We start from the raw sequence: 144,179 nt of genomic DNA on the forward strand, positions 1-144,179 counted from the left end.
GGGCTTGATTCAATCAATTATCATTAAAGTGATATACTACATATCCGCTTAAGGAGACATCAGTGCTAGAGTAAAGTCTCAGATGGAGTTTAAAGGGAATGTTTATATTTCCCAGAGGAACATATTTTCAATACCAAAACAAAGGTCTTGACCTTTAGCTTCGTCCATCTACACTGAGAAAAAGCAGTCCTTCACTGAGAAAAAGCAGTCCTTCAGTGAAATTATGGTTTTGTTGTTATTGCTGTGTGTTGTTTCCGTAATGTCTGACTCTCTGTGAGGCTAGGCAAGTCACTTAATCCAGTTTACCTCAGTTCTTCATTTGTAAAAATGAGCTGGAGAAGCTCATGGAGAAAGAAATGGCAGATCATTGTCAAGTATTTATGCTAAGAGAATCTAAAAATGGTGTCACAAAAAGTTGGACACAACTGAACAGCAACAATATTTATTATTACCTTATACAACTCACTCTACGAACCGGTGGGCATTTGGGGAAAAAAGATCAAGATAGAAATTCCAAAACCAACGCTCTGAGAGAGGAGACTTTCAGGACAGTGGTGAAAGTGTAGTCATTCTCTCATTCATGCATTCAATAAGAATTTATTGTGTCATAATCTAAGTATCTCTGAGCATTGCCATATACCCCTCTATTTAATAATCATGGCTCACATGTAGGGCTTTAAAATTTATAAAAATGTTTTCTACATGTTATATTCTTTGATCCTCACAACAAGCTTGTAAGGCAGGTACTATTATTACCACCTTTTAAAGATGAGGAAACTGAATATTACAGAGATAAAATGACTTGTCCAGAGGAACAAAAGTAGTAAGTACCTGAGACAAGTCTTCCCTGACCCCAAAAAGCAATATATATACATCGTACCACTTAGAAACTTAGAGTTTCTGGGCTTTTCTATCTATTAGTCTGAATTTTCTTTAATGTGTTACCTCTCCCTATTACTATGAGATCCTTGAGAGCAAAAGCTATCCAGCCTTTTGTCTTTATATCCCCAGTACTTATCACAATGCCTGGCACATAATAATTGCTCAGTAGGAAGAAAGAAAGCATTTATTAAGTACCTGCTATGTGCCAGACACTGTACTAAGTGCTCTATAAATGTATCATAATTCTCAAAACAATCCGGGAAGTATTATTCTCATATTTGTGTTGAAGAAACTGAGGCAGTCAACAGTAAGTGACTTGCCCAGGATCAAATATCTGAAGCCATTTTTGTGCTCAGAGCTCCCCAACTGTAGACCCCGTGCTCTTTCCCTTATACTACCTACCTGTCTATATGTTTTTGTCATATATATACATATATGTATATACATATGTATTCATGCATCCATTATCTACAATGTGTCAGGCATGATGTCTGATATTAAGAATACAAAGATTAAAATAAAGAATAGTCCGTAAACAAAAAAATCTTGATCTACAATTCCCCTGACACATATAATAAATACCACCACCCCCTACAAATGCACCATTATCATTAAAAAAAAAAAAAAAACTTCCATCATTGAAGAGAAGTAAGGGATGATGTATCTTCAGAAGAAAACAAAGTTTTTGTGAATTCAGAAAGACAAGAAGAGATATAAGACCTAAAATGGGGGAAAATGCAATTAACAAGGGTTTTTGAGAGTCCAATGGAAAGGAAGAAAAGAAAAGAATAAGGACTGAGAAATAGCATGACTTGTTAAAATATTTTTGCCAAGAAACCCCCAAATAAAGAGTCAGACATGACTGAAATGCATAAACATCAACAAATTTATTTTGAATACTAGATAACATCAGCATCAAATGAAATAACATAAAAAATGCTTTGCAAATTGTAAAACACCATGTGTTAATTATTATGTATATACGTATTTATATACATATTGCCTTCCCCAAGAAAATGTAAGCTCCTTAAAGACATGGGCTTTTTTATCATTCTATTTTTTTTTCCTCAACAATTAGTATAATGTCTGGCACATAATGGGTGCTTAATAAATATTTTTTGTTGGTTGATTGGTTGATAAATTGAAGAAAAAATAAATATACTGAGAGAAGAATCAAATGTGGTTCTACAATGGAGTAAACTCCTAAAGAAAAGTGGTAAGCATTTATTTAGTCAAAAGACCTTAAACTACCCCCAGATAAGACACTAAAGGGATCATTGATCTTTTGCTAAATTCTCTAACTGAATGTCTTGTACCAAGTATTTGAAGGAGACTGTGGTTAAGAACATGCGAGGCAGGAGAAGGTAAACAAGTTAGATAGAAACCAATCCTCTTCTCTGTTCTCTTCAAAACACTATAATCTTCTTTGTCTAATAGCATTGCTCTATTGGTAATTGATTTTGGGCGGCTGCTTCTTTATTGAGGGGATGACTTTGTTTTGAATGATGTTTTGTATGGTCTGAAGAGTCCAAGTGAATTTGTTTCAAAACAAATATAGATTTATACCCTAAGTGGAATTTCAGTCTGATTCCAAGAGGCAGTCATACAAGGGAAAAAAACACTAGTTCTCAAATCAGAGGATTTGGGTTCAAATCTCACACCTAGTACATGCTGCCCTTAGAACCATGAGCAAAACCCTTCAGTCTCAGTTTTTTCATCTGTAAAATGAGACTTTGGATTAGGTAAGGTATCTTCTAGCGGCTAAGTGGTAGAGAGGGATAGAACATCTGTCCTGGAGTTAGGAAGACTCATCTTCAAGTTCAATTCTGGCCTCAGACATTTACTAGCTGGATGAAGTTGGACAAGTTACTTATCCCTGTTTGCCTCAGTTTCCTCATCTGTAAAGGGAGCTGGAGAAGGAAATGGCAACCACTCTCATATCTTTGCCATGAAAAGCCCAAATGAGATCATGAGTTGTTGGACATAATTGAAAACTGAACAACAACAAGGTCACTTCTAGATTTATGATAAATAAGAGCGCATATATATGTTCAAAAATAAATATAAATACATACATATACTATATTAGGGCTGAGATTTGGTCATATCTATTGATATGACCAAAAACTATTGATGTCATTTCAATCCTATCTGATCCTTTGTGAGCTCATTTGGGGATTTCTTGGCAAAGATACTAGTTTGCCATTTCCTTCTCCAGCTCCTTTTACAGATGAGGAAATGGAGGCAAAGAGTTAAAGTGACTTGTCCAGGGTCACACAGCTAGTAAATGTCTGAGGTCAGATTTGAACTCAAGAAGATGAGTTTTTCTGACTTTGGATCAAGCACTCTATCCATTGTGCCATCTAGTCTGATATTCTACCTGACAAGACATCTTAAGAGATATTTTGTGAGAGAATATGACAGTTTATAGTTGCAAGTGATGTACTTTGCATAGTTCCAACTTGAATGTATATAAAAAATAGGAAAAGTCAATTATTGCAATAAAGTTGTGCATTGGTGTGGTCTTTTTATTTTTTAAAAGTTTTACTGATATCTTTGGTGTTTACAACACAATCACTTTTCTAAATTTCTCTCCCCTCCAAATGAAAACTTCCAAAGTAAAAAGAGAAAATGAATCAAGCAAAAATGGGTAATACAATGACCATATCTGGCAAGGTTTACAATATTCTGCCCTAGCACCTTCTTCCTCTCCAACAGTGAACTTTCCTTTTCCATCTGTTCTCTAGGCCTACTACTGATCTTTCAATTAACTCAGCATTTAACTTCCTTGTATTATTTGCATTGTAATGGTCTTTTGACTATTGTTCTTTTAGTTCTATTTATTTTATTCTGTAGAAATTCATAAAAATCTTCCCATGTTTTTCTGAGTTCTTCCTTTTCTTTATTTTTACTGCATAATAGTCTATTATATTCCTATACCAAAGGATGTTTTTTTTTCCCTCACCAACTAATGGGGCATCCACTTTGGTTCTAACTCTTGGATAAGTCATTATATACTATACACTATATACTGTACTATTACTTCTCAGTTTAACCTCCTCGTGGTATCTGCCCAATAATGAGATTATTAGACCAAAGGGATTGAACAATTTTGTCACTTTTTTGCTAAATTCTGAAAAGATGTACAGCAATGTCAAACCAATTTACAACTCCACCAATAGTACATTTCCTAGTCCCACCAGCTTCTGGTTAGTCTCCTCTGAGATTATCTTCTACTATTCTATTATCAGTTTTCTAACTACTCGATTACCAATTAATCAATCAACAAGCATTTGCTAATCACCTACCATGTGCCAGACCCTGAAGGTACAACTTCAAAAAACAATACTCAAAAGGAGCTAATTTATATTCTAATTATTAAGTGTCAAGAATACCTATTTGTGCTCATATGGTCTCCTCCATTAGAATGTAAATTCACTGAGAGCAGGGACTATTTTTGCCTTTCTTTGTTTCCCTCCACAGTACAATTTTAGGCACATAGTTGGTAATTAATAAATGCTTATTGACTGACCAATTCTAACAATTCTATTTTTAGTATAAAACAACTATTAAATATAAAATAAATCAAAAATATTGGGAAACACCCACATTTTCAGCAGAAAGTGTCTCAAATTTTAGAGCCGAGATCTCTTTCTTCAATATTAATTAATTCTCTCCATTTAATCTGTAGTTTAATTTTTTTTATCAGTAGTTTAACTTTAAAATTGAAGGGCATCTTCATCAAGGGAGAAACAGCTATAAGAGAATTAGGGCCTTCCTTGGAAAATGTCTTCTTTTATCATGACTGAAAAACTTCAAATACTTTTAGTACCCATTTGAATTGAACATTTTCTTCTGTTTTTAGACTTAGGAACCTAATCTATTGACTCTTACCTAAAATGATGGAACTACCCCCAGATTTCCCTTGCAAAAAAGGGAATGCCTTGCTGAATGCTGAGTTTTTTCTTGTGCCCTGGCAACATAAAATGTTTCCATTCACCCAAATCTCCCTTCCCCAGCCCTCCCAATTTCCCTCTGTAAATAGCTTTGACTTGGTGATTAATTACTCCTTTCCATTTTCACAAAATCACCACCTTGCCCAGTCTTCTCACAAAGGAAAGAAGAGTACATATTTGCTTTCTTTTGTAAAATCCTGCTCCTGTGGTTGTATAGAAAAATGTCTTACTTTGTACTTTCCATGAAGCTGAATATAGATGAGACCTTACACATCTGAGAGCCCCATTTTTTTTTGGAGTAACCTTGGAAATAAATCATATTCAAAAATGCCACTGACTCTATAAAGACGGTTACCAGTGAATATAGGGACAATAATGACAAGAGTATTGGATTAAGTCTTAAAAAGTTCTAGATTCAAACTAGTTCTTAGCAATATAGCACAAGCCATATAGCATGTATAGGCCTCATACATAAATCAGGAAGGCCAGATTATATATTTGGGACTGAAAGGAACCATAGTTATCAATGAGTTCAATCATTTCATTTTACCAAAAAGAAAACTAAGAGAAATTAGACCAGTTGTTCAGGTTGGCACAATTAGCAAGTATTTGAAACAGCATTTGAAATGAGGTTTTTCTGACTCCAACTCCTGTTAAACTATAATATCTCTCAATTAATTCTAAATTCTTTAAGTGAGGCATTTTTTCTTGTCCTATCTCAAATTATCAACCAGATTATGCATGTCATTTAATGGCAAAAAGCATATCTTCAACTATTTAGTAGCAGACACAATAACTTGTAAAGGGATCGGTTATTCAATTGTCATACAATAATTGCTTGTTCACTAAATAAAAATATACTCACCTGGTTAACAAGGTTGGTTACTCTTTGCACTTTTGAACTTTCACCATTTCTTATTTCTTTTTTAGGGCCAGTTCTTGGGTCATTATTCTCATTTGTCACTTCTAAAGTTTCAAAGGATTTCCTAACTGATAAATATAATAGCCTTTTTCAGTATTCTTTACCCCTTTTTAGTTTTTAATATTGTTGACCAACCTTTTGTGATATTTTAGGAATTCTCCAGAGGAAAAAGGATTTATCTTTATGCTTATTTTACCAAGGCAAGACGACACAGCTTTTGGACACAAATGAAAAATGATTATGAAAGCCTCAGCTCCTCCATGGAGCTGACAAAGCCCTCTCTCTCCTCAAATTTTCTTGTACCAGTTTGTGTACATGGGTCCCCTGGTAGCCTTAAGTTAGAGCTGTTTTTTGTGTCTTCCTATATTCAATCCATAGCATAGCTTCTTGCAGTTCAATAATGAGTTTTAAGATAGAGTAGGCTTTCTCCATGTAATACATCATATCTCTTTGAGCCCAACCACACTGTCTTGTAAAGTACCTACAAAAGATTAGAAAATTCTTCTCCTATATCCTTTCCAATTACAAAATTATAATTTTATATACAATAAAAAGTATGCTGATCCAAGCCAGTTGGAGCATTAATGGATGATGCTTATAGATACTTCTGCATAAGTCATATCTTTTGAAATGAGTATAGAGGGAGGAGAATTGAGGAAACACTGCTGAACAAGTACAATGTACATTTATGGTACAGACCAGCAAAACTGCGTGATTCAATCAATAACTGCTGCTTTTTAGCTACGGTCTATTGTCTTCAGTTATTTGTAACCTCAAAGCAGTTTAGACCAGCAATAACAGATCTATGGCATCTTGTTTGGGTTTGTGGTTCTGGGAGACTTTTTACAGAGACTGCAGAACAGATAAAATTGCTGCTCTGCTAACGACTAGCATTCTAGCTACTAGTGTGTCAGCTATTTGAGACCAAAGAGCAGCTTTCATTGATCAAATCAAAATGGAAATATGGGAAATGAGAGGCTTGCTGAAAAGCACTTCGGACAAAATTATCTGACTTTAAATAGTATCTGGATGGCTAAAGAGACTTCTCCCTGGTTCCTCCCTCCCCCTTGACACACTCTAGAAGAGATGAAGGATTGAAATAGGCTTTTGAGGAGATTGCCTGCCCTTTTCCATCTTATTATGATGACCCCCTTCTTTTCATAATCATTTTTCAATTGTTTTCAAGAGCTGTGTCATCTTGCTCTGATAAAACAAAAATAAAGTCAAATCCCAAACTGTACCCAATCATTGGAGAAATGAAAATGTACACCAAACATTCATTATTTTTAGCACACCTCTGTTTGAAAATGTAAATATCAAGCCAACACAAGGCAGACTATTCTTTTAGGCCATCTACAAACCAGGAAGCAGCAAATCCCATTGGACTGAGCCTGCTTCTAAAAAGATCCAACCCCAGTTTTCAGATCAAAAAAGCCCTAGAGAGTTTCAGTGAAACTATGCTTTGTTAGTGAAATGGTAGGCTCACCTCCAATATTTTAACCAGAGGGCCTTGTTCTTTCTCTGCCTTTTTGAATTGGGTTCAAGAGCAAAAAGATGTTTGTTGTTTGGGGACTGGACAAGCTGAAGGAGTTTTGGAAGCCAAAACAGCCTCTAAGGGTGATCTGTTGAATAACAATGTCTCCAAGCCTCTGCCTAGTTTTCCCAGCTACTGTCTAAAACTTCTAGATACTGATGTTAATATTTAGTCATTTGCAGTAGAAATTGTATCTAACATTGGATCGATTTATTTGTTTTGCAGTTAACAATGAAGGTGTCCACCTGGAACTAAGATGGGGCAAAAGAAAACAGGAAAAAGTCAGTTCTTTTTCAGTCTTTATTAGAAGAGAAAAGAGAAAGAAAATGGAGAGGAGAGACAAAGAGTAAGGCTAATAAAACGGTGTAAGGTCAATTTTCACACACAAAAAGTGGCCTTAAATATAAAAAAGAAACAAAATACAATTCCATCTTGTATCATTCCATCTATCGTGCTTCATGAATCAATTTGTACATTTGCAATTTAGTCTTAAAGTTCTTTCGTTAGAAATAGGGTTCATAGTTTATTTTTTATAAGAACTCTCATCTTAAATCAGAACATATAGATTTATAAGCATTGAATTTTAGTCCAAAAATAATGTACATTTGAATATTTTAAGATAAGTTTTTCTGATCTCCATTCTATTTTTTCTACATCTATTTTTCAATTTCCTATTTCTATTTTTATCTTGGTAGGAGTTCAATAAATAATTGTTGAACTGACTTATGGGAATGTAGGCTATCTCCATGCAATGAATGACAACTTTGGATCATTTCCTATTGTGTTCTCTTTTTTTCAGCAAGACTCTTGCTCCACCTGACTACCTCCTCTCTTTACCCCCACTCAAAATTCTAGTCTCCATTCACTAGGTATTTCCTCTGATGAGTGTCTTTCTCGGCATTATCACTGGCTTGGTATTTCAATGCTGTTGGAAATAGATTCCTTGATTAAACTGGGGAAGGATTTCTGGAGGAACAATTGGGACCTCTAACACCTAAATTTCACAGATGAGAAGGTTAAGGTGCATAAAGATTAAGTGATTGACCTAAGCTTACACAGGTTGAGCTGTCCTTGGCAAAGCTGAGGATTTAAAAACTTGTCTAGTGGCCTATACTTTTCCCTTCAATAAGAATGCTTATTCCCTAGCAATAAGCTAAGATGTCTGCTCTGGCTCTCCTTTACATTAATCGCCCACAACCAGACCTCTACTTTTTTCCAAAGTGACCAGCTCTAACCAGCTCATTTTCTAATCATGCAGCCACAAGACTAGTTTCCTTCCTTCCCTAGTTCTCCTTTGCATGTTATCTTCCCCCATTTAAATGCAAGCAAAAGTAAGAAATCTGTAAGAAATAGTATATACTAAGAGCTTAATAAAATAAATGTTCTCTCTATCTTTAATATTACATAGGATATCAACATCTAAAATCCCATCCCCTACAGTTGGATCTCCCCAAATTCTGTTTTGCAAGGAATTCAATCCATTGAATTAGGAGGTTTTTCCCACATTTGTAAGGAAAGGTTTAACCTTATTATTCCCTGGGGTCTTGTACTCTTCCTTTTTGCCTTTCCAGCATCTTTTCCCAATACTTTCCATCAGCCTATGTCCTTAGATTCCTCCTACTTCTTATTATAACCAGTATGGATCAGGTTTCTTACTTTTTTGCTATTTGATACTTTACCATGACCTTTCCTCCTTCATAGGCAAGTACATAGGTAGACAGCATCTTCAAATACCTATGGCATTTAAGTTTAATTTATTTCTTTGTATGGCATGATCTACTTTATACAAATCTAGAAATCCCCTTTTAAAAAGCTTGCAAATTTCACTTTTTTCCAGGTGCCTCCATAAATGTGACCTAATGCAATATACTTCATTTCAGGTTGGGAGGTTTGGCACATGTCATCTATGTCTCTCTATTAATTCATCTTCCTTTATCACCACTGTGACCACATCACTCTCCTCTTTAATTTCCCTCACTAAATTGGCAGCTTCCTACAACTGATTTACAATACCTGTGCTTGACTGCAGGATTGCTCATCACTCAGAACTTGCCTATGAGGGGAAAACTCCATTTGGATTCCACTTTGAAATTTGTAAAAACTGAAATGCAGTAGTTGTGATTCTTATGGAGGGTGAGGTTGGAGATCATTTATTCAGTTTTCATTTTCGGCTTTCTGCTAAACTCATGCTCAAGAGAAACTCAAGAAAGCATCAGTAGTTTCCTAGAACGAAGAGCTCATGAAATTAAGGTTCCTTTATTGTGTCCTCAACTTTTGGCTTCTTGTCTTTTAAAAGGATTTTATTATGAAATATAAGCTTATTGTGGATTATTATTTCATTAATGACCTATTTTACTTTCTCATACACAATATACCAATGTATATAACTGATCTTGTGATTTCATATGTATACAAATCTCCTGATAAGGAATTCCTTTACCCAAGGCAAATCAGCACCTTCTCAGCAGCTTAAAATGTTGGGCCCCCGGGGAACCTGAAATTAAGTGATTTCCTAAGGATCAAATAGACAACATGTCTCAGAGGTGGCACTTAAACCCAAGCCTTCCTAAATTCAAGGACAGTTGCCTAACCATTACTTAATACTACCTCTAGATTTACAGTATCACAAAAGTCATAAAAACTGAAATTATGTAAAGAGGCAGTCTGATGAACTGGAAAGAGAACAGACACATAATCTAGGAGATTTGGGTTCTAGTTCTAGTTCTTCCACTAACTAACTCTGTAATTTGTGACAAATCATATATCTTTGGACTTCAGTTTTCTGCTATGTAAATTGAGTGCATTGAATTAAATGGTATAGAATGATTCGTCCAATTCTACAACACTTCTAATTCAGACTACTCACAATAGCAGATTTGTTTACCCTCCTTCCTCTCCTGCTTCTATTCTTCTAACTATATAAATTGAATATTTTCCTTTTAATTCTCCAGATGATTTGAGCCATTCTTTCTAAATTGAACAATCCAGCTGCTCTTTCCCTTCTCCAACAGTGTTTCTTGTGAAAAGCTCATATTTTCTCCTTCATGACCACCAATTTTTTCTTTTATTTTTCTGTCCCCATGTCTTTTTCAGATCTCTACTTACAATATAGATTTAGGTTCAAAGTAAAGGATCAAAGGAAAATATAAGAATAATAAAGGGAAACATTTTCTGTGATGTTGTGATTTTGTCAGTCACTTTTAAAACTCTAAATAGCCTATTTTTGGGGAATACTGTACATCTCATGGATGCTACACAGTACTCATTGAATATGGCAATCAGTCTTCACAGATGACAAATGAAACAAGAGAAGCAAAAACATTAACAAGAGAGTATTAACAAGTCAATGACCTTATTAAATCAAACTGTGTATTTTTAAATTTTATATTACATAGAAAGGAAAGAAAATCTGACAAATTCATTTGTCCTAGCTTATTTAAGGATTCTGAAAAATGAAACTGGACATATTTGATACCTCTTGCCCCTGAAATAAATAACTTCATAATGATAATATTCAATCATCATTTGAGATTGTCAACTAGACTGAACTGGCCTTTCCCCTGTGCATAGCTGGAGCTAAGCAGAGCAGGTTGGAGAAAGAGAATCAGAAACAAAACAAAAGTTTAATTTTAAAGTGAGAGAAGTGGCTTGTAAGCAAGGAAACATATGCCAGGGGCTTGTCCCTAAGGAAGGGGACTATGTTAGTGTAGACAGATCTTAATTCTTATACTTATGTCTACACACTGAGCTATAGCCCTAATAATGAGGGGTAAGAGCACACAATGTGATATTTCTGATTTGTAGCAGGGCTTCATAATCAGAACATGGTGCTTCTTCAAGCTTGTCAAAGCAATATAATAATTATGTGACTTTGCCAAAGGATGACATCATCACAATCAATGCAAATGATTGTTGTTATGCAAGCTCTAAGGCACAGATTGCTTATTGGACCTTAGTTCTTGAAAATGGAGTGTCTCCTAACGTCTTGATAAGAAGCTATTTGATGACAGGACTGGGATTTCCCGGATTCCTTTAAATCGTGCTATATCCATTTCTTCTAATTTTCTATAAGGTCACCTTTGAAACCTTTTTTGAAGGTTCCTTTGTAAAAGGAACACAAAATAATCCATAATCATCGATTGCTTCCAGAATTGATAGCTGGTTCTGCTTCAGATTGTAGTTACATTTGGTTAAAAAGCTGAATTCACAATCAAATATTAGTAAAGAACCTGTATTGACAGTCCAATATGAAGATAACATAATATCAAGTGCTGTCTGGAGAATATAGAGCAAAAAAAAGACCTACTCCTACCTTCAAAAATGTTACAGTCCACTAGGGACGGAATTGCTTGGTCACTCAATTAGTTAACAAACATTTATTAAGCATTTACTATATGTCAGTCACTGTGCTTAGCAGTCTCTGCCCTCAAGAATTTCAAATTCTAAAGGGAGAGACAATACACATTGCATATAAATGAGTTGTGTAAGAGAGAAATTGAAGGCAATCTCATAGCACTTGCATTTAGCATCAGACAATCAAAACACAGTCTTTCTGACTTCAAGTGCAAAGCTTTATCCACTATACCAAAAAGATGGATAAATTGTAAAATTCTTATCAAAACAGAAAAGCAGGATTTAGACAAAGATATGGGCAAGAATCACACAAAATAAGAAGCTGTGAATGGGGTTCCATTTACATCAGTGAAAGGAGTATACACATCAGTGAGAAAGTGGATCCATAAAAGTATGATTATCCATATTTAAGCCAGTCACCTCCCAGCCCTTTAGATTCTCTCAAGTATTTTTCTTAATTATCACAAATTTATAAATTCAGGGGGGATTAAACCTTCTCTAACCATCCATCACACTCTCAACACACTGCCACCACTCAGTCACAAAGGTCAAAAAAAAGTCGGGGGACAGAGGTAATAATAAACAAGAATGAAGAGAGAGCAGAAAAGGATTCAGATTATAACAAAACCCATAAGTGCCTAGGGGCAGGAGGAAATGAAGAGGTTGCATTCAGTACCACGGATAGTTCAAAGTAAGCACCTGTACTGGAAGGAATAGGTAGAGAGAAGCAGGAAAGTAGATTTAATATCAGTTCTGACTTTGACTGGATGTTTCTGTTCTGTAGCTAAGAGAACGCCCTCTTGCTGGTTGAGAAGGCCTTCTAATTTTAAAAGGATTAATGAATTCTGTTAACTATTCTGGAAATGTCCTGGTTTCAATACCCCTTATAGAGTTAGAGTTAGAGTTAGAGGTGATCTTAGAGATCATCTTGTCTTACTATTGAGTCATTTTATATATAAGGAAACTGAAACCAAAAAATGTTGTGTCTTCTCCAAAGTCACATAAATAATAAGTGGCAAAGCAAAGATTTGAACCCAAATTCTCCGATTTCAAAACCCAATATCATTCTACTATATCATGTTTCCCATTGTCCTTCCCAAAGTATATTTATATTTGTCAATGTACCACTAAAATGTAGTTCATTGAAATGAAAACAAATTATATATATTGTATATATAGTATGACTAGTAAGAGAACCCTGAGACTATAATCCAAGATCAAAATTCTTGCTATATCTATCAATTTATCTACCTCTATCAATTTATCAAGAGATTTTATATTTTTTTGTCATTGTGTCACATCACTAATATTACACCTGGAATAAAATGAAAATCTTAGGTATTTGTTTCTTTTCCTATGAGTGAATATATTCCTTTTAGTTTCCCAGATGATTTCTCCAAATTTTTCCAGTCCTATAACTGGTTGGTTGATCTTTTTAACTTAATGGGACTTCACAATTATTCCTTCTAAATTGCATCTGTTTGATTTGGATCCATCTTTTTTAGCTTTTTGAGATTGTGTTGAAGATCTCTTCATTTATAACTCTAACAATGATATTTTGATTTGTTTTGTTTAGTTTTTTTTTTTCTGAGGCAAATGGGGTTAAGTGACTTCCCCAGGGTCACACAGCTAGGAAATGTTAAAGGTCTGAGTCCAGATTTGAACTCAAGCCCTCCTGACTTTGGGACTAGTGCTCTATCCACTGCATCACTTAGCTGCCCCAATAAGGTTATTTTACAATCCACTGTATCTTTAATCAGTTCAGTTTAGAGTCGATAACTTGCCACTACCCAATTTTCTGGAGAATTTAGTGAATTTAGTGAAACTGATCTTTGAATGACAGACACAGAGGTTTCAGGACTCATATTCACCTTTTAAATGTTTTCTTCTAGCTCTTTTCCATTTCTTAATGATTCTACATCTTACCCACAATAGGAACCTTCACTTTAAGAAATACAGGTAAGCATTTTTTTAATCAGCTCATTGACCATGGCTGAAAATATATACCTCATTCTGAATGTATAGTCTATAACTTTTCTATTGAGAAACAGGAATCATGAGTTATTGTCAGTCCTCTGCTGTCCCATTCATTTCCTTGAAATCTTTCCAACTTGATAGAATCTGCCAGAGCTTTCTCTTAATTGGTAAAACTTCAATAATAATAATTCTTTTTATGAAGCAATTGGGGTTAAGTGACTTGTCCAGGGTCACATAGTGAGTATTGCAAAACACTTTATATATGTGTATATATATAAAATCCTTTTTAAATCTTCACAAAGCTGTGAGGTAAATATTATTACCATCTCCATTTTACAAATGAAGAAATGAACTCAGAGAGATTATTACTTGCTCAAAGTCACAAGCTAATAAGTATTCAAGATGGCTTTTGAAGCAGGTCTCCTTGATTTTTTTTTTTGCATTTTTTGAGGTCAGACAATTAGGATTAAGTGACTTGCCCAGGCTTATACAGCTAAATGTTTGAGGTCAAATTTAAACTCAGGTCCTCCTAACTCTAAGGTCAATGCACTATCCACTATACTATCTAACTGTGCTAGGTTCTCCAGATTCTAAATACAATGCTGTACCTACTGAATCATACTTATTCTCTAACACAATTTTCATGCCACAATGAAACCTCAGAGTAGATGTCTGCTTTGTCCAACCGATATTGTTCAATTTTCTGTAAATAAAAAAAATTATGTTTAGAAGGGAAACATTTATGATAAACCAATTAATAGGATACCATATATCTGAGTTAATCAGCAATCTAAAAAGTAATCCAAACAGAACTTTTGATTCCAATAACAAACAAGTACATATTATATACACTATTTTGCATTAGAATATTTTCTTGGAATATCCCCTAAAAATTTTCAAGTAAGTCACAACAGATATAACACCTTTTGGAGGCCAAATATAACCCCCATAAAATGTAAAGTGAAAAACTTTCTTTTGATAGATATTCCAATGAATCCTCTTGGTAGATGCAATTATAGATCTTTTTTCCTTAAGTATTTTACAGCATCCAAGTAATTGCAGCAACTTGGCAATAATCTACTGTTAAAATTAACAGCTTTAACCGTATGTCTAGGGCTGAAAACAGTGTTTGTCAGTGCTATGTTGGCTCATTTTAACTGCAATTTGTTGTGAAGTGGGACGATTTGAACAATTATGCTTAGCTGAAAACAACCTTCATCAGAGCTAAACAGAGTTGCATGTACTATTTAGAGCTTTTATAAAATGATGCTTTCCATCCAAAAGGAACCCCTGATTTTGCAGTGTTTATTTACTGCCATGCAATTAATTCATTCCTTTTAATTCAGGAACTCTCAAGAAAATAGTAACTTTAGTAAAAATATATCAGGTTCCTCAATATCTCATCTAAAATGTTGCTGTTATCTTCTATGATTAGTCTAGTTGACTCAGATAATAACTGAATTCACATTAAGAGGTAAAAAAGGGCAAAAGTAGAGCCAAAATCTTGTTTAAAAAATCTTGATTATTTGATCTTATGAGAGATGAAAGTATAGATTAAATCAAATTGTGTATAATCTACTTAGTATAATCGACTTAGTATGTCTAAACTAGACATAATGCAACTTATAATATAATTCTAATGATATACTTTATAATATTTCTCACATTATCAGAGGTTAGAACTTATTAAGTGGACAAACCCTTAGGGTAAGGAACCAACTATCTCAACAAGAATGATAAGGGAGGCAGAGTAATTAGTAACACCTGTGGGCATCATTCTCCCTAGACATTCACCTCATCATGGACTGATTCTCTCTTGGTGTTCCCTGGCTGAATCCCTGAGATATTTGCCTTCACCACCACAAAGATCCACCCCAAGAAAAGACAAACATGAAATAACTTTGTGAAGCTCTTCTCTGAGAGATTCCACATCAAAGCGCACACACATACACACTCACATTTATATTTATATGTGTGTATGTATTAACATATAAATATCATAATTATTGTCTTTTACCCTAAAGCTAAAAGGTAGATGGTTATTATTTCTGACTATACCATCAGCTAACCTTTTCTTTGCAATTAATTACAACCTATTTCTTTTCCTAACCTCACCATACTTTCTGAAGTTTGATAAAACTTTTCTGGATAGCATTTTGTTGCTTTTTATACTCTCGTAGGTATTAGATTTGCTGCTCTCCCCATTAATGCTGACACACATAAAATCATTTATTTGGCCTTGTTACTCACTTGTATTCTGTTCATTATACTTGCCTTATTTACATCAAATTTCATCATAGTCCAAATCATTATTATATCAATTTCACTAGGTCTTAAGATATACTTTTTAACTTTTTATGTCCTTCATAAAGAATATTTTATGGTTCATCATGAATATAGTTTTCAAAAATCATTTGCTCAGTCATTTATTTTCCAGTTATGTCTGACTCTCCATAAGCCCATTTGGGGATTTCTTGGCAATGATAGGAATAATTTGCCATTTCCTTCACCAGATCATTTTTGCAGATTAGGAAATTAAGGCAAACAATGTTAAGTGACTTGCCCAGGGTGACACAAATACCAAGTGTCTGAGCATAGATTTGAATGTGGAAAGATGTCTTCCTGACTTCAGATGTAGCACTCTACCCAATGCACTACCTAGCTGCTCTTCAAAAATCATAATATTATACAATATATGCTGTATATATAGCAGTTAGTCTATAACACATATATTAGTCCAGTTTATTTTATTTACTTTTAATTTATTTTTATTGTTATTATAAATTATTTATTTATTAATCCAGATAGAGCATTTGTTAAACACCTACTACATGCGCAGGCACTATGATAAGCACTGAAAACACAAATGTAAGGCAAAAGCTGTTCTCCAGGATTTTATATTCTAATTAAGAAAGATGATACTTAAAAGGGATCTGGAAAATGGAGAGGGGGGGAGTGTGTTCCCTCAAAGTAAGGTAGAAAATTCTAGAGTCAAAAGTGGATCAAGGAGAGAAGTGAACATAGAGGGCCTGGGAATTTGTATAAAAGATGGTCTCGGGCAGGAACTGGTCAATTAGAGGAAGGGTCTCCAGACACCTTCAGGACGAGAAGTACAGATGCAGAAAAGTCAGGAAAGTCAAGTTTCATCCTTTGTCTTGTACTTGTCTTCACCCAATGGTTTTTTTTTGTTTGTTTGTTTCATTTGATGAGTTTTTCTTCATTCACCACATCTTTTCACGAAATATCGGGCCACATGGTTTGTTATAAATTTCCAGGATCCTCTGACCTATTCCCAGGTTTCTTGAAAGAGTTCAGCTTCAACCTAAGTCCCCAACACAGCATGTGAAAACTCTTCTTCCAGCAAGCCGTGAACCTAGAAAGAAATTTGATGCATTGAATTACATAGTTCTGCAAATTGGTTGTCCCTATTCATTTTACTTTCTTAAGTGCTCTAAAAGATTTTCTAGCTAGGTCCAGATGGCAGATTTTAAATGAGACTTTTCTAGTGACATCTCTGTGCTTCTGAATATTTGTATCTGGTAGGAAAATAGGCTTTGGCTTTGCATCTGTGCCAGCAGTAGAGCCAGCTGCTTCTGTTTGCTTGTGTTTGTAATATGGGAATCCATAATTTTTTTTCTCTGCATTTCCTACCCTATGCTTCCTATACATAGTCACAGCCTGATAGTTCTATCTGTTCTCTTTTCATTTGGTTATGCAGTGGTTTTGGTGAGATCAGCTCATGATTTTTATTGAAAAGAGAAAGTTCCAGGATAATACAGTTAGTAAGTTTCTGAGGCAGGATTTAAATTCAGATCTTCCTGACTCCAGGACTAGCTCTCTATCAGTTGTCCTACCAAGTTGCTTTCAATATAAAGGAGGGAAGAGGGGAGAAAGGTAGAAGTTCAATGTTTATGATAATAAGAAAATCATTTCACTTAATGACTGTGACTTCAGGCAAGTGAACATATGATACCATATTGTTCTTCATATGATAGTAAATTGATTACCTTAAGCCTATACAATGACAGCATGTCATATTAATTATTCAGTAAGATTTGCTACCAGGTGGTATTCTCCTTGAGTCACCAGCCTCAGAGCCATCTCACTCTTCATGGGTTCATATAGGGCTAGCCTACAAAAATATATTTCAGTCTTTGACTGGTGGAGGACCTGTAGCCAAAAAAATAAAAGTTTAAGCCACCCATCCTATTATGCCTTCCTGCCATAACCTCAAGGTATGAGGTTTCAAGTAGCAATGCTAACGTTTAAACCCATAGTGGCTGAATTCATGCTCTAATAAGATGATATTTATTCAAAATAAAAATATCAAGTGTCCATCTTGGAAGCCCCATCCTACATGTGGTCATATCTAAACATACTTTCCTCCAACCCTTTCCCAGAAAACCCCTTCCACTTTTCCTCCCAGTTCTCTGGAGAAAATGAGAAGAAATTAAGAATCCTTGATATTCACAGATGTGGTAAAGAGAATAAGGATAGGTATGTCTATCTGACACCTTTGTTCCAAGTCAAAGATCATGCCAAGGAAATTAGATGCAGGCTGGTAGGTAAAAAATCTTTCCATTGTTACTCAACAAACTACAAGAGTCTCTATAACTACCAGTTTGGGGAATTGGGGTCCTCTCCCCTCCTTATTCTCTGGTCTCTGTTTTGTTCCAGGATACAGTCCCTTCTGAAGGCTGGTCTCTAACAGCTTTGATCCAATGGAAGCAACTCCCCCTTTCCCATATGAAAAACTAAAAAGACTGAATCTCAAAGTCAGATGTCATTCACATGGCAATTACCAATAACTCAAATTCCCTGCAAAGCAAATAGGAAGTTTGAATCACCAGGATAGTGATCCACCCATCCTGGATCTCATACTCTCTCTTATTATACAATTCTGGTTCTGATAGAATGGGACTGATTGACTCCATCAATCTCTCTTCTTCTGAATCATGATCATCATCATCATTAATTATATCCCAGGGAAAAATGAGTAATTCAAATTTTAAAATGTCAGCATGAAAGCATAAACATTTGATTGTATCTGAAGAAAGAAAATATTACTATTTAAGATCTCATTTTTAAAAACTTGAAAGGTCATAAATTGGTTTCAACAAAGCAGATTCAGAGACATCAGCTTGGCAATCAGCTAAGAAGCTGAGTAGTCAAACCCAGCAGGGAAGTAAACCAAATCCATCTCTTCAGAAGGTAGGTCTACTTGATTGTCCAAAATGCATCTGTCATCATGGATGCCAGTTCCCAAAAAAGGTCAAGGTTGTCCTGAACAAATCTATCAAGTAGATAGTTATTTTTACTGACAACCTCCCATTTTGGTATCTACTCTCCACACAATGTAGGCAGAAAAGCAGGTTCTACCCTGCCTGTCCTTATTTATGTCCCCTACTCTTAACTTTCCTACTTAGGGCTTGTTGTTTCCGTGTTCTCTCTGTACTCATTAAAACTTTCCTGGCCCGTATCTGATCCCTTCGGACCTGAAGTGGCAACTAAGTAATCTGATCAATTAATCATTGCAGTGTGCTAAGGGAGAGGACTACAGAGCTGTTCCCAGGTAACATATGGAAATTTTCACCATTATCCACTAGAGATGAGATTTCACCTTTATTGTTTAACCCATTAGGGACTCCTGTAGTAAGAATTTTGAAACAAATAGTGAAGATGGGTTTCATTATGGCAGGTCAATGAGGAATTAGAGAAAGGGAAAACAATCTGAATTAATAATGTCAAGGAGACCATTCTGAATACAAAAAAAAACAGCTATGGTTAGGACTGGTGCTGTTTGTAACTAATACTTTTGACTTAAGTCTTCAATAAAAGTTAGGAGAAAGAGAGACAGACAGACAGACAGAGACAGAGAGACAGAGAGACAGAGAGAGAGACAGAGAGAGACAGAGACAGAGACAGAGACAGAGACAGGAGAGAGACAGAGAAAAAGAGAGAGAGAGAGAAAGAGAGAGAGAGAGAGAGAGAGAGAGAGAGAGAGAGAGAGAGAGAGAGAGAGAGTCATCCAATACTGGTGATGCAATGGAAGTGCAGAATGTCAGCAGGCATTGTAAAGTTGCTTTTGGCACTTATACAGAAAGCCATTGTCCCAGCCAGGTGACCATATGCCTACTGGGTGGGAGAGAAGCTTTCTAGGCAGAAAGCCAGTACTTCAGCCTACTCTTCTCTAATTTGGATTAATAATTCATCACAATATTTGAAAGGGTTACATTCTATACCCAGTCAGCTGGATGATAAAGAACAATTTATCCCAAGTAGCCCAGACAAAACTTTTTCTCTATCAAAATGCAAAACAAATCTCCACTTAGCACCTTAATGTTAGGATTTGTTCATTTACTCAACAAGCATCTAATGTGAATATAAAAAGTACTATGAATATAGAAGCAAGTAAACAGGGGTTGCTGACCTTGAGGAGCACACAATCTGACTAAAGACATCTCAAGAACAATTCCAATGGGACATATTACAAGTAAGGATGTGATGGTATAATACTGACTAAATATTTTAATTCTGAGAAGACATATCAGAGTCAGGTGGGTTTATGCCAGAGAGAATTCAGGGAGGAGGCAAACCTTAAAATGACTACATTGAGATTTCCAATGATGTTCGGCTTTTTAGTGATGAATTCCTTTATGGGAGAGAGTCTTAATTTTTTTGTTTTATAGATTACCTTTGGAAACTGGGAGGCCTATAGACCCCTTTCAGAATAAGGTTTTCAAATGTATTTAATTAAATACAGTATATAGCATTAAAAAGGAAATCAATTATATTAAAGTACAGTTATCAAATTTTTTAAGAAACAAATTCATGGAAATTTTGAAATTTATCATCTGAAATCGATTGTGAGCCCCAGACTAAGAACTCCTGTTTTGTAGATAATTAGATCATGGAAATGATTAAATGAAGACTCACAAGATTGCCCTAATTCAGGTGACACTTGTTTCAAGCTTTTCTTAACACACATCCCCTTATTCACAATTTTAGCATAGATACTTCCTCTGTTCTCCATATTATTTGATCACTGTTAGACCTGCTTTATATATTTACTTCACTGTGCCATATTTATTTGTGTCGATCTCCTCCCCCAATAGTGTGAAACTCCTTGAGGCTTTGGATTATATTTTTTATCTTTGTATCATTAGAACCAAACAACTGTCTTCTTCATAGTAATACTGTACTTAATTAATGCTTGTTGATTTTAGTTGCACCGTTTACAGAAAGAGCTCTGACAAGCAGGGTAGAATGCTATGTGATATAGTGGGGAGAGTGACAATCTTGGAATCACCTTGCTGAGTTAAATCCTGATTTTGCCAATTTATTTCCTCTGTGACCTTGAGAAAATCAGTAAATCTATCTGGTCTTAAGTTAACTCATCCATTAGAAAAGGTGTTGACTTTGAGGATCTCTAAAGTCCTTCCCAGCTCTGTAACTGGGTTCCTATGAATACTGTCAGTTTCCAGGGCTTTGTAATATCACTCATTATCTTCACTGAGACAACTACATCTTCACCTTGGAGTTTCAATAGCAACTACAGATATTATCAGCAGACTATATCTGCAACTGGATGTGTCATTCTGTTGCTCTTTTACAAATCCATATAATTAAAATCCATTCATGCAAATATAAAAGCATTTTCATTTTAAGAAGACAATGACAAGGATAGGGATAGTATTTATATTTTTGAGGCATTGTTTAAACCTTTACATTGAAACAAATGAAAAAGTTGAGAGAGAGTTTCTGGGTAATTAATAATCAATTTACTAATGGGCCAGCTAATAATCAATAAATTGGTGATCAGTGGTGTCTCTCAATAACCAAAGACAAAAGCATGGAGAAGCTGAAAGTCTTAACATGTTTTTAGAAAAGGGGATGCCTCTGACAAGTGAAATTCAACTAATTGGTGGACTTTTAATGAGGAGGTGGGATGCTCAGCTCTTCCTGCTGAGAATTGGACTGATCATGAGACTCAGCCACCTCTAACAATCTGGACTGAAGAATCCATTTCCATTCCATGGTTGGTTTTCTTCTTCATAAATTGGATCATCATAAATTCTAATGGAGAGATACAATAAGGCTATTCTCCTTGGGGCAAGAACTCACCCAAGCTGGATTCTATCTAAGAATGAAAAGCATATTTCCCAGAGCATTAGGGATGAATCCAACAAACAACTTAAATGAGGAAATTAAAAAAGAAAAGCCCTAGACTCCAATTTTAAAATTAGTTAGCATAATAGTGTAATGGCAGAGAAACTGAGGTAAGATAGAGATTAGAGAGTGGTTAATATTTTATTTTAATTTCTGAGAGGGAGAGATTGTCTGGGGGCAGATCAGAATCCATTTTTCCCCAGGGCTGAAGTGGACTTTCCTCTCAAAGAATTAAGCATTGAATGTGAGATTCCAATGATTTTTATAGAGCTCTAGAGATCAGGAGAGACAAAGGCAAGGGGTGGAGTCTGAACACTGGTGAGTGGGAATTTCCAGGAAGGAACCATTAATCCGGTTTGGATTAATGGTGGGAGATGAGGACCATAAATTCTTGATAACTTAGGAGATCTTAGGAGCCAGGATGTCTGAAATAGAAGATCTCCCCTTTATCTGACATTAAACATTTACAATTTATGCCCTAGAGTATCCAGACTTAAGTTATATCAGTCCTAATAGTCAGGAAGGGGAGGTTGCAACCAGGGGACTGAGGTAGAACAATTCAGGGAAACTGAGGCAGAACAATAGAAGGAAACTGTGGCACAACAATAGAAAAATAATTTCTTTCAAAATCAAGCATATATGACCTTTTTTTTCCAGAATTCTTTCATTCTCCCTTAAAAGTTTTTAAACCTTTAATCAAATATATTTGTCCTCTTGAAAAATTTCCCACCTTTAAAAACATTTTTAAGCTTTTTAAATCAAGCATATATGGCCTCTTCCAGCATTCTCCCCTCACTCCTTAAAGTTTTTTCATACATTCTCAAAGCTCTTAGAACATAATTCTATAAGCTTTTGATTGTCAGCAAAAAAAAAAAAAAAAATAGATAAGATTCAATATGTTTACAAGAGTTGAGCATTTTTTCTACTCTCAATCCTTCCCTAAAACTTTGCAGTTGACTTTGAAATCATTTAACTTAATAATACTACAAAATGTCACTTACATGCCTCTCTGAAACATGCTCAATTTTTCTTCAAATCTCTTCACTTATAAATTGAATGGGGTTACTAATACTTTAACTAAAGCTGTTTTTTCTAAGTTTGCTTTCTTTATCTCCAAAGCCTGAGCATTTTATTGCATTCTGACTTCCTTCTTTCTTCCCTGAAAAATTAAACATTGGTTATTGATTTGACTTCCTTTAATCTACCCCGTCTAGATTTCATTTTCTGAAGAATGTTTCGTTCTTCCCTAACTCACACCTAGAATGGGCTTTAAGGTTTTTTCTTCCCAACAACTTGTGAGGGAAGTACATTATCACATTGAGCTTCAAGAACATAAATACCTACCTTAGATATGTGTTCACCCAGTAGAATATAAATTGCTTAAAGGCAAAGACTGCTTTTTGCCTAGCAGAATGCCTTCTACAAAAAAGGAGCTCAATGAATGAGAATTCAATTGGAGTAGATTGAATCGTAGTGGGAAAATGCAAATTTAGTTCTTTGGGTTTTAACAGCAAATAGAGGACTGGACCTGATGTCAGCAGGTTCAGTTTATTCACTTTTTTCAGTGATTTCTGACTCTTTGTGACCCCATTTGGGGTTTTCTTAATAAACGTACTGGAGTAGTCTGCCAGTTTCTTCTCTAGCCCATTTTACAAATGAGGAAACTGAGGCAAACAAGATTAATTGGTTTTCCTAGGATCACAATAGCAAGTAAGGGTCTGAAGCTAGTCCTTTGCAGACTCATGACGATGAGTGTCAAGAAGAGCTGAGTTCAAATGTGACCTCAGAAACTTAACTCTTCTATATACTTCTGTTTCTGCATTTGCAAAGCAGGGATAATATAGTGCCTGTCTCCAAGGGTTCTTATGAGGATAAAATGAGATAATGCACATAATACACTTTGTAAACCATAAAGAGTTACATAGATGTTCTCTATTATTAGCTATTATTACTTTCTAATTATCCATTTCTAAAATCTATCATTACCACTCTCTTTGCAAAAATAGCTTCTTCTCCCAAGGTATATTTTCCAGATATTCTTCGAATGAAGCCTTCTCTAAAAACAAAAGAAATTGAAGAGCAATTTTCCTAACAATCGAGCAAAGATATTTTTTCTACTTGGAAAAAAAAGTTGAATCACTTAAGAAATTATCTCCTTTGAACATTCACCTTATAGTGGGAGATAAAAAAAGAAATCTAGAGGACAAGTATATGAAGCTAAGATTTCTTTTAATGGAAAATAGTTCTTAATTTTATTAATATTTGATACTAAGCAGATATAGTCGGCCTAGAGTACTACTCAAAATTCCTTAAGTTCACTTTGAGTCCTAATGCTTCCAAATATCTTGCTTTTGAAAATTAAAGCCCCAGAATATCAAACAGAAAAGGATGTTAAAGGCCATAAACCCTGCCTATCATGGTGTGATTATTATACTTTGTTGTTCTCATTTCATATCTGCAATGCAGGAATACAGTGTCCCCAAAAGCAATCTATAGTCCCAGAGAAACAAAAGTGGATATGTCTCTCACCTTGGCACAATTATCAGTCACTTTCAGTAATTACTCTATTTTCTACAAAGTTTCAAGAAATAGAAAATGAAGTTTGAGGTGAAGATGACACAATTTTTTTTTCAAAATGTAGCTGGAATCTCCTCTCTACTCCCTCTTTGGGGAATGTTATATATGACACATAAATGTCAATCATTTTAAATTCAGAGCCTATCATCTAATTTCACTCTCATATTTCCTAACCATTAATCATAAAATATAATTAAAAGGCTCAGGAAATATGGTACTTCAAAGTCAAATATCTTACTAGTTTCTCTCTTTCTCTGTTTAATCTGTTTCTGTCTGTCTCTGTCTTTCTATTTCTCTCTATCTCTGTTTGTCTCTTTCTCTCAAAGGATCCATGCTTCCCTCTATTCCCACACACACACACACACACACACACACACACACACACAAAATAAATTTTCACATATGAAGACAATAATTAAAAATATCATTTCAGAAAACAGCTGACTCAATGATTCTAAAGGTGTTTTATTTATCTTTCTGACTATCCTCTTCACTCCCCCAAGGTGTCTTATACATAATAAGCATTCAATGAATATTTTTTGACTCTGACTTGATTTTCCATTTTGTTATTCATTTGAGTGCACACTAAGATTAAAGGGAAAGCAACATTGCAAAGTAAGATTTATCAAGCAACTGAAACTATCAGAATATACTTTTTTTGTGGGACATGACTGAATTTTGTGGGTCAGAACTAAATTAGCCAGATTCAGACCCAGTCCAGTGTGTTGATCAAAGAAATAATGGTTTAATGAAAAAATAATAATAAAATTAAAATTAACAAGCAGAGGATTCAACAACTATATCAAGCAGACCTTTACCATGTATTTTGCATAAAATATTGAATGAATAAATCATCTTTCAAGAAATGACAATTAAATCTACATATTCATTTCCAATTTATCTCCTGAAGTCTAGTTCCTTACTACTTGCTGCCTATTAGACATGTCCACCCAGACATCTTGCTCACAAATCAAACTGAATATGTCTAAAACAGAACTCACCATTTCCCCTGCCCCAGAAATACATTCTTCTTCCAGACTTCTCTGGTTCTGTTGAGAACATTATCATCCTCCAATTCATCCAGGTTTAAAATCCTGAAATCTTCTAAGACTCTTTCCCCTCCTTTACCTTTCATAATCAACCAGTTGCCAAGTACTATCTATTTTATCTCCACAACCTCTCTCACCTCCTTCTCCATTTCATCACTCATCCTGCCAACAACCCAGTTCAGGAGATTAAAAACTCCTCTGTCACACTTTCCATCCTCATTCATATTATTCTGTTTCATTTAGCCTACATTTCAGTCATATTAGACTACTAGTCTTTCCTTCCACATAAAATAAGTGAATGAAAAAGCATCTTTACAAAACACCATAATGTGATGGGCAGTCTACTAAGCACTAAAAAACACTCTCTTCCCTCAGGAAATATATAATTTAATGGGTGAAGACAGCATAGAGAAGGAAATGATGTTCAAGAAGGGATATTTTGGCCTAGAAAGTCTCAAATGTAGTCATCAGTTCATTGAACAAGCAATAAAGATGCCTTCTCTAGGAGTGATCATATTAATTTGATTTCTCTCACCAGACAAGAAAAAGAAAGTTGGAGAATTGGCACCCAATGAATTATTGCAGGAAGATGAGCAGGGTGCAGCATGGTATTGCTGATACTGGATAGATATAGTGAGATCACAGAACCAACAAAGAAGCTAGAGAACTAGATCAGAAACAAAGAGTGGAAAAACAACAGCAACAACTGTTCAGCAGGTCGAGAAATTATAATGTGGCTAGGAGCATCTGGGTCTGGCTAGCTCTGATGAACACTCACCATTCAGGAGGAAGAGATTCTAGGACCTGGGTAAAAGGACCAGATCTGAAATGGAGAAACAAAAAGAACAGAAACAATATTAACAATAATAGCATTCTATCTAGCATTTTAAAATTTGCAAAGAATTTCCTATTTCTTATCTTATTGATCCCCATCACAACTCTTTAGGGTAGATGTTATTATTCGCATCCTACAGAGGAGGAAACTGAGCCACAGAGAGGTTAAATACATTGTCCAAACTCACATACCTAGTAAATATCTGAGGAAGGACTTAAATTTAGGTTTTCCTCATTCTTTTACTCTATCTACTACACCGTCCAGCAGCACAGCTGCAAAGAAAATAGCCATAGTGCCATCTTCTATATTCTGTCATTTAAACAAGTTGTCCCCAATTCTTGTAATTCCCTCCTTTCTTATCTTGGTCTTTCAGAATCTCTAACTTTCGCTAAGGATCTCAGGCACTACCTCCTCCATAAAGTCTTCCCTGATTCCTCCAGTAATACCTCATGCAATCTCAGTAAACTCAAAGGTTTTTTTTTTTTTTTTTTGTCTTTGCCCAATAAATATATTTGGTAAATATTTGTTGAATTTAATTAGTAATAAAGATAATTTCTTGCTTGGTGATTCCCTCTTTACCTGATAATCAGTTTCACCTAGTTTTGTCCCTTTTCAAAAAAAAAAAAAAAGATGGAAAATTATATAAGAATTCTCTTCTCACTTTATCCTGTCTAATGTAGTAATTTCTAAAATGATTGTTTTCAAGGATATTGTAATGACGCTCCTCATGAAGCAAATTGGAAGCAAATTCAGAAGGGTGTTGGTAGATATTGTCAGCTAAAGAGACTTAAGTTATGTTTCCAAGATGCAAACACAATCATGTGATTCAGTCAAGATTTTTTTTTATCAGCTGGGGATTTAATGTGATATAAAATTTAATGTGATATAAACAAAACAACTGAGTGAATCTTTTCTGTTTCCAACCTGTTGTTACACATTGTTTAGACAGTCCCAGGAAGAGACCTTCACTCTTGAAATGTGACTCATAGTCAAGCCTTAATAAAATCTGTGAAAGTTTTAAAAAATACTTTGTTATCCTAATAACATGCTGGGGAAATAATTAATAGACTAAAGTAATTATACTGATGAAAACAACAAAAAGCATTTCTCTTCTGAAATTTGCTGTTGTTCACTAACCAGTGAATAACTTCTAAAGAGAAAAATCTCTAGCTAAACAAAAAGACAAGGGAGGAGGAAGGAATCATGCTAGACAAACAAAAGAGGCCCCCAAAAGTGAAAATCATAAAGACATCTGCTAGAGTACAAGACAGTTACAATAGTGCTATCTCCATCATGACACAAGAAGCTGAGAAAACATTCTCTTGGTTTTCACAACCCAGATTTGTCAAGATGACAAGCGCAATAGATTTAATTTTAATTCTCTTCACAATTCTCTTATTAGGATCCAACAGTTGACATCTTTCATTGGAATAACTTAAATTTTTCATTTGAGAAAATGAACATCTATATAGCCCAAAAAAACAGTGCCTTAGAATTAATGCAGGAATCCTGACCTCCACCATGTCCTACTTAAATCAGTTTATTAAACGGTTAAACCCAGATTTTTTTTTTTCATTTCAAAAACAAAACATTACAATGGAATGAGCAGTCAACTGAAAGTCAGGAAACTTATGTTCTGGTGCCAGTTCTGTATTTTAAGGCAAATCCCTTAACTTCTCTGGGCCTCAGCTTCACAGGATCAGAGGATTTAAAGGTAGAAGAGGTCTGCGTCTTCATATAATCCAGAATTTATTTTACAGATAAGGCAACTGGTGCCTATCAAAAAAGAATGGGCTTTAGTCAATTACATGATAATATATAATTAATCCAGAAGTCAAAGAGATCTTTTGAATTCCAAATTCAGCACTCGTTCCACAGAAACACAAGTTTTCTCATTTCTAAAATGAGATAACTAGATTAGATAATCTCCAAGGTTCCTTAAGATCTACTCTACAAATCTATGCTTTAAATATAAGTTCTGAGGGTTCCTCCCTTCCAACTAGATAACTTTTCAGACTTTATGAATGTGTTATGAGGTTATTTGTCGACTGAAAAATGTCAGTGGTCCAGGTGAAAGATGTCATATATTGGAATATTAATGACATAACTAGAATGAAAATTAAATCTAATGAACTTGGCACCTTGGGAAATCTTCATTGTGAATATCAGAGGGCATTTTTTTTTCTCTGATCCTTGCACTGGGAAATTGATAATGCTGCTATAATTGTCTTGGCCTTGAGCTAAGATTTTCATTATTTCCTATTTCAGTGAATATCTCTCTGAATGTTTTAGAGCTAGAATGGCTACATCAGAGATAAAAAGGGACCTAAACTTCCCTTCCCACTTTGACATATAATTTTGGGTAATGAGTCTGTAGGCCCAAATCTGCTATGCAGTGCTAGGTAGTCACTGAGTTACCCCAAATGGGTTTTGCAAAAGTGAATACTGGTTTTAAGTGAAGCTCTACTTAACTAACTTCCCCAATTCTATCTAGATTGAAAGTATAGAAAAGGAAAGTGTCTTTTGGCTCAGTCTTGGAAAATATTTGTCCCATATGGAGTCAGTCCCATTTAAACTAGAGAGTTAAATCCTTGTGTTAATAAAGCCAAAATTTGATTCTTCCACAGAAGCACTTAGCTGACATTGTAGCTAGTATTTATATAGTGTTTTAATGTTTATAAATCAAAATACTGTCATTTTATTTTCATAACGACCTTGAAAGGTAGGTATTATCCCCATTTCATAGAAGAGGAAAGCAAGGGATAAAGTGATGGAGTGACCAATGCTAGTGTTTCAAGCTAGATTTGAACAACTCCAAGTCCAACCTTTTAGCCACTTCGCCTTCTCAGCAAAACCTAAAGCTGCTACTGGCAAAACAATTCAAAGGTAATGTCTACATGATGTTAGAACAACCTGTTGCTTCATTTCAGTTCTATGGAGAAAATATTGGAATGGCATTCAGATTTTTTGGCATGGTGTATACACAGCCAGAGTGTGTATAAGCTTGATATTTTAAAAAGAGAGCTGGTCTTAAAGCTAAGTTAACCCAAGTTCAGATCCAGCTTTTGTAATGTACTAGCTGTGAGACCTTGAATAAGTCATTTAACATCTCAATCCTCATCTATAAAAAAGAGATAATAATAGCACTTACATATACTCAGTTATATCAAATAAAATAATGTCTGTAAAGTAGCCTGTCAACCTTAAGGAATTATAGCAATGTTAGCTCTTATTATTATCATTATATAGTAGTAGATCAGTAGTATCATTTTCAGATACAAAAATTACTTTATTCTTTGTTTGCATTTGGATTTTAATCCAAACCACTTGTGTGGTTAATACAAGCAAGAAAACCTAAGCTCAATGGGCTCAATTCAAATCTTATCTATGCAATCTAACATTAATTAAATGAATGGAATGATGGTGGTATAATAGCCAGGTAGTAGAATTATTTCAAAGGAATACCACCTGTGGGCCCATTCCACCAGTCGATTGTAACCTCCAAAGAAGAAATTCTTCCTACTTTGAAGATTCTATGCATAAGGTCATGGGTTGTATGTGCTTGTAACATTAGCTTATGAACCCTCACCTGTTTGCTTCCCCTTAACAATAAGACAGTAGGCTCAGTTAGCTCATTAGCAAAGTCATTAATTCAAATGGAATAACAAGAACAATAGTTACGGGCTCTTCCTCCCAAAAACAGGTGAACTCTACCATAAGTACATATGGAGTTTGTGAGGAGAAGGATGAGCATGATCTTCAAATATAATGGTATTAAAGTATAGAACATGTGTCCAACTAAACTCACAACTCAAGAAAGCCTAAATGTGCTTTCTTTCTCTGGTGGATCCTCATGTAGTTTGTTGTTGTGTTGCTTTGGTGATGAATGAATTGTTCCATAGCTTAGGTAGGATAACTCTTTTCCCAGCATTTCCACTTCTGGGCTTCCTTCTCAGAAAATGCCCATTGTCTTGGATACATGGATCCCATCATCAGTGAGCAAATGCAGTCTTTCACCATCTTCAACCCTTAGCTTGGAGGGCTATATACTCTTTAACTGGATTGTCACAGTTCTCATTTGAGTGATGGAACTCCTGTGTTTTCTCAGCTAGGACAATGACCCTTTTTTTGCATTTGATTTTGAGGGTTTTTTTTTAATGATTATAACTTTTTATTGACAGAACCCATGCCTGGATAATTTTTTACAACATTATCCCTTGCACTCACTTCTGTTCCGATTTTTCCCCTCCCTCCCACTATCAAGCAGTCCTATACAAGTTAAATATGTCGCAGTATATTCTAGATACAATATATGTTTGCAGAACCAAACAGTTCTCTTGTTGCACAGGGCGAATTGGATTCAGAAGGTAGAAATAACCCGGGAAGAAAAACAAAAATGCAAACAGTTTACATTCATTTCCCAGTGTTCTTTCTTTGGGTGTAGCTGCTTCTGTCCATCATTGATCAATTGAAACTGAGTTAGATCTTCTCTTTGTAAGACAATGACCTTAGTCTCTAACTGGAAGAAGTCCATCATCTTTGATACCCTTAGAGACACTGTTGCCTCCATAAAGGAGATAAGAAAGATCTAATCTCTGCTGTTCAACAATCCTTCTTGGTACTCTCAGTTAGGTACTAAACCTTGACTTATGGTGATTGGTCAATTAAAGTTGGTTATATTACCCAGACGTCCCTTTTGGGTTTTCTACAGGTATATGGCTAAAGATAAAGGTTGGAATGAAGCCTGTGACCTAGACATAAATTCATTGTCTTTGTTGATCACTTCATAAATAATTGAGCCTCAGACTTTGCAAAGATTTAGAATGTTTTGAATTTGAAGGCTGCTCTTTCAGTCTCTGCTTCCCTCCACTCCCACCCCCATTTCTACCACCTCTATTTTTTCAGCTTTGCTGAAGTCTCACCAGGACTATTACATCTATTACATCAATATTGCATGTTATCTGTCCTTGGCCTTGGAGCCTCAGAGAAGGATATTTTTTTAAAGAAATCAATTATAATGAGGATGGATTAGTGTGCATGAAGGGGATAAGAGGGTAGAGAGTCAGCTAGTATATTTTACCAATGGAACAGTTTCCTAATTATCTTGGTCTCTAGAACACATGTTATTTCTCTTAATAACTATAATTTAAATTAGGCAGCAAAATATCTTTAACTGTCTTATATAAAACATCTGGTCTATGACTTTTTCCTTCCCTTCTCTCTAAGCTCCCCAGCTTAAAAAATTCCCAGGGATGACTAATATAAATCTTAAAACTATATTTTAGTGTCAGGGAAATTATATCAAATTATCAAACACACATTTACTAATCACATATACACTATGCCATGGATTAGGAAGTCAAATATATAAAACAATACAGCCTCTACCCTCAAAGAACTGGAAATATAATAAAGAAAATATGACATGCACAGACATAGAAATTACAAGAAAGAGTGTAAATATTTTAAATACTTGGTTATTCTCTTTTTCAAAATAATAAGAATGTTTTTATTAATCAGTTCCTTCCACTAACTCCCCCATCACATCAAAAAAAAAAAAAAATGGATGTTTGTTTGTAATAAATGGGTGTGTTATCCTTACATTAGCCATGGTCAAAAATCTGTCTCTTTGCTTTTCTCTCTCTCCCTTTCCTCTCTCTCTCACTCCTTTTCCCTCTTCTTCTCCCTCTCTGTCTCTCTGTCTCTCTGTCTCTTGTCTCTCTCTGTCTCTCTCTCTCTTTGTCTCTCTGTCTCTCTCTCTGTCTCTTTCTCTTTTTCTCCTTCTGCTTCTTCTACTTCTACCTCTCCCTTCTTCTCTCTCTCTTTTCTCTCACTCTCTTGATTTTAAGTTCATCAACTCCTTGTCAAAAAATAACATATTTCATGCTCATTCTTTCAAATTTATGGTGTTTATTAAAGCTCTAAAACGTCTCAAAATTGTTATTTTTCTATAATATTATCATAAGCATATATTGTTTTCCTAATCCTATTCACTTCACTTGGCATTAATTTATAAGTTTTCCCTATTTCTTATGAAATTGTCCATTTCATAATTTTCTATTGCACAAAAAAATCCATTATATTCATGTACCACAATTTGTTTAAATGGTCTCCAATGGACAACATTCTCTTGGTTTCTAATTTTTGGTTACTATCAAAAGAACTGCCATACATATTTTTGTACATTTAGATTCTTTTCCTTTCTTTGATTCTTTGCAGTATTGGTCTAGTAGAGTATGCATTATTTGGTATGCTAAAAGGGGGTAGAAAGTAGACTAGTATATTTTACCAAAGGAACATTTTCAGGGGATAATTTCAAATTAGCTTCCAAAATAGCTAGACTAATTCACAGCTTCAACAACAGTGTGCTAGCATTCTTTCTTTCCCATGTCTTCAACATTTGTCATTTTCCTCTTTTGTCATCTTTGCCAATATGACAGGTATGAGGTGAAACATCACACATATAGCATATTCATAATCTGGAACATTTTCTTCACATCATTATTGATTGCTTGGATTTCCCCTTTGAAAACTGTTTGTTCATATGCTTTGAATTGCTTTTAATTTTTGCAGAAATTTTGGAGTTTTTCCCCCATTTAGCTGTTTCCCTTGTGATTTTTATATTAGATTTGTACAATTTTAAAAAATTTTATATGACAAAAATTATGTCTTTTTGTCTTTGTGATCTTCCCCATCATTTATTTAGTCACCAATTCTCCTATCCATAGATTCAAAAGGTCATTTCTTCCTTGGTCTTCTAATTTATTTATTCTTATTTATAGTATATAAGTCAAACATAGATCATGTATCCATTTGGAATGTATCTTGGCATATGGTTCTAAAGATGTGGTTCTAAACCTAACTTGTGTCAGTCTATTGTCCAGTTTTCCCAATACTTTTTGTCAAATAGTGAATTCTTCCCTCAGTACTTGGGGTCTTTGTGCTTATTAAATATTGTCCTAGTTTTCTTGTTTGCTTCTAAATGTTGTATACCTATTGCTGCAACAACCAACCTCTTTATTTTAAATAGTACCAAATCATTTTAATGATTACTTTGAACTTTGAAGTTCTGGTGTGATAAATCCCCTTCCTTCATAGTTTTTTTTTTTTCATTATTGTGGGAAGGTGCAGCATATTGAAAGGCAGCAGGAAATTGTGGAAAGTATTCTGGACTTGCAATCAGGAAAATCAGGCTTTGAATACTGATTCAAATACTGACTCTCTACCTGCAAAAGTCATCTCTGAGTTTCAGTGTGCTCATGAATAAAATGGGCATTATTAAGAATAGCATCTTCTGTATAGGGTTGTTGCTTCAAGATAATGCAGATCAAAAATTAAAAGTAGAAGAGACCTCAAAGATATAAATGTGAGTGACTACTATTGTGAAGGGCAGGTTATGAGGAATATAAAGTGTTATAAGGAATATAAAGAGATGGGAATTGCAAGGGAAGAAGTGATCTCCAAAAGCTTCATGGAAGAAGTAGCATCTGAGCTGAGGCTTAAAAAAAAAAAGGTAGATATATGAAAGAATCTCTTCAGGTAGGAGAAAACATGAAGGGAAAAACAGTAGATATCATACTAAGATAAAGAAACAAGAATATGGTTTGGGAAGGAGAAAAGAAAGGAATAAGCCAAATTTTTTTTTATATAGTAGCTACTATGTAGGCACTGTGCTAAGCTATTGTCTTTCAGTCATTTCAATTGTGTCCCATTCTTCATGCCCCATTTGGAGTTTTATTAGTGGAGAATGGTCTGCCATTTCCTTCTGCAGCTATTTTACAGATGAGTAAACTGAGTCCAACAAGGTAAAGTGACTTATCCAGGGACACACAGCTAGAAAGTATCTAAGGTCTGGTTTGAACTCTGGAATTCCTGACTACAGGCCCATTCCTCTAACCATTGCAACACCAGCTGGAACATGCCTGGAAGTGACTAAGAAATAAGTTTAGAAAGAGGGCTTGGGCTAGATTGTAGAGTATAATGAGTAAAAAGTTGTTTTATGTAGGTTAAGCAAGTTTTCCTTTAAGACGGCAAAGAGACATCCTCAGAATCATCATTGAGTTGGTTTTCTTGCTTCCTAAGGCACAAAATGGAGAAATTTAGTCTTAACCTTTTAATTGATTTCCTACTGATCTCTAGGGAATACCTTCCTGACCTATTGTGGCCAGTCAAAATGGTAAATGCTGAGGCAAAGGGAAATAATCTTTTTATTTGATTCGGTATTTTTTTAACCTTTAGAATTGTATCTTTCACTAGCAAAATTGTTTTTGATGTATGCTATTGTCCAACAGGACCTCATTGCATTCTAACCCCAACCCTAACCCCATTCACTGGACCAACCTGTTAGATTTGACCAAGAATATAGAATACTTGAAAAAACAGGCTAATTGAACAATGAGCCCTATATAATTGTACAATGAGCACTATATAAATGCTTATTCCCTCCACTCCCTTCCCCATTCAAGTCAACAACTATATATCACTTATTAGGAGGAAGGCACATTGAGAGTATAAAGATCAAGAAAAAAGTCCCTAATTAATCCCAAGTTGTTCTTCATTCTAATTCACATTTTTTTCCTTCTAATTCACATTTTATCAACAAACAATTACTGAAAATTTTAAGCAGAGAAGTGGCATGAATGGATCACAATTTTAGGAAAAAAAATTTTGGCAGCTTATATCTACATTAGATTAGAGGGAAGAGACTGGAAGAAAGGAGACTAGTTAAGACATACAAGAAAGGTTTTGAGGATTTAAACTGGTACCATCATGTTGAATGTGAGATGTGTTACAAAGGTAGATTCAACAAGTCTCAGCAGCTGAGTAGATGATGGAATCATAGAGCTGGAAGCAACTTCAGACTTCACTAACAAAGCTCATTTTATAATAAGAAAAGTAAGAGTCTCCCAAAATTAAGTTTCTTGCCCAATATTAGACAAGTATAAATAACTGAAGGAGAATTCCAGCTAAGGTCCTTTGACTTCACATCTAGTCCTTTTTCTATCGCAGAAGGATACTAGAAGATTCCATACTTAAGTGGGAGGTCCACCCATCAATAAAGAAATTGGAAGGGTGGATATCAAGGGAATTTGACTTTGCTAATATGTACATTATTGCAGAAAAAATAACATAAAACATCACAGCTTTATAAAATTAGTCTATATATTTGAATGAGAAATATTTCTAAGATAGATTTCACTTGTTCCTATTTTCTTAAGTAAGGGGCTATGAATGTCATTTTACCCTTTTTCAATGACTCAGGTTCATCATTTAGGACATCCACTATTATGTTTGTTAGGTAATTCTATTATCTATGTTTTCTTTTATTTGTTTGTGTTTTTGTTTTGTTTTGTTTTTTAAGTTTGCTGTCTCCTACCTTACTGTCTCGCTGTCAGGTAACACTTCTACTGTCATTGTAACTTACTAAAAAATTTTTTAAACTCTCCAGTTCCTTTTATTTTTCATAATTCTAACTAACTCTGGCTGAGAAATGTGGTAGCAGAGCTTGTTAAGAATTGTGTCTTACAAGCAGTAACCTTCGAGAATTCAGGGTTTTCTTCACATTATAAAACATTGGAATAGGTCCACTGTGGAGAATTGAATTATAGGTAGAAAATTGAATGTTTCTGTAGCTTTTTACTTAGAAATAGAAGTTTTGAATAAACTTTTTAAAATAAAATAACATCTGTACATCAAAATAAAAGAATTGTATATCAATGCCATTCACCTCCTAACACAGGTGATAAAATTAAAATGCATAACATTTCTGGAAATGCCTAATGTCAGAATTTGTTTTGCTGCACTATGTAGCTATGTAGTAAAGGTGTGTGTGTGTGTGTGTGTGTGTGTGTGTGTGTGTGTGTGTGTATGAGAGACAGAGAGACAGAGATTAGCTCAATGCAGGAAACATTAATTTTTTTAACTTATTACTTGAAAAACAAAAATGCATGTTAAATAAGTCACTCTCCTTCCCCAGGAATAAAGTGAAGGGGCTTCAGAATAGATGCTTTTTATAGGGATATTCAAGGATCTCAAGAACCTCTCCCTATTTTCAGCACAGAAACCTATTCCAAAGAGCTGAGGTTCTTGGAAGCCCGACCTTCAAATGAATGAGATGTCATCAGTAACCATTCGGATCCCTAGGCACCTGTATAAGGAGTCAAACAAACACAAAAGATTGTCCTTCCCTCTTTGTTTAGAAAGACTGGTCTTCCCCCAAGTGCCATTCAAGGACACTCTGGATTAAAATATCACATGTTATGCTAAAAGTTAAACTCTTGCTCAGCCCATTTGTGGGCCAAGAAATTCCAGGATGCTCTTGTTTAAAAATGTCTGCTCTTCTTTGTCAGAGAATTGGAATTGCCTGGAGTGTTATTAACTGAAGCTCTCTACTTGTAGTTACAGGTAAGGAGGCAAGAAGGTGATTTCTCAAGCTGCTGTTTTTGACAGAAATCGTTTCATAGGGAACCTTGACCTCCAAGAAAACTTTGGGAGCATTTTCTAATCCTTTGATCCTTAAATTTTTCCTTTAAAGTACAAATGTAAGGAAAAGTATCTACTACATATCAAGTCAAATATTTTAAAGTCTGTCTGAAACTTAAAGCATCTTGCCCAATAGATTTCATTTTAAGTTCACATATCGCTGAAAGGGTTACTGGAATTTTCCCATCTTTGGCCCTGGTTCCTTATCCTGCCTCCCTGAGCTGAGCTCCCTGAGGCAAAAGAGTTTTCCTGTTTTAATCAGATGCCAAAGTTTGAGTGGGGCAGCCAGGTGGCATGTGGATAGAGTGCTGGGCCTGGAGTCAGGAAGCCTCATTTTCCTGAGTTCAAATCCAGTCTCAGACACTTCCTAGCTGTGTGATCCTAGGTAAGTCACTTAACCCTGTTTGCCTCAGTTTTCTTATCTGTAAAATGAGCTGAAGAAGGAAATGGCCAATCACTTCTGTACCTTTGCCAAGAAAATCCCAAATGGGGTCACAAAGAATTAAGCACAACTGAATAACAACTAAGTTTGGTCTGGAATCAAATTACCAAAGAGCTAAACTTTGCCCTGCTTTAGAAGGCTTATTTACAGAAAATTCAGGAAGGCTTTTAAGACTGGAGGTAAGAGAAGTAAAGAACTAAAATACTTTCCCTTTCCAATCCCCAACTTTGACCTTTCCATAAGATTGTGTAGTTAAATATTGCTTTAAGATGTGAAAAGTGAGCCCTCTCTCAAGTGAGAGGAAAGGTATTCTATCAAGAATACAGTATTTACGGAACAGAAGTGAGTGCAAGGGATAATGTTGTAAAAAATTACCCTGGCATGGGTTCTGTCAATAAAAAGTTATTTTAAAAATGTATTAGAGACAAATGGAGGAAAATATTGATTTAGAAAAAGAACTGATGAATAGGAGTATGTATAGAAGTATCCTTACATGTGTCTAATGATAGCCATTTCTAGAGCAGAGAGTAGGGAGGGAAGGGGAAAAAAGAAATTTATATGATAATTTGTTATGCCACAGTTCTCTTTAACTGTCCTGACTCAGTTTCCCTGTCCCAGTTTCATTTACTGTTCTGTCTTTTCGCTCTCGGGTTATAAATTAGCAAGATAAAAGAGTAGATCTCCTGATTCTTTTATGGATTTACAATATTCCTTTAGAATATTCCAAGATTAACCCATGATATCTTTACTTCTTTGTCTCTGGAATTTTTAGGTTTTATGGCTTCCCCTCCCTGATAAAAACTTTCCCTCCCTTTCTCTTCTTTGTCTCCAAAAAGGTATTTAAGAAGTTGGGGTTCCTCCATTCAGGGCTGGAGAATGGCGTCTGGCAGCTGTATGCTGGACGCTGGATTCTTTGGGTCCTCCAGCCCTGGGACCAATATGGATTTCTTGGTCCCAGTATACTTATCTCTGTCTGACTGGATAATCTGAGACGAGAGTCCTGTCCAGTCAATCTTACTCTCCCATTAATAAAATATTAAAAACTCTCTAATCTTTCTCCTGCCTCAGTTTCTCCGGCATTACAATTTGGAGGTCCCACCGAGATAATAGAAACTGAGAACTGGATTAGAGATTAGAGACCTCTCGGTCTCCACCTAGGCCTGAGCGGGGCTCAGGACCTGGGTCTGTTCCTTGAGAAAAAAAACACCACTCTGGCTACCCCAGAGCCTCCTAGGAAAAGGAAGCAGTTCTTCAGCCTCAGTCCGGCCTACAGTGGACAACGAAATCGATTCGGCATTTGATTCGGCATTCGGGAGAGTAAGTCTGTCTGGGTACCTTTTGAGGTACCATCTCTGTCTGACTGGATAATCTGAGATGAGAGTCCTGTCCAGTCAATCTTACTCTCCCATTAATAAAATATTAAAACTCTCTAATCTCTCTCCTGCCTCAGTTTCTCCGGCATTACAATTTAATATATTTAAAAGGAATAGCAAGTTGTAAATAATATATTTTCAGTTTTAGTGCAATCATTTTTTAAAAATTATACTGTTATGGAAATGCTTTGTTTAATCCATAAATTAAAAAATAAAGTAAATAAATGTAAAAAAAAAAAAAAAAAAAAAGATAGAGATACAATTTCAACTCAAAAAAAAAAAAAAAAAAAAAAAAAGAATACAGTATTTAGAGTCAAAAGACCCAAGTACAGATTTCAGCTCTGCTACTCAATTCCTGTGTGACTGTCTACATCACATTAATTCTCTGTACCTCTTTTTGGTCCTTGGTAAAATAACTAGATGACCTCTAATATCCCGTTGTTGTTGTTCTTGCTGCTGCTGTTGTTAATACTGTTATTATTGTTGCTGTTGCTATTGTCGTTGTGGACCAATAACATCAGGCTTGACCTATATTCATACTGTAGACCTGTAGTGAGTCAAGTCTTTAATTCTTACAAGCTAGGTGACCCTGTGCAAATCACAAAACCTCCTTATGCTTCCATTTCCTCAAAAAATGTGAATACTAATAGCACCTCCCTCCCAAGGTTGTTTTGAAATTTAAATAAAGTAATACTTAAAGAACTTTGCAAATCTTAAAGGCTATACAATGCCAGCTACTATTATTATTTCTATTTCTAAAACTAGAATTCTCCTCTTTTCTAGGACTGTTTCCTCCAACTTTGAATTTCAAAGTAAGATGTGATACAAATCCCAGTAGGATTCTCCTGAGACCAAAATACTCACTTTGAAAGTTTTTCTACCATTTGCACTGTGGTCAGTCCTTCTGTCTCAATAGATGCTTCCTTTTATTTTTTTAAAAGGATGAAAATGAAAAAATTACAATGGCATATATATATATATATAACATGCTTAGGGGCTGATCATTCATATCACTTCCCCGACAGGAAATTGATGATGATGATAGCGATGGTTATATCTTATAAAAAATAGAGAAGGAACTTCTGCTTCATCAACCATCCCCTAGTTGGCAAGCAGACAAGATTAGGTTTAGAATGGAAATATACATGAATTTTATCCCCTGGGTTAATCTCATTTCTTTCATATTGTTAAAAAAAAAGGGGGGGGGTTGATCAAACGTCTAAAGTTGTACATATTTCTGGCAAGAAATCTGTATCACTGGTACAATTGAAGGTTATAAATTATCAGCAACTATTGCAGAGCAGTCCCTAATGAGAAACTAGATATTTTTGTGCCTGGGTTTAGTGATATGCTCTCATTTGGGGAATGAGAGATATAGAGATATCTACTATACTGTGAAGTATAGGAATGAAGCCAGGAATCAGAGGGAGTATATTGCTACTAGCTTCCTACTTTAACTAATCATTCTTTCCAAATAGCTTCCAGTTGGACTCCCACATGTCAGGTCTAGGAGGCCCAAGGTAGTGAACATCAAGGCAAGATGTCTGACACTCTATTCACTTCCCAGCCATTCCACTATCACTGTCTTTCTTTGAACAAAGGTGTAAAGAAAATGGATTTTGTTATTACTTTTGCCATTTGCTTGTATGACTTTGCATAAACTTTACAAACAGGTTTTCAGAAACTAAATTTCCTGTGATTTCAAAACAGGGAGGGGAAGAAAGATTACCTGTCCAACTCGCTTCACAAAGTTGTTGTGAGGATCAAAGGAAATAAGAGGTGTCGGAACTATGTAGATTATGAAACCCAGAAGAAATGCAAGTGACAATTCTATTATTATGATCGGGTTCTTCGCACCTTCACGGGAACACTCTCAGTGGCCACCTTTTTCTTTTTAGCTACTGTGGTGGATGGTTGGGGCTAGTTAACAGGTGTAATCACTGTTTCAGAACTATTTTTAAAGTAATGTATTCAATCAAGTAACAAATACTTTTTTAAGTGCCTACTGTGAACCAGGTTCTGTGCTAGGGACCAGGGAGTACAAGCAATGAAAGGTCCCAACTCACAGTGAATTTGCAATTCTTCTCAATGACGATTCAGGGTGAGTCAGCCTCTGAGCTTTCAATTGTCCTCTCTGCACTGTCCTGCCAGGACATCAGCTGACCTCTCTTTCCTTGTTTCTATCAGTGTTTAGATTTTTGAACTAAAAGCAAGAACAGAAGCAGAAACATTTCTTTTTTTCTAATTGACAAAAACCATGACTTTTTAAAAGTTTCATTGATGACTAATCATTTCTAGATAAAAAACATGAAGGCACATACACACACAGAACAAAAAAAAAAGATTTTAAGCAAACATAACTGACCCAGTGACCACTTCTGACATTATATATGATATTCTACACTGTTAGGTGGTTAGGGAGTTGGATGTCTAGTTCAATCATGTGCATACTCCTCCCACAGCAAAATGGGAACAATTTCTTGTGATGACTATGGAAGTGGATGAATCAGGTGCTGAAGAGCCCTTAGATCTTGGTCAGACTTTGAAGATGCTGGGCCATCACCAGTCTTCCTGATTTCTGTCTTGCCACTGGACTTGGATGACTCTGGAAGGGATAGTGAGACTGATGATTGACTCACATCTAATTCACCTACAACTCAAGAAATCACCTTGAGATGTCATCTGTCCTCTGAAAACAAAGGACAAACAACAGCAACAATATTCTACATCCACAATTCCCCAATCTTCCAAGGAAGAAAGGGAACGCCCATAAATACGCACTTGCTCAAAAAGTCTTTTCCTCCTCTTATTCCAATTTTATTCTATATTAAGGGATCATAGATAAAGGGTTTATGGCAAATATGGTTCAATTCCCTCATTTGATACTATACCATTATATATTCAGAATGACAAAGGTATTTACAGCAGCATAGTTATGTCATCAATCAATCAATAGACATTAAGGATCTACTATATACTACACACTTATTAAAAAAAAAAGCAGACAAGTTACTGATTTCAAGGAATACACAATCTAATAGGGGAAACAACATGCAGGCAAAAATGTACAAAGAAAGCTAAAGGAAGAAATAATTAACAGAGAAAAGGCATTGGAATTAAGAGGATTTGGGGAAGCCTTCTTGGGAGGCAAAAGTCTGAGTCTGAGTTTCACTTGTGACATATATGACCCTAGAAGAAGTATTTAACTTCTCCATGATCTGGGCAGCTCTCCAAAGATGAGTTTCCCACCTGCATTGGTTGAGAGTGTTTCCTCATTGGTAAATCCCAAATTAATGAATTAAGCAGTCTAGGCCAAATATACTTTCTTATGTTTGATGAGCCTTTTCACAGGTGACTTAGGTGACTCTTACACCTGCACACATGTATTAGATATGATACTCACTTTGCTTTAAAAGTCCTTACTAAAGAACACTTCCAAAAGGCTATAGTCAAAGATTACAATTTTGATAGTTACACAATATTAAAAGAAGAACATATTGAGTGTATGCAACTTAAAAGCTACCTATACCTTATACAGAATAGTTTGAAATTTAAAAAGATTAAATGAATTAATTTCCTGTAGTTACACAGCATGTATCAGAAGCAAGAAGTGAACACTTGTCTCTTTGACTTCAAGTCAAGCACTCCATCCACTGTGCCTTGAAGTATAATACTGGTAACTATTAAATGTGTATAGGACATACTTTTAAGTTTAAAAAAAATTAACATTTTCTCCATCACATTCTTAACACTAAACAATCAACAAAATGCTGCCTTAACTCCTGATTTATTTTTTGCCAATTTCCAAGGTGTAACTGCTCACTCTGAAAATTCAGCAGTTGGGAAACCAGTAGCACCTGGCTCCATGACATCCCTGTCTAATGCTACATTGCCTCTTTCTGGAATGTAGGAAGAATCAAAGATTCAAACAGAAAATGTATGTGGCATTTAAAGAGCAACAGAATTAGAAAGCATTCCATATTCACTTGGATTTATTCTGAAATGCTTTATTTGGGATGAGAGTGAGAGTGGGAGATAGAGAGTAAGCTGGGGTGTCATGTTTTGCTATTTCTAAATACATAAATTCATCTCATCACTTTTTGGTACCCTCTAAGTATCCTAGAATAAAACTGTTATCTTATTCATTTTCCCATCTTCTCTCCTTTTCCTTTGGTTCCCTTTCTAATTTGGGTAAGTGAAGACCAAGGTAATGGTGCCGGTATGACAAATAATGCTCATAGTCAACGAAAGCCAGAGGCAGAAACCAGACCAATTGCAAAATAAGAGTTTTATCCAAAGTATTCCATTCCCCCCCCCAATTACAAAAATCAGACACTTTATATTAATTGTATTAACTGCAATTTCCATTGAAATCCTACTCTGATTCCACATAACAGTACAGATGTGATGCCTAAGGTCTTGAAGGATATGCCAGCAGAAGACAAAAACTGCTGGATCTTGTCCAGCTAGAAAACTACCTGAGCATACATTCAACATGTATGTCTCCTTTCCTTAGAAATTCAACCGTATGTAGCCATTTGGATAAATCTCACTAAATAACACATAAAGATATTCAGGGATAATAATAGTCTTTTCTAAGAATTAGAAAACTGAAAGCTCCCATATTTGAAAATCTTCTCCATAGGATATTTTATTTTTTAAATGAGTGTGTTGTGTAATCATGATGTGGAGGTGATCCCAGGTTCTCCTTATGCTCAGATAACTTCTGCTAAATCTTGCCAAGCAGATCTCTGTCACCTGAGGACAGCCTAGCTCAGTTCAGAGAGGCTCAGTTCCAACTAACAGAAGGTTGGCCAGAAGGTAATATTTGGAGGAGGATTTTATTTGTTTTTGCCATAGAAAGTCATGAAAACATTCAATTTTCACATTAGAAAGGACTATACATATAACATGGATCTGTGTAAGGAGTACCAATAACAATAACTTGAAGTACTGGTATCTTTTAAATTAAGAAATAGTGTGAGGAAGTAGCTAAAACTCTGAACTTAGGACTGGGAAAATTGAGGTTAGAATTCCACCTCTAGTGCCTCAGACAGCTGGTGATAAGGAGGAATAGAGTACTGGTTCTGGAGTTAGGAAGATCTGGGTTCAAATTTAGCCTCAGACACTAGCTGTGTAAATATGGGGAAATCACATGACTTCTGTTTGCCTCAGTTTCCTCAGCTGTAAAATGGGGATAATAATAGTATCTATCTCCCAGAGTTGTTGTGAAGAACGGATGGGATAATATTTGTTAAAAATACCTGATATGTACTAGCTACTACAATTTTTAGTCATTCATTTATTCATTTAGCAGCTGAGTGATTCAGTGAATAGTATTCTGGATCGGGAGTCAAGAAAATGTGAGTTTAAAACTTTCTTCAGACACAACTAGCTGTGTGACACAGGACAATTCACTCTCTGCTTTTTCCTTCAGTTTCCTCATTTATAAAGTGGTCCAGAATTGTTGTAACATTAAAGTTAGACACTATTTGCAAAGCATTTTACAAGCTTTAATATACCATATAAATACTAACGGTTATTATAGACACATCGAGTGGCATAGTTGAGTCAGGAAAATCAGAATTCAAATTCTATTCCAGATATTTAGTAGCTAGGTGATCAAGACAAGTCACTTCTCTTTGCCTCAGTTCCCTCAACTGTAAAATACTTATCTCAGAGAATTGTTGTGAAAATCAAATTAGATAATATTTGTAAAGCACTTGGCACAACATCTCCCATTTTATTAAGCGCTATACAAATGCTTATTCTCTCCTTTGCACCTTCTCAAACTTAATAACTATGTGGCTACAGATAAGTCACTTAGCCCCATCAATTTCCATTTCCTCATCTATAAAATGGGGCTCATTATAACTCTACCTATCTTCTATAAATCATTTCAAATCTTAAATGATTAATAGTTTTCTTTAGCATTATTTCTCAGAAGAGGTATGCAAAAAATTATTCTGATAAAAACTTGGGCATACCTAGCTCATGTTCGATGCATGATTTTGTGTCAGATGAATTTATAATCAGATTCATTGTACAAGAATAGCTAATAAATATCCTGGTTAAGTTCCCTTATCTCTGTCATTAAAAATTTATCAGTTTTGCTTTTATGAGAAATATACAAATTACAAATGTGTAGTAATACTTTTATTATACATTTATCCTTTCATAAGAAAGAATGCCACTTACAAAATATTTAAATGTTTCAATCATCCATGATATTGTGTTCTACTGCCTTTGATACAGATCAAAGCTACCTACAACCCTCTATAGAGATTCTGGGCTATGTCCTTCCATAAATCCTCCAGAGAAGGCTAACCAATTCACTGGGGGGTTTTCTTTAGTTCTTGTAATATTTCATAACTACCAATATGGTACATTATTTTTCTTACTTCCTATATGTGTTCAATGTCTTTTTTTCTTTTTTTTTTAATTCATCCTGGAAGATCATGTCAGCCCTCACCACCTCAGCAGTACCCTATGACCATGGAGTCCCTCTCTCATCAAAGAATAGAAGCTCCTCCCAGAATTTCCTTTCAAGGAAGATGCCCAGGCCAGGTAGGAAAGCTAAATGGTACAGGGTATAGAGTTAGGAAGATCTGAGTTCAAATTTGACTTCAGACTCTTATTAGGGATGTGACCCTGAGCAAGTCACTTAACCTTGTTTGTCCCGCTTTCCTCATCTGTAAAAATGAGCTGGAAGAGGAAATGGCAAACTACTTCAGTATCTTTACCAAGAAAGAGTTGGACACACCTGAACAACTATAATTATATGACAATTACATTTTTATTATTTCTCCTAACTCAGTGTTGATTTTGACCTTTAAAAAATAAGTCAATTATGATCTGACTACATATTGAATAGTTAATTCAAAGTTGACTACCATGTTAATAGGGTATCATTTGCTGATTTTTAATATATAAGAAAATGCCCAATCTTGATCTTAGAGAACAAAAAAGGAAATAATCTTTCCTCTTCCCAAAGGAGAGGTGGAGGATTATGGATACAGAGACTGGATATATTATCAAACACTTATTTTGCCAGTCAGTGTTTTCTAGCTATTTTTTTCATCACAAAGGAGATCAAAGTTTGTAAATAACATATCAGAAAATATTTGTAGTAAAAGAAACAAACAAAAAATTAAAGTTAAAAAGAGATATTGTCAATTTTACTTTCCATGTTATTTGGAGTTTACCAAGTCCATTTCCTTCCTAAACACTTGCTAAAGAGTTCAGGCATATTTTTGCTAACAGATATGCTTGAAGCCTCTGAATAATATACTAATCATTACAATCATTCATATTTTAGTCCCAAACCACATTTTTGAAAACATTTTTCACATTCTTTTTTATGCCCATCTATGAAGTTATCAACCATGTATAATAGAAGGCAACAGAGATCACTCTTGATATTAACCCACATTTTCAGCTCTGACTAAACTTGTAAACGAGGCACATGATATCCAATTGCAGAGATTTCAACATTCAAGTAGCACAAACTCTAGTTAGATGGGATGCTTTCAATAAACCCATTAGAGGCTGGTCAGAGGTTTAATGAGAGAGATGAGATGCATGATGATTCAATATAGTATGTCCAAGTCGGAGAAGCACAAGAAAATGGAATTCAAGCCAAGAAGTTTCCCCTCAGCTTCTTCTAACAGTGAGATGTCCTGGGGATTGTAAAAAGATAACTGAATCTCAATAGAATTGGTTTCCTTTATAATGCTGTTTTTATGTATTTGAAAAAGATTTTAAAAGGGGATACTTAGGTTTCAGGAGACTGCTAAGAGAGTCTATGACATGTACACACACACAAAGTCTGTACTAAAGTGCTTATTAACTGTTTGCATAAACGCATAGTTAATGAAACACTTTCCATGAGAATGCTGATGTCTTTTGTATAGATGATGACTTGTATTCTTCCTAAATTTAACTACAGCAAGGTCCCAATTTGTGCATATAGTGATTCCCCATGAAGTGGCTTTATTATTTGAATTTGTACTGCTTATTTCCGTTGGCTTAGAATTAATTACCATATTTTACATAATTATAACTTTGAATAGTACAAATTCAAATATATACAACCACTTCAAGGGATTCATTGTTCATACTAATTAAGACCTAGCTGTACTCTAGTCCTATTCTGTTTTCTATCTACATTTCAAGAAAATGTCAATTCCTTTTTTTCTTGAGAACATCTTGATAATTTCCTCTTTTGCAAAAGAGGATTTAACAGTTATTTCTGCCTGTTCTATGTGCTTTTCTTGTTATTTGGGTGAGAACAGAGTTTTTGGTGGGTTGGTTGGTTTGCTTGATCTGGACTTGAAATTTCTTTTTCCTTTGGTGTAGTCAATTCCAGGTGTGAAATATTCACCTGATATACATGGCTATCTATGTTTCCAGTCATTTGCTAAATTTTGCTGTTTCTATCTCCATTATATCTCTCACATCTAACCTCTTCTCTCCATTTATACAACTAGCTTAGTTCATCATCACCTTTCACCCTAAATAATTACAATAGTCTGCTAATTGGATCACCTGCCTCAAGTTTCTGCCTGTCCATTCCATCCTACATAGTGCTGCGAAAGTGATTTTGCATAAGCCCCAGATCTAACTATGGAATCCTTTACTTAATGAACTCTAGTAGCTTTCTAGCAACCTTTAGCATAAATTAGAAACTCCCCGCCTTAGCCTTGTTTTAAATCCTTTCACAACCTGGCCCCAACCTATTTTTCCAATATTATTGCATATTAATCTTCCTCTTATACTATTCAATGCAGCCTCTGTTCCTTACACACAAAATGCCATCTTTATACCTTTGCTCTAACCATCCTAATGCCCAAAATATACCCTCTCCTTACCTCCACCTTATATGGTCTCTCTCTTCCTTTGATATGCATCTCAATCACCATCTTTCCTTATGAAGCTATTTTTTAAGATTAGTTGATGAGCAACTGTCAGATTGGTAATAACTCCCCATGAAGCTTTGTCTGATCTCACAATGGCTATCATCTTTCATCTCAAATACTGTGTATTTAACTACTTTGCTTTTGTATTTATTCACATTATATTTATGCTAAATATATGTACATATATAACATATGTATGTGTGTATTCACACATGTTTTATTGTCTCTCCCATTAGAATGTGAACTATTTATTAGTGTTGGGTTATAGTTCCCTTTAATTGTCCTGCCTCAGTTTCCCTAAATTGTCCTGTCTCCATTTCCCTAAATTGTTCTGCCTCAATCCCCCTCCTGACCATTAGGACTGCTATAACTTAAGGCTGGCTACTCTAAGATTATAAATTGTAAATGTGTAATCTCAAGATAAGGGGAAGTTCAGACATTCTGGCTCCTAAATCCTCCTAAATTACCAGAATTTATCGTTCCACCCCCCAACCTGTCAGAACCAGATTGATGGTCCCTTTTTGGAGATTCCGGCTCACCAGAGTTTGGACTCCACCCACCTGCCTTTTTCTACTCTGATAGTTTAAGAGCTACAGATATAAAAACTATTGGAATCTCACATTCCTTGCTGATGTTTAAGCTGATGCTGAAACTGAGGCTGCTGCTGAATGCTTTGAGACATCAGCTTTGGGACCAAAATGGATCCTTTGGTCCCAGAAAATCTCTCCCTCTCAGAAATATTAAAAACTCTCTAATCTCTATCTTGCCTCAGTTTCTCCAGCATTGCATGAGAAGGAATTACTTCATCCTTTGTATTTGTATTTTCACTTTATATTTATGCTACATGTATATATATATATATATATATGTATATATATATATATATATAGACACACTTGTATGTATTTATTATCTCTCCCATTATAATGTGACTTACTTGTGAGTATGAATTGCTTCATTCTTTGTTTTTGTATCCCAGAACCAAGCTTAGTGATTAACCAATCCATAATAGATGCTTAATAAATAATCATTGATTGATCAGTTTAATCACAGAATGATTTTCTATTCTTTTGTTCTTGAAGGAGTATTGAAACAGTGTCTTTGCCTTTTCTTTGAACAGAAACTCATAGTTTGAATCCTACACAAAGATGTGGTCATTTGTCTAAAAGCCTATCGCTGTATTTTTCCTAGCAATGTTTTTAGATTTTGATTTAGGAGTATAAGAAGCAAAATGCTAGAAGGTCCTTAGAGATCTTTTAAGATAGAACCTTCATTTACAGATGAAGAAACTGAGGTTGTCTTAAAGTAACTATGCCACAAAAAAAAAATCAGATTTTTATTAAAAGTAAAATTCAAGGTCCTTTGAGAATGGGGAATTTTTCTTTCCATTTATTAAGTTTGTAGCCCTGGCTTTTAACACAGTATCTAGAACATAGTAGGCTTTTTTAAAATACCTGTTGATTAATTGATCTGCAATTTATAGTCGTAAAGTTGCCTTGGACACTGATAGATATGTTGATATGTGCTTATGGTCACACAAGTAGAGAAAAAAAACATGATAATATGGAAATATCACTGGACTTAAAGTCAGGAAAACTACATTCAAATCCCACCCATTACATGTATGTCTTTGAACAAAACATATCACAAAATATCTAAAAAATTAGGGGATTGGTCTAAAACTCAAGATGTCAAACTCATGACCCTCTGACTCCTGAATGGAGCCTGAGATTAAAATATATTTAGTGAATGTTTAATGAAATAAATGAAAATACAATGCAACATAGATAATCTTTGTGACTTTTTGAGTCAATTTGTGGCCAGTTTCTATTCGTCTGACACTACAGAACTAAATAACTTCTAAAGTCTATTCTGGTTTTATTATAATTTTATGAAGTTGTTATAGGAAACAAACCTTCAACCCAGATCTTCTTGAGCCCTTTTTCCATTTTCTATATCATTAACATAGAGTCTCTGAAATAGTGTTTATCTCCCAATTTTTGTGGTGAAATATAAAATGTCTGCTTTTGATTATTGTTCTACTACTGTCTTCCATGTGCATATAAAGCAACAAAACTGGTCCTACAAATCATCCATGAAAATGAAACCATCCATACCTCAAAGTATTGCAGTTATAATGTGCTTTCATATATTCAGCAGATCACTTCATCTCTGTGGAGCCCAGTCTCTACATCTTTAAGATAAGATATTTGGACTCAGTTACATCTAAGGTCCCTTCCAGCTCAGCTACAGCAACAATGCTAAAATATCAGAATGTGGGTTTAAATTACCCCCTTGGCTCCCAATTGAGAAGTCCACATATACAAGATTTGCTGCAGCTGGACTGGAAAAAAATGAATAGAGATCTCCACCCTAGTTCCCCTTATAACACCAAAGAATCTGGACATCCAGTAAAAAGGTAAATAGTTTGCTGCATATAATATGATCCTATTAACTTCCCATTGAGTGAACTGATGACAACCCTTTGTTATATACCCTGCCTTATGCTTTAAATACATATCTTTTCCTTTCTTAAGATGTCATAAACTCTATCTGGCTTTGATTGTGGAGGAATTTTCAGTACAAATAAAATTTAGAGCTATGAATTTTGCAGATAATGTACTAAACAAGGAACCTAACTTCCCATTGAATAAATTGATGATAACCCTTTGTTATATATCCTGCTTTCTGCTTTAATTATATGTCTTTTCCCTTATTAGAATGTCATATTCCATCTGGCTTTGATTGTGGAGGAATTTTCAGTACAAATTAAAATTTAGAGCTATGAATTTTAGCAGGTGAGGTACCAAAAAGGTATTAGGAATCTGAATATAGCAATGAGACATGTGCTATATTAACTTGAGGTAAAAGATCTTATTAGATCCTTCATAGAATTTATTTGCTTCATCATCCTCTGCAACAAATATTGTTGAAGAGGGGATAGTGATCTTTGTGGTGGCCACTTTGCCTCTGCTGACCATATGTACTGAAAGACATGTTGACCAACAGTTCCATAAAAATCTCTCTCACTACCTTTCTTTCTATGTCTCTTAAGTGAATGCGTCACTCTCTATGTCTCCCTGCCTCTGTCTCTGTTTGCTATCTGTATGTCTGTCTTTGTGCGTGTGTCCATCTCTCTCTCTCTCTCTCTCTCTCTCTCTCTCTTCTTCCTCCTCCTCCTCCTCCTCCTCCTCTCCTCCTCCTCCTGTCCTCCTCCTTTTCCTCTTTTCCTTTTCCTCCTCTTTTTTCCTCCCTCTCTCTCCTCCTTTTCCCCTTCCTCTTCCTCTCTTCCTCCCCTCCTCCTTTCCTCCTCCTTCTCCCCTCTCCTCCTTCTCCCCCTCCTCCTCTTCCTTCTTCTTCTCCTCCTCCTCTTCCCCTTCTTCTCCTTACCCCCTCCTCCTCCCCCCCTCCTTTCTCCCTCCTCCTCCTCCTCCTCCTTTTCCCCCTTCCTCTTCCTCTCTTCCTCCCTCCTCCTCCTCCTCCTCTTTCTCTTCCTCCTCCTCCTCCTCTTCTTCCTTCTCCTTCTCCTCCTCCTCTTTCTCTTCCTCCTCCTTCTCCTCCTCCTCCTCCTCTTCCTCCTCCTCCTCCTCCTTTTTCTTCTTCTTCTTCTTCTTCTTCTTCTTCTTCCTCCTCCTCCTCTTCCTCCTCCTTCTCCTCCTCCTCTTCCTCCTCCTCCTCCTTTTCCTCCTTCTCCCCTTTCCTCCTTCTCCCCTCTCCTCCTTCTCCCCCTCCTCCTCTTCCTCCTCCTCCTGTCCTCCTCCTCCTTTTCCTCTTTTCCTTTTCCTCCTCTTTTTTCCTCCCTCTCTCTCCTCCTTTTCCCCTTCCTCTTCCTCTCTTCCTCCCCTCCTCCTTTTCCTCCTTCTCCCCTCTCCTCCTTCTCCCCCTCCTCCTCTTCCTTCTTCTTCTCCTCTTCCCCTTCTTCTCCTTACCCCCTCCTCCTCCCCCCCTCCTTTCTCCCTCCTCCTTCTCCTCCTCCTCCTCCTTCTTCTTCTTCTTCCTCCTCCTCCTCCTCCTTCTTCTTCTTCCTCCTCCTCCTCCTCTTCTTCCTTCTCCTTCTCCTCCTCCTCTTTCTCTTCCTCCTCCTCTCCTCCTCCTCCTCCTCTTCCTCCTCCTCCTCCTCCTCCTTTTCCTCTTTTCCTTCTCCTCCTCTTTTTTCCTCCCTTCCTCTTTCTCCTCCTTTTCCCCTTCCTCCCCCTTCCTCTTCCTCTCTTCCTCCCCTCCTCCTTTTCCTCCTTCTCCCCTTTCCTCCTTCTCCCCCTCCTCCTCTTCCCCTTCTTCTCCTTACCCCCTCCTCCTCCCCCCCTCCTTTCTCCCTCCTCCTTCTCCTCCTCCTCCTCCTTCTTCTTCTTCTTCCTCCTCCTCCTCCTCCTTCTTCTTCTTCCTCCTCCTCCTCCTCTTCTTCCTTCTCCTTCTCCTCCTCCTCTTTCTCTTCCTCCTCCTCTCCTCCTCCTCCTCCTCTTCCTCCTCCTCCTCCTCCTCCTTTTCCTCTTTTCCTTCTCCTCCTCTTTTTTCCTCCCTTCCTCTTTCTCCTCCTTTTCCCCTTCCTCCCCCTTCCTCTTCCTCTCTTCCTCCCCTCCTCCTTTTCCTCCTTCTCCCCTTTCCTCCTTCTCCCCCTCCTCCTCTTCCCCTTCTTCTCCTTACCCCCTCCTCCTCCCCCCCTCCTTTCTCCCTCCTCCTCCTCCTCCTCCTCCTCCTTCTCCTCCTCCTCCTCCTCCTCCTCTCCTCCTCCTCCTCCTCCTCCTCCTCCTCCTTCCTCCTCCTCCTCCTCCTCCTCCTCTTCCTTCTTCTTCTTCTTCTTCTTCTTCTTCTTCTTCTTCTTCTTCTTCTTCTTCTTCTTCTTCTTCTTCTTCTTCTTCTTCTTCTTCTCTGCTGTCTCTGTCTCTCTTACTTTTTCCCTTTAGCTTCATAATAAAGTCTGCTTTGTCAACTCTTTTATTAGTCTCCCCAAGGAGAAACTATGAATCATCCTTCTATTACCTATGTCTAATGTCTATTACCTATGTCTATGTCCTTAGTCTAATTTCTTAACTTACAATAAGAATGTCAATGTTGATGTGGTTCAGTTTTTCCAATGGCATATCATTTCTGGTTATTAGACAAAAAACTCATACTTCAAGTATTGCCATGATTAGAGATGATTCATACTCATAACCAATTTAAACCTTTGTTATACTAAGCATCTTCTAACCTCCTTTTCTGCCACTGTATCATCATCATTGTTGGAAAAGAAAGAGAATACACAGAATTGAGATTTATATTTTGTTTTGTTGCATGGATTGTCACCATTACAAAAATCCAAAAAGGGAAGGGATCTGGAGGGAGCAACTTCTCTATCATTACAGAACTTACAATTTGATAATAACTCATCCAGGTTATTGTAGAAATAATTTATTTTCTGAACTAAATTAGACCACCACAATCTATAAGAAATAAAAATTGTAGGTGATTCAAAGACCAGTTGAAAGAAATTTGGTGGATTCAAGTCAGGTACAGCAGAAATGTCAAATACACAAAGCAATACTCCCCAGTGTGACCTGAACAAATTGAAATATAATTGAGAAATATTTAACAAAACAAATAATAATACAATAGGACACAGATAATTGTAATATGCGGTTCTGTAAGTTGATATGCAGCCCAAAGGATCCTTAGATATAGATTTTATTTGAATTTGACACTTTTGGTTTACAATCTATTTCCAAAGATGACCTTTACTCAATACATAAGAACAACATACATAATCAATACATAAGAACAACATAAGAAATATCATCAAAGAGATTATAATCAGAAGATAATAAGTTGAACAGTTATATGATAGTTAACAGATAGAGTATAATATTGGTATCTTCTTAATGTAAAAATATCTTTTACAAATCCTCTTACATATTGGATAGATTTTCTGAAAGGAATATTTAGGCAAACAAGGTCAAGAATTATATAGTATAATTTCATAAGACTTAAAGGGCACTTTTAGAAAGAGAGCAATTGAGTTTTAAAAGAACTTGACCTTTAGTGAAATTCAAATATAATATTAATTAACAGTGTTATGTGATTCCCCCAAAAAGTAATGTGATCTTGGAGTATGTTAAGGGAATCAGAGTTTCCAGGAATAAAAAGGTGATGGTTTCACATATTCTGCCCTTGTTAGATGACACCTAGGATATTGTGTTCAGTTTTGGACACCACAATTTGGGGAAGCATTGAGAAAACGATAAATATCCACAGTAATGAGCCCAGATCAGTGAGAGGTCATGACTCCATGTCACAATAGGACTGGAGGAAGGAATTGAAGTTGTTAATCACTGAAAAAAATGACTCAGGAATGCAAGTTGGATTTCAAGGATTTCATGGACTAATCTGTGAAAAAGGGATTTGAACTCTGTTTGGTGCTAGAAGGTAGAACTAAGAGCAATGAGTAAAATTTCCAGAGTCAAATTTAGGTTTAATATAATTTTTTAAATCTTTATAATAAGTTAAGCTATCTACAAAATGGAACAAGCTACATGAGGAAAGAGTAGTTTCCCCCTCCATGGAGGTCCTCAAACAAAACTGAATGGTTCATTATTTGATATTTTATAAGAAGGATTTAGAGGACAAGGATATGAGCTGGAGTGGATGGCTTTTAAAGTCTCTTCCAACTCTGAAGTTCTTTGATTTTGTAAAATCATGGATGGAGTTATATTCTGTACTAATGGAAGACATGAGATCACAGAGCCTTTGAAGTATTGAAACATAGGTGGGATTAGATGACCTTTGAAGTCCTTTTACACTGATATTCTATAATTAGGATTCTAGAAGCGGCAAAAATAATAAATACCTTGACCTATTTTTTTTAAAGAGGCTTCATTTGTTGTTCTGTTGCCACGAAATAAACTGGCTCACACAGTCCCCTCCAAATTCCAATGCCTCAACAACCCAATGAACATAACACCTTCTCAAGTAGCTTCATTTTAATTCACATCTGCATTGATGTGGAAAGATTTCAATTACTTATTCATTAAAACATTTGCCCCAATTCTCTTTCAACACTTTCTGCCCACATATATCTTTCAAGAATGGCCTAGCACAAAATTTTTTTAATGATCTTCCCTTTTGCAAGGACGCTCTTACTTGGTATTCATATGTTTGGGGATTAAAATGAACAGTTCTTTCTGTCCCATATGCATTTGGAAACCAGAAGGAATTCTTAAAATTAACCATAAATATATTATCAAGGTGGTAAGAAATGCATGTGAAAGTTTTTACACACAAAAGGATGACAGTCATCACTTCAGTTTGTCAAATATCTTCTTGTCAAGTGGCTGATAGTGCAGAAGACACCACCTCCACAACTGTCTATTCATTTCATTACTATTTTCTGTCCTCACTTTGCACAATAATTATTCGCACTTATATAGAGTTTAATATTTGCAAAGTGCTTTGCATAATATTATCTCTTCCAACAACTCAGTATGTTAAGTGTTTTTATCTCCATTTTAAAAATGAGAAAAAATTAATCTCAGAGAGATAAATTTCATGGTGATACAGAGAATATCAGATGGGTTTCAAATCCAGGTCTTCATTTCAGGGACAATTATTTAGCCACCTAACATACCCTGTTGACTCCATGAAGGGAAATAAATGGGGTGATGGGAATTTTGGAGGGTTTTTTTTCCTTCACTTTCCATGGGTCTAAATGTAGTCACTTACATCCTCTAAAAATAACGTACCATGAGAATAAACAAAAATCTTATTATTTCTGTAAATATCCTCAAAAAGTCTATATTTGGTTGATCATATAATAAAAAGATAAACATGTTATATAATGCATGGTATGGTAACTTTTAAAAATAAGCCCCAAAATAGGCTTTAAAAAAAATTAGCCCATTGGTCTCTATTTATATTTTCCAAATTCCAATTATCTCATTAAATGGATTGTTTTATATTCTAGGCAACATACCACTATAGCATTTAGACGTTCTCTTAGTATCAATTTTGGCTCTGTTTTAATGGACCTATTTTTAGCAAAATTCATAATGCAACATTTTTGGGAGGGAGGGGGGTAATTCTATTTCCCAGAAACCAAAAGCATTTTATTTGATTCCTTGAAGAGAATCTGTACTCTTTATTTTTTCTCCAGTATTTAAAATTGGTAGGGACATTTTTGGAGATAAAAATGATAAAGGAGATATATAAAAGAACAAATAGATCTATTTCTCCTAACAATGTTTTATTTTTTGTTTGTTGATATCAAGTTATGCTATGCTATAGCAAGGTCAAAAGTTTCTGCTAAGGACTCCACTTTACAAGGACATATTTTCCTTTGCTTCTTAAAACAATCCTGTATTTTTCAGAATATGTAAACTCATCATGCTTTGCTCTACAATAAATGGCAGTTCAAATACCAAGTTCTTGGCAGTTCAAGGTTCTTGGCAATTAAAAAGTCTGCATTTGATGACAAGAAAATGAAAGAAACAGAATTTGATTGGCAATAGTCTTGAATTTGTATCTTGAAATGAAGTTTCTTATTGGAAAGGGAAGCTTTAGGGCTTAGTTTGATTTTGAACAATTTGAACAATAATCCTTTGGTTATCTCAGTATAACATTTCTCCCTCATTCCAGAAGAAAAAATGGAATGAAAAAGAGGAAGAGAAAAGGTAGAGAAGAAAGAAGAGAAAGGAGAAGGAAGGGAAGAAACAGAGAAGGAAGAGAGAGGGAAGAAAAGCAGGAGGAGAAAGAAGATGACTAAAAAAGAACAAAAACAGACAAAAGAAAAAGAACAAAATAACAAAACCAAGATGATGATCATGATCATGATGATGACAGTGACAGTGACTGACCCAATCCCATATTTTGTCACTATGGAAAAAAAAAATCATCTTTCTAAAATCTGTCAAGTCAAGTCATTTAGCATAGTTTCTCAGTTGCCCCACAAAAACCCTGTTATTGAAATTTCCAAGCACATCAAATACTCAAATTCTGTTTAAGTAAATACTTTTATTTGCAATGAGTAAGTAACTGGAATACACTTTCCTGCTTTCTCTAACCATGCAAATCTTCCACTTCCTTCAATACCTAATCAAGCCTTTCCTCCTCTTTGAAGGAGTTTTTTTATATATTGCTTAGCTTGTTCAAATACTTTAGGTTTCAATCATTTTTCATCATATTCAGCTTTTTGTGACCCCCATTTAGAGTTTACTTGGCAGAGATACTGGAGTGGTTTGCCATTTCCTTCTCCAATACTGAGGCAGATGGGGTTAAGTGATTTATCCAGCATCACATAGCTAGTAAGTATCTGAAACTGGATTTGAATTTGGGATTTTTCTGATTCCAAGCCCAGTATTCTACTACTGTATCACCTATATCAGTAAATCAAGCAAGCAATGTCCTTAAGAAATTACACAAAAGAAGAATATTCTGTTCTTCATTCTCATCCAAGTACACCACAAAATTCCAGCTATAATGTCTGAAAGCTATACAATTCCCTAAGCTAATAAAAAATTCAGTTTGGAATAGTTTAATAAGCTAAGAAATAATAGGGCGGTCACAGCAATGTTGCAAAACTATAAATACTCCTCTCAGGGCAAGTCAAACAAATTCTTCTGCAGGGTAGGAAGCAGAACACTAGAGTCAATATTGTGAAAGATTCTACACACCAAAGTTTTTTTAAAACAGATTTAGTTGAGGGGAGTGGGTCCCAGGGAGAAACCTTTGACCTTAGAATACAAGATAAGAGGAAAGGGAATGATCCTAAGAAGGAGATAGAAACCCCACTACCGTCAAAGAATGAATTAGATTAAATCTAGAAGGAATTCACTCAGAGTACAGCTATGGAATTTACTTAGATACAACTCTGTGTTTGTTTCTATCAATCTATCTCCTCTCTGTGTCTATATTTCTATATCTAAATCTATCTATACATACATACATATATATGAGTGTGTATATATATACTCATATATATTATATACATACCATGTATATAGGTGTGTATTTTGTATATATATTATATATATACACATGTATATGTGTATATATGTTTGTGTATATATGTATATAAAATTTTTTCCTACCAATTAGGCGTTAACCTCAGATTTTTCTGCTTGTGTAGTACAAGTTCTGTTAGTATCATCTGAAGTCCAGAACCCTGGGACAAAGTTCATACAACCCCTAGCCTGAAATCCCATAGCTTCTCCTTTCTAGTAATCTAAATCCTTTCTATATTTGTTGAAGTCCAACTTTGTTGATGAGACCAACTTATTTTAAGTTCCTTTCTAGGCTTCTCAAACTGTGGATGATCTCTTTTTCTGACTTCTTATACAATTGTGTACAGGGCCTAGCATCTCAAGAGAAAAAAATATATAGGCTCAGAGGACTAATCCTACTAGGAAGCTTACCTCCAACGCCCATGGAACTGTGATGATTGATGGCATTTGCATAATATCTACTATGTAATAATATCTCATTTAATCCTTACAACTCTGTGACACAGAAGCTATTATTATCCCTATTTTATAGTTGAGCAAACTGAGGCAACAATTTTTACTGCATAATGAATTTATCAAAAACAAGGTTACTATATTTATTTGCTGCTAAAAATTGTATGTCTACTCTGTTTCACTGATCTACATTTCTATTTCTTAGCAGGTAACAGAGAGTTTTGATAATTGTTATCTCATAATATAGTTTAACATCTGGTAATACTAAACTTCCTTCTTTACATTTTTTTCATTAGTTCCTTTGACATTTTTCACTTTTTATTCTTCCAAATGAATTTTGTTATTATTTCATCTAATTTAATAAAGTAATTTTTGACAATTTAACTAGGATGACATTGGATATATAAATTAGTTTAAGTAAAATTATATTTTATATTGACCATGCCTACCCATGAACAATTAATATTTCTCCAATTATTTAAATCTGATTTTATTTGTATACTTTTTAATATTTTGTTCCTATAATTACTGGGTTTATTATTGGCGGAGATGATCCCAGTACTTTATACCATCCAGACATTTTAAATAGGATATCTTTTACTATTTCTTCTTGCAGGGTTTTATTTATGATCTATAGTAAAGCTGATTATTTATGTGGATTTACTTTATATTCTGCCACTCCACTAAAATTATTAACTGTTTCAACTAACTTATTAGTTGAGTCTTTGGAATTTTTCAAGTATATTATCATATCATTTGCAAAAAGAGATAGTTTTATTGCCTCATTCCCTATTCTAATTCCTTTTATTTCTTTTTATTTTCTTATTGTTATTGCTAGGATTTCTAATACAAGACTGAATAAGATTGGTTATAGTGGACATCCTTGTTTCAAATATGCTCTAAGTGGGAAAACTTGTAGCTTTTCTTGAGCACAAATAATGCTTACTGATAGCTTTAGATAAATACTTTTTATCAATTTAAAGAAAAATCCATTCATTCCTACACTTTCAAGTGTTTTTAATCAAAATGTATTTTATCAAGAGCTTTTTTTTGCATCTTTCAATAAGTTTTTTTAACTTTTATTATTGATATACTCAATCATACTAACAGTTTTCCTTTTATTGAACCATCCCTGCATTCCTGTTAAAAATCCTCCTTGGTCATAATGTATAATCTTTATGATATATTGTTGTAATCTGTTAGCTACTAATGAAATTGGTCCATAATTTTCTTTCTCTGTTTTTACTCTTTCATGAAACAATAGCTTCCATTCTTTGTCTATTACTCCAAATTATTTTAATTATTGGAATTAGTTGATCTTTAAATATTTGATAGAATTCACTTGCAAATCCATCCATCTTCACCTAACCAGTCCTCTGATCCCCACCACTGTTTCTTAGGTAAAAAAGTTTATGAAGTGACAGTTCTAATGAAAGTTCTTGAAGTCCTGAGGTAAAAATTTGTCAGGTGAATTTTTGAGACCTAGTCCCCAGGGCCTGATGTTTCTTGATTCATCTGAATTGGACTGGAGATGATTATATTTCACTTAGGACAAATCTCAGCCCCTGTAGGTCTTGTCCTTTCTGAGGATCTCTCAAATTCTCTCAGGAAGACGGCTTTACCCCTTTATTTTTGTGGAGGAGATTTGGAAAGCCTGAATTTTCTGACTACTGTGCCATCCTCCCAGAATTCTATTACTCTAACCACTAGTTCCTATATAATACTTCCCTGGTTTGCTGCCTCCATATCTCTTTTTGTAATAAAGTCTAGAGACAACAAGTAAAGTGGATAGATTCCTGGTCTTGGAGTCAGGATATCAGAGTTTAAATCCAGCTTCAGGCATTTGCTAGCTATATGACCCTGGGCAAGTCACTTAATCCCATCTGCCTCAATTTCCTCATCTATAAAATAGGCGTAATATTACCTCCCAAGACTCTTAGGAAAATAAATTGAGAAAATACTTGCATATTCAATGACAAAATTTCTTTTAAAGGAATGAAGAATAATTTAAATAGCTAGAGGAATGTTCAATGCTTATGACTGGTCCTTGCCAATATAATAGAAATGATAATACTTTTAAAATCAGTTACTCTATGCCAAACAAATCATCTAAGAGATATTTTGTGAAATTCAATAAAGTGATTACAAAATCTATTTTAAAATTAAAAGATCAAGGATAGTAAGGGAAATAATAAAAAGAGATAAGGAAGAAGGCAGAATAGAGCTTTATTGACTTCATAAAACCCTACAAAATAGCAATTATCCAAAACAGAGGTGTTAAATACAGAAGCATTCCAGAGTGCTTCTCTAATTCACATTAAAATATAATTGAGGAAATGTTACAAAATAAATAAAAATATAATAGGACAAAAAAAATGTTAACATATGGTTTTTTAAGTCAATATCATGAGGATCCTTAAGCATAACTTAGTGACCTCCTTTTCTCTTTGATTTTGATACCTCTATCCAAGCCATCTGGTATTGATTTGAAAAATAGAGAAAATAGAAAGGAAAATCAATGAAGCAGACTGAACAATGGAAAATAAAAAGCAATAATCCATCATTCAATAAAATAGAAAACAAAAATTATCTGGAGAAAATTTCTTTTTGATCATATCTACTGGGAAAAGAAAGCAATTTGACAGAAATTAAGATGTAGAACAACTTAGTATATTCTACAATGCATTTTAAAAGGAAATGCAATCTTATAATTAAAGATCATGCCATAAAAATAATTAGAAGAAAAGCAGATTACATACCTGTCTCAGATAGATGTATTCTTAACCAAATAAGGGATGGGGGTAATTATAAAAAATACAATAGATAACTTTGATTACAAAAAACTGAACTGTATAAACAGATTAATATCTCATGATAAGAAGAAAACAATCAAATGGGAAAATCTTTGTACTAAAATTTTCTAATAAAAGCTTGGCATAAAAAACATATAAACAGCATACATGTGTAGATATATGTTTATATATGTATATAAAACTATATATAAAAATTAAACAAAAGTCATTCCTAAATAGATAAGTGATAGAAAGAAAGGAAGGAAAGAAGGAAGGAACAAAGAAAAGAATGAAGGAAAGATATGACAAAATAATTCTCAAAAGAATTATAAACTATTAACAACCATATTAAAAAAAGTTCTAAATCACTAATATTAAAAAAAAATGCAAATCTAAACAGCCCTCAGATTTCACTTCATGCACTGGAAATTCACAAAGTTAACAAAAAATAAAAACAGTCATTAAGGAAAGAGCTATGGAAAGACAGAAGCACTAGTACTTCAGTACTTTTTTTTTTTTTTTTTCCTGAAACAATTGGGTCACATAGCTAGGAAGTGTTAAGTGTCTGAGACCATATTTGAATTCAGGTCTTCCTGACTTGAGGGCTGGTGCTCTATCTATCTACTGCCCCACCTCAAAGCTCCACTAGTACATTTTTGATTAAGCTGTGATACAGTCTTTTTGGAAAGCAATTTAGAATTATACAAATAAAATGCCCATATACTTGGACCCAGAAAATTCCACTACTAGACTTATATTCTAAAAAGACCATTGATCATAAGAAAATTTCCAAAGCCAGCAAAACATTTTAGCAACAATTTTGTGATAGCAAATAATAGGAAACAAAATAGATGCCTATTCAATTAGGAACTGACTAAACAAATCATGATACGTTAAAGAAATGGAATATTATTGTGTTGTAACAAATGAATAAGATCATATGAGGAATATAGAGAAGCACAGAAAGATCTATAAGGGGGCAGCTAAATGGCTCAATGGAAAGAGAACCAGCCTTGAAGTCAAGAAGACCTGAGTTCAAATCAGGCTTAATACTTGCTATCTGGGTGATCCTGACCTTGGGCAAGTCATTTAATCCCAATCGCCTAAGCTAAAAAAATTTTAAAAGGTAGTTGAAATCTATCTTTGCATGTAATTGGAAAAATAAAATACTATAAAATCCTTAAAAATGTATCTATATGAACTGATATAAAGTGACATAAGTAGAATCAAGAAAACAATATACATAATGATTACACAATGTAAGTGGGAAAATCACAAAAAATAATCAAAAGTGAAAATTTCAAAATTACAAAGGACAAGTGTAGCGCCAACAAACATATGAAAAGAAAGTTCCAGCCCATCCCTCAGCAAAGGTAAGACTTCTGCTATCGTTTTTAAAAATGTATTGACTATTTATGGTGTTATTTTCTTCTTTTTAGTTTTTAAATATTTATATATGCATATATATTCAACAATATGAATATATGTATATATTTATAAAAATATATACATATTTATTAAATGCAATGGCTCTCTGGGAAGAGGACAGAAGGAATACTGGGGAAATTATGATAGTGTAAAAAAGCAGAAGAAATTAATAAAAATGTATTTTTAGAAAGATAATATTTATAAATCTTAAAGCACAGTATAAATTAATTATTATGACTATCATCATCATAGTCATTATTATAATATACACATTTTTGCCAAAGCCTCTTGAATGGAAATTCCCAACCCAACTAAAATCTGTCCTCTACAACATGGTGGTCCAGACACAGCATTGAATTACTATGACTATCCTGTCCAATCAGAAAAAAAAAAAAAAAAGCTTCTTGAGAGACCTTAACAATAACCTTCTGTGTCCCTCTTTTGAAGCTCTTACTAATATGAAAGTTATACTACATAAGATTACCTACTAACTAAACTAGTTTCTTTCATCTCCCTCTTAGCTTCTCCTTAAAAGGAATTTGACTTTTCTTCTATTTTAAATCTTTTGAAACTATTTTGGATAAAACAATGTTCAAACACATTATCTTTTCACAACAGAAAAGAAAGGAAAATTGATTCATAGCAGGAAGAAAGGCAGAAGTTCATGGGAACCAGCTTGGCTTCTGAGCCTGAGTCTGATTATGGAACCCAGAGAGCAAAAGAAAACCAGTTTAAAAGTTCCAAACATTTGCTAGAATCCAGAAAAAGCTGTTGCACTGCTATTAGAAAATGCCTAACTAGCCTGAAGATAAAATTGAAAAGGAAGGGTGTTGTGGAAGAATCAGAGTACTGGTCTCAGTCCTGTTCTTTTACTTACTACCCTTGGTGACCTTAAGGAAAGAATTTTCCCTCTTTGTGCTTCATATTCATCATCTATTAAATGAGAGGATTAAATAGAATTATTTACAGGATTCCTTGCAGCTCCAGATTTCTATTTTCAGAAGAACATTATGACAAGAAAGTGTGGGATAATGGAGAACATGAAAAATAAAAAAATAAAAACTTTCTGAATCCCCCATGAAACATAGCTAAGCAGCACAACAGAGAGAGTGCAGGGTCTTGAGTCAGAAAGACTCATCTTCCTGAGGTCAAATCCAGCCTCAGGTACTTAGTAGCTATATAACCCCTAGCAAGACACTTATCCCTGTCTGCCTCAGTTTCCTCATCTGTAAAATGATCTGGAGAAGGAAATGACAGCATTTTTGCCAAGAAAACCCCACATGTCATCACAAAGAGTCAGATATGACTGAAATTATGGAATATCCCCCACACAACTCCCTAAGATTTCTCTGTATCCCTCAGAGGAAATCAAGGAATCTATAATGTATTTATTATCATTCCAAATTGGATTCTAAGACTAAGCTATGCACTTAAAAATATAACTGTATGTTGTTTACACTGAAATTCCCTGCCCTGGGGCAAAATTACTTTTTAAAAAATTGTCTAAGAATCTAATAATTGGGGAAACTCCCTTTGGAAAAAGATGGAAAAAGAATATGGAGCAGGAATATGAGCCTATTCTGAGTATTAGAGGAAAAGAATTACAGAAAAAAATCCATCTTTGCATCTTCTAACTAGCAGACTAAATCCTTGAATCCAGAAATTTTTTTGTGTATTTTCTCTTTGCATCCCCATCTCCTACTGTAGCACCTGGCCCAAAATAGGAGGTTAATAAGTGCTTGTTTGATTTAATTGAATAGAACTAGCGCTGAAAGCTGACGCAAATTATGTCTTAAGAATGTTCAGAATGCTTTCATCAAATATGATCTAGGAAGAGAAAATGCAGAAAATCATTTCTATTTAACTTAGGAATACATTATATCTTGTTTTGTTTTGCTTTCTGAAGCAGACTGTCCTTACACTAATAGCAAAATGAGTCAACCATGTTCTGATATTAAGGAAGATTTTGAAAAGAAAATGTTTTTAAAATCAGTGTGGTCATTCTAAGTGTACTCTGACTTTGTAAATATTCATATGAATTGAATTTGTATCAATTGTCATCAAATCGCAAATACATCACAGACCATAACTGGATTCCATTTATTTTTCTTTTAAAGGATGGTTCTTAAAAATAATCACAAACTCTGGATGTTTCCCAAATTTTATTTTAAAATGGCCTTTGAATTTTCAAGTTCCTAAATAATTATTTTAACTGTACTTAGAAGAATAATGAGGCAAAGTTAATAGTTGAATTTTCATTTCTAAGAAAAGGTAAATAGCTTTCTATTATAATCCAATGAAACTAAGCTAATGACTCTGTATAATTCTCAGTATTAAATAGATCTTTGAGCTTAATTATACTAATGCCTTTATTAATAACCCAAAGACATCAGGAGAGTACTGTTGATTGGAATTCCAAAGAAAGAATTGAATTTCCTCTGTTGGTATGAAAAGAGGTGCTATGAACTAGAAAGTATATCCCATAAAACATGATCTCTTTGAAAAGGAAGCATAACAGAATTTTTATTGAAATATTGGATTTATTATATGTGGTCCACAGGTTTTATTCAGAACAAATTGGTGTGGGGCATATCATATTGGATAAATACAGTATAGTCAGCTATACACATTTCCTTTTTGCTATAACTATAGAAAAACACATTATTCTAGTTATTATAGATTTCACTGAGTAAAGGTACTTTAGAATAATCTAAGAATACATATTATGCTCAATACCTATGCCATAACAATGGACAGATTTCATCCTTCAATAAGTTTTCCATTAGAGAAATATAGAATTCAGTAAAGTCTATACAAAGAAAGTAGCTCAGTAGTTCTGAAGGATTTATGTGGTTTTAAATAAATTTATTTTGTTGCAATATCTTAAATTTCAATGCTCAGTCTTCAATAAACAAGCAGGAAATGGAAAATTCCTCCATTAATTCTCACATAAGAAAAATGAAGATGCATCAACTGGTAGCATATAAAACAAGTGAATGATTTTATGCAATTCATCCATTTTTATTGCATTTAATCTTTTTTAGTCAATGAAGATATATGTCTATGTGTGTATATTTATAAGGAATATGTTAGAAAGAGAAACAGGAAGAGCAGATGGAATAGACAGACTCAAATAAATTAAATCTAAACTTTTACTTTCCATTCATTTGTTATCAATGGTAGTAGAGTTTGTTCCAATGCAAATATTACATTTCTAATTTAATAGAGATAAACTGTTTAGCTTATTCTAACCTTTCCTTTTCTGAAAGGAATACAAGACTATATTATAGCTCATTGATATTTTTCAATTCTCTGTCATTGCTATCTATAAACAAATTTTCTTCTCCTGGGAACGAATCAAAGGAGCCAACTCCTTTAACAGACCAAGAAAAAAAATAGTGATTAGAAGGCTCATGCAACAGAAATAACTAGAAAGCTATCAGCTTACAAAGCAAGTTTATTTTTATTACTAGAGATTAATTTATTCATAGGTCATTTACAAATTCTTTAACTGAGTTTAGTAAATAGCATAAGCACAGATGTTGGAAACAAAGTGGTATCCTATTTGCTTCAAAACTAGACTGAATGCACTTCCCCACATGCCACTACTTTTGATTTTTTTTTCATCATTTTCCATCTTATTAACTCTTCAGGACCCCATTTGTTTATTGTTTTGTTGCTGTTGTTTTGCAAAGGTACTAGAGTGGTTGGCCATTTCCTTCTCCAGCTCATTTTACAGATGAGAAAACTGAGGCAAACAGGGTTAAGTGATTTGCTTAGGGTCACATAGCTAATGTCTGAGCCTTATACTGGTTTAGTTATATGATAGTCACTGTAGCATGATTGTTGTAGCATTTGTATTTATTTGTTTCTAGATTTTAATTACATATTCATAGAGGTCATTTGCTATTTACTGAGAAAACAATCCTCCCACATAATAGTTTTTATTATCCAAAAGATTTCCCTTTTATTTACTTTAAGCTTTCCATTCTTCATTTTTATGTCAATAGACAAGTCAACAAATATTTATGGAACCCTTATTTTATTTAACACCTTTTGTATGGAGATGAGGGTGAACTGTTTGACAATTAAGGAAAGTACCAATTTTAGCTAAAGACACAACTCTTCTCCTTCAAACTTACCCTTCTGAAAGCAATTAAAATACCAATACAGAAGAGTTACAAAACAAAGTGATAGTTAAAGTCTGAGGTAGAACCTGTTAACCAATTCTTAAAATTTTTCAAAAAAAAAAAAAAAAAGCTGGTCTAATGAAGGATACAAAGTATGAGGCAGAATACCTATCTTAGGAAATCTTGTAGTCTCATTGTATAAAACATGAACCAGCCAACTAAGGAACAACATAAATCAATATATACTCATGTGTAAAATTATTTCTTTAAAGATTAAATATGATTTAAGACTTTAGAGCTCAATGTGGGCTACAGTAGTCATGGAAGTTTTCATGAAGAGGGAAGCTATGTGTCAGGATGCTGATGATTGTTGATGATGATGGTGGTGGTGATAACCCCTTTATATTAGTAGCTTTCACTCTTACCTACAAGGAGGCAGCTAAGTGGTGCAGTGGAAAGTGCACTGGTCCTGAAGTCAGGATGACCTAAGTTCAAAGACTGCCTCAGACACTTGACTATAATCCATGGCATCATAAAGAGTTGGACATAATTAAACAACAGCTTAACCAAATAGACTCCATGTTCCTAATTAAAAATTCTGACATTCTCCTATCTGGCCATAATTTCTTTCTATGTTTTACCCATTCTACACTTGCTCTTCAATATTTCAATTCTCTTCATCTCTCAGTATCTTGTCATTACCTCTGTTCTCATTTCTTTCCTCCGTCTCCAAGTAAATACTACTTGTTTCAACTTTGCACTGTCCACTATTCTTGAATCCCTTGCCCTTTTGAGTTATTACTGTTTTTTTCTTGCCAAACCTTAACCATGAATTGTTCCCACCATCCACCTTCTCCATATCTATTTATAGCAAATGAAGTTGGAGAATGTCCCAAAACTTTGCTTATTTTACATTACAAATTCATATTAACTAATCTCAACTGGGCTCTTACTACAGCAAGGTTATTCCTTTTATTTATCCCCATTTGAGTCCTAATTTCCTCAAAAAAATCATTTCAAGGTTTTTCTTCCTTCACAAAGCCCTGCCCTCCCCCACAATTCTTCTTTCCCCATATCCCTTATCTGAGAGTTTTGTCTCTTACATTAGTGAAAAATATAACAAAGTCATTCAGTATCACTCCCCTTTTTTGTCTTTCTTCACCTCAAAACCCATTGACATCATCTATCACTCTCTCCTCCTTTTCCCCAGTCTGACAAAAACACAGCTTCCTTCTGTTTGCCAAGATCAAATAGTCTACATAATTGATCTTATCCCTTTCTGTGTCCTCCAGCAGATTGCATCCTCCGTGATTCTCCTTCTCTCATGAGTCTTCAACATGTCCCTATCCACTGTTTCCTGCTTTGATGTACATGTCTCCTCTGTCCTTAAAAAATGACAGGATTTCTAGATCCTATCATGCCCTCGGGTTATCGTTCTAAACATGTTTCTCCTCCCTTTCTCAGCCACATTCCTTGAAAAAGTCATCTACACTTGCTGCCTCTACTACCCCTCATTTCATGCTTTGCTTAACCTTTTACAATCTGGCTTTAGACTGAACTTTAATCCTACAGCAGATATTGTCTATTAAACATTTTATACTGAATATCCTAAAGACAACTCAAATTCAATATACCTAAAATTGAACTTATTATCTATTCTCCTATACCCTCTTCCTCATCAAACCTTCCATATCTCTGTAGAAATAAGACTTCTTTTCAGTACCTCATGCATTTACCTGGACTCCTCAAGTTTCTTCACTCCACACAGACAATAAATTGCCAAATCTTGTTTATATCTTCACAACAACCCAAACATATGAATCTTTCTTTCTATTCATACAAATATTTCTTTAGTTCATTTCCTTATCACTTCTTACCTAGAATATTGCAATACCTTCTACGTGCTCTCTATGTGACAAGTCTCTCCCCCTTAAATCCATTTTACATATTTCTAATGAAGTACAAATCTAACCATGTCACTTCCCTATTCAACCAACTCCAGCAATTCTCTATTACCTATGCCTATTCCTATTAAAATATAAATTTCCTATAGAGGAGATATAATTAAACATGTTTATGGCATTGACATTGACTAAGATAAAATATAAACTCTTCTTTTTAAAAAAATCCTATGCAACATAGTCCTAACCTAATTTTGCAGCCATATTGGCTATTATTCCCTGATTTACAGTCTACAATTCAGTCAAACTGACCTTCTTTCTATTTCTCACACATGGTCCTTTATTTCCCATATCTATACCTTTACAATGGCCATCCACCATGGTCTCCTTCCCTGTCTCTTCCTCAATAATCTGTAACGAGAGCTCCTAGATCATGTCAATTATCCTGTCGATAGTATGACTATAAAAATATGATATATTACAAATATTTTTTCAAAAACCTATCATACACAATTCTCAAGAGTTATAAATTATTGACAACCACATTAAAGAATGTTCCAAATCATTAAGAGAAATGCAAATCAAAATAACTCTGAGATTGACTTCTTACCCAACAAATTGGCACAGATAACAAACCATTAGAATAGTCAATTGTTGGAGTGCTTATAGGCAAATGAATGCATCATTAGTAGAGCCATAAATTAGTAGAGCCAAAATATCCTCAATATTCTGGAAAGCAATTGGAAATTGTATAATGCGGGTTAACAAAAATTTCCATACCCTTTGACTCAAATATCACACTATAAGACTTATACCCCAAAGGCATCATGACAAAAAAGAAGTCTCCATAAGCACTAAAATATTTATAGTGATATTTTTGTGGTCATAAAGAATTATAAGTAAAGTAGATGCCCATAAATTGGAGAATGGCTAAATAGATTATGCTTCATAAATATACTGGAATATTACTGTATTATAAGAAACACTGAATATAGTGTTACAAAGAAGCACAGGAAGATTTATCTAAATTGGTGTAAAGTGAATTAAACAAAATCAGGAAAACAATGTGAACTATGACTACAAAAATGTAAACAGAAAGAACTACAACAAAGCAACCAAAATTGAGTACTGAAAAAGTATAATGGCCAAGCATGGCCCCAAAGAAGACATATAAAAATGTATTTCCTCTCCTTTTTTGCTAGGTGTTCAACTGGGAGTATGAAATCCTGAACAGAATGCCAAACAGATTATTTTTGATATGTTGGCTAATTTTACAGAACTCATTTTTTTCTTCCTCCTCCTTTTATTATTCTTTGTGATAATGGTTGACTGGGGGATTTGTGGGAAATGTAGATAATGTAAAAACAAAAATATCAATAGAATTTCATTTTTAAAAAGCCATTTGTTTCATACTTTTATCGAGATTGTCTTAAAAGCATATGTAAACTATTTTTAGAAAAAAATTGTAGCAATGGAAAAGTCATCATAGGAGTTAGTAGTTATTAATATTATCCCTGTCACCTTTAAAAACAAAAACATTGTTTCAAGGTTTTTTCCAACTTCTGAAATCCTCCCAAGACATTCTTTTAGATAGCTCAAAAGATATGATTTTTAGATAATCTCTAACATCAATGTTCTTGCAATGGTACTTCATAGTTATAAGTCATGGAATACCTGAGGGTATTAAAATATGAAAGGTAAAGATAACCCAAAAAAAGCAACACAGAGGTGAGACTGAATGCATTGCAACATACTGTTGTTGGCCAAACCTGTCCAATTCCTCATAACCCTATTTGAGGTTTTCTTGGTAATGATACTGGAGTACTTTGCCATTTCCTTTCCCAGCTCATTTTACAATTGAAGAAAAAAAATAAACAGGGTTAAGTGACTTGCCCAGGGTCACACAGTTGGTAAGTGTCTGAGGTTGGATTTGAATTCAGATCTTCTCACCTCCAGGCTCAATATTCCATCCACTGTGCCACCTGGCCCCAACACACTGTCAAAAAAGAATTATGCTAGAAAATCAAGTTTTTTTTTTAAGTCATCAGACAAATTGATGACTGGAAAACATTGGTCTTGTGGCAAGAATGAAGAAGTAATCCATTAACATTGTTTCATCTGTTTCATCTTGTGTTTCATCTGAAATTATCTTGTGATCATGTTTCTACAAGATTAATGTATCTATGTATGGAATATATATATGTATATATATATATATATATATATATATGTATATAAGGAGTTCAAGGCCTAAAAAAGTTGAAATATATATGTACATATATATGTCAAATATATATACATGTCAAATGTGTCAAAAGAAATATAGAAAATGAATCTCCCTATAGAGCAGAACTTAACCATTTTTGTGACATTGATTTCTTTGTCAGTTTGGTGAAGTCTATGAATCTCTTCTATTTAATTAAGATTTTCAAACTCACAAAATAAAATATATAGGACTACAAAAGAAGTCAATTACACTGAAATAGTTATCAAGAAAAAATTTAAGTCCATGTACTCCAAGTTAAGAATCCCTGCAAATGAGAATAATGAAAATGAATAATATTAAATTTTAGCTCTGTGACTTGTTCCACATGGCAATCAGCCAAGATCATATTGAGAAAGAGCATTGAACTAGAAGTCAGGAAAAATGGATCCTGGTCCCAGCCCTGTCATTAATTAGCTTTGTGACTTTAAATAAATTACTTACTTTCACCAGGCTTTAGTGTCCTCATATAAAATAAGGGTTTGGAGGTGGGGTCTAAGTCCCTTCCAACTCTGAATCCTATAACTTTCTCTGATAGCATACTTCCTTTCAGCCTTTTACCCAATTCTGTGAATTCCCTTGATGTTTTAGTTGTTATGGCATTAAGAAACCCTGTGTAGAAGATTTTTCAAGAGGACTGAGACAGGAGTCACTGAGGATGAGGTAACAAGGATGGGTTTGGATCTACATTACCAGAAGGAACACTCACATCATTGAAATCATATTCTAGTATTGATCTACCTTACTAATACTTCAGTGATCGTGTTATTTACTCCAATGTTCCTTTTTGCTATAAAAAAGTCCCCTTCCTTGACCCCTTCTGTATTCTAAGTATAAGATTACTTTTTTCCCATAACAGTACCTTTCATCCTTGGAAATCCATGCAATTATATGTCTCTTTTGAACTTGGATATTAATATATCTCTGAATAGCAACTGATCCTGCTAGAGATTGCTGTGAGGTGAGACCTGGCTTCCTGACTCCAAAAGATATAACATTTTCAGTGAAGGTCCTGGAACATGAGGTTCCAAGAACAAAATACATTTAGTCCATGTATCTGGGCTTCTGGGGACACTGAAACACTGCCTTTTCTCTGAAAAGGAAAACCTGAACCCCCAAATTATCTACTTTCCTCAATTGCCCTCCCCCATTCCACTGGTATTCTGCCTGAGTACTAGGGATTAATACACTCCAACCTTTTTTATTCCTCTCCTCATCCCCATTCCAGTGATACCAAAATTCCAACTACTAAAAAGCAAATCTTTTTCTCAGTTTCTTCACTCCTATCCATCTCAGTGACACATACCCCTGAACTATCAGACTTCACATCTGCCCACTTCTTCCATTATGCCCTCTGGAAGTCCCACTCTATAATTAACGGAATCATTCTTATTTTAGACCCTTTCTTCTCCTATTCTTTCCATCCTCTGTTATTCACTGGGACCACATTCCCTGAAGGAACCATGCTTTCTAGCATCAGTTATACCTTCTCTCTTACCTCTGACTCACTGGTCCTGGGAGAGAAGTCTGAATACTCTTACCATTCATTGCCATTTCCAAATTCTCCTTCAAATACCATCCCTCAGCAACTTCTCCTTTAAGGTTCATTCTAGCTGATTTTAATAACCAAACCAGATCGTGGTAGCTATTATTTACCAAATCCCCAAACATCACCTCTCCTTTCTCAATGACTCCAGGATCTGGCTCACAATGTCCCTCTCTGTGTCAAGAACTGATCTGAAATTAGACAACTTCAAAACATATTCTTTAAATACCCTAATTTCTCAATTTCTCAATTCCAAGGATTTACTTTTCCTCAGCTGTACACAGGGATAGGGATACTCTTGTTTTTTCATCACTCATAACTCCTACACTTCTGTGTTCAAGAACTCCAAAATTCAGTTATCTGATCATGATTTTTTTATCATATGATCTTTCCGTGCCTTAGATCCTCTTAAGCCCATTTGTTTATTTTTACCATGATAGTTAATCTTCCTACACCTAGAAACCTTTCCCAGGCCATCACTCCAGGTCTGACTACCTTCTCCCTTCATTTCTTCTTGCATATAGCTAGTTATCCATAAGTTACTCAATAAATAAGTCTAACAGTATTTTCTGAGGCTTGAGGAAAAATGACTATCCTAAAGTCATACATATAGTATGTCTCAGGGTTAGAATTTGAACTCAGACCTCAGTAATACCAAGACTAGCAATGTTTCTATAATATCATAATGGTTCTAAATTTAGATATATCAGAAAGGTTTCTATTCTATCCTTTTCCAAACTCTTTGCTGAGACAGCTGTTCCCACGCCAGAGACATAGCACTCTTGATGGATTCTCCCTCAAACACTTCCCCTCTTCTCTTCTCTGTCCCTGCCCCCAAAAACTTTTGAATTCCTTTCTTCTGTCCCATCTATCCCCTTCTTAGTCTTAGATAGATTTCAGTAGATTGCAGCTAACAGAAAACAAAATTTAACAAGATATAAAGAACAAATTGTAATTGAAAAATCCTTTGTTTTCTAATTATCCACATGATCTTTCAAAAGTAGCACAAAGATGGCTTTATGCTTGAAAGCCCAAAAGGGCCTCTCAACTCAAAAAGCATTTAAATCTCCCAGGAAGAGTGGGTGAGCTAATGCGTCAGTCCTGGCCTTGTGCAATAGAAGTGCTTTTAGAAATTCACTGCCAGGCCCTTTCTGCTGATAAATGGGCAGTCAGGGACAGCACTTAAAAAAACAGAATGAAAGGGCCTAGAACCTGTTCAGAGAAGGGCAACAGGCAAAATTTAAAGGGTTGGAGAGGAGGCCCCAGAAAGGAAGAATAATAGAACTAGAATGATCAGCCTGGAGAAAAGGTGACTCCTGAGTATATGAATGACATACTTCTAATAGATAAAAGAATTGCAGAAGGAAGAGCAACTAGTTATTTTCGATGTGCATTGAGTTTGGGAGAGAATGTCAGCACATTGGGAAAAGCACACTACAGTCTAGAAGCAAAAAGGAAGGAAATAATCAAATTATTCAAATTCAAACTCAGGGTTTCCTGACTCCAGGCCCTATGCTCCAGCAACCCAAGCTACCTCAATTTTTACAGTGATTATAAAGAGTCCTAACCATTTTAAACCAGGCTATATTTCCACTTAAATCTAGTAAAGAGCAAATCAAGACATCACTTTTTCGGTGTGATTGGTCCTATTCCAGAACAAAGGCTGAACATCTACATTTTCATCTGTGGGTGAGTAGATTAGATGATTGCTTAAGATCTCTCTTTGTCCTATGATTGAGAATAATTTTTGAAAATGAACAAAATATCCAACTGAACAGTATGTACTTCTGTATCCAACAGAAATGTCAAAGGGGATTGTTTATGTCCTTGTAGAACAAATGAAGTAAGTGGCTTTGGAACTGAGGGACTTGAATTCTAATTTTACTTTTGTTGCATACTAGCTGTATGACTTGAGGAAATCTTCTAATCTCCCCAGACTTCAGAAGTTTCCTCATCTATAAAATGGGAGAGCTGGATGGCTTATGAAGTTTTTCCATCTCTAAATCTAGGCATTATTATTCCCAGCCCTCATCTGTTTGCATACAAAGGTGGGGCAGTTTTCTGTGTGCTTTGAGTTCTTTTTTCAGCAAATACGTTAGATGTGAACTCATCAATCCACATCCTCTCATCCCTCTCTCTTTCTGATTTCTGGCAAGGATTAAGAATGAAATATGTAGCCATGGAAAAGAACAGAATGCATTCTCCCAGACACTAACTACCACAACATTAGCACTATACTCTGACTAAGAAAAATCAGGATTGGTGGCTTATGGTTTTCAAAGAGTTTTCTCTCCATGATCCTTGGCTCACTTTGCAAATATTTCAGGCTGAAATTATAGAAAATAGGATCAGTCTGAGGAATGGAGGACATACATAGGAAATTAAAGTTAAAAAGGACTTTCTTAGTGGCGTCAAACCTGATCCCCTCATTTCACAGATGGGGAAACTGAGCTTCAAAAAGTGACTCACCTGAAGTCACCCAACCGAAACCCAGAGGGTAAGGAGACTAGAGATCTAGGAGGACTAAGCTGAAAGAACTGGAAATGTTTAATTTGGAAATGAGAGGACTGGGAAGGGGACAGAGGAGCTTGATGGCTGTCAAGTATCCAATAGGCTTCATCTGGGAAGGGCTAGACTTGTTCTTGTTGACAGAATCAGGAGTGTTGACTGGAAGCTGTAGTCATATTTAGACTTGACTTCAGGAAAAATAATTCTTGCCAACTAGAGCTGTCCTCAAGTGGAATGGCCTAAGAAACAGTAGATTCTCCCTCAACAGATGAAATCTGACTTAAGGGCCAGAAGACTATTTCTCTGAAATGTTGGAGATTGAGATTCTTACAACCCTAACTCCCTTCTACACTCAATTCTCTCTCTCTCTCTCTCTCTCTCTCTCTCTCTCTCTCTCTCTCTCTCTCTCTCTCTCTCTCTCTGTCTCTCTCTGTCTCTCTCTCTCTGTCTCTCTCTGTCTCTGTCTCTCTGTCTCTGTCTCTCTCTCTCTCTGTCTCTCTCTGTCTGTCTCTCTGTCTCTGTCTCTCTCTCTCTCTCTCTCTGTCTCTCTCTCTGTCTCTCTCTCTCTCTCTCCCTTCCTATCCCTCTTTACTTCCCTCCCTTCCTCCCTCCCTCCCTCTCTATCTCTCTCATCTGTCTCTGTCTCTTTCTCTCAAAAACACACACACATGCACGCACACACACGCACACATACACACACACACAAAACCCCTCCTGAAACCGTTTTGATTTACTTTGTATAGATTTGTATCTTATCCAGAACAATGCCATTTATAGTCACTTCCAAAGGAAGCAACATGCATTCCGACCATTTTCTTACTCCTCCCCTGGAACTCCCACTCTGAGACTCTCAGCTCAGAAAGATGAGATTTTTACCTTCTTACCTAGAACCAGGGAATTAAACATCTTTCCAAGGCTTCCCTCCTTTTATGGGTTTACATTTTAAAATGTAAACTCATATTATTATATATATTATTATACCTTAAGGAATTCTGGAAGGTAAATTTTCAGAAATATCTGGCAAATTGTTTTCCTTTAATTGACATACTGAAGTAAGTAGAAATCAGAGAGCAATTTATATAATAATAATCATGAAAAGACTTTGAAAGACTTAAAAACTCTGATCAAAACAACATTGACTGCAATCCTAGAGGACTAATGATAAAGCTTGGTATCATGTACTTCTATATAGAGAGGTGATAGATTTACAGTGAATTAGAAAAAATAAGATGTACTTTTTTAAAAAATGGCCAATGTGGGAGTTTGTTTTGGTTGACTATACATTACTGTTACACTTTTTTTCTTCTCATATTTGGGGGCAAGACAGGAGAAGAGAAAAGAATAAGGTAATCTCAAAAAGAGAAAAAAATAGGGTCATTGAAGCATTTTTTTAATTTGTGGAAGAGAACAGAGATTGGGTCAGAAAGAATCATAAGTAGGACATTTGAAAATTACATGTGAATTAAGCTTTGCATAATAAATATTCACAGTTTCACTTACGATCTTCTTTTTCTCTTGGTCAAGTATAATAAGGAAATGCATGTTTTATTTGATGCTTATGGTTAGAATAAAAAAACTAATAATGCATATTTCTTGAAGATGGGGATTGTCTTGCTTACTTGTATTTACATTTGCATAACCCAGTGCCCAGCACATAGTATGTATTTAATAAAAGCTTTTTCTTTCATTCATTCATTCTTCTTCTTATAATACCTCTTTTTAATCAGAGCTATGCCTTAATGGGACTAAGCTGATTGTAGAAAACAGGGAGGGAAGGGAAAAATAATAGTTAAAAAGCCAGTGCAACAACAATTCAAATGCAACCTGCCAAAGTGATTTTCTCAAAGTGCTGGTATGATCATGTAATACATTTACCCTAGTGATACAACGCCCTTTCTTTGGGATCCAAAACCTTCCATAACCTAGCCCTTCTTACTTTTCTAGCCTTCATATATTTTGCATCATCACCCCCACCATCACCACCCCCACATACACTTAAATCCAGTTACATTTGCTTCCTGATTTTTCCACAAACAAGACCTTCCATTCCTTCCATCTTTCTCAGCATTGAGCATTTTCCACACCCAGAATGTTCTTCCTACCTCTCACTTCCTCCTTCTGGTTTCCCTGGCATCTTTCAGGTCCCAACTAAAATCCTACCTTCTGTGGTAAACCCTCTTAATTTTAGTCCACTGCTTCTGTTAATTATTTCATATTTATCCTGTTTATGATTTATTTATACATGTTTGGGTTTTTTTGTGTTCTCCCCCATTAGATTGTCAACTCCTCTAAGGCAAAATATGTTTTTAGCTTTTTTTGGGGGGATCTCCAGTACTTCAAAGGTGCCTGGTATTTAGTAGGTGCTTAATAAACGCTTCGTAACCTACAAGAAACTTCTCACTTTTCCTAACCAATTGTCTGTACTCTTCCCATTCCCCAAAAATTACTTTGAATTTACTCTTTATATTTTGAATTTATTCTCTGTGTTGATATTACTGTTCACCCTGCCCCAATACTGTCCAAGGAAAGCAATTAAGGTCAATTGAGGGGAATAGGAAAATAATTATAAGAATTTCTACACCTAATTTCTGGCCTTGAGAGAAATGAAGGGTTTGGATGCATTTTTCTTTGTCCAGATCTGAAAGCCTTTTACCAAAGGACCAATTCCATCATATAGGCAGAATAATCACATGGAGTTAATCAAACTAGCATCTATAATTAACCAAATGAAGTCTTTTAAAGAGTGAGGAAAATCTTTTGAAGAATTTCAGAGCTAGAAGAATCTTAGAAATGGTTTAGTCCAGACCAATCTTTTCATTTTGTAAATTGAGAAATGGAGCCCTGCAAAAAGCAAAGTCATTTCCCCAAAGTCCTAGAGTTAAGAATAATCATAGTATCAATGACATTAACATAGATCATTAAGAATAATCATAGTATCAATGACATTAACATAGATCTTTAAGTCTGAAGAATGCTCTATACTCATTACCAGGTAAGTAAATGGCATAATTCAAATGGTCTCCTCTTTCAACTCTCTCCATCCCATTATACTTCTTTATATAATCCTTAATAATGACTTTTTGCCTACTCATCAAAATAAATGAAAACAGGGGTGCAATTTTCATAACATGGGAAATATTGATATATAATTTAAATAAATGAAAGGAGTTTTTTTTTTATTTCATGTAACAAACATTTTGTTGTTCTTTTTTTCACTTGAGCATTAGTTGTTGAGCTACTTCTACAAAATCTTGTAAAATTGCTCTATCTAAAATAAGTTTCGAATAATGTAAAATGCTAGAGTTCATAAATAAGTAAAGGAATGTTCTGTGATGTCATCAACTTGTGGAATTAGATATAAAAAGTAGCTTACAAAATCTTGAGACCTCTCAGGTCCCCGAACTCTAAATCTATAAATTTATAGTCATGATTATCCTCTGACCCAAACCCCTCATATTGATGAGGTAATTGAGACCCAGAGACTCACATGTCCATGGTCACATAGATAAATGCAGATCTAAGAATCAAGTTAAAGGGGAAGAGTCAATACTTTTCAATGAGTTCCCCTTCTTGAAATGTCAATTAACTTTCATTCATTAAGCACCTACTATGTTCTAAGAATTGTTTAGGGGATACAAATAGGGAGAGGAAAAAAAACAAACATTTCCTACTCTCAAGGAGTTTACAATCGAATGGGGAAGGCAATGTGCAAACAACTATGTACACACAAGATATAAACAAGACGAACTGGAGATAATCAGATGGAAGACACTAAGATTTAGGAATTCTAGAAAAAAGCTTTTTGCAGAAAGTAAGCCTTTAGCTGAAATTTGAAGGAGCCAGAGGAAACAAGAGGGGGAGATGAGAAGGAAGACAGCTCAAGGCTGCCCAGATGGATGACCAAATCATCCTAATCTGGGGAATAACTGACACATTCAGAATTGGTTGGTGGAGTGTTTTATTCAAATAATAGCAGGGAAACCAGTGTCAGGAAGGTTAAGTAATTTACCATGGGTCACATTGCCATTCAATCTCAAAGGCATGATTTGAACTCAGGTTCCACATATCAGGGCTAGCAATATATTTTAAATAAATTTATTTTAAATAAACATTTAATGATTGAAATAAATTGTTCTGAAAAAACATCTCTGGTAATATTTTCCATATAGTTAGGCTACATTCTATGATTGTTAAGGAAGAAATCCAAGAGGGACTACAGTATTTATGTTCAGTTCTGCACATACACACACATATTTATGTATACATATAATATGTGCACATATATACATAATGAGCAATGGGGAGAGGATAAGAATGCAATTTTTACTTTTCATAATAGGGAATCTCTGGAACAGCTAGAATTTCTCTTTCAATTTAAAAGAAGTCCTTTGTTTCCAGTCTATGTGAAAGAAACATCAGGCATTCCAAATTTAATTCTACTACTGCACAGCTACGTGTGTGGTCTTGTGAGAATTACTTAACCTCTATTCCTGATCATATCTATAAAATAGGGATAATAAGGCCCCAACTACCTTCCTGACAGGATTCATTAGAGATAAGAGTAGACAGTAGTTGTGGAGGAAGAAAACTTTGAAAAATGCTACAGTAAATGCAATAAAATATAGCATTATTATCTTACTATTGCTCTTATCTCCTAAAAGTGCTCATCTTTCAGACAAGGCCAGGAATGTGCTAGAGACATCTCTAACTAGCTGGAGCAGATTATTAAATTTTCAAAGTGAGGATTTATATCTCTGAAATCTTCCAATGCTATAGATCAGGATTTTTAATTGCTTTGTTGATTTCTGGACTTCAGAAAATGATGGAGAAATTCTTAATGATGAAGATTAAAGTTAAACTGGGTCCTGCATACTTTTCCCCACATACACAAAAGTTGGTTGTTAAACATTTACCAGTATGCTTCTTAGAACAGAACAAGACTAAGAATGTGATTTTGCAGCTGTTCGTAGTAGGAAAGAGCTTTCTTTTTGATGATGATCTCAATCTGAATTCATTTTAGGTAAACAAACATTTATCAAGTCCATAATATACATAAGGTATTGTGTTAAATCCTAGGGATACAGAGATATTAAAAGTCATGATCCAAAAGGATAAATGGATATATATAGGAATAAGCATGTTAAAGATAGATTGTAAAAGAGTCAAAGTACCCTAGGAAAATCTAAGGAGGGATAAGTCCCTTTCTGCAGGAGTGGAGAAAGGGAGAGGAGGGAAGGGATAGGTCAAGAAAAATTTCATGGAAAAAATAATACCTGAGGATATATTGATTTGGGAGGTGGCTATCAATCTAACTATATATGTACATATATATATATATATATATATATATATATATATATATATATATATATATAAACACACATATATATATACACACAAATAAAATGGATTTATGTATGTGTATATATATAAACATAAACAAAAATCTTAAAACTGATAAGCAACAGATTTATTTTCTTATTTTCTTTATTCAATTTGTAACTTTTGTTTTATTGGATTATTTCATCTATTCACATGCAAAGTTATAAGTTGGGTTCATATTTTTTATTCTTGTTTGTAATATTATTTTATTGGAACTTTAATATATATATTTACATAATATAAATAAACAAATAAACAAATGTGTATGTGTGTGTGTGTGTGTGTATATATATGTACACACATACATGTATGTATACATTTTTTTCCTAACAGGCAAAGCTAAAAAGACATTGCATTCCAGATACTGACCAATTCCTGCATAAGCCAAAGGACTATAGAATAAAGCGCAAGGTCATGAAATAACCATTTATTTTGACTGAAACATGAGTAATGAGAAAAATGTAGCATGAACAGAAATAAAGCTAAATAAGGGTGAAAGAGTAGGATGAAGCCAAATTATATAAAGTTTTAAATGCCAAGCTAAGAAATATGTGTTCTATAATATAAGCAAATAGGAAGCTTCTTAAGGTTTTTAGCAAAAAAGTGATAACAGTGAGACTGTACATTTGAAAACTATTTTGGCAGCCATATGAAGGAAGGATTGAAGAAGAGAAAAAAATAGAGTCAGGCTCACAGGTAAAAACTTTATTTCAGTATTTTTAGAGCAGAGAGTATAAAGGTCTGAACAGAAGGTAAGGCTGTACGACTTGGACAGAGGTTCCAAGGATATTTTAGTGGCAGAAGTGACAAGACATGGCAATGAATTGGATTTAAAAGGGGAGGGAAGGTAAAGAGGAGGTTCAAAAATGAACTCCAAGTTTTTTAAACTAGATAAATGAGTAGAAAGTTTGTGATGCTACCACAATGGGGAAGACAATGCAATTAACCCGTGGACAAATAAGCAGTGGGTATTGCTATGAATCTCAACAAGGGCTTATCTCCCCATATGGCATTCCTTGTATTCAGCCTAAATAAAGTAGACTAACTCAGAACCAGTATTTCTGGACAAGCCCATACACTGCAGAGCTGACTGACTATGCTGTCATAAAACAGAATGCTAGAGTGCCCGGTGACATCTGTGGGCCCAGCAATTCAAACTCCAGGAAATCTGCTTAGATGGGGATTTTTCCCTGTGCGTACTTGCATTTTCCTACATTGGAGGTCAATTAGGAGTCTCATGCAATGGGCAGTAAGTACTACAAACCACTTGAGGTCTTAAGATGGCTTTGGAATAGCAAAGTGTGTTTGACAAAACCTTTAGGACAGTTCCTTAATTCTCTTGGGTATGGCTGAGCCAGAGATCATAAGACTGGCATTCAGAAGTGGAAGGAAGGAAGTCCTGAGGACATATGAAGGAAATTACGTCTGCTCCTTTAATCCTGAAGAGCCAGAAGTGGCAATCTTATGGGGGGCTGAGTGTACCACAAGAAACAGTACGTGGTACAGTAATAACATGCCCCCTGAGTCACAGTAGCAATTCTACAAAACACACCTTCCTCATGGTAGCATGATTGCTGCTTAAATTACTGTTCTTTCCACACCCAGGCTCCAGGGACAGCCAACAGCCTTCCTAGGTTCATGAGAGTTGATCTTTAAGATCTAATCATGGACCTTCTCAAGAGCCCTGGCAAAGCATTCTAGATAGGGCATTATCTCTGGAGTTTTAGCACTTTTGCCTGAGAATATTAGCACTTCAAAGAAGAGTTATTATAATTACTATTAATAATAAATAGCTAGCACTTAATGAAGAACTTTAAGGTTCTTGATATATCCCCATAACAAATAAGATGTGACCATTAAGAGATGCGATGTGTTGTGGCAAATAGAACACTGGATGTTGAATCAGAGGGCCCGGGTTCAAGATTCAGTTTTGGTTTTGTGTGATCTTGGACAAGTTTGAACACGTTTTTTCACCTCTCTGGGATTCAGTTTGGCAATATTTAAAATAATGAGGTTCTATATCCTGTGCTGCTTTTTTTGGCATTATGATGAAAGGCAGGGGAAGTTATTATTATCTATATCAATTAATTCTACTGAGTGCCATCTACAGCCAGAAAGAGGTGGTACTAATAGAAATATTTCATATTGGCATAAATAAGGTCTTTTTTTCTTTTAAAATTTTTATTAATATAATTAGTAGTTACATTGCCTGATTTCTTCTACTACCTCTCTTCCTTCATGAGATCCACTCCATATAACAAAAACTATTTTTTGAAGGAAAAAAAAGAATGAGAAAAAAAATCTTAAAGCTTATAAGTAACAAATTTGAGGAGGTTTTTTGTTATTCAATTTATAACTTTTGTTTTATTGGATTATGTAATCTACTTACATGTAAGGTTATAAGAGTTAAGTGTATATTTTATCCTTGTTTCTAATATGGCTTTTTTTATTGGGATTTTTAAAAATCCATCCTCTTTGAAGATATGATTTTTTCTTAAATTATTTTTGCTCTATCTATTTTAAGGAAATCCTATTTCCATAGGTTTTCTTCTCTTTACCTTTTAATTCCTCCCTCCATTATCCAATAGATAAACAGTCAAAAAAATATGAACAGGGCAGTTCCAAAAAAGAAATCAAAGCCATCAATACTCAGATTTTAAAATGCCCTAAATTACTACCAACTAAAGAAATGCAAATCAAAACAACTCCAAGGTACCACCTCACAAAATCAGACTGGACAAAGTAATAAAAAAAAAAAGGAAAATGACAAATAGTGGAAGGGATGTGGAAATATAAAGGCACCAGTGCATTGCTGTAGAGTTCCAAATGAGTCCAGCCATTCTGGAAAACAACTTAGAACCAGACACAAAGGGCATACTCTTTATGTATATTCCATTCTATCTACCCCTTGTAATTGTCATCCTTTCCCATAGTTTTGGGAGTTTATTAATTCCTTTATTCATTCTTTCTTTTACATAATGTATCATTCCTTCTTTTTTCTTTCTCTATTACTTGATTAGAATCCTCACTCTTCTCTCCTTTACCTTATTTTGTTAGTTTTTAAATATTCTGACCATCGGGTCAGCATCCCAAAGAGATCAAGGAAAAAGGAAAAAAGACCCATATGCACAAAAACATCTATAGCATTTCTATTTGTGATGACAAAGAATCAGAAATTTAGGGGATTCTCTTCAACTGTGGAATGACTGAACAAGCTGCGGTACATGACTGTAGTAGAATACTATAATGCTAAAAGAAAATGATGTCTGAGAAGACATGCAAATTAATAAAAAGCGCAGTAAACAGGACCAGCAAATACATAGAAATAGCAATACTGTAATAACAATGAGCCAAGAAAGTTTAACCATTCTGATCAATATAATGAGCCAAGGTAACTCCAATGATGGAAAATGCTATTTGCCTCTGAAGAAAGAACCAATGAACTGAGGACAGATCAAAGAATTGCATTTTTCATATTCACTATTTTTTGCCTTCCCCCTCTCCAACATGGCCAATACATAAGTCTTTTGAGTTACTTCATAGGTATAAGGATATAATAATGTGTCACATTGCTTGCTTTCTTTATAAGTGGAAGATGGAGGGAATTTGGAACTCAAAATTTTAAAAAATAAATATTTTATTTAAAAAGATATATGAATATAAATAAACATTCTTCCATTTTCTCTACCCCCTGTAATTGTCATCCTTTCCCATAGTTTTGAGAGTTTATTTATTAATTCCTTTATTCATTCTTCCTTTTACATAATGTATCATTCCTTCCTTTTTCTCTCTCCATTATTTGATTAGAATCCTCACTCTTCTTTCCTTTACCTTTATTTTGTTAGTTTTTAAATATTTTGTCTCTCAATTTCTTTATCTTCATTAATTGTATTTTCTGCCTATTCTAGGCTTTGATTCTTTCATTCGTGGACCTTTTATTCATGAAGCTCACACATCTTTATTTCTTCTTTGCATTCCTCATAGAAATAAAGCTTTTTCTTTTTTGCTTCTTTGTTAAGATTTGCTGAGGCTGATTCAAGTTTTTTTTCAATTCTGTCAATTATTTCTCCCATATAGGTCATACATTCTGCTTTGAAAATTCTTATTTCTCTGGTAGCATTCAGGAATATCCTGCTGTGATCCCATACTGTCTTAGGAATGCAAAGTTTTCACTGCTTCATTACTTGTTCTTTCATTTCTCTTTGTCTTGTTATATTTATTTACTCAGAGTTGTCTGAGTTTGTTTAGATGCCATCTTTCTTCTGTTATTAATAGCTAATTATTGATTTTTCTACATACACTAAACTTTTTAACCAGAATTTTCTTCTGGAATCTTATGTAATTTCAGTCTTTTTCTTTTATTCCCCTGCTAGTCAGTTTCTCATTTTTCTTTTCTTTGCCCCTGAAAGTTGGAACTCAAAGATATCACACTGGGGACTTTACTTTTCACTAGCCTCAGTCCCTTCAGTTTCATGATAGCTTGTCTGCCTGAATTCTGGACAATGAAAAACACTCTCGAGCTTTTCCAGTCACCAATGGAGTGAAAAGAAGTTGTGTGCTTGCTCCCATGCTTTTCAGCATCATGTTTTCAGCCATGCTGTCAAACACCTTCAGTGAGGAAAAACACGGTATCAAAGTCAGCTAGCGCATTGCTGGTAAATTCAACTTGAAAAGACTAAAACCTAGTGGAGGGAATGTCGGGTGCATGATTTTTGTTTGCAGATGAGTGTAAATCCAATGCAGCCTTCAAAGCTGAGATGCAACAAAGTATGGATTGATTCTCTGCTACTTGTGCTAATTTTGGCCTAAAAATTAGCACCAAGAAAACACAGGTACTCCATCACCCAGAACCAAACTATTAATGTTACAACATGCTACAGCAAATGAAGTTTTGTATGCTGTGGACAAATTCACTTACCTTGGCAGTATACTTTATATACTGTACACATTGTACGTACATACAGGGATGTGCACATTGACAATGAGGTGGACACACACATTGCCACAGCTAGCTCAGTGTTTAGGAGGCTCCTAAGGAGAGGAGTGTGGGAGAAGGGGACCATTAGACTGCCTACCAAAAGGAAGGTCTACAGAGCCATTGTGCTGACCTCCTAGCTGTATTCTTGGGAAACCTGGACAGTGTACCAGCGCTATGCCAGGAAACTGAACTGCTTCCATGTGAATTGTCTTAGGAAGATTCTGATACCAGACATTGATGTCCTTTCTCAAACTCAACTGCCAACTGTATCAGAGAAAATGCAACTCTGTTGGCTGGCCACATTGTTCAAATGCCAAATGTACACTTGCCAAAAAGATTATTTTATGGAGAACTCACCCAGAGCAAGTGCTTACAAGGTGGTCAGAAAATGTAATACAAGGACACTCTCAAAGTCTCTCTAAAGAACTTTAGAATTGATTTTATGATATGGGAGACACTGGCACAGGATCACCCAGCATGGTGTGCCCTCATCAGAGAAGGCACCATGTTCTATGAGCAAAGCACAATGGAATTAATCCAGAAGAAATGAGAGATGCACAAAGTTAGGAATCCCCCAAATGTTTGTGGAGACTATCTGTGCCCAACCTGTGGCAGAGCATTTCGAGTTTGGACCAATCAGCCATGCCAACTTGACTCTAATATAGTGATGCTCTTCAAGAACGAAAGACAACAACCACCAGCCTCAGTCCCTGCCCCGGGTGACTTCAGTGGGTACAGAACTGGTCCCACTAGATTCTAGTCTCCTGACAGCTTTGTGCAGCTCTCCACACACTGGCACTCTGCTCCAGTACTCTCTGTTCTTTAGTACAATAAGGAATGCCATTGCCTCCTATTGCCAACCTCCTGGAAGGATGAAATTGCCTTTTTCCAAGTAGCACTGAGACCTGCTTCCAAATTAGGCACTGGGACATTGTGGGAGACTAGTGAGATGCTGGTAAATGATTGGAGTTCTGAAAAAAGCCACTGACTCTAACCTCCTGCCATCAAGATATCTGCCATAAAGATAAATAAGATCTTAACAGGCCATTTGGAAGGATGTCTCATTCCTGGAAATCGTTGATAATGTTGACATGACTATCTAGAAGCTGATGAGAAAAGAAAGAATATGTTGAGCCATTGGGATGAATACAGAATACCAAATACATGAAGCTGGGGATCAGCCAGAGATTAAGGCTTCTCCAGGAAGCCCCAGTCTAGATTCATTGTGCTTCCTGTATAGGATTCTTAAGAGTGTGTCCAACAACGTCAGTGGTTCCCTGTGGAGATTATAAGAGGGGGGTGATTTAGAAAGTCAAGGAATCCCTCAGAGTGAATGAGGAGATACCATCTATAGACCTTAGTTTTACAAAGTATAGCCTTATTGATGCTTCTAAGGACTGATATCTCCAAGATGGAGGTGACAGAGGGGAGCAGGAAGTTAGAAGATCCATCAATGACAGCATAAAAATTCATATTGTATAGCTTTTCTTTCTCTCTCTCTCTCTCTCTCTCCCTCTCTCTCTCTCTCTCTTTCTCTCTCTCTCTCTCTCTCTCTCTTTCTCTCACTCAATTGGGATTAAGTGACTTGCCCAGGGTCATACAGCTAGGAAATGTTGAGTGTCTGAGGCCACATTTGAACTCAGGTCCTCCTGACTTCAGGGCTGTTGCTCTATCCCCTGAGCCACCTAGCTACCCCAGTTTCTCTCTTAATTACAAGTAAAGTACATTTTTCTTAGGATCCAGAAGCCAAAGCACACTGCATGGGCATAAGCCTTGATCGGTTCTGGAGCCTCAAAACTCAGCAGAGCAATAGGATGTTTCATGACAAGATCAGATTACCACAGGAGAAGTTTCAGAAGAAAGGAGACCTGCTGTATGGGTCTGCTGTGGCAGAAAAATCACTTCACAGCACCAGATCAGGAAACTCTGGATCTCTACTGGAGGTAGCAAAGCTGCACATATAGCAAAATTTCTGCCTTGATCAAAGCCAAGATTAATAAATGGTACAGTGGAAATAGTGATGGTTCTGGACTCAGGGAACATTGGCTTAAATCCCACTTCTGATGTTTACCACCTGTATAACTTTAGGCAAGTCACAACTTCATCGATGCAAAATGAAAATCGGATTAGATGCTCTCCAAAGTTGCTTCCAATCATGATTTATGATCTGTGATTCTTCCCTGAACCTCACTCATATCATGCACATTGAAGACAGGTCTCCCAGGACAAATGGAGGAAAATAGCATAGGAGAGGGCCATGTTCCACTCTGAAAGGAGAGAAATAATGGACCTAATCACTCCAGGGACAGTAAAGTTGCTCCTGTAGGCCATGTGCAAAGAAAGGACTTATCAATCAAGAGGTAAAAAGGATTAGTCCAATTTGCATTGGCAACTCAAGGAGACCATGTGGTACCCAAAGAAATGGGCAATCTCCTCCTCCCCCCCCCCAAAAAAAAAAAAACAGCTGGAGCTAAACAAGTTCCTAAGGTGGAAAGTCAACCTATCTTAACATGAGGAGTTATATTCAAGGAACTTATTTATAAACATGAGAAAATAAGGCTTTTGAACTTAGATTTCTCAAGCAGAAAATACATGGGAATAAAAAAAGGCATAAAAACCAGAAATCTGCCCCTCCTGCCAGAACCTCATCATCCTTTAAAAAAAAGAAGCAAAGAGGGAAAATTAGAGCAGCTATTAGTACTAACTAGTCTTTTACAATAAGAAACTCATAAGAGTTTTGTATATAAATTCACTGTTACCCTTTACTTCAGAGTGGGGAATGACCAAGTCATAAGGACCTTAGCAACCACATAGAATGCCAATGAATAGGGGGACAATACCCATGCCCTTGTCCTTGCTATGAGCCAATTTCCCCCAAGTATATGTAAGTAGGTCAAATCATGTATCCTTACAAACTAGACAAAGGAAAGGGGAATAATTGATCTTAGAAGGAAGATACTATTACCACAATCAAGAAACTAGGACAGTGGAGACCGGAAAACAAAGGCTGAAGGTTTTGCCAATAACACTGGCAAGGTTGGTTAAATGAATGCTGAAGTCTGTTCCAACTCCCAGTTCTGTGAAGGTCACCAGTCTTTCCCCTCACCAACCTATATAAAACAAATTAACTCAAGCTTCTAGGATAGTATTTTCAATTTGAGACAAAGATGTGAAGCTTTCAAAGTTTAATTACTTTGGATGGCTTTTCCTGTGTTGTGGGAAGCTCCAGGAAGATTCCTGTGCACTGAGCAACACAGAAAACTGATGTAAGTTAAATTATAACATACAGTAAATAGCTGGGGTACTGATGATGATTCCATGTCACAAGGTCATGTTACAATGGTTACATACTTAACAACACCTTTTCCTAATTCCTGAGTTCCTCCTAATTGCCTTAGGTGTGCCCATTCCTGAATTCATAGGATACTAACAAAAAAATGCCATTTAAAAAATAAATATAGGTGATAGAAAGATAAGTAGGTAGATGAAAGGGGAGAGAAAGGGGAAGAGAAAGAGAGAAAAAGACAGAAAAAGAAGAGACGAGAAGGAGGAGGAAGAGAAGGAAGAGAGAGAGAGAGAGAGAGAGAGAGAGAGAGAGAGACCCTCCTAATTCCCCTTAGGTATTCCCATTTGTGAATTAAAGGATACCAACAGATGACAGTTTTAAAATAGGTGATAGATGAAAGGGGAGGGAAAGGGGAGAGAGAAAGAGAAGACAGAAAGAGAAGATAGGAGGAGAAGGAGAAAGAGGAAGAAGAGGAAGAGAAAAGGGAAAAAAGAATTTGAAAGGAAGAGCAGGTTTTAGTAAAATATTGATATCAACTTTAAAGTGTCAAGATGCTGGGAGTACATCTTGATGAAGATGTTTACCAGAAAGTTAGAAATCTGAGCCTGGAGTTCAGGGCAGAAATTGTGTGTGGATATATATAGATTTGGCAATCGTATGCTTAAAGCTGATATGAGAGTGAAGAGAGAGTAAAGAAAAAAGAGAAGACAGACATTTAAAGAGAGGAAAGGAATCAACAAGATGATGAGAGAAAAAAAGAACGAGATGACAACAATGTCACTAACTCAAAGAAGGAAAGAAGTACCAAGAAGAGATGCCAAAGAAACTGAGAAATGAGAAAAGGCCATTGGCTTTCAAAATCAGCATTTGATTTGGGCAGTAGTTCTAGACTGGTAGATTTGTTGAGACACAATCACTGAGTCCTAACAAAGTGGACCATCAAATTCTTTTTTACAATAACTCCACTTCAAGGCCTTCTTCAAGGAAGTTAACAAATAGTTGAGAGCTCCAAATCTCATCAGATTTGATTTCCATTTTACTAACTCATTAAATCAATTGGGATTTTTAGCTTCAAATAACTCAGAACACAGTGCTTGATGTCATACAACACCATTGTTTTTTGGTCTTAGAAAAGTTCCTTAAACTTTCTAAACCATTGTCACATAGGGTTTTTTGTTTTTTTTTTTTTTTTTTGACTGAGCAGCCTTGAATATAGCCAGCCAAGACATTTAAGGTATGATACTCAGTAGCCCAATTCATTTTCAGCACTTCCAACTCAGGGCAAAGAGAAAGATAGATAGTACTTAATGCCACAGAAAAGCCAAGGTAGCTATAGTGGAAAGAGAACAGAGAGAAATAAGTATAGATAGATAGATAGATCTAAATATATATATATATATATATATATATATATATATATTTACCTGTGGGCCAGGTACCATCCTAAGAGTTTTTCAAATCCTATTTCATTTAATCCTCACAAAAAACCTGGGAGGTAGGTGGTATTATTATCTCTATTTTAAAGTCAAGGAAACTGAGGCAAACAGAGGTTGTGACTTGCCCAGAATTATACAAATAGTGTCTGAGAATACATCTGAACTCAAGTCTTCCTCTCTAAGAACAGCATTGCATTATACCATCTAGCTACACGTCAGTAATTAATCCATTTGCATAAACTTAGTTTTCCATGCTACCCACTATAATCTTGCCAAATTACAAACATATTCCCCGCCTTCCCCTTACTACATTCCTGTCTATTCCTTCACATTCCTATTTATGCATGCAACAGGAAGGAAAAAGGAGAGCAATGAAGATGTGGATTAGCTTGGAGAAGTAAAAGGTTACAGTGGAAATAGCTGGTTAATGATGCATTACAAGACATACCAATAAGCCAAAAAGTGAAGGATGTGTGATTTTGTCAGATGGAGAACTCCCAGCATGGAAATTCCCTCTCTCTATTCAACAAAATTTATGAATTAGTGGATAAATGCTAGAGAGTTTCCAGGTTTACAAGGTTGATATTAAATGTGGAGTTTTAACCCCATTCTCCTAATTCCAAGTTCAACTTTTTATCTCCTATACCAAAGGTGCTTCTCACCCACTAGATTTTAATAAACAATATAGAATGTATCCTTTAAAAATATTTTCTACATTTTCCCAAGAATCAAAAGCATTCTCCCAGCCTCAAAAATACTTCTGTATTCTTCTAACCCTGATATAAACACACATGAGAGAATCGGGAAGACTCAGAAGATGTTGTTTTAAAGGACATGGTTATCAATGACTTTATGGCATAATCATTATTGCCCTTCCTGTTGGTAGTGTTAGCACAGGGTCTAGCATATAGTAGTCACTATATAAATATTTTACCCTCCCCCTTCTTAGTCTCTCTGAATTCAGCCTGACGCTCAAAATTTTTCTCATAATGCAAGGAAAGACAAATACAGTCACTCTAGGAAAAACCATGTAGGTTACTTGATGTCCCAGTCACACTGAGTTCCTCCTGGTCATCTTGGTCTCCTTTCCAACCCAATGGGTCAATTTAGGAAGAACAACCCAGAAATCTGGGCTCTTCCTGCTTTTATTTGTTTGTATGTATCCCTCTCAAACTGGGGCAGAAACTAGTTCCCTCATTAGGACTATTAGCAACAGCTGCTATTTTCTATCTCTTTCAAATCAACTTCCCTTAAAGCCCAGTATGCTCTCTGATGATGGGGCTATAATACAGCTCTATCTCCAAAATCAAAAGCAGATAGATTCCCTGCTTCATTAGCTTCATATTGTGCTACTTTAAAAAGCTGTTGGTTTCTCCACTTACTGACAGTCAATAAACACTTATTAAGGACCTACAATGTGCTAGACACTCTGCTAAGTGCTAGGAATATAAAGAAAGATCAAAGACAATTCCTGCTCTCAATGAGCTCACTGTCTTGATGCTAACTTAGAAGGATAATAGCTTCCAAAACACTCAGACTCACAGCAAAAATCTTATCTTGAATCTAATTACCGAGAAAGTGGCTTGGTTGGAGAGTGACTATTGTTATTTCTTTAATAAAGTAAAGTACTACAATGGACACCCATCCTCTTACAAGTCCCCAGGAATGACCTGATATTTTTTTAAGTTGTTAGGCATACATACTCTAGGGCGATGATTTTATTCTGAAAACCTCCTGGTATTTAAGAAAACAGAGTCTGATAAATATTAGGCAGCCTGGTGAATACCAGTGACAGAACATGACAGTGTTAGCTTTTTAGGCTGATAGCTTCAAGGCTGAAGGACCTTTAGAGGTCATGCAGTCCCACCTTCTTATAGGTGAGAAACACAAGTCAGGTCATACAGTGGTGAGTGATAGGTATAAGATTCAAACTTGGATTTTCTATTCCAAATCCATCATTTTTCCACCGTGCCAGCATCAAAGGTACAGTATTCCCATTCATCCTGGGTACCATCCTTCTAAAACATAAATTCAGAGGTGAATTCAGCAGCCCCTAATTTGGAAAAAAAAAAATCAATTAGATAAAACCTGACCTTAGAGCCTTTCATTATCCCTCATGAATTATATATGCTTTGAATACATGTTGTTTTCCCTAAGAGAATATCAGTTCCTTGGAGGCAGAAATTATTTCATTTCTGTCCTCAGAAACTAACACACCACCCAACATAAAGTAGGAAGAACTTAAATTCTTGTTGAATGAGTGACTGATAGAGAAAAGGGATAACAACCAGCAACCAGGTCCTAAATCCCCAGTGGACTCACCACCTCTCATGCCATTCTCCTTCTTTGTCTGTGGATCCTGCCAAGACACACCACAGCTGTTCAAGCTCTCAGTCTCATCCTCACTCTCAGGCACTCTCTCTCTCTCTCTCTCTCTCTCTCTCTCTCTCTCTCTCTCTCTCTCTCTCTCTCTCTCTCTCTCTGCACTCATGTCACATCCCAAAATACACTGCTGAGCTCAGTAACCCATGGCTGTCAAAGTCTCTCAGCTGCTTTGGCTCTCCACCTCACACTAGGCCTCCTTTGTCTGATAATCATTTACCATAACCATTCTCTCAACCCTTTTCCTACTCACTCCAGAATGTACTCACTGAAACTGCAAACTCTCTTTCCATACTGCTGCATTCTAGCATTCAGGCAACCTCCAGATCACCAGTGTTTTGGCTGCTTTCTGCCCCTTAAAAAAATAGCCATCACTTGTTTCCCCTTCAACTGCCTGCACAATGATAGGATATATAGACAGTAGGGAATATTTCCTTCCTTCTGTCTTCCATTTTTCACCATGTCTCCCAAGTCTCTTAGCACTGAAGGGACTAGAAGAAATGGAGTTAATACTCAAGAAAGCAGGAAGAAGTACAACCAAAAGGAGACAAATAAAAAGAACCTTTGGGAAGCTTCCCCAATATTACCATAGTACCCCTTAATTCCCCAAGGGCTCAGAAAAAAGACAAACAGAAAAGAAGGAAAGAGTTCTGCAAAAATCACAGAGGAAGGCTATAAAGAGGAAGGATGGAGCAGATTTCTAAGCCATTTTAAGAATGATTCAAATCATTTTTTTAGAGATGACATAATCTTTAAAAATGTGGTAAACCTCTTTGTAGATATGGGGAGGAAGCATAAGTTATGAAAAAAATCATTTTTAAGGAAGCTATCAAGGAAACATTAAGGTAGATAAATAAAGGTTGGGAATCAATTTTCTCAAGATTGTAAGAGATATTGATATGAAAGAGACAGAGAGAAAGGACAGAGACAAAGAGACAGAGAGAGGGGAGAAAGACAAAGACAGAGAGGAAAGAGACAAAGAGAGGGATGAGAGAAACAAAGAGGGGGGAAGAAAGACAGACAGAGAGAGAGAGAGAGAGAGAGAGAGAGAGAGAGAGAGAGAGAGAAAGGGAGGGGAGAAGGAAAGAAACAACAATGAGGCCCAGGAAGAATGTAAGACAATGTAATATGTGACTAAAGGGAGAAAACCTGAAAGGAAATTGACAGAAATAACACTTTAACAAAGAATAATTAAGTATTATATTTTGGAATTTTTATGTGTTTCTTTTAATACTTTCCTATTTAAGAATATAAATATCTATTATATCTCACCCTAATCAAAATAAATAACATATTCTGAAAAAACAGATCTGAAAATAAGAACATTTTAACAGAATTGATAAACATTGGTTATAGAATTCAAATTCTCATGGCTTCTTTTACCTTCTTCTGGAACCATTTCAAAAATGAATGAACAAAAAACTGAAGTACTTTTGGTTTGAGTTGGCATTTGGGGTCTTTCCTAATCTTTCCTAATCTGGTGCCTTAACCCAAAATGAAGATCACTCTACTTTGACATTCAGACCATTTCACTAACCTACTCTGCCAATGTCTCAACATGGCCTGGAAGTCAGCAGGCTGAGTAAAATCTACGTCAACAGAGTACAAGCTCTGGCAGAACCTACCAAGCTAGAAAAGCTCAAAGTATAATCGTTAAAAAGAAACTTTGTGAGTCATGCAGAAAGGCTCATTACCATAGTTGTATATAGAGCATCTGCCAGGACACTCAAACCATTCTCATTGCATGGTTATACTTATTAACAGAACTTTGGTTACCTTGTTTTTTTTTGTTTTTTTTTTTTTTTTTGTCCTATCAAGATAGAAAGTTTTGGGGTAAGATCCAGGGCATGGACTGTTCATCCATTGTCTAGAGATCAACTTAGTGAAACTTGGAAAACTATAAAATAGTTCATTTTCTGCCACTGAAACTCTTTTGCAATTTTTTTTCTGTAAAAATCATTCTGTGGTGATTTCTTTCATTCTCTTTGCAGTAGTCACTTTTATGATATTACTGGGTATCTTTGTTGTTGACTTAGGATGGTAAGGAGTGGCCTTGGTTAACTCTTAACTTCTAATCTTCCTTCCATTTCAGCCTCTATGACCTTTCTGCCTTGTTTTTTTTCTTGTACTTTTCATTATCTTTCTTCTTTTTTCCCAAAAAACAATTCAAGATTATCTACTAAGGCTTGAAGAAATTCTGCATTGATGAGAAAACTCCCCTGCTAGTAAAGTTATGACTACTAACAACCAAAATATATTTATTAGATAGGTATCTGGCTATGATATTATGATGAAGAGTTTTTCCATATTGAAATGGCACTTTTTACTTTCAAAATCTGCTGTGTGATCCTTTTCTGTTTTCTTTATTGAAGTTAAAAAGATTAGCAATCAGTACCTGTTGTGCTTAGAAACTATTTGATTATTAGAGAAAAATTCCTGAAAAGTTTTATCTAACACTTTATTATACATCTACTAAAAAACTTAAACTTTTGAATAATATTGACAGTTTGTCCAAATTTTTGTGGGAAAGTGTCATCTAGTATTAAAAGAAATCTTAGATCATTTAGTCAAACTCCCTCAATTTCCAGAGGAAAGTTAAGTTTTAGAGAAGTTGTATTAATTATGCATGCTCATATAGACTTAAGTAGCACGGGCAAAATTCAAACACAATAGTGCCAAGGGTCTTCAATTTTATGGCTGAATTTAGAGGAATGGGACTGATTTCAGATCTCAGTTCTGCCATTTTCCACCTGTGTGATCTTGGGCTAATCACTTAACTTCCCCAGGCCTCAATTCTGCCATCTGTAAAATTGGGGAATTGTACTAGATGGATTCTGAGGTCCTTTACACTTTCTTGATCTATAATCCTATAAACTCAAGACTTCATTTCATCCTGCTCTCATAACATTTCAATTAGATGATCAACTTCTTTAAAATAAAGATGACACATTTTTGAGACTCAGCGAATAGCATTTCTCATACTTATTTCAAGGATCTATGACATTTTGGGTATAGCTAATACTTCCACTACAAGTGATCTCATCCTTTCTACAATTCAGCAGATAGCTTTTAAGAGCTGTTAAAGCAGGAAGAGCATAGAGGCTGGCATGGAAGGAAATAAGAAATTAAGAGTTAACCAAGGCCAACAACAAAGGCACCCAGTAATACCATAAAAGCAGTTACAGCAAAGAGAATGAAAGAAATCACCACAGAATGATTTTTACAGAAAAAAAAATGCAGAAGAGTTTCAGTGGCAGAAAAATTGACTATTTTTTAGTCTTCCAAGTTTCACTAAGTTGATCTCCAAACAATGGATGAACAGTCCGTGCCTGGATCCTACCCCAAAATTTTCTATCTTCATAGAACCTGCCAAAAGCTTCTTTCTGTTGGCCCAACCTTCAAGAATCCAGGGTCATAAACCTGTCAAGCAGAGGCATCAGTTTAGGAAGTTAGTTGCTACATAATTGTATTCAATAAATAGTTTTTGCTGCTTTTTTATGATGATGATCAACTTTTTATTGTTTTTTTGCTTCAGGTATTTTGACAACTGAACTTGTCTGTACAATGCAGCCATTCTGATGTATGTGTGCTAACAGGAAATTTCTGTCCTTAACATCTGAATGTCACATGCATGTACCAGTGACAGTCAATAAGCAGAACAAGGGTGTTTTAACCATTTTTGAGAGAGCATTGGCTTGAAAGAGTTGGATCTATGATTTCACTGGTAGTAGTAAATTTCCAAAGACGACACTCAATCAGGACAAAAACCTGCTTTGCAACTTAGAGGATGTTAAATAGTTAAGAGTCTTAGAGGATTTCAGAGAGTAACAATAAAATAATAATAATAATAATTCCTCAGTAAACAAAGTGACATTGTAAACAGCTACTTTTATATCACGTTTTTACAACATAATATTTTTCTCATCTTTCTATTGTCAAATTTTAAAGAAAAAAGGAAAGGAGAGGAGAGGAGAGGAGAGGAGAGGAGAGGAGAGGAGAGGAGAGGAGAGGAGAGGAGAGGAGAGGAGAGGAGAGGAGAGGAAAGAGGAGAGGAGAGGAAAGAGGAGAGGAGAGGAAAGAGGAGAGGAGAGGAGAGGAAGAGGAGAGGAAAGAGGAGAGGAGAGGAGAGGAAAGAGGAGAGGAGAGGAGAGGAGAGGAGAGGAAAGAGGAGAGGAGAGGAGAGGAGAGGAGAGGAAGAGGAGAGGAGAGGAGAGGAAAGAGGAGAGGAGAGGAGAGGAGAGGGGAGAGGAGAGGGGAAAGGAAAGAGGAGAGGAGAGAGGAGAGGAAAGGAAAAAGAATAAGGGCACTTCCGAATAGCCTGGAAGAAAGTACTTTTAAGAATATGATTTCTCCAGATCCAAACTACCAAGACATATTCTTTTCTATATGATTGGCTAGAAATTAATAACTAACCTTGGGACTTTGGTTAGACCTAGAGGTACAATTTAGTAAAGGAGATTAGTCTTTCACTAAATGCTTAAGAATCAGAATGGCTTAGAAAAGGATTTTAAATATAGAAGCTGTAAAAAAGTCTAATGAAGCTCCTTCTTTTAATAAATATAAAACCTGAGGCCTGGGAAACCAATGGCATGTCCATAGGTACATATGAGGGTTCAGGAAACTCATACTTTACTATGAACTCGTAATGTGATCTCTTTGAGTATTTTGTTCCTTTTATGAAAAATGAAGCAATTAGATTAGATTCTCAAGGATTAGCATTCCAAAATTCTGTGATTCTAGTTTGGAGAAGTCAGTGGGGCACAGACAATCAAGTGATCAATTAACAAGGATTTATGATATGCTTACTAAGTGTCAGGAGAAGAGGCAGGGGACTTTAGTTGTTCCTTTAAATTCCAAACAATGGATAGACTGCTAAGTCTAGAGTCAGGAAGACCTGGGTTCAAATCCTGTATTGTATACATACTGGCATATGATTTTGGTAAGTCATAAACCTTTTCTGTGCTTCCATTTCCTCATCTATAAAATGGGGACAATAACAGCACCTACCTCGCAGTGTTGTTGCGAAGATGAACTGAGATAATATTTGTAAAAGGCTTTGAACATAGTAAACACATTAAGCATAGTAGGTAATAAATGCTTTTTTCCTTCCTTTAACAAGTATTTACTTCCAAATAAATCACCTTCATTAACTATTCCACTTCCACCCCTTTTCTCTGGTTCTGAAGTACTCTAGGACCTGCTAGGGCAGTAGCTACATATATGGATATAGGCACTAAGGAAGGAATTCCCAGGTAGACAGGGATACCACTCTGAGAAGGTAAAATCCCATGATAACTTCAACTTTTCCTTCTCTCCCCAACACCTCCCCACTGATCAACTAGAGAGAACAAAAATATCCAAGTTTGAGATGGAAAATCTAAAGGTGTCTTGGTTTAAAATCCATAACTTCCAGTTCAAAAATCCATATGGGAAGAAACCTAAAGAGAGTAAAAAATTTGTCCTGGTTCACCAAACTAATATATGGCAGAGATAGATAAGGGCTTGAATGTCTTGATTCCCAAGCTGCTCCATCTCCATAATTAGGAACTGGGTGACCTTGGACAAACCACAAACTCTCTGGGCCTGACTTGTCTGAGTTAAATAAAGAAACTTGATTTAAACAAAAGAAGAAGAAGAAGAAGAAGAAGATTAATCTGACTTTTTCCCTAACTTCTTTATTGCCATAGGAAATTGGCACAAGATAACAGAAGGAAAAAAAAAAAAAACTATAGGAAAGATTCCATCGCTATCCTTGATCGAAGAGTTGTTTAATGATATGTTAAGAATGTAAATTACGACTCTGAGAAATGTTATCAGAAACTGTGGAATATGAAGAAGGGAGTAGTAATCTATTAGCCCTCTTAGTAGGACAGGACTGGTGGCTCATTTGCGAGGACAAATATTTAGAACAGAATTGGCCTCCAGAAAGAACATTAAAAATACAATACTGTTGTTTGGTCTCCAGCCCAAAGCTTTGGTCTATGGCACTCAGCCATTCATCTCTGCCAACCAGGCCCTGGCCCCATTTTCCCCATTCCAGGAAATACTCTGCCATATACACCTGTTAGGAAATCAACATCTCAGGCATCACCTGTGCCTCTAGACCCTGCGCTTTGGCTCTGCCTGGCTCTACCGAAGTAGGTGAGGAGGGAGAGGGAAGAGCTAGAACACTAAGAAGGGGCAAGAAAAGGAAAGGAAGCCAGATACCAGAGCGCTTAGCAAACAGACTCAGCCTCAGAAGCTGAAAGTGGGGGTTGGGGGCGGGTCAAAAGGAAATGTGAACTTAAGGGGAAGGATGAGGTTGGAGGAGGGGGTATGAGGAATGAAAAGAGGGATGTGAAGAAAGCTTAGAGAGAACAGGGGAGTGTGTAGCAGCTCACATTACGCTTCCAGTGTCTGTTGAGGGAGCTTGGTGGTGGCTGTGGGGTTGAAGCTGAAGGGTTTGTGAAATTCTCTGTATTTCTCCCTGCAGCCTGCGCGCCACCTTCTGATTAGCTCGGGCCGAGCTCCCGCAGCCGACCAACCAGCAGCATTAGGCCTCGAACTGTGAGCCCCGGGGAGAGGAGACCTTGCCCGGAGCCTGCTTCTTGGAGCTTGCCTCGAACCTGCCCGTTTGGACCTTGCCCCGAACCTGGTGCTTGAACTGGAGAGGGAAGGGTAGACTGCAGCCCAGAGTCCCTCTCTCGTCGGGGTTGGAAAGAGGAACGGAGGGAAGGAGGAGTGCGCCTAGTTAGCAAGCAGCGCGAAGCCCCGCCGGGAGGAGCCAACTGCAAGCCCCGGAGATGCAGTCGCTCCCGCCGCACCAGCGGCGCGGAGGAGGAGAAGGAAGAGGAGGTTCGGCGGAGCGAGGAGGAGATGGAGGCTTCCACCTTAACCCCTGCAGGCAGCGTCCGGGACCCGGGCCGGAGCTCCCCGCTTCGGCCCAACGCCTCGGTTCACCCGAAGGCGAAAGAGGCTCGGGGCACGGCAATGCTTCGGAACTGATAGCCCGCGGCAACAGGGATACAGTCGCGGCTCCCCGGTGGCTCGGTGCGCCCCCGGCACCGGCCTGGAGCCCCACCGGAGCAGCCGGCAGCAAAGCTGTTGCTGCTGGGAAAGCGGGGTCCGGGGCCCCCGCTCCCGCAGCTTGCCCGGGGGCGCTGTCCACTGCTGAAGCCCCAGTGGCGCCGGGGGCCGAAGACTCGACACTCCCTGCCTGGATGCGCCTCTACTTCTACGGAATGCACGGCATCACCTTGGACGTGCTCATTTCCTGGGCTCGAGGTTTCCTCCACAGCCCCGACCTGAAGATGCTGGGCTTCTCCACTCCCTACCACTGTCTGCTGCACTCGCTCACCCAGTTCGCCCTGGAGAAGGTCTATCTGCAGCGTCGCCACTGCCCCAGCACCTTCGCCTTTAATTTCCTCTTGTACCCCTCGGTCCATTTGGGGCTGCAGACCTTGGTGGGCAAAGCACTGCTGCTGATAAGCCACGGGGGGCGGCAGGTGAGCGAAGCTGCTCCCGGAGCGCTGGATCTGGCTCTCCAGTACGTCCTGGCAGTCTATTACTCCCAAGTGTTTCTCAAGAGGTTCCTGCGCTTGCGATACCGCCGCCCGCAGCCGCAGCCGTCCTGGCGCGGCCCCCCTCCTCTGTCCGACTCTCGGACAGCTGCGGCGCCCAGCACCGGGAGACCGCGGCCCCGAGGCGCCGGGGTGGTCGGAGGAGCTCCCAGCCAAGGGCTCCCCGACCTTCTGCGCTTTCTCTTCTTCGGGATGCATGGTTTCCTGGATGAGATCTTTTTCACTTTCTTCTTTAACCTCCTAGGACAGGAGGATGGGGCCATCAATGGCCACACTTCTCTCTGGTCTTTTTTTATGTACGGCAGTTGCAGCTTCGTGGTAGAAAAGCTCTACTTCTATCTGCACTACAGCCGAGGCTGGGGGACTTGTAAGAGGATTCCCATCTACGTTCTCTTCATCTACACGTGGGAATTTTCTTGGGGACTGGGACTCCGCATGTGTGGGGGCTGCTCGTGGGACTATTCTCACTATCCGTTGAATTTCATGGGACTCATCACCCTGATGTATTTGCCGGGTTGGATATTTCTTAGCTTCTACCAGGACTTGTTGTCTAATGTGTTGTGGCGTGTACAATACATACCAGCTAAATGAAATAGAAAATAATAATAATAATAATAACTGGAAGTCCCAAGACAATTTTTAAAGGAAGTTTAAGCGGGTGGGGGCAATACTTTTTAATCTTTTACTTTTTATATATTTTACTAAAATCTCTTTAAACACGTTTTATTTACAATTTTGATTTTATGGGATTATTGAACTTATGGATAATATAGTACCTTGAAATGTGGCACTTTGGAGATGTATTCTAACTCAAAGTATTTAAATCTTCTTTTAAAACTTTTACTACACACAGCACACACACACAAAACCTTCCTACCTTAAAGACTGAAAGCTGTGGTTTGCCCTTACTTGTGTGTACATCAGTGACAGCTATTAATTAACCTTTAGTAAATGGGAAGTGCTTCAGTGAAAGACCAACAACTTTCAAAAGATTTAACGAAGTTTTCTAATTTTCCTTTACATATTAATCGAGGCTGTTACTTTCCATGTCATCAATGCCTGCTGAAATTCACTGACCTGTACACCTGAAATTGCAATTTGTAACTCTTAAAGTGCCTCTGTCTAGTATTTAAGTGGAAAGAAACTGATTAATGTAGAAATACAGTCTAAGTATAGCTTATTTAAAAAAAAAAAAAAGAAAGAAAGAAAGAAAGAAAAAAGATCTTAATAAGAGCTCAGACAGTTGACACTGTGTTAAGACATTTGATCTCCATCTTGGAAATGACTGCTTTCCAGTACTGGTTAGCCTTAAACACTAAGTGTATTAAAGTTGATAAAATCTTATTTTATCCACGCTTGATTTTTTTCCTTAAAAAAAAAGTGCCTATAAAACAAAATGCATACCTCCAGCAATGAGAATATCCTTCAAAAGTACTCTTATTCTAAGCCTTTTTCTGGGTCAGGCTTGAATCTATGATACTATGATCCCACAGAGAAACAAAAAAACCGGGAAGAATAAAGTACTTCTTATAAAATCATAGGATTCAAAATCAGAAGGACCAGAAAGATCATCTCCTTGATTTTACAGATCAAAATACTGGAGCCCAGGAGAGATTAAATAAATTGCTGAGATCACTGTTAGTTATAAACACAGATCTATCATGTGCCCTATTCCTGTTCCATAATGTCTTTGAAAGTATATAATTTTGTCTGGGACCCCTAGAGTCCTACAGTTGGGCCTGTCGTGTCAATGCTTAGAATAAATCAGTGATGGACTTTTGTGATCCATGTCGACTACTCTAAATTATAGAAAGAGGAGGGGGAAAACATTTTATGTAAATCAAGAAAATTTGTTTAAAATATTGTTAAACTCAGGAGGAATATAGACTAGAGGTTAATGCAGATCATATAAAATTAATCAAAACTATCTTAATGCTCATTTCAGAGAAAGGAAAATCTGAAAGTTTTTTTTTAATATGAATATTGCTTTATTGCATGTAGATGCTTGGTAATAATATTTGTTTCCTTGAAATGAACTGACATGTAAAATGCATGAAAACAAACTGCTAACCCCTAGTCTTTAGTAGTCACCTCAGAAAGGAAAAGATGTTGGTTTTAATACAGGCAGCTAAATGGCACAATGGATAGAGTGCTAGATCTGGAATCAGAACTTTCAACACAACCTTCTATGAGGAAGCATCTATCTTCAATAAAAGTCTAGAGAATTATTCCTGAAATCACTACTTGTTTCATCTAGGGAAAGGGGTTATAAACAAATGCCAACTTCACACAAGCCCTCTTTCATGACTGAACTACATAAGTATCTTCAGCTTATTCATAAAATCAATTATCCTCTTTACACCTCAATTTCCTTATCTGTAAAATGTGATTAATCTCAGCATGGTTGCAAGGCTCAAATGAGATAGTATTTGTAAATAGTATTTTGCAGACTAAAATTCTACATAAAGCTAGCTGCTATTACTATGTAGAAAAATCTTCAAGATCATAGAGCCTACTCATTTGGCTTCCCAGTTAAAATATCAACTAAAATACCCATCTATCCAGACATCTTGTGAAAAAAATGTTGTTTTGTTGTTGTTGGAAGTTAGAAATCCTGGACTCAATCCCAAATTGGTCACTAAATGCCAAAATTTTAAGTTTAGTCATTTGACCTCTCCAGGATTCTACTTCATCTGCAGAATAGAAGGGATCAGACCCTTTCAGCAATTTGATCCTATGATCATTTCACGGATCCAATTACAAATAATGATCACTTTACCAGATTTATATGGAGACAGTTCTTATTCAAGAAATGATTATCAAAATCATCTGCTTGCTCAAGTATATATGTATGAATATGTTCAAATTTGTTTTTGAATGCCATTTCACTGCTAATTTCAAACTACACACATGCAAAGAAAAGCTAGAGTAAGGAAGTGATAAATTAGGCAGTTCTACTACTTGTTGGTAGTAATAGTATTAGAAGTGTGATAATAGTAATCAAGAATATTTTCAGTTCCTTATGAATTTCAGTTATCTATGTTATCTTTATTTCCCATTACCAGTGGTCATTAGTTGTGTTACAACCAAAGATGTTTACAAATTGATAGGTAAAAATAAATTTAATCTAGTACTCAGATCAATAATAAATACTGGTTCCATTTTTCCAAATGCTGAAGCCCTCTATTTGAGTGATACATTCTAGTACAGTTGCACAGAACTATAGAATATTGGTTCTGGTAAAGATATTAGAGATCATGCAGACCATCCCTTTCATTTTACAAATGGGGAAACTGAAGTATAAATAAGTAAAACATTTTGCCCCAGATTAAAAGTCAAGTGAGTAACACAGGTGAAGCTAAAACTCAGTCTTCTGTCTCTCAATGGTGCCTATGTGGTCATCTAAACTTTCTTTACTGTCCTAAGACAGAGAGCCTTATGTCAGTAAGCTTTGTTAAGTGCCTACTATGTTCCAGACACTGTGCTAAGAACTAAGGATACAAAGCTAAAACAAGCCCCTTTTGTCAAGAATTGTATTAGGGAGGACAATTTGCAAACAACTATGAATAAACAAGGATCAGGATAAATTAGAAATGAGCAGTAAAAGAAAGTTACTAGGATTGTGGTGGATTGGGAAAGGCTTTAATAATAGCCCAAGAATACAAAATAATTCACATTTATATAAAACATTAAGGTCTTCAAATGGACTTCCTTATCATCCCATGAAGTATCTAGGGCAACCATCATTATCTTCCTTTTGTAGATAACAAAATGAGAGACTGAAGTGGTAAATCATTTAACCATTACACCAAATAAGTGGTTAAGAGGAAAATCAAACTCAAGTTTTCTGACTTCTTTTCTAGTATTCTTTATACCATACCAAATTGTCCTCCCTAAAAATTAATAGAAATATTTGAGAAAATCACTATCTGAATGCTTTAGTTTGATATAATAATAAGTGGTAGGTGTGTACTGAAGCTATCTCCTATTGTATTGTTATTTTTTCCAGTGTAAGCATTTATATGTCAGAAATTGGCATATCAGGGCTTGATTGTTTGTTTGTCTAGTCTCAATAAAATAATGGAGAAAAATGGTAATAATGAAAATTAAACTAAAACAAGTATCTTGTATACTTTTTTTTTTTTATTGGGGAGAGCCAGTTGTTAACCATTTACTAACATGTTCCTTGAGGTCTCTCAACTTTCCTAAAGCTTATGCCAATAGAATACAAGCTTGGGATGATTCTACTGAAAATCTGCAAAGATTTCAATTATGCACCTATCAATGACTGAACCTACTATCCAAAAACCAAGCTAGCTAAAGGAGAAAACGTATGTTACCAAAAAGTAAGCCAGTAATTCTTGAATTTCTGGCACTAATGGACCCTTTCATGACTCAGAATAAATAGTGCTGGTGAAAAATACACCATATTAAAACAATACATATGCATGCATTTTAAATGAATATTTATTTAAATACAGTAGGTTGGTTATGTTTGGAGAAAAAAAAGACAGTAATGAAAAAATATTCTTAGCTGGTAGCATGGATATCAAAACATGAACATATACTGATATGAGTAAAACTCAATCCCTTTCATATTCAGTTTAAATCAATTAAAAAATCTTTTAGATGTGAGGATTTTAAGATTATAAATTAAAAACTGAACATGACCTCAGAGATAAACATTCACATTTGGTGGTAATTACTGACTTTCCTAAGTAGCTAGGTAGCACAGTAAATAGAATACTGGGCCAGGAATCAGGAATAGATGAGTTCCAATCTAGCCTCAGATATTTATTAATGATGTTACTTGGACAAGTCAGTCATTTCACTTGGTTTTGCTCAGTTATTCTTCATCTCTAAAATGAGCTAGGGAAAAAAAATGTGGCAAAATACTCCGATATGTTTGTCAGGAAAACCCCAAATGGAGTCATAAAGTTAGACATAACTGAAACCATTGAACAACTGACTCTCAGAAACCATGTCACCATGAAATATGATTGTGTATTAAACTCACATGTAACATATGATCATATCTTGACTAAGACTGACAATAATATAGTTAATTGAGCTTACACAATTTTGTGTCCAAATTTAACAGTTCCCCTACATAAACTTCACTCAATAAATACAACTTAGAAAGTTTCTTGCTGGGTAGAAAACAACTAACAAGCTTGACATTTTAGTAATGTAATTTAATTATTTTTTTAAATGATAAGCAGGATATGTTTGGTTCTGTTTCAGAGGTTAGGAGAAAAAAGTTCAAATACACAATTGGCTTCATTTCCTTTTTCAGTAATGTATATATGAAATCGATAACCATGGAAATTATCTTGACTTGGAATGATGAACAAGTCATCATAGTGTAATGTCTGAAAGCAGTTTTTAAAATCTATTTTTGCCTATATTAAAAGGCAGTAATGTAAAAATACACTGGATTTTAAATTAATTTTATATATCTTATGCTATGCATTATATATTCCATTAAGTTGTTTTTTTCACGTTTGTTTTGTTTTCAGATTGGGAATTTGATAGTGTTGGAAGCTCCTTGGGGGCAAATTTCCTGAACTAATGCAAATCAGCAGCAATTTCTCTATAACTTGTATTCTAGAGTTGCTGAAAGTTTCAATGACTTTCTTCACTTACTCAGTATGTTAGAAGCAAGATCTGAACTTACATCTCCCTGATTAAAAAACCAGGCCCTAAATTCTTTATCTACTTTGCCATGTTGATGCTTCTATAATACTTTAAGTTAGAAAATATACATACTATATATAAATAATGTACATATACAGTTAATGTATACCATATACATATATATACATGTATATAATATGCTATATAGCACCATATAGTACATATGTGCATGTATACGTGTGTGTAGGGTAGTAAAGTACAGATTCCTTTACTGGGGACAGTAAATAAACAATGAAAAAGCCAATAAGTCCCTCAGAAACATTCAAATCCTTCTCATTGCCTACAAAATGAATCTAGCTAAAATCTTTACCCTGATTTTCAAACTTGTAGCTCAGATCTTCAGCTAAAATAGACTTCTTGCCAGTCTACAAAATATATGTGGTGTTATCCTGGGGGGTTTTCCCAATTATATATAAAAATAATTTTAACATTCATTTAAAAAAAATTTGAGTTCCAAATTCTCTCCATCCCCCCCTTTCACCAAAACTGAGCAAATAAGCAATTTGATAATTGTTCAATGATGCAAAATATATTTCTGTATGAGTCATGTTGTGAAAGAAAACAGAGACAAAAACAGGAAAAAAATAAAGTGGGGGGAAAAAGCATGCTTCAATCTGCCTTCAGGTTTCATAAATCCTTTTTCTGGAGGTAGTTAGCATTTTTCATCATGAACTTTTTAGAATTGTCTTGTATTAGTGTATTGCTGAGATAGCTAAATTATTCACAGATGATCATCATATAAAATTGTTTTACTATGTACAATATTCTCCTGATTCTCCCCACCTCCCTTTCCATCAGTTTGTATAAGTCTTTCCAGGTTTTTTTTTTAATTATTCTACACATCATTTCTTATACCACAGTAATATTCTATCACAATCATATACCACAGCTTATTTAGTCATTCACCAATTAATGGATATCCCCTTCCATTTCCAGTTCTTTGATACCACAAAAAGAACTGCTATAGATATTTTTGTACAAGTAGATTCTTCCCCTTCCCTTAAAAAAAAAATCTCTTTGGGTTATAGACTTAGTAGGGGTATGGCTGGAGCAAAGTCCATGTAGAATTTTCAGCTATGCTGGTAATTTCTTGAAGTCTGGGGTGGCCTTTAAGGAGTTATAGTGGAAGGGGAAATAGCCATGTTATGTACACAGTTATGTATAAGTTAAGGTATGATGGGAGCAAAGGAGAAATCCAAAGAGCTTTAGAAAAATCTGAGGGCAAAGAAAGTACCTTCAGCTGAAGGTATCCAGAAAAAATTCATAGAGGAGGAAGATGAATGACACTTGAATAGAACCTCAAAGGAAGATACCAGATTCTGAAAGGCAAAGATAAGAGGGAAATTCATTTCAGCAGTGATGGCTGTCCTCCATGGATGCTTGGAGGCAAAAGGAATGTAATATCAATTGAATAACTAGAAATCCAGTTTTGCTTAGGTTATGTGAAGTAAAAAATAATGAGTAATAAAGGTAAAAAGAGAAGTAGGAGCATATTGTAGACAGTCTTAAATATCAAACTAAAGACTCTACATTTTACCTTACAGGTAGGGAACCACTGAAGGCTTTTGGGGGAGGGACAAATCTGTGATTTAGAAAATTATTTTGGCAACTGTATAAAGAATAAATAGAGATAATAGAAACTCAGAATCAAAGAGACCAGTAAGGAAATTATTAACAATAATCTAGATAAAAGACAATGATGGTTTGAGCTCAAAGATGGCATAATGAAAAGAGGAAAGGCATACATAGAATTTGTAGATCTTGGCAACTGGTTAAATATAGGGAATAAAGGAAAGGAAAGAATCAAAGATGATTCTGATGTTTTTGACCTGATTATGTAAAATGAGAATGGTGCCATAAGCAGAATGAATAAGTTTAAGGATAAAGAAAATTGTTATGCCAAATTTGAGTTGCCTTGAGACCTCTGGATGGAGATATTTAGCAGATAATTCCCAGAACACTGAAGTTCAAAGAAGAAAAGAAAAGATAAGCTATATAGATTTAGGTAAATAAAAGTTTAAAAAAAAAAAAGCTGAAGACAAGCATAAGAAATACCTTTGGGACAAAAGAAGAATGTTAAATAAGCAAAGGAGAAGGATAAAAATCAATCAATAAGGAAGAATAAAAGATAGCAGTATCATAGAGACCAAGGAAGGAAAGAGCATCCAGAAAAGGGAGATGTCAATGGTACAAATTGTTGCAGGATTTCAAAGGCAATGAGAACTGAGAAAAGGCCATTGATTTTGGCAATCCGAGTTTGACTTGGACAGAGTTCTTAGTCTGGCTGTCTGGGTGAGCCATTTAGTCATAGAGTGCTGAGAAAGTAGATGTTGGGTCATTTGGGGTCAGAGCTGTGGATTTAAGGAAGGAAAAGATTGCCACTATGGGGTGTGTGAGTACATCATTAAAAAAAAAAAAGAAAAAAGATGAACATATGCAATAAGGATCCAATGTTTTTGTATCTCCATTACTCCACTCAAGCCTTTTGCTATAACTGGAATGCCTTTACCTTCTTCCTATTGAAATCTTATTCATACTTCAGGTTCAAATATCATCTCCTATATGAAGCTTTCCTTGTTCCCCACCCCGAACCAGAAGGAACTTCCCCCTCCTACCTCTCCTAGAACCTCACTTTGATTTCTCTTAGACATTTATATTCTATTTTGAATTGTGTATAAGTCATCTCCTATACTACATTATTGGTTTTTTAATGGTAAGTACTGTGTCTCATTCACCTTTGTATCTTCCCTTGAAAAGTCCCTTGAACAAGAACTTAATCAAAATGTACTGAATCAAGGCTTAAATGTTGAATGGAGACTCCTTTGTCTATTTTCTTTAACACCCTGCCCTGGTAAGAAGTACTTCTACTGCCAACTTTCTCTTTTCTTAGCCTCAGTACTAGGGAAGCCAACAAAAAGTGGTAGTTTTCCTTGTGGCCATTTATTCAGTAAAATTGGTCTTAATCCAGGTTTAGTTAGAATCAGGGAACTGCCCACCACTAAAAGTACTTGCCTTCAGGCACAAGCCACCAGTGTGATGAAATCCTTTCCATTTCTGATGGAAATTCTTTATTGGATTTATGCAAAAATGTTCTAACAGATTATCAACCAGCCAATTTCTAGGATAGAACTGACTAAACAAAACATTTAACTTTCATCTTTGCCCTTTCACATTTTGGCTTCATGGTAGTTCTATTTTTTTTTCTTTTATTACTGAAACTCCATGGGAATAAACTGGACTACACATTATAACATATTTGGTTGCTTAAATTCAGTATTTATTGAGATATACTATGGCATAGGATATCATTAGAATGATGAAAATTCCAGACTTGAATCCTTCTCCTAATGCTTTATAACTTTATGGTCATGGACAAGTCATTTAATCTTTCTGATTCTTAAGGGTTTTTTTTATCTGTAAAACTGGAATAAGAAAGCCTATGTTACCTATCTTATATGGTTATTAAAAGACCTTAATGAAATGCTATATGTAAAGTATTTTAAGCACTAAGTTATGATTATTAATCACAACTCTCAATAATATGTGAAGTCTTTTAGAAATCAAAACATAGTATAAATCCAATTTTTCCAGGAAAATGCAATTTCTTTTCAATGTAGTTAAAATTTCTAGAAACTATTTTCCCCTTTTGTTTAAAGAAGCACATTTTTGTATGCCTCCAGTTTACCACTTACAGGCTAAATATCTCTCTTACAGCACCACATTTCTTGAAATAAATCAGATAATCCCAGAGAATAGCAGAATTAGGATTAAAAAAAAAAAAAGATTTATGCCTCTAGAAAGAGTTCGGTTTAACTGACTGTGGCAACAGTAATAGAAGTGTAGTTGACAAAAAGTCAAGGCTTTATTTCAGTCCACAAAAAGGGCCCTCAACATAGTAATTTTAGCCTATTCAAATAAAAAAAGATACTAGTTATGGGTCACATTAAATAGTTTTTTTTATACCCCTTCTAACCCCTTCCTCCTCCAGTTGTTAGCCCTTTCTCTCTCTTAAAATTACTTTGTATATGTTTCCTTATATATATATCTCCCTGTTATAATGTAAGATCCTTGAAGACAATTTTTTTTTTTGTTTTTACCCTTGTACAAATCAGTGCCTTATACATAGTAGGCACCTAATAAGTTATTATTAAATTACATTGAACAAAGATTATAGATTTAAACCAGAAAGAGAATGTAGAAGTTATCAAGTCCTACATTAACTGATGCTAAGTGAAACGAGCAGAACCAGGAGATCATTATATACTTAACCAGCAATACTATATGATGATCAATTCTGATGGACCTGGCCATCTTCAGCAATGAGATGAACCAAATCAGTTCCATTTATTCAATAATGAATAGAACCACTACATAGCATTTCCAAACCCTCTGTTTTTGTCTGCTTGCATTTTTGATTTCCTTCTCAAGTTAATTTTACCTTATTTTAAAGTCCGATTCTTCTTGTGCAGCAAAATAACTGTACAGATATGTATACATATATCATATTTAACATATATTTTAACATATTTAACATGTATTGGTCTACCTGCCATCTGGGGGAGGGGGTGGGGAGAAAGAGGAGAAAAGTTGGAACAGAAGATTTTGCAAGAAGATTACCCATGCATATATCTTGTAAATAAAAAGCTATAATTTCAAAAAGTCATCAAGTTCAAATCCCTTATTTTATACATGAGGAAACTGAGACACTAACAGGTTAGATGTCACACATGTAATAAATGTCTGAAATAGGGTATGTAGCCAAGTCTTCCTGACTCCAGGAGATCAGATGGTAAAAATGATAGTGGTTTGATGAAGAGGAATAGGAGGAAAGAAATCTCACCAGCTGTCAGGATAGATAGGAAGATTGAACATTTATTAAGCATTTTTTGTTTGCCAGGCCTATGCTAAGTATTAAGGTTACAAATATTTGCAAGCAAAACACACTTGCTTGTCCTCAAGGATTTCAAGTAGAAGGAAGACCACAGAAAGAGATGATAGAAAATGGGGAAGGAGAGGATGATGAATTCCAGTAGCTGTGAGATATCCCAAAATAGGATTTAAAGCCATCTCAAAAATTTTTGTTAATATTTTCTAGCTCTATAAATAATCCTTTGGTATTAATTTGAGTACTAATGTCATTTTTATTAAATTGGCTCAACCTGTCCATGAAGAATTAATATTTCTACAATTATTTAGATCAAGTTATAATTTTACAGTAGAGGAAGAATTAAAATAGGCTCATGCCCAGTTCTCTAGAGTACCTAATTTTGTTAACTTTGTTAAAGTTATCTTAAAAGAAACAAGAAACCATAGCTCCCTAGCATCCAAAAAGATATTCAGTCAGATTTTAGCTCCTCAGAATGTAAGATTTTGCAATATTATGAACTACAAGAATGAGTAGGGCTTTTAGCATGACAGCAGAAAAGAGAGTGTTTACTAGTAAAGGCCTATGAGTATCTGATGTAATGGCAAATCAGATTTATGGCTGCTCAACCATGATTTTTATAGCATGCAAGATCTAAATTCTGAAACAGCCTTCATGTTCAGGGAACATCAGAAGTTCTTGTAGTATGAGGTAATGGAAAGAGAATTAGTTTTGGAGTCAAGAGATTCATGATCAAATATTATTCATGATACTTACTATGTGTATGAGTTTTAGACTTTACCTTTTTCATTAGTTTCCTCATCTGCAAAATGAAAGGATTGGATTAAATGGCCTCTGAGGTCTGTTCCAGCTATAGAGTTATGATTGTATCTGTGCATCTGAGATCCTATCTGCTCATACTTATGAGAGAGGTTCACAGCTCTCAAAAGGAAACAAAAAAGTTAAGATATGCTAGAAGATAAGGGATTAGGGAAAAAATTGAATTTTTTAAAAAAGATAATAGCAATTCTCTGTTAACTTTATAGTTTTAAATATTCCCTAACTTCATTCAAGAATGCTTTATTAGAATTATAAATTTTCCTTCTTAAGTACTTTTACTTCATTTTTTTTTTGGATTTTTTAAAGAGCTTATATATTCAAATAGTCCAGAGGTTAAAGCTCTGGAAATTTTTTAATCTCAGACACTATGTCTCCGACACTTTATCATAGCTGAGACAGGCTTTAGATTTCATCTCTGCTTACAGCCAAGTTGCATGATGTCATGGAAGAGGTTTTAAGATATGAGATATTGTTCAGTAGGATGTCAATTTTCTCTATATTATCAAAGAACAGATGTAGTAAGCAACCATAGTTCCATCAAGATTATAGGACATTTATAAATATTTTGAAAAGTATCTAATATATTTCTTAGCAATCTATAAATAACTTCAAAATATGCTTATGTAGGCTATGCTTTTCATTGCATGAACTAGCGTAACAACATATCTCTCTATCTTGAACGGCTGAAAGATTTCTAAAAAAAAAAAAAATCAAGAAATCAATTATATCATTTTAGAAGCTGCACATTAATTCTGGTGATTTGAGAGGCAATAGCAAATGATGGGTTTTGAGGTGACTACATTCATTGTTTGCAAACTCAACTCTTAGTCATTTTTCTTCCAAGTAAAATAAGTGCCCCAAAAAGCTGCAAGTGCAAAAGCTACATAAAAGATATATATCTATAATTAGATTCCTAGGTCCATTTCTGTTTTCACACATTTATATAAAGAAGCTACAGCAGTCAATAAAAATAACTTCACAGAAAATGATCTGTCAAGATAAATACAAATACATGAAATAATTAGAAGTGATATGTTTTGACTGACCACATAATCAAGCTGTAACCCCAAGTCACTTCGTTAGGGTAATGAACTTGTAACAATGCTAAAGAACAGCTGTTAACTTCCTATCTCAGCAAGCATTCTAGGCAAAGAAAATATTTAGAGCTGTTGAGAGGTAGCGATTAAAACAAGTCTGTTATTCCAATAGACCACTGAATTTAACTATATTATTTTCAGTTACTAAGAAATTATTGAAGAAGTTCATTTACAAAAGAGCTTGAATTTATGCCAAAGAATTCACAAAGCTTTGGACTGGAAAGAAAAAAGAGAAACTATCTAGCCCAAGAACATTTGGAATCATGAATGTCTTCAACAAAATGCCTGACAAGCAGTCTCCCAGATTCTACTTGAGATATCTGGTGACTATAAATTCATTATCTTGTGAGTAAGCCCTTTCAATTTTCAGAAAGCTCATTCATTGTTCAGAAGTTTTTCCTTATACAATATCTTCCTCCTTTTTGTAAATTATTTTAATTTTCTTTTTTTTTTATTATGGGCTTGATAAATTCCAATAAATATGACATTTTAACATATGGAGAAATGAAAGATTGGTATATGAAATTATGGCCTTTGATTCCCTTGTTTTCAAATGAAATTTTCTGCTTATCTGTGTTTTGGCCTTCCTTCATCTCTCTTCTGAATATTTTAAATGTTTCACTAATGTTCCTTTCTTTACTTCTTTTTGTATTATTATCTCTATTCACTCTAATAACCAAACTCTCAAAATCAGCAAAATTTAAACCTTTCAATAAATAAGTTTAGTCAAGTAAAATAAATTAATACATTGACCATGTCTGGAAATGTATTCATTATTGTGAACTTCTACCCAACTGATGAGCACTTGCTTTGTTCCCAATTCTTTGCTACAAGAAAAAAATGTTTCTATAAATATCTTTATGCCTATACAGATCATTTCCCTCTATCTTTAATCTCTTTGACATATATGCCTAGAAGTGGTATCACTAAGTTTAACGGCATGTACCATTTAGTGACTTATTGGTATAGTTCCAAATTTCTTTCCATTGGTTGGATCATTTCACAGTTCTATTAACAGTGCATTGGTTTACCTGTCTTCCCATATTTTCTTCAATTATTGCCATTTTCTTTTTCAGTTATCTTTGCCTACCCATAATTTCTATCTATTGTACCTAAATTTGCTTTCTAGAAACAAACAAATCTGCTCCATATTCTACGTGATAAACCTTCAAATATTTGAAGTCATCTCTCATTACCTCTATTAATCTTCTATTCTCCAAGTTAAACATAATCAATTATTTCAATCAATTTTTATACCTATTGGTTTCAAATTTCCTCTCTCACCTAGTTGTCACCCTGAATACATTCCAGCTTGTCAATTTCTTTTATAAAATATGATGCCCAGAAATGCAGGTGAGGAAATATATGCAAATACACACACACACACACACACACACACACACACACACACACACATTCTCACATATATATACATGCATATGTATATAATAAATATGTTCTCATCAAAATAGAGTTTAGAGGAACTGTTATTTCCCTCTTTTTAGACACTGACTCTCTTCATTTTGTCATTGTTGCTAAGTCATTCTTCAGTCAGAACCAACTCTCTGTGACCCCACTTGGGGTTTTCTTTGGCAGAGATATTGAAATGATTTGCCATTTCCTTCTCCATCTCGTTTTCTAGATGAGAAACTGGAGCAAACAAAGTTAAATGACTTTTCCAGGGTGACACAACTAGTACATATCTGAGGTCAGATTTGAACTCAGAATGATGAGTCTTCCTGACTCCAAGCCCTCTCATGTTAAGCATGTTAATTTTCCATATGGAATATACTCAATATGGAACTATGCCTAAAAGGGCTATCAACTGTGAATACCCTTTGATCCAGCAGTGTTACTACTGGGCTTATACCCCACAGGGAAATTAAAGAAGGGAAAGGGACCCACGTGTGCAAAAATGTTTGTGGCAGCCCTTTTTGTAGTGGCTAGAAACTGGAAAATGAATGGATGCCCATCAAATGGAGAATGGCTGAATAAATTATGGTATAAGAATGTCATGGAATATTATTGTTCTTTAAGAAATAATGAGCAGGATGATTTCAGAAAGGCCTGGAGAGACTTACAGGACCTGATGCTGAGGAAAGTGAGTAGAATCAGGAAATCATTGTACACAGCAATAACAAGATTGTATGATGATCAATTCTGACAAATGTAACTCTTTTCAACAGTGAGATAATTCAGGCCACTTTGAATGGTCTTATGAAGGAGAGAGCCATTTGCACCCAGAGAGAAAACTATGGATCACAACACAGTATTTTCACCTTTTTGTTGTTGTTATTTGCATTTTGTTTTCTTTCTCTTTCTTTCCTTTTTGATCTGATTTTTCTTGTGTATCTTAATTGTGGAAATATGTATAGAAGAAGTACACTTGTTTAACATCTATTACTTGCCATGTAGGAAAGGGTGAGAGAAGGGAAGGAGTAAAAATTTGGAACACAAGGTTTTGCAAGGGTGAATGCTGAAAGCTATCTATGTATAGGTTTTGAAAAAAAAAAAAGCTTTTTTTAAGCTTATACATCTATTATTATAGCCATGGTGGTTCAAAGAAGTTGATTTTATTTCCTATATTTAGATGAATATTATAGTTCTCTTTCATTAGTAATAGCTGGCATTTACCCAATACCATTGGTGACATCAATACATTATTAAGACCTTTAAAAAAGTAAATGTAAGAGTGAAGAAAAGTCAAAGGAAATCTTTATCTTGTCATTTTTAAGGCCATACATAACTCTTACTCTTTTTTTGTTTTGACAAAGATGGAGATCTATGATTATGTAACACTTCCTGTAATGTCACATGTTTTTCATGTGTTTGTGGGTTTTGCTAAACTGGAATTTTTCCTTCTTTTTAAAAAATTCATTATAAAGGACTGAATTCTGACGGAGGAAGAGATAAAATAGAAAATGTAGATGACAGAGTATTTATCAACAAACTTATTTTTAAAACTCTTACATAATAACTAGTTTATCAAAGAAAAAATTATATTATCTATTTGTTGAGTATATTCTCAATCTGAAACTGTCAAATATTCTGGTGCTGGTAATGCAGGTCAGAGGTCATCAACCTTTCAGAAGTGGGGTAACAATCTGCTCATTCTGTGCTTGGGAAGTAAGGGTAGTGTTGAAGATGAAATCCAGGAAGAAGAAACAGAAAGCTGAAGATCTATCCCTAAATCCAGATTTAAAAAAAAAAAAAAACACCTTTCTATCCCAAACATTGTACCAATAGTGACACATTAAGTCTAAAAAGATTTTAATGAATATACTTCCTAGAAGAATTAAACCTATTATTTTTTTAAGTGATTATTCTTTTAAAATCAATTTACCTCCTGGAAGAGTTAACTCTGCCCATAACTTTAGTGCTGATTAATTTAATTCTTTAATCAAATTTATTTTCATCAAAAAAAAAAAAAAAAAAGAACAAAATTTCTTAACCAGAAGTGAAAGTGAAATGGGCTACCTCTAAAAGAAGTGAGATCTCTATCCCTGAAGAAAAGATAAGATGCTCATTTGGAGGAGATTTTTGTAACAGGAACTCTTGTTCAGTTACATATTGGACTGCATGAACTATGAAGTACCTTCTTAGTACTACATGGGGGATGGGGTTATAAAATTTAGGCAAAATTATTCTACTTATATGTGTTATATGTTACAATCATATTGTGCAGTCAAAAAATGAATCTCCAAAAGGAGAATCAGGACCCCCAGAGGGTATGTGATCTGATTGCAAGGGATGAGTGATCAACCATTCAGGTGGTAGGAAGAAGATCACATTCTACCCTCATTGCACTGGGTACCTATGTAAGTTGTCTCCAACATGATCATCTCTTCTCTTATATTCCCAAAACTCTTCCATTATGTTTTGTCCTGTATGGTACAAGCTTCCAACCTCAACCCTTCTACACCTGCTACTGATTCCTCAGAGCAGCTACTTGCAGTAATTGTGCAAGTATCACTGAGAAAATTCTGCTTCCACTCCTTTCCAGAAATGCTTGGCCCTAAAGGCAGATGCTCTGAGAAGGATGGGCTCTGTGTTTGGGAGGCAGTGATCACTGAGAAAAGTTTTGATTCTCATTTCACCACTTGTTCATCTTTTCATTTTCATTTGCCATCTATTCAATATCGTGGGAAAAGGAAGTCACATAAGATGAACAGGCCTGGATGAATTAAAATATGGATCAAAGATATCATGACATTATCTTTTTCCCTTAAGTCTACCCATTTTTAGAAATTCTTATTGCTGAGGACATTCCCAACCTTCCAGTGGCCTACTCTCTCACAATCCCAATGTCATTTTCTACACTTCCCTTTACTTCACACACACCCTATCCACATATCCAATAAGTTGCCAATTCTAATTAGTTTTTTTTTTTCATGTCTTTGGTATCTGGCTCTTATCTGTTCACACAACCTCCATTCTAGTTAAGGCCCTTTTCATCTCTTGCCTAGATTTTTGCAGTAACCTCCTAATTGGTATTTTTGCCTCAAGTGTTTTCCATACATCCTCCTCAAAGCCATGTCCAAGTGATTTTCCTAAAGTACAGGTCTCAATATGTTACTCCTTACTCAATAAACTCCAGCAACTAAGAAAATATAAATATATTGAGAAAGCATTCTCAAAAAAATTTAATAATAAAACTACATAATCAAAAAACTTTACAAATCATTGAATTAGAAGACAGAATAGGATCAAAATGGAGCAAATTTTTTAAATTACTTGGGTAGTTTTAATACCATCTCAAATGTACCATTCAAAAATGAGTTCAAATATCTTGTGAAATTGTTTGTTAAAACATATTAAATTATTTCATATAACATTTCAAATAAGTGGATTCTAAGGTTTGCAAAGTGCTTTAAAATATACTCTCATTTCATCCTCACACCAGTTCTGGTGAGAAGGTAGTATTATTGTCCCCATTTTGTTGTTGTTACTGTGTCATGTCAGTTGTATCCAACTCTTTGTAACCCCATTTGGAGTTTTCTTAGTAAAAATAGTGGAGTTGTTTGCCATTCCTGCTCCAGCTCATTTTAAACATGAGGGAACTGAGGCAAACAGGGTTAAGGGACTACATCAGGATCACACAGCCATTTAGTGTTTTTGAAGCCAGATTTGAATTTAAGTTTTTCTAACTATAGATCCATTGTTTCATCCACTCCACCACCTAGCTACCTTAAAAGAGAGAAGAATAAAAACTTTGCCTTTGTAAATCTCTATGATTGATTGTCTTCTTCTGCTCCAAAAAATTCTTTTGAGAGACTGGCAATCTTACACTTACAAATCTTTCACATAAGCTTTCCCTCCTATCAGGTATTGAAATTAATGCACAAAGTGTAACTTTACTCCCTCATCAATTCCCCTCAACAGGATTTCCCTTTCCCCTTCAAATTTAAACAGCTAGGCTTGAAATATAAACTATTTTCTAAGGGATATTGGGATTACAAATCACCAGACCAGAACATAACTTTTTAAAATACTTTTTGTTGATGCCTTTTGTTGTTCTACCATAGTCATTCTGAGAAATGACTTCTTCCTTCCTGCCCCAAAACAAAACCCTCCTTTCTAACAGAAAAAAAAAGTTAAGCAAAACCACTTGACACAGCGTTTATTTCTCACTATATATATATGAATATATATATATATAAAATATTCTGCCTTCATAAGCCCTTCTTCCTCTACATCCTTTCTACTAAGAGAAGTCCATTGCATTATCTATTCTCTTAGATTACTAATTTTTCAATTATTTAAAATTAAAAAATTTTAATTTAAGTTTAATTTAATTTAAATTTAATTTAATTTAAATTTAAAATTCAATTATTTTAAATGATCTTCAGAATATTAATTTTAAAGGCCCTTTAAATGGAGCATAACAAATTTTTAAAACTGAAGCATGAAATGATTTCACTAATTTTCTATCCTTTGCCCCAAGAATGTTTAATAGTAGCATGTCAACCCTCCCTCTTCTTTTCTTAATCAGTTGTCTCTTTTTTTCCATCTCCCTTTTCTTTCTTTTTTTTTCCTGAGGTAATTGGGATTAAGTGACTTGTCCAGAGTCACACAGCTAGGAAGTGGTAAGTGTCTGAGAGCAGATTTGAACTCAGGTCCTCCTGACTTAAGGACTGGTACTCCAACCATCTCCCTTTTCTTAACTAGCACCAATTTCATCTAAAAACGAAAAATTTTCCCTCTGGACTTCTAAATGTTTTCTACTCTTCTTCCTAGTTATGCCTTAAAATAGAATGAACTCTAGTACCATCAGCTCAAAAATGACTTTAGAGAGGCCTTCTTTTCAAATTCCAGCTGTGTTACCTATTATTCATGTGATTATGAGTTGTCCACTTAATATCTGAAGTAAGTCCATGGGAAAGCCACTGATTAATATATCTTAGTATCATATGTATATATGTGTACAGAAATATTAATTTTAAAATTAAACTACTTAATATGTATTAAAATTTATGGAATCAGTTTTTTTATCTGAAAAATGATAGGGTTAGATAAGATGGACTTAAACTTTACATTTATTCTCCAATATATTATGGAATCCTTTACTTGGAGAACTTTTGGAAAGGGACAAATAGAGGTACTTTTTGTTTCTCTGATTTCATCGAGCATAGATAGATGTAAATAAGCAATGTGGTCAGGATTTTTAGAGAGGAAAATTTAGCGGACACCAAAAAATATTTTTCAAGTTATGCTTCTTCTTTTTTCTGGGCCCGTATTCTAGTTCTAGGCTAAGGTTGACTTAGAAAAGTCAAATGGTTCATAGGTGGAACTAAAAGAAAATTATATAATCATAGACTATCTAATTTTTAGTAAAAGGAAGTTTATTTAACAATGATATGAAAGAATATTCAATAAGGATACATCAGTGGTTCAGTTGGGAAATCTGCCCTTTGCCTTTGCTTTGCTATGATGGTATGTGTCAAAGCCTAAGAAGCCTTAACTTCATCTCCCCAGAATTAAACTTCCCAGAATTTCTTTTCTAAAGGACCTTATAATGGGATTTGTTTTTTAAGATTTTGTGACTTTTCACTGTAATCAACTACTACATATTTAGTGAATGCTTTTTCCCCCTCAATAATGATTGTTCTACTTGTTTTCAAATAATTATTAAGCTGATTTCCTCTTTTTACATTAGCCATCATTGAAGTCTTATCTGGTTGATCACACTGTGATTTTAATTCTTATAATATGAAGGGAATGAATATATCCATTAAAGTTGAAGTTTAGAGTCAACATATAAACTTGGATTTTTCATTCCATTTCCTTTAAAAAATTCATTGTAGAATCAAAACCAATAAACAAATCTTTACATTAATACTTTGATAAATTCTGAATTCTTATGGATATGAGGAGTCCCTCTGAAGGTACAGATAGCAATCCATCCATGTCTATTCACTTTATCTAAATTCTTGCCCATATCATCCCAAAAAATCTTCCACAGAAAATCCACCAAACATACTGGACACCTTTCTCTACATCCCATGACATTTCAAGAATACCAAAGCCAAAATGTGGGATATTTATTGGTTATGCCTTTGATCTTGCTACATTTCCAGTCCATATCCTTTTCCAGTCATACATTTCTAACGATATGTGTTATATAGTTTTCTGTAATGTTCTTCAGTCTACTCAAACCCACCACGCACCTAGTCATTGCCCTTTGACTGATCCTCAATCATAGCTATCATCACTGGAATTATATTGTTGTACAGAGCTCACATGAGTTTCCCCAGAAAAGAAACTGATTCATTGTCTATACTAAGCAATCACATTTCTTTGTCTTTCATCTTTTTCTCCTATCATCCTCTGAGAACCACATTCTTTGGAGAAGAATTCCTTGAAGCCAGGAAGACATGATTTCAAGCCTTTTCTCAGACACATATTAACTGTGAAAATAAGAACAATTCATTCTTTCAGTGCCCTGGGTCCATCTTCTAAGTTAGACAGGTGTAAGTACTAAAAAAAAAAAAAATGGACCATCTCTGGAATTAGAAGACATACATAGGTGTAAATGCTATCCTTAAAAAACACAGCCTGTATGGCTTTGAACAAGTCACTTCCCCCTTGTGTCTCAGTTTCAGAGAAATGAGTTGAACTTGATTTTTGTAAAGTCTCTTCCAACTCAACATCTATGTGCCATTGATCCTATGTATGTCATCCTGGAAGCCTATATTCAAATGCTAAATGGAAAGTGGAGGTAACTTTAAGTAGGGGAAACTAAGTAGGGGAAGAAGGCAAACTGAAGCAGATCTTCCCAATCTGAAAGGGCTTTTTATACTGACCCAGCAAGTAACTATTACATTCTTATCACCTAAAGACAAGCTTAGCTAGGTATTGAGATACTAGATGGTAAGCTAGCTACTAGTGATGGAGGTGAGAGATCACTTGAACTCATGGAGAATATCTTCTAAACATAGAATGATTTTCATTTACTTCATTGGAATAAGTATGCTCAGTGAGAAAATCTGGAGCTCTTAAAAATCTCAAATATTATACATTTTAAGGAATATAAGGAACACACATATGTGTGTGCATATATGTTATTTTCATTTGCATTAATTCCAGAGTCATGGTTTAGCATAAACCCCTAGTGAATTTTTGTCGATTACTTTACATTCACAGTAACTATGTACAAGATCCATCCAAAAAAAAATCATGTATGATACCATAATTGGGAAGATTTCATTCAAAGTGCTGTTTTGTTCTTCATTTCACATTGGACATATCTGAGGTTGGTAATAACAGAAGCTAGACACTTCTTTTCTTCTTAACCAAAAGTATATGTATCTTAAGGAAAAAAAATCTCTAATTGAGAAAACTTGTGAACAGACTTTCCACAGCAATCTGTTTTGATTTTTTTAAAGAGTGAATTCTTATTTTCATCACTTTACTAGAACAGCTCTTTCATTAGTGATCTCCTTATCATTAAACACAATTGCCTCTTCTTTGCTTGATATTGTCTCTTCCCCTGATTACCTTTGATGCTATATTATGAAAGATGTGTTCTTTACCCACTCCTAATGGGAGTGGTTTCTTTTTTTATTCCTAATTTTAAAGATGATGAACTCAAATATTCTGTAGTAGACACTGTTTTTTCTCAATATTCTCTTAGTGATCTCATCCAGTCTGATGAATCTAATTAACAAATTTGTACAAATAACTACTGACCTATCTCTCCATTTCTAATCTCTCCCCTGAATTTAGGTGTTAATAGTTCTAACTGCCTGATGATTTGCCACAAGCACATCAAACTCAATGTATCCCAAATAGAATTTATGTTCCCCCCTGAAAATCTCATTCTTCTTCCTCACTTCTCAATTTCTGTTAACATCTGTATCATCATCCTAGCCACCCAAACGTATAAGCTCAATCATCTTTGCCTCTTCTTTCTCCTTCACTCTGAAGGGGAAATTCTAATCGATTTTATCTCCACAAAACCTCATGCATTTGTCTTCTTTTCATTATTACAACATCATTTTTTCTTGCTTAGGCTGTGATTATTGTCTTTCTGCTTCTAAGATTCCCTCTTCTTCCAATTTATCTGTGTACATCTGAGTAAATAGTTCGATCACTCTGATCATATTGCATCTCTACTTAAAATGCCTTCAATGCCTCCAGTGGCTACCAAATAAATTATAAACTCATGATTCTAGCATTCCAGGCCTTCTTGAATTTCATTCAAACCTATGAATCTCACTTTATCTAATGTATTCCTCATTTTATATCCCACAATCTTATTTTTATCTCTACTATTCCTTTTTTATAACAATCCTCAAATAGAATACTCATGTCCTTTCCATCTTTTCAAACTCATACTTTCATTAATTCACTTGCTATGTCCTGTATGAAAAATTTTCTACATATGCCTATACCTCTCACATTTATCATATTTGCCTTTGCCTAGACTTCCTTTTGGACATAACGTTGTCATCTGTATCATTATTATTTATGTTTTCCCACATTTTAGGTAATTTCAATGGGAGAATAGCAAAAAAATGCATTGGAGAATATAGTTCAGGATTAATAGAAGGGCGAAATAGGATTAGATTGATTTGAAAATTTGTGTTGTACTTTCAATGATTCCAAACTGCTACTATATATATATATATACGTGAATTTGCTTGGAATTTGTATATTCTTGTGGAGATTCTGTGAGGTTGTAAGTCATTGAACACTATGTGACCAGAAAATCAAAATTTCAGGTAAACCAAGAGACAAAGAAGAAATATGTGGTAAGCACCTCAGTTTCAACATATTAGTAATAATGATGTATATCCAAGAAAAGAATAAAAAATATGAAATCAAGAAAAGATATAAGAAAAGAAAAAGCACCTGTCATGTAACAAGAGCAGAGGATATAATAGATGGTGAGCTTGAGGGCTGCATTGATTTTGCAAAGAATATTAAAAATCCCAAAGGAATGTCTCCAGAACATTGGATAGCTCCCCTGTGGATGATTTGTGGGAGGATTCTCACTAAGTAGGGTAAAATATGGGTTGTGATTCTCACTACTAGAAATGGGGTCTACATCAATGAGAACACAGATTTATTGCAGTACAGAAGCAAGTCCTTATCTTCTGTTAGATTACAAATTTCTAGGAAGTAGTGTCAATATTGGTAGCTAATTTTGTGACCCAAAGAGCTCAGCACAGTGCCTTATCAAGTGATAAGCACTTAAGTTTTTATTGAATAGAACTGAAGTGAGCTGAATAATATCAAATTCTTAATTATAGCAAATTGGCCCACTCTGATTCCTTAGCCTTCAGTTTGTTTTATGTCTTACAGATATTTCTTAAGCATGATGAAAAATCGCAAACAAAGTATGACTATAATTAACAGGCCTGATTTCACAAACCACATCTGAAAATAATCAACAAGTGTTTATTGAGAACTTATTGGCCAAGCACCAAAGTTAAAAAAATAAGTCTAATAATCCCCTATATGCAAGGAACTTAAAAATCTATCAGGAGAGATAAAAAGATCATATGTGAATATAAATAAAATAAAAATGAAGATATTAAATATTAATATTCATAAGAATAGAGCAACTAGGTGGCCCAGTGAATAGAATACCAGGCCTAAAATCAGGAACATTTCCTTTCTTGATTTCAAGTTTAGCCTTACTTACCCATAGCACTAACTAGCTATGTGATTCTGGACAAATCACTTAACCCTGTTTGCTTCAGTTTCCTCATCTGTAAAATGAACTGGAAAAAGAAATAGTAAACGACTTCAGTATCTTTGCCAAGAAAATCCCATAGGGGTCATGAACAGTTGGATACAACTAAAATGACACAATAACAAATTTATAAGAATAATGTAAATATAGAAGAATAAGAATAGATAATAATAAAGAATAAGAGAATAAGTACAAATATCTAAGATTGTTAAATACTTGACAGTTGAAAGAGGAAATGCTAGCAGGAGACAGAATTTCATTATATTAGAATTATATCTTGTATATCTCCACATACTCCTCTAATTCTAATTCTACATATTCTAACTTTAACTGTGACACTAGCCCCTGTGATGTTTCTCCCACAAGAAACTTGATTTCCCAAGTTGGCCATTTCATTGCCTGTTTCCCAAGCCTAGAATTCCTTGGCTTCCTTCAAGTCTCAACTAAAATCTTCTGCAAGAATCTTTTCCCCTCCCTCTTACTGAAGATTAATGAAGACAATTCATAAAAGGAGTCAATTGTTAAACTTTAGCGTAGGCATTTACACCCTAGAAATAAGGAAACAGTACAAGTCAGGGCTTGGTTTATTGTTTTGTTGATTGTCTAGATTTAGTAAAGTGATGAAAGAGACTATAATAAAGCATATCAAAATTAAAAGTGAGTGATTAGACTTCTTTTTTCAGAGAATATGTTATTAAACATTTACCAACACACCACTGCTTTAGTGCCTTACCTTTGATATTCTCTCCAGTTTATGGAAATTGAATGGAAGTCCTTCAGTTGGAAAATGGGATAATTTGTGGCATTTGTAAGTAATGGAATATTATTATTCTATAAGAAATGGTGAACAGGTTGATTTCAGAAAAGTCTCAAAAGATTTAGATGAATTGATGCTGAGTGAAGTGAGCAGAACCAAGAGAACATTGTACCCAATAATCAACTGTGACAATCAACTGTGATGGGCCCCTCTCATCAGTGCAGTGCTTCAAGCCAATTTCAGCTGAATTAGGGTGGAAAATACCTTCCCCATCCAAAAAGAGAACTGTGGTGACTGAATGTTGATCAAAGGAAAGTATTTTTACCTTTTTTGGTTTTTTCTTTTTTTGATTTTTACCTTTTTGGTCTGACTTTTCTTGCACAATATGACATATATAGAAATATATTTAAAAGGATTGTACATATTTAATCTATTTTAAATTGCTTGCTGTCTTGGAAAGGGGGGAAGTAAGGGAGGGAGAAAAAAAAGGGAACACAAAACTTTACAAAAATGAATGTTGAAAACTATCTTTCTGTATATTGGAAAAATACACAGATACTCTCTCTAGTTTATCTTGTATAATATATCTTATGTGTACATATTTTTGATACGTTATCTCCCCATTAGACTGCGAACTGCAAGTGCAAGCACTGTTTCTATCTTTCTTTCTATCACTAATGCTAAACATAGTTCCTGGAACTTAGTAAGGGTTAATAAATGCTTGTTGACTAAATGACACTATATCATCAGAGCTGATGCAGGGGATAAAGTGCAGAATGTGTGTTAGGAAGATCTGTGTTCCAATGATGCCTCAAATTCTTGTTAATTTTGTGGTTATGGACAACTCATTTAACCTTCCAGTTTCTGAGTTTCTTCATCTGTAAATTGGGAGTAATAAAGTCATCTATTGTTGTGAAAGTAAAATGAGCTAGTGTGCATAAAACATTTTTTAAGCCTTAAAGCACTATGTAAACATTGCTATTGTCATTGCTATTATTATTATTTTCTATTAATTACAGATGTTATAAAAATAGTAAGGCATAGTATATGGAAACCTAGCCTTTAAAATATTAAGTTTAGCTTCCAAAACACTTTCTTGTATTTTTTCTCATTTGGTTTGATTTTTCTTGTACAAAATGACAAATATGGAAATATGTTTAAAAGGAATGCACACATTTAATCTATGTCAGATTGCTTACTGTCTTGGGGAGGAAGGAGGAAAAGAAGGGAGGGTATACAACTGGGTACATGACTCTCAGCAAGTCACTTAAAATCTGTGCCTCTAGTGACTTATTTAGACTAAATTGCAGAGCATATCCCAACCTGATTGGTAGAAAGCATTTCTTCACCACATAATTGTCTAAATCATTGAAATCACAAATCCAGTTCCTACTCTGACATCTTCAGAAAAAATATATATTAATAAATAACATATAAATATATGTAAATATAAATATATATAATATATAATAAATATATAAACACATTTTCTTCACTTTTTTGTGTATAATTTGTCACAAAACTGAGTAGAATTGAGTAGAACTGAGAGAGATCTCTCTCTCTCTCTCTTTTTTTTTTTGTTGAGTCAATTGGGGTTGTGACTTGCCCAGGGTCACACAGCTAGGAAGTGTTAAGTGTCTGTGACCAGATTTGACTCAGCTCTTCCTGACTTCAGGGTTGGTGCTCTATCCACAATGTGGTATCTCTTTTGAAAATATGTTTGATATGCTAATATTTTGTTGTTCAAAGATCCAAAATTTATTATTTCCCCATAGGGCATTAAATCCCAATTCTGGTTCAGATGATCTTAGAAATCAACCTAATTTGTGAGCGTCAGCAATTGCTTTGAATATATGTGCTTCTTTCTCACTTTTTAAATTGGTGTTAATGATGTTGCTGCATTAGAATTACAATATTAATTAATATGTCCTTAGAGTGGCTTGTACTCTGAAAGAAGGAAGCCCTGAAATCTACTGAAGAGGCAATTAGAGCCCACAGGGTAACCATGAAGTAATTCCAGAGTTCATGGGTATGTATATTGATCTAATTCCAGAGATGCTTTGTGCCACTTTCAAGGGCACTTCAATCATCCTTCTGGCTGGTGCCCCCTGGCCTATAATCATTGGTTTGCACACATTTATTATATCCAGTGCTGGAGCTGAATGAGAAAAAAAGTAATGACATGTGATAGAAGATATGGAATATTACTGTGATGTGATCTCTAGTTGGAGATACTGAGGGAGACCCTCTGTGAAAATGACCTGGTCTCCTATTGGATGGCTACAGCAGTAAGGGGATCCAGACCACTTCCTTTAATTATTATAGGGATAATCCTGACCTATGTGGGAGCCACCCTAACATGAAAAAATTTGACTTCTATAGAATTTGTTCAAGCCCTAATGTTGACAATGTTCTCTACCCCATATCCTGTCATTCTTCTAGGAAACATGAGGCAGACTCAATAACTCAGTAAGAATGCAAGAAGCATGCATTTATTAAGCATCTATCGTATGACAAACATTGAACTCATTTCTTAGGATAAAAAATAAAAATGAAACAGTTCCCATTCTCAAAGCTTATTGGGCCAGGTAACAATTGCAAACATAAGAAAGTTCAAAATAAATACAAAATTGAGGGAGGCAGTAATCATTTGAGGAAATCAAGAAAAGTTTTATATAAAAGGTAGTGCATGAGCTGAGTCTGGAAGGAAATAAGAAATTGCACAAAGGATAGGTGAGAACAGAGAACATTCCAAGATATGGGAGATAAAGTGGTATATGTGAAAAATAACAAAAAGACCAGTTATTTCCTTCTCCATATTCCTCTATAGACTCCTAATAAATTTGAGTAAGGAACTATCTGTGGATTTTGTGGGATCCACAGGTCAAGAACTGACCCCAACTGCATATATATGGGAACCATACATGGGTCATGGGAATGGCAGTAGTATTCCAGTCTCTGAAGGGTATATCCACAGCTTTTCTATTTCCATTAGTCCCAGAGCCCCAGATTCAGAGTTCTCAAAGCTTACAGATCAAATGAAGGCTTTCTGTGGTTAGACCTCTCTGCATACTTTTTAAGTTAGTTCTAGCAGATCCATCAAGACACATGGGGCTAGAAAGTCTTTTATCCAAAAATTGCAACTAATAATAACAATAACAATTAACATTTGTATAGTTCTTATTATGTACCAGGCCTGTGCTAAGCACTTTACAATGATTACCTCCTTTGATTCTTATAACAACCTTGGGAGGTAAGAAAGACTATTATCCCAATTTTACAGATGAAGAAACTGAGGCAAATATAACAAATGGTTTGCCCAGGGTCACATGGCTAGCAAGTATCTGAGGCCAGATTTTAAACCAGGTCTTCCTGACGCCAGGTCTAGCATTCTGTCAACTGTACCCCCTGGTTGGATATGATCCCTTTCACAGCAGCTTTAAGCCTCAGATTAAAGTAGAATAGTTTATCTGTGGACTGTCTTAGCTCTATGGAAAACATTTTCCTCCTCAAATGTGCTAATAAGGGAGTCCATAATTAGGCCTACCTAGTCCAGAATAATAAATAGGCCTATAAAATTTAAAAATTTCCACAAAACACCTGCCTCACAACTCCACGAAACAGATATTTTAAGTATTATTATCCCCATTTTACAGAAAAGGAGATTGAACTTGAGAGGCTATATGACTTGCCTATGGAAGGATTTGGAATATATAGGTCTCTCCTGATTTCAGCTCCAAAGCTTTTCTCACAACCTTATGATGAATCCCAGAACAAAATGATTCATTTCTTTGAACAGAAGGGCCCAAGTAAAAGCAACCCCAGGACAGACTTCAGATCAAAACTACATAATTCTGTTCTTATAGATAAGCATGAGAGGAGGAATTAAATACTACATGAACTGGCTAGAGAGGTAATATAGCTTTTCTAGCCTCCAATTGAGCCATTTAGATAGAGAAGCATTTGTAGTATGGGTAGAGGCAAACCACAATTTATAACCTCCCTTTGGTTTATGATTTAATGCAACATCAGCACTGTAGGAAAGGGGCCAAAAACTATAATTTCTGTTGGTGTGATAGATTGTGAGTTCACTCCCTCCTGGCCCCAATACCTCCTTTCTCTAGGAAAACAGAAAACAGAATTGTGTCCTGGTTTTCTTGTTGTTTTTTTGTTTTGTTTTGTTTGGGGTTTTTTTGCACTGTACCCCCTGGTTGGTGTCTTGAGTCTTCTTGAAATGCATGTTTCATTACTAGAATGTACTACTCCTTCATTTCCCTCAAACAATCCTTAACTTCTTTCTAATTTCATCTCAGGTTTTGTCAGTTGCTAATTTCCTCCCTCTAAAAATTACTTTATTTAAATACATATGTCCATATATATACATATCATTTTCCCCTTTCATATGTAAACAGATTACTAGGAAAAATGAAGAAAAAGACCTTTTTTGCAAATTAAAGACTACTTTTGTCCTTGTATCCCCAGTGCCTAAAACATTGCCTGGCATATAGTTAGCATTTAAATGCTTATTGAATCAATTAATTATAGTTATACTGTATGTGATACATCCTGAACAGAATTCAAAGCTAGAAAGTTTCTAGAGGATAGCAGAGTGCCAAAGACGTGGTCTAGGCCAGTCAAAGACAGAGTTTAGGAAGCATCATGATATGGAGGAATGAACCAATGGTAAGTAGAATCCAAGTAAAACATGTCAGGGAACTAGAAAAAAAAATTGGAACACTTTTATAGGATTGGGCACTAGGCAATCCACATAGTAAATATACAATTATGTTTTTATAGATGACTGACTCCAATCCAAAATAGGTGCATTTCCAATGTTTTAATGAGATTTTGCTTTCTCCTAGAAGCTGGCTGTTGATGTTGTTTGTCCTTCATTTTTTAAGATGACCAATGATATGACATTATGAAGTGATATTTTAATAAGTAAGGTGGAGTTTCACAAAGTTATCAGCCTCACTTTCTCTTCTAATCATCAAAGTCCAGTGCTACGATAAAAATCAGGATAACTGGTGATGGGGACGATGCAGGGGATGATGCTTGCGTCTTCAATGTCTAATCATACTACAGTTACCTTCATGACTGTTGGAACAAATGGTTCCTATCCACCCATTCCATCAGGGAAAATCTTCATACACTTGGTGTAGATATCCCTTTAACTCAATGATGGATCTGAGGTTTGTTGGTTGCCCTCAACCTGATTTAGTCCATCTTCCGAGAAGACTTGTGGCTGCTATAAATTCTACAGCTTTCTGAAGCCTAGATGGGAACTGGATGACTGGTTGCACATCAAAGATAGATGAGCAGCCCTTACGATAGTTCAATAAACCCTCCTACCAGAAATACTAATCTTCCCTTAAGACCTCATACACCCCAGAGGTTGGCTAGGGTTGAAACAAAAGTCTTGTTATTCCAGCATACTCTAAATTATAAAATAGGTGATCATCCTTGAGTGAATGGGAAGCTCAAGATCCTGAGGTCCCAGAACTGTCTCATTTGTGTCTTCAACCCCCCAGTGTCATACTATCTGGCATATAATTCGGGAATGATAAAAAAATTTTTTGATTGGTTGATTTGATAAATGATCACTTATCCTGGACCAAGATCCCTATTAAACCATGGGCCAGTGTCAAAGTATTACTATTGTCTAAATCAGTCCTATTGATTTAGATATAAAGAGTGGTGCTACAAGCAAATTTATAGAGCAAGGAATAGACCACCTGTCAGATCTATGAGAAAGGGAGAAATTTATAACCAAAAAAGAACTAGAGAATATTATAATGTGTAAAATGGATAATTTTGATTATCTTAAATTAAAAAGGTTTTGCACTAACAAAAACCAATGCAGCAAAGATTTAAAAGGAAGCAAAAAGCTGGGAAACAATTTTTACAATCAGTATTTCTGATAAATACTTCATTTCTGAAATTCATAGAGTATTGTGTCAAATTTATAATAATAAAAATCATTCCTTAATTGATAAACGGTCAAAGGATATGAATAGACAATTTTCAGATGAAAGAATTAAAACCATTTCTAGTCATATAAAAAAGCTCTAAATCACTATTGATTAGAAAAATACAAATTAAGACAACTCTGAGTTACCACTTCACAGCTCTTATATTGGCTAAAATGACAGGAAAAGATTATGGGAAATTGAATGGATACCCATAAACTGCTTGAATAAGTTATGATATATAAATGTAATGGAATATTATTGTTCTATAAGAAATAATGATCAGGCTGATCATTATTTTTGATCTGATACTGAGTGAAGTAAGCAGAACTAGGAGAACACTACAGAGTAACAGCAAGATTATATGGTGAACTTGACTTTTTTCAGCAATGCAATGATCCAAGATAATTCCAAAAAACTTGTAATGGAAAATGCCATCTGCAGACTGAAAGAGAATTATAGAGACGGATTTGGGATCAAATCATTGTATTTTCACCTTCCATTTATTTGCTTGCTTCTTCTTTCTCCTTTTTTCCTTTTTGGTCCAATTTTTCTTGCACAACATGACAAATATGGAAATATATTTAAAAGGATTGCGCATATTTAATCTGTATCAGATTGTTTGCTGTCTTGGGGAGGTAGGAGATAAAAGAAGTAGGGAGAAAAAATTGGAACACAAAGTCTTACAAAAAAATTAATGCTGAAAACTACCTTTACATGTATTTAGAAAAATTAAATACTATTGAGAAAAAATAGATTAGTCCTATTATTTGTTATTGGTTTTGTTGCTATTTAAATATTTTTCTATTTTATCCATCAACTTAATTCTTCATTTATCCTGGAAATATTCATCTCCTATTGCCACAAGTATGCTCTACAAAGCACCTTGGTAGCTGAAATAGCTCATATTCCTTTGAAAAAAACTGCTGTGATCTTTCTATGGTCAGAGCAATGAGCCATGTTGTGAAAACCAATGCAGGCATTTGTACTCTTGTATTTGAAGCCACTCTATGGCTTACCACCTGGAAAGCCCACCTGTGTAGCTGCCTCCTTTGCTCAGAGTGTGAATAAAAAGCTCTAGCTGCGGCAAATGCTACAACATTCCAGTATTTTTCCTAGTGTGCAGTGAAGAAAGAACCATTTTGCAAGACTGTTATTATTCAACACTTATGGTACTAGAACATTTGTTGATTCCTATTTATAAGTAAGAGTCTTCTAAAGCTTTCCTTCCACTGCCTCATTTTGGTCTGGAGGTGACCATAAATCATCAAGGCTATGAATACAGACCACATATCCTGGTGGATTCCACCAAAATGGAAAATATTTGTGTAGGGACCTGATAAAAGAATATCCATCTTGTGACCAAGGACCATCTCAAATAATTGAAAAGGCATTTATCACAATAACTTTGACCAATAGATGATAAGGAGTTGAGACCCTCCCTCCCCACAAAACAATTCTCACCTAATGACCAACCTTCTGGGGATGAATGATTTCCAACATGGCATCGTGGAATCAGGTATGATGTTTTAGATGACATACTGCAATTAAATCAATCGTGAATAGAACCTTCTTAGAATACCCTGTGCCAATGAAATTGCAGATTTTTTTTCCACATAGTTGTATATTATTAAAATACAGAATTAATTCCTAATTAATAATGGCACTTTTAAAAAGTGGCTATTATGTGCAAAATACTATGCTAAACATTGAAGACACAAAGATGAAAAATGACCCTATTCAGGAAACTCCTAATGTGAAACCTAATGATCTAGTTTGGCAAACAAGCTATAATTTGTCATATAGGAATATGACAAGGATCTGTGATTACCTCATCAGGGGAACTCCTGATATAGAACCACTTCCAGCAACCCAGAATCTGCATTCCATCTATGAGAATACATGAATTGCTTTATAAAAGCACACACACATAAAGATATACCTAATGATTCAATGTGGGGTATAAATGTCAAGTGACTGTCTAAAACAATAATTTCTAGTAATTCTAAGGGACAGATGATAACAATTACAACAACAACCAGCAATTATATAGAACACTCTAAGTTGACAAAGTGCTTTACACTTGTTAACTCATTTTATCTTCATAGCCTTTTTTGATATCCGATCTCAATATTCCCATCAGGAAAACTGAGGCTAAGAGCTGTTAATTGACATGGCCAATGTTACACAGGTTGTAAAAATCTGAGGCAGGATTCAAACTCTAGTCTTCCCAATACACATCGTGTTTTGTCTACTGAGAGCTGGGGTGAGCAGAAACATTTTCAAAAAAGGATATGAGACTTGAACTGGACTTTTTAAAGGCTTGTTGGTATTCACAGAGAAAAGAATCTAAACACATGACAGATAGAGAGATGTGGTAAAAATATCATGTGCAATATGAATCTGACTGTAGTGGACTTTTATTGGGGATTAGTGGGAAATGAGGTTGAAAAGGTAGGTTGGGTTTTAATTAAAGAGAGCCTATTAAGCTAAAGGGGGCATCTAGGGGGTGCATTGGATACAGTAGTGGGCCTGGAGTCAGGAAGATTGAGTTCAAATATGACCTCAGCTATTTCTTAGCTGAGTGACTCTGAGCAAGTCACTTAACCCTTTTTGCCTCAGTTTCCTCATCTGTAAAGTGAGTTGAAGAAAGAAATGGCAAACCATCCAAGTACCTTTATCAAGAAAATCCCAAACAGGGTCACAAAGTTTTGGGCATAACTGAGAAAAAAAATAGCTGAACAAAAAAAAGCTCAACATCCTTTCTCAGATGTGAACCTGGATTCTGTCCTGGATTCTATTGCCTTATATTGCCTAGAATCAAGGCTCCATGCTGATTCCTAGTGATTTCCACACCATACCACCATGGGAATAAATACTCCACTAATCCTTGTCAGCCTCCCTACTTCCCTTTCTGTGTTGTATTTCTCTATTAAAATGTAAGTACTTTGAAGGCAGGGACTATCTTGCCTACTTGCATTTATATTTCCAGCTCTTAGCATCCTGCCCAGAAAATAATAAGTACTTAATGAATACTTTATACATCCATACTTAACTTTTTTCACTTATCTATCACCTCCCTATTGATCTCTCTGAGTTGTTGATCTCCAACAATGAGATTTTCCTTAAAATGATAAAACCACAAGACTCCAAAATATATAACTATGAGAAGATTTAAGAAAGGATTTTAGAATTATAAACCCAGTTTACTATTTTAAGTAAGATAAATGAAAAGGAATAAATTTTAAATCTGGCTTTTTATTTCTAAGAGAGGGAATGCAGGATAAATTAAGCGATGGAGTTTTCTTCTATTTTAAACAAAAGTATTGTAGAGAATACAATACCCTCTGAGAGAAGTTATACCACATGTAAAAATTGAGTCTATTAATTAATCAACTAACATTTTTTAAGTGCCTACTATGTACCTGGCACTGTGTTAGGGGCTGAAAATGCAAATACAAAAAAAAAAAGAAATCATTTCTACTCCCAAGGAGTTTACAGTCTATTGAGTAAAGCACAGAGTCAATAGTAAACCACTCCAATCTAACAAGATTTATTAAGTGTGTGCTATGTGCCAAGAACTGGAACAAAAATAGAAATAAATCTGTGATAATATTGGAGATTCCCAGGAAAGGAAATTCCCTCTACTATGCAGTTTGGTGCCTTCTCTGCAACTTAAAATCTTAGAGTTACCTATGTCACAAGAGGTTAAGTACTGAGGCGGGGTGGGAGGGTGACCACTATCATACAACCACTCTCTATCCAAAAAGAGGACCTTCAACCCAGGACTTCCTGACTTTGAGGCTAGCTTTCTTCACTATGTTGCATCATCTCTCCCACAGACATAAAGCTAAATAGATGCTTCAAGGGGATTACATTGTATCGAACAACATACAAGTTTATTCATTCATTTTCATACGAATTTTGACTGGTATATGACTGTTATAATAAATGTACTGAAATCCTACTCAGATGCCTCAGGATGTGGAAAAGATGCAACTGTCTCTAAAGTGACTATGTCCAAAGTGCACAAGCTCAGGCAGACTCTGACAAATTGGAGAGGCTACAAGTCGGATCTCTGTAGAGATTGCATCCTAGTAAGAGAGCAGTCTGGCTAAATTAAAACGGGTTCATCAACAGAACACAAACAAGAGGATGACAATAATAACAGCTCATATTTATATACATGTTATATATTATTTCATTTGACCCTCACGAAAATACTGTCATGTAGTGGCTATCATTATCCTTGTTTTATAGATATAAACATTGAGGCTAAGAGAGTTTAAGTGAAGAGAGTATGTGAGAAAGGATTCAAATTCAGATCTTCCTGACCCCAAGTCCAATACTCAATCCACTGTATTACTTAAGCAATAAGTTTCCTTCTTCCAATTGTATTTATATTTTTATGTTTCCCTGGTGCTTGTAAAGATAATTCCAAGGTACAAAACAGAATTGTAAAGAAAAAAATTAATAAAATTAAAACAAATAAAATATCCAATAAAAAAAGATAAAAGGAAGGGAAGGAAATAAACTTTGCCTCCAAACATGGATGGTATTCTTGGCAAAATGCAAAGACATAATCTTTAGTCTAGAGATATAAGCTCATGTGGGCAAGTCCATTTTTAAAAATTAACTCAAAAAGATGATGATGTTGATGATGATATCTAATATATATATATATATAATGCTTTAAGATTTCAAAGTACTTTACCTATATGATCTCATTTGATTCTCTCCAAAACCACGTGAAATCATTGCTATTATTTCCCTATTTTAACAATTATGGAAATTAAGGATTTATAGAGGTCAAATGATTTATCCTGCTTAACACAAGTGAGTGCCTGAGGCAAGATTCACACTAATCTTCCTGACTCCAATACTATGCCAGTTAGTTGCTTGTCGTATTTTATAGCCACTGTTTGCTGTGACATTGTCTACTGAGGCATTGAGAAAGAGATCTGTGACAGCACAAGAAATACCAACACCACTGAAGTCATGTGTCCTCAAATAGGATAGTTAAAATGGAAATATTGAGATATAGAGGGAAGCAGCTCTAGTTTATCAACAATCGAATGTGTTGGATTAAATTAGTAAGAAGTGGACCATTGGACTGTTAGGGACCTCAGAGATACCAACTCTCTCTTTTTTACAGATGAAGAAATGAAGGGTTGGAATCCAAAGGAGATCAGGGATTAGAACAATGAGAAGTCTCATTAGTCCTACAGAATACAGCATCATATCACAATGCCTACTTCTTGATGACTACCTAAGCAGCAAAGGAAAGAACAACTATCTAAGGTTCATTCTGAATATGTAACTGGTGTACCAGATAGAGCACAGGGTTTGCAGTCAGGAAGACTCATTTTCATGAGTTTGAATATGGTCTTAGATACTTATTGTGTGATCCTGAGCAAGTCAATTAATTCCGTTTATTCAGTTTCCTCATCTGTAAAATGAGAAGGATATAGCAAGCCACCCTTATATTTTTGCCAAGATGACTCCAAATAAGTTCATGAAGAGTTAGATATGACTGAACAATAAAGAAAAGTTCATTCCAAGTTCTAATCTTGTCATGGCTATCTCAAAGACATCCATCATTCAAATGGAATTATCCAGATTTTTTTTTATTTATCCATTTTAAAAGCAACACATTACTCCAACATTGGGGACCAAAGAATGACCTGTTATTGTAGTATGTGTCCTAGAATTAACCCTGAACTATCATCTCATTTCTATAGAGGCTGTGACAGCTATTCAGTGCTTACTGTTTTAGTCATTACTAACTTCACTATACCTGTCTCAAGAATAACAGGAAATAGTTACTATGAAAGAATATCCAAGAAATGCCCATCATCCTGGAATACTCCAGTACTTGAAGACTTACATCTTAGTGCACAGAGGGATCCTCTTGAGAACAGTAATTTTTTTAATGTACTTTCTCGGTGAATAAATTATTCCCATTGGGAAACTTGGCATATGTGATTGTCCTTACAGGTTTACCTACACAACAGATGCATTCCTGAAAAGTTGTGAATAAATCGAGTTTTTGCTCATTGCTAACATTATAAAAGAATTGAAGGAGCTCACTATTTAAAGTGAACTTAGATGCAAGTGAACTGATTAACTGAACACCCATTTTTTCTTTTCATTTAAAACTTACATAAAACTTTCCTTTTTAATCTTACTTCTCTCTTGCTTCCTCAATAATAGGAAAAAAATCCTCACAAGACATATTTAAAGAAGAGATAGTGTACTAAAGACCTTAAATCTGATAATATAAAGTCTTCTCCTCACATATTGCCATACATTCTGAGAAACTCTTTCACTCAGAGGCAATTTCTATGTCTGTATGCAAAACAAAATAAAAAGCAAAAGCTTCAATCTTCACACTTAATTTTCTATTTTTGACCTTCTGTAATCTTATCTTTTTGGAAAGAAGACTGACCTTGAAACCAGGAAGACCTGATTTCAAGCCCTTACTCAGATACATACTAGTTATATAAATAATAACAACTCATTCAATCTTTCAGTACCTTGAGTCCCTCCTCTAAGTTATACCTAGTAAATGCTTAAAAAAAAAAAATGGAGAGAGCACCATCTCTGGAATTAGAGGACATAGGTAGGTGCAAAGGTAGGATGCCTTTCAAAGATAGCATCAGCAAGGGCTCCACCTACCCCACCCCAAAAGGAGATCTTATACTTTAACTTTTTTTTTTTTTTTGGGGGGGGGGGTTAAGTGACTAGCCCAGGGTCACACAACCAGGAAGTGTTAAGTGTCTGAGACCAAATCTAAACTCAGGTTCTCCTGACTTCAGGGCTGGTATTCTATCCACTGCACCACTTAGCTGTCCCTTGCTTCTTATCTCCTAACAAAAAACATCACTTTTATCCATCTCCTACAGGCACCAGTACTAATTCAGGCCTTCATCACCTCTCCCTGGACTATATAATAGCCTTTTGAATGATCTCTATAGTTTGAGCTTCGCTTTTCTAAACCACTCTTCCCATAGTTGCCATAGTCAGGTTCCAAACAACAGAAGACATTATTCCCTTACTCAAAAAACTTTCATCCTTTCTTCTTGCTGATAGAACAAAATCTAGACACAATCTAGTTCTCACCTGCCTTTTCAATTATATTAAACTATTCCTTTTCACATTATGCTATGTTCCAGCTAAAGTGAAAAGTTATTCATTCTAAGAGGTAGATTACATTCTATTTTTTCCTGGATTTCTTTGTCATTTGTATTATACTCCCTACTTTGCATCAGACTTATTTGTGTATGTACCATATCTCTAGTGATTCTTAGTTCCTTGAGGAGGAAAACAGTTTTATTTTATTCATGTGTCTCAGGTGCCTTAGCAGAGTGTCTTGAATATAATTGGTGCTGAATTTATTTTTGCTGATTGGAATTTGTTAAAGATGTTAGCTATTGTTTCATAAATTTCTGAGAACTTCTGCTTCTGAGAACTATTGCTTATCAAGCCAATGGTATCACAAAGTTAGTAATACTAACTGATGAAAAATTTGATGGAAAGATCAACCTTTTTCCAGAGTTCAGTCTAAGAAAGACAAGCAGATATTTTCTATCTGTGAGTTTATTTCTCCTAAGAAGGCAGCCATGTATACATACATACATATATATATTTATTTATTTATTAATTTATTTATATGGGAGCACAGTTAGAACTGAAATCGAGGTGAACATAGTTAGCGATGATTATAAAGACAAAAATCACAAATCAGGGGGTGGAGGTAATCACATAGTGGTCTTATCAAGTTATCCCTGAGCTGGGTTGTTTTTCAGAAGGCTTATGATGACCAATTAGTTTTGGTCACTGGACTGGGGGTCGACATGAGCCAGTCTGAGTTGGTTCTGTAGCATGGCAGGGAGAGCTCCAGGTTCAGTAAGCAAATACTTCAAGAAATTTCTGATATGCCCAGCTTAAGGGATGTTCACTTTGTCTCCTGCTTTTGATTCCAAGGTCAATCTGGTTTACTTCAGACACCAGGGGCGCTTGAGCAAATCAAAGTGCCTAGTAAAAATCATTACAATTTCACAGAAAGCAAATGATTCCACTGTGTCCATAAAATTGGCACTCATAGTAAACTTTTTAGAGGAGTCATAGTAAAGCTTAATATCAACAGACCTTGATTTTGTTATCAGAACAGCATGGTACTCTTCAATTTAACCATTCACTAACAAAGATAGTATGATGCATGTGAATTTGACCAACTAACCACTTTTTGTTGTTTAGTCACTTCATTTGTGTCTGATTCTTCCTAACCCCATTTGGGGTTCTCTTGGCAAAAATATTGGGATGGTTTTATTTCTTTCTCCAAACTAATCACTTAATTATTAACTATTTATTGAGTTAAGCAAAAGAGTTCATTCACAACATTGTGTTCATTACTTTAGGCTCTGCTTAATAGTGGATAAATATAATAAACTTTAAGGAAAGTAATATTGTATAGTAGGAATAAGCTACAGATTAAGACTCAAGTTACCTGGCCATTTATTCTAGCTCTTCCATCAATTAGTTATATAATCATGGCTAGATAAGTCATATCAACAGTCTATCTTTAGATCCATCTTTTGCATATTGAAGCAATGAGCTCCATCTCGGCTTCTTTTCTATTGTCCATCTGTATGCTCTCTCTTGATGATGTCATAACTCCCAAGGATTCAATTATTATTCTCTATACAAAGGTATATATTCCTTGCTTTTATCTCTCTCCTAAATCCTAGTCATGCTTCACCACCTACCTATTAGTCATCTGCACCTAATTACCTATGTGATTCTATGATTCAATATGTCCAGAATTCATTATCTATCTAAATCTTCTTTTCCAACAAAATCCCCATTTCCCTTAAAGGCAACACAATCTTTTTAGTTACTTAGGTTGTCAGCCTTATAATTATCTTCTATTCTACTTTCTCCCTCTATCCCCATATCTAATCAGTGATGAATTTTTTTTCAATTCTACCTCTGCATAATATCTTATATCCATCACCTTTTATCTATTAATTAGTCAATATATTAATTCATGAATTAAGTCATCATTTTCTGGGTTATCAGATTTCACCAAAATTATTACAACAGCCTCTTAATTGTACTTCCATTTCACAACTCCCTCCTCCCCAATCTATGTTGTGCAAAACTATTCTATTGCTAAAGAATTATCCATGACTTTGTATTACCTTTAGGACAAAATATAAACTCTTCATAATTTTAAGCCTTCTCAGTCAGACCCTAACTTACCTTTCCAAAATTATTTCACAATTCATCCTTTAACTTGATTTTTCCATCTAAACCTGGCCTATTTGCTCAAATAAGGCATTTGATCTGTGTCTTTGCACAAGTTATCTACTTTATACCTAGGAAAGTACTACCTCCTCATCTCTGTGTTTTAGAATCCCTTATTTTGTCTGTCTCCACTCATGAGGAGGCTCCTCCTCCTACTATGAGGAGTCTTTCTTAGTCCACCTAGTTGTTATTATTCTATTTCTCTCTCTCCCTATCTCTCTGTCTCTCTGTCTCTGTCTCTATTTCTCTGTCTCTGTCTCTGTTTCTGTCTCTCTCTCTTTCTCTCAGAGAGAAAGAGATAGAATCAAAGACAGAACAAAAACAGGGAGAGACAGAGATGAGACAGAGATGATCGAGCTTTACTTATTATATCCTTCCCCCAAAAGAATAGAATCCTGAGAAGATAGGAACTGATTTGGTGGGTTTTTTTTTTTTAATTTTGTCTTTGTATCTCCAACATCTAGCACAGTGCCTTGCAATCAGTCAATGCACAAGTATTTATTAAATATCTATTATGAGCCCAGGGTAGTTGTTGACTAAAAACAGTCTCTGCTTTCATGAGTAAAAATTCTAGTTAGTTTGAATTGGATTGGATTAGATTGGGGTCAAATCATTCCAAAGATCCTTCAAGTTGTAAGATATTCCAATTCTGTGAAACATTATTTGGTTACAGTGTTCAGAAACTATTCTAGTAACTATGACAGAGGGACAGATTCCCTGAATCTGGCATCAGATAATCTGTATTAAAATCTCATCTGCCCTGCTGACTAGCTGACTTATTTAGGCAAGTCACAAACTTCTCAGAGTCTCAATGTCATCATCTATAAAGGAAAGAGTGAAAACTAGATGTCTTCTAGGGTCCTTTCTAGCTCTGAATTCTGGGATCCTGAGAAAGTTGTTATCATCAAAAGGACCTGTTCTAACTGATTGGTGAATTAATCAAAATAGTTGACTGAAGGAGCCTTCTTCAAGAAAAAAAAAAAAGGAAATTGGTAAATTGTTCATTTTCATTATTTTTTTCTCTATTGATTTTCACAAATGTTATATTTTAGTAACTAGGCAATCATCAATTGTAATTGTGAATGACACAAGACTGGCATTTGGTTTACATGTGAAACTCCACTATAAGTAAACCACATGATGTGAATCTGCCTGATTATTTTAAATAGGAATTCATTCTGCATTTTCCAAATGAGCAAATGAAGAGTTTATCCTTTCACAGGGTTGCATAATTACTCATTGACCCATCTCAGGTTAAAATTTAGCCTTTCTAACTGTAGCTCATGTCTCCCTCTGTCCTGGACAGAGCCTGCTTAACATCATTTTCATTGGGAAAGAGCTGACAATGTGTTTGGCTTTGTAAAATCTGTTCAAAAATGCTACTAGTTTCCATCCTTAGGCCAGGGAAATGAGAAGCTGCCAGTCAGCACTTCCGTTGTTTCTGAGTTAGGACTGACTACCCAGCATGGTGTGAATTCTATGATTCAAAAGAAAAGATTTTGAATAGGGCCAATTAAAATTCTATGTAATATATTGTGTCTTTGCTTCTAGGAATAACAAATTTCCAGAGACTCAAGGTTTTTGTTTGTTTGTTTGTTTGTTTGTTTCCTAATGGGAATGCATTTCAATCAGATCTGTATTTATGGGTTAGCTTGTGGTGATAAGAAAATGGAGCTTTGGTTGGATCGTGAGAACAAATAAATTTCATACCTAGACTTGACATAGTGAACAGGAAAAGTGATGATGAGTCTCTATTTTGATGCTATCACAATTTTTGTATTTTTTTCTAGGGCTTTGAATTTTTTTCCATTTGCTTTTTCCTCCTAGTTTTTCAATTTTATTCTTTTCCAGCCTTGGAGTTCAGGCAGAGGTGGAAGCAGCACAACTGTAAATGATATTCAATTCTAATGATCATAACAACTACTCCTAAGATTTGACTTTATTAACCTCCCTGTTCAATAAAACCAGCACATATCTTATCATCTCTACTATGAAATGCAAATTCTTCTATTTAGTATGTTAAGCCTTTCAGGACATTGCTATAATCTGACTTTCTAAAAATTATATATAAAGCCTTTTGCTTTTTGGGATTTTTTTTAGTAATTAGGGATTTTTGCTATTCTGTGTACTTGACTTTCCATCATTCATCTATGTTCCTTTGTACAGGTTATCCTTCCATGCCTCAAAAGCACTCACTTCACCTCTTTCTCTTATAATCCTTAAGTTTGGTGGGTTTTTTTCCCCCAAAGATTAACTAGAATGCCATTCCTAGATGCCTTTCCTCATTCTTCCAGTTGTTACCTAACTCTCCCCCCAAGATTATTTTTTATATATTTTGTATCTATGTTTTTGTATATACATATTTATGAAGATGTAATAAGCAAAATCAGAAAACCCCTTTTCATCAGATCTGATTAAAGGATGTCATGACAGTACCTAGTACAAAGCCAGGGTGAAGAAGAAAAGTTTATTTAAAGAAATATCACTAAATTACAAAGCAAAAATATGGTTATTATCAGAACCTTTAAGTTACCCATGAATATATTTTAGGGAGTATGTAACTCTCGATAAGAAAAAATTTTTGTTTTATTTGTTTTAAATTCATTTCCTTTGTAATTCTACATACTTTATTTTATATATTTAAAATTATTATTCCGGAAAAGGGTTCATAAAATTCACCAGATGGCCCAAAGAGTCTGTGACACAGTAAAGAATAAGAATCACTGCATTATTTTTGTTTTTCTTCCTGGGTTATTTTTACCTTCTGAATCCAATTCTCCCTGTGCAACAAGAGAACTGTTCGGTTCTGCAAACATATATTGTATCTAGGATATACTGCAACATATCTAACATATATAGGACTGCTTGCCATCTAGGGGAGGGGGTGAAGGGAGGGAGGGGAAAAATTGGAACAGAAGTGAATGCAAGGGATAATGTTATAAAAAAAAATTATTCTGGCATGAGTTCTGTCAATAAAAAGTTATATATAAAAATTTAAAAATAAAAAAATAATAAAAAAGAATCACTGCATTTTTTTAAAGTGTCAACATCCCAGAAAAATATAGTAGGAATTATAAGGTACAATTTCACATTTAAAACTTTGCCAGTGCATGCCTGTGAGTCTTTGGGTTTTTTAAAGCATTTCTTTTATGTGAAAGAAATAGCTGTCCTATACCTTATCTACATTGCACATGAAATACATTTCTACACTCCTTTTGGGGAGAAGCTAAACATGAACCAAATCTAAATTATTATCCTTAGGATCTAGGAGGTGAGGCATAAAAAGTGTGTGAATTCAAGAAAAAAGAACTTGACTCCTCTCTGTAGGGATTGCTAAGGATTGAATCTACTCTACAAATAGGGATTCAAAACCAAAAAGCTTTTTTATAAAGAGACCAAGGACTACTCCAGATTCTTTGATTTCAGCAGCAATTAAGCTACATATGCAAATTGTTTCCCCTCATAAACTATAAATTCCTGGAAGGCAAAGACTATTTCCCTTTTGTTTTTGTATGTTATAGCTGGCACATAATAGTCATTTAATAAATACTTGTTGATTGAGTAATATTACTTTCATTAGTAGAACATTAAAAATAAATTGTGTTAAATATTAGCCCTCTTGTATATGAGGAAACTGACATACATTGGTCAATCATCACAAAGTTAGGGATTAGTGTCACATTTTAGGTTCAGAGGTCTTTCCATTGTTCCATGCTACCTATCAACAAATTTTTATTCCCTGTCCCTTCATTTCTTTTATGAGTTAAATGAAGTATTTAAAATTGTCTTGAGGACAATTCCAATAGACTTGAGTTGTACAATGCCATCCATATTTATTATTATGGATTATGGAATTATGGAGAATTATGAAGACTAAATGTGGATTGAAGCATAATATTTTCATCTTTTTTGTCTGTCTTTTTTCTTTCTCACATTTTTTCCCTTTTTCTCTGATTTTTTTTGCACAACATGAAAATATGGAAATATATTTAAAAGGCTTTTATATGTATAATCTATGTCAGATTGTTTACTGTCTTAGAGAGGGTGGAAATAAGGGAGAAAGGGAGAAAATTTTAGAACACAGAAATGAATGTTGAAAACTATTTTTATATGTATTTGGAAAAATAAAAATTGACATTTTTTCTGGAAAAAAAAAAGAAAAAGATCTTGAGGTACAGCATATAGAATGCAGCTCAGCTTGGCTACTATCTAACTAAATGACTTTGGGTACTTGCCAAGTGCTCCACATTTCCCCTCTCTGGCCTTCAGTTTCCTTTTCTCATATAATGCAGGGATTGAACTAAAAGTATTCTAAGGCTCCTTTCAGAATTACCAATGAATTTCCATTCCAGAGGCTCTATTTGAAAAGGAAAGAGAGGGAAAGAGGTATGTCAAGGGGAAGTTTGAAATGTTCCTTCCAAGAGACACTTAAAAGGCAGCTTTCTTGGTTCAATGGTTATTTACACATTCTTTCTTCAAAATTCCCCAAATGATTAAATTATCCTCTGTACTTCTGAAAAGCCTGTTTGACAAGTTTGTGATAGATCCTATCTTGTGAATCAAGCTTGGCTCATCCAGTGATAGTAAGGGAGGGTTTGTATGAGCTCAAGGAGTTGCATTTGGATCAATTCCTTTTGTTTAAATCAAAGATCAAAGGGCTTCTTCAAAAGTGTTTTTCTATTCAAACTATGCCATAGGTTACAATAATACAAGTAGAAAGTAATCAATCTCATTTGTCAGGCAAAATTGCTGGAAGCTTGAATGAATTAACTTGTATGATCTACATTCCAGTCACCCAGATTTGTAATGTCACAGTTACCTGTCCTCTTTTCTTTTCCTTCAATCAAGTCACTCAATTAGTTGCTAAATCCTTTTAATTCTACCTTACTATTGTTTCTCACACTTGTCTATTTGGGAAGCATAGAGAAAAAAATGCTAGCACTGGAGTTGGAGAACTTGGCTTCA

At 35.2% G+C, this 144,179-nt stretch overlaps 1 protein-coding gene and 1 long non-coding RNA gene across 2 annotated transcripts; one reads left to right on the forward strand and one right to left on the reverse strand.

Moving 5' to 3' along the window:
* Positions 1–16,367: 16,367 nt before the first annotated feature.
* On the reverse strand, positions 16,368–98,401 carry LOC127564261 (uncharacterized). Its single transcript, XR_007954218.1, has 3 exons — positions 98,303–98,401; positions 26,198–26,242; positions 16,368–16,997 (listed from the first exon to the last, which is right to left on the reverse strand). It is a non-coding gene; the product is annotated as an uncharacterized LOC127564261 (long non-coding RNA).
* Positions 98,402–98,687: 286 nt separating this feature from the next.
* TMEM229A (transmembrane protein 229A) lies at positions 98,688–103,601 on the forward strand. The gene has a single exon (XM_052000682.1). It carries the CDS (start codon positions 98,705–98,707, stop codon positions 100,070–100,072), a length of 1,368 nt encoding a protein of 455 aa, XP_051856642.1. The 5' UTR covers positions 98,688–98,704; the 3' UTR covers positions 100,073–103,601.
* Positions 103,602–144,179: the final 40,578 nt, after the last annotated feature.

This window comes from Antechinus flavipes, chromosome 5 (assembly GCF_016432865.1).
Source record: "Antechinus flavipes isolate AdamAnt ecotype Samford, QLD, Australia chromosome 5, AdamAnt_v2, whole genome shotgun sequence".
NCBI lineage: Eukaryota > Metazoa > Chordata > Mammalia > Dasyuromorphia > Dasyuridae > Antechinus > Antechinus flavipes.

What these genes read in the sequence shown, in the direction of transcription:
- TMEM229A (XM_052000682.1), top strand. Translation starts at nt 98,705, where the DNA reads ATGCAGTCGCTCCCGCCGCACCAGCGGCGCGGAGGAGGAGAAGGAAGA.